The 128,615-nt window shown below is 33.9% G+C and overlaps 15 protein-coding genes, 2 long non-coding RNA genes and 9 pseudogenes across 17 annotated transcripts; 4 read left to right on the top strand and 22 right to left on the bottom strand.

Annotated features, from left to right (window-relative positions):
• Positions 1–19,755: 19,755 nt before the first annotated feature.
• Positions 19,756–20,478, top strand: LOC148929623 (uncharacterized). The gene has a single exon (XM_089069699.1). It carries the CDS (start codon positions 19,787–19,789, stop codon positions 20,282–20,284), a length of 498 nt encoding a protein of 165 aa, XP_088925825.1. The 5' UTR covers positions 19,756–19,786; the 3' UTR covers positions 20,285–20,478.
• Positions 20,479–20,798: 320 nt separating this feature from the next.
• On the bottom strand, positions 20,799–24,986 carry LOC125197531 (uncharacterized). Its single transcript, XM_048096288.2, has 8 exons — positions 24,575–24,986; positions 24,394–24,489; positions 23,777–23,887; positions 23,241–23,550; positions 22,569–22,659; positions 21,867–22,206; positions 21,576–21,724; positions 20,799–21,396 (listed from the first exon to the last, which is right to left on the bottom strand). The coding sequence occupies exons 1-8, from the start codon at positions 24,857–24,859 to the stop codon at positions 20,898–20,900; spliced, it is 1,881 nt and encodes a 626-aa protein (XP_047952245.2). The 5' UTR covers positions 24,860–24,986; the 3' UTR covers positions 20,799–20,897.
• Positions 24,987–32,104: 7,118 nt separating this feature from the next.
• On the top strand, positions 32,105–33,158 carry LOC148929622 (uncharacterized). Its single transcript, XM_089057450.1, has 2 exons — positions 32,105–32,251; positions 32,431–33,158. Exons 1-2 carry the CDS (start codon positions 32,135–32,137, stop codon positions 32,800–32,802), a joined length of 489 nt encoding a protein of 162 aa, XP_088913576.1. The 5' UTR covers positions 32,105–32,134; the 3' UTR covers positions 32,803–33,158.
• On the bottom strand, positions 32,942–34,244 carry LHCA3 (PSI type III chlorophyll a/b-binding protein). Its single transcript, XM_048095799.2, has 3 exons — positions 34,050–34,244; positions 33,908–33,969; positions 32,942–33,610 (listed from the first exon to the last, which is right to left on the bottom strand). Exons 1-3 carry the CDS (start codon positions 34,188–34,190, stop codon positions 32,995–32,997), a joined length of 819 nt encoding a protein of 272 aa, XP_047951756.1. The 5' UTR covers positions 34,191–34,244; the 3' UTR covers positions 32,942–32,994.
• Positions 34,245–36,430: 2,186 nt separating this feature from the next.
• On the bottom strand, positions 36,431–37,600 carry LOC125195488 (F-box protein At2g23160-like). The gene has a single exon (XM_048093633.2). The coding sequence runs from the start codon at positions 37,598–37,600 to the stop codon at positions 36,431–36,433; it is 1,170 nt and encodes a 389-aa protein (XP_047949590.2).
• Positions 37,601–39,430: 1,830 nt separating this feature from the next.
• Positions 39,431–40,616, bottom strand: LOC125195487 (putative F-box protein At1g33530; annotated as a pseudogene).
• Positions 40,617–42,728: 2,112 nt separating this feature from the next.
• LOC125195486 (F-box/kelch-repeat protein At3g06240-like) lies at positions 42,729–43,640 on the bottom strand. The gene has a single exon (XM_048093631.2). It carries the CDS (start codon positions 43,638–43,640, stop codon positions 42,729–42,731), a length of 912 nt encoding a protein of 303 aa, XP_047949588.2.
• A 1,546-nt stretch (positions 43,641–45,186) lies between these two features.
• On the bottom strand, positions 45,187–47,694 carry LOC148929621 (putative F-box protein At1g53550; annotated as a pseudogene).
• A 19-nt stretch (positions 47,695–47,713) lies between these two features.
• On the bottom strand, positions 47,714–48,847 carry LOC148929620 (F-box protein At5g49610-like). Its single transcript, XM_089056958.1, has one exon. It carries the CDS (start codon positions 48,845–48,847, stop codon positions 47,714–47,716), a length of 1,134 nt encoding a protein of 377 aa, XP_088913084.1.
• A 1,113-nt stretch (positions 48,848–49,960) lies between these two features.
• LOC148929619 (F-box protein At3g07870-like) lies at positions 49,961–51,076 on the bottom strand. The gene is given in 1 exon segment (XM_089056957.1): positions 49,961–51,076. A coding segment is annotated over 1 exon segment (1,116 nt).
• A 10,356-nt stretch (positions 51,077–61,432) lies between these two features.
• Positions 61,433–63,259, top strand: LOC125199287 (putative 2-oxoglutarate-dependent dioxygenase AOP1). The gene is made up of 3 exons (XM_089069570.1): positions 61,433–61,875; positions 62,204–62,534; positions 62,767–63,259. The coding sequence occupies exons 1-3, from the start codon at positions 61,502–61,504 to the stop codon at positions 63,013–63,015; spliced, it is 954 nt and encodes a 317-aa protein (XP_088925696.1). The 5' UTR covers positions 61,433–61,501; the 3' UTR covers positions 63,016–63,259.
• A 1,438-nt stretch (positions 63,260–64,697) lies between these two features.
• LOC125191609 (uncharacterized) lies at positions 64,698–65,268 on the bottom strand. Its single transcript, XR_016137543.1, has 2 exons — positions 65,139–65,268; positions 64,698–65,039 (listed from the first exon to the last, which is right to left on the bottom strand). It is a non-coding gene; the product is annotated as an uncharacterized LOC125191609 (long non-coding RNA).
• Positions 65,269–67,206: 1,938 nt separating this feature from the next.
• On the bottom strand, positions 67,207–68,657 carry LOC148929618 (putative F-box protein At5g15660; annotated as a pseudogene).
• Positions 68,658–69,368: 711 nt separating this feature from the next.
• On the bottom strand, positions 69,369–70,575 carry LOC148929617 (F-box protein At1g11270-like; annotated as a pseudogene).
• A 3,304-nt stretch (positions 70,576–73,879) lies between these two features.
• LOC148929616 (putative F-box protein At1g32420) lies at positions 73,880–75,025 on the bottom strand (annotated as a pseudogene).
• A 3,786-nt stretch (positions 75,026–78,811) lies between these two features.
• LOC148929615 (uncharacterized) lies at positions 78,812–80,381 on the bottom strand. Its single transcript, XM_089056956.1, has one exon. It carries the CDS (start codon positions 80,051–80,053, stop codon positions 78,812–78,814), a length of 1,242 nt encoding a protein of 413 aa, XP_088913082.1. The 5' UTR covers positions 80,054–80,381.
• Positions 80,382–84,247: 3,866 nt separating this feature from the next.
• Positions 84,248–85,172, top strand: LOC148929614 (F-box protein At5g49610-like). Its single transcript, XM_089056955.1, has 2 exons — positions 84,248–84,356; positions 84,460–85,172. Exons 1-2 carry the CDS (start codon positions 84,248–84,250, stop codon positions 85,170–85,172), a joined length of 822 nt encoding a protein of 273 aa, XP_088913081.1.
• A 6,954-nt stretch (positions 85,173–92,126) lies between these two features.
• LOC148929613 (F-box protein At3g07870-like) lies at positions 92,127–93,275 on the bottom strand. Its single transcript, XM_089056954.1, has one exon. The coding sequence runs from the start codon at positions 93,273–93,275 to the stop codon at positions 92,127–92,129; it is 1,149 nt and encodes a 382-aa protein (XP_088913080.1).
• A 1,553-nt stretch (positions 93,276–94,828) lies between these two features.
• Positions 94,829–96,988, bottom strand: LOC148929612 (uncharacterized). Its single transcript, XR_016128680.1, has 2 exons — positions 96,653–96,988; positions 94,829–95,039 (listed from the first exon to the last, which is right to left on the bottom strand). It is a non-coding gene; the product is annotated as an uncharacterized LOC148929612 (long non-coding RNA).
• Positions 96,989–100,603: 3,615 nt separating this feature from the next.
• LOC148929611 (putative F-box protein At1g32420) lies at positions 100,604–101,993 on the bottom strand. The gene is made up of 2 exons (XM_089056953.1): positions 101,935–101,993; positions 100,604–101,738 (listed from the first exon to the last, which is right to left on the bottom strand). The coding sequence occupies exons 1-2, from the start codon at positions 101,991–101,993 to the stop codon at positions 100,604–100,606; spliced, it is 1,194 nt and encodes a 397-aa protein (XP_088913079.1).
• A 5,423-nt stretch (positions 101,994–107,416) lies between these two features.
• On the bottom strand, positions 107,417–108,464 carry LOC148929610 (putative F-box protein At1g33530; annotated as a pseudogene).
• A 2,541-nt stretch (positions 108,465–111,005) lies between these two features.
• Positions 111,006–112,134, bottom strand: LOC148929609 (F-box protein DOR-like; annotated as a pseudogene).
• Positions 112,135–115,630: 3,496 nt separating this feature from the next.
• Positions 115,631–116,797, bottom strand: LOC148929608 (F-box protein At3g07870-like). The gene has a single exon (XM_089070241.1). It carries the CDS (start codon positions 116,795–116,797, stop codon positions 115,631–115,633), a length of 1,167 nt encoding a protein of 388 aa, XP_088926367.1.
• Positions 116,798–118,576: 1,779 nt separating this feature from the next.
• On the bottom strand, positions 118,577–119,949 carry LOC148929607 (F-box protein At2g23160-like). The gene is made up of 2 exons (XM_089056952.1): positions 119,891–119,949; positions 118,577–119,702 (listed from the first exon to the last, which is right to left on the bottom strand). Exons 1-2 carry the CDS (start codon positions 119,947–119,949, stop codon positions 118,577–118,579), a joined length of 1,185 nt encoding a protein of 394 aa, XP_088913078.1.
• A 1,450-nt stretch (positions 119,950–121,399) lies between these two features.
• LOC148929606 (F-box protein At3g07870-like) lies at positions 121,400–122,438 on the bottom strand (annotated as a pseudogene).
• Positions 122,439–122,780: 342 nt separating this feature from the next.
• On the bottom strand, positions 122,781–123,845 carry LOC148929605 (putative F-box protein At5g15670; annotated as a pseudogene).
• Between the last annotated feature and the right edge of the window lie 4,770 nt (positions 123,846–128,615).

Genomic DNA, 128,615 nt, shown 5'->3' with positions numbered 1-128,615 from the left:
TGAGCCGTTGGATGTTGAGTGTGTTAGTTCTGTGAGTAATATCTGAAGAGTCTCTTTGACTCTCTCATTTATTCAAGACTTTACTCTCTCTCTCTCTTCGACTCTCTCTCTCTGGCGATTTTCTAGGGTTTCTTCCTTCTTCGTCTGAGATCCTCTCTTCGAGTGTTTCTCTGAGTCTTTCAGAGTGTTTCAACCGGTGAAATCACTAGCAGAGGTTACCTCTTTGGTGGCCTTGCGAAGTCCAACGCTAGGTCTAACTTGTTTGTTGGATCTGCTAAGTTGGAGGTGATTTCATTGTGTTCTTGTGAGGATCTGTGAGTTCGTGAGTATTAGAGTGGTTCTTTCGGTGTAAATGGTGTTGTGCGTGTTGAGACGGTAACGTTGGTAACAATCAGTGAGGTCTCGGTAGATCTCTGATTCAGACGGTTTCACTACGCTCCTTTGGATATATCAGTGTGATTGAGGAGGTCCTTGGCCCAGAGCATAGTCACATTGTGACCTGAGCCATATCCTCATATCTCTTATTTCTTGTCTCCTGTTTTTCCTTATCTGATTAAGACTCCTTGAGTCTTGTGTTGATTTACTGACATATCTTCTTGAGTGTACAGGTACTAATTGGGCAAGGACTTTGGATTCCAGATCGGTTAAGATCTTGGAAGAGTTAGAGTTCCAATTAGGGTTTCACTTGTAATAGCTAGATATCATCAGTTGGGTAGATTACTTGTAATCTTTCTTCACCGTTTGTACTTGGCTTGTACTTTCTGAGATTAGCCATCTCAGAGTTCAAACTATAAAAAGAGGTCCCGGTAATTAGCGAATCCCTTGTGATCTGATCCCTACACTCTGATTCAGCCTAAATGCAACAAATTAAGCAGCAAAACATGAATTAAACAGTACTCCATTCCAACAGCCAAATGCTACTAAAAAGATGCAACAATCAGAACTTATTTGATAAACTGAAACAAAATGATTAAAATAAATGTGTTGGAGAATCGTTGCAATCGGAACACTAATTGAATAAATGCGAGAGAAAGAAGATGAACACACAATTGAGAGAAAAAGGAATTCTTGAATTGAATGTGTATTTCTGTGTTACAATCTACCAGAGACACTCTCTCAATCTCGATTAAGTCTTCTATTATAACGAGCTAACACTCATGAGCCCTAACTAACAGAAAGGAAAAAACAAGAAAAAAAAAAGAAACAATTTGAAAAGTCTTCCAACGACTATTTTTCTTTACAACACCTTGAGCTGACTTTGGGCTCCTGATTTGGGCTTTGAACTTGGGCTGATTATTAATTCACCCATTAACAATTCTCCACCTTGAATTCATCATTCAGCACCACCAGCAACCGAGACAAAGACCAAGTTTAAAAGCTTTAAACAATAGTCGAACTTGCCTTTGTTCAAAGGCTTAGTAAGCATATCAGAAGGATTGTGTGCAGTATCTATCTTCTCCACCTTCACCTGCCCACTCTCCACCTCATCTCTTATAAAATGGAGCCTCACATCTATGTGTTTGCATCTCTCATGAAACATTTGGTTCTTAGCAAGACAAATGGCACCATTATTGTCACAATGAACTGTTATAGCTTGTTGACTGATCCCAAAATCTGAAGCCAAACCTTTCAGCCACTTACTTTCTTTCACAGCTGAGGTTAAAGCCATGTATTCTGCCTCAGTGGTGGACAGAGCAACCACATCTTGAAGCCCAGACTTCCAGCAAATAGCAGAACCATATAGCGTGAAGACATATCCTGTTTGAGACCTTCTTGTGTACAGATTTGTGGCATAATCTGAATCACAAAAACCTAGCAAAACATCCCCTTCTCTTCCTGACTTATGCTCATACAAGATCCCCAGATTACCAGCTCCCTTCAAGTATCTGAGAGTCCATTTCAAAGCACTCCAGTGCTCTCTCCCATGATCTGTCATGTACCTACTAGTGGCACTGATAGCATAAGCCAAATCTGGCCTTGTACATATCATCATGTACATGATGCTTCCTACAATGTTAGAGTATGGAATTAAGCTCATTTCCAACCTTTCCTCTTCTGACTTTGGCCTTTGATCACAAGACAACTTGAAATGTTGGGCTAAAGGTGTTCCAGTAGGCTTCATGTTATTAATGTTGAACTTCTTCAAGATTTTGTTGATGTAATCAGATTGAAATAACCACAATTTTCCATTCTTCTTGTCCCAGATTATATTCATCCCCAATATCCTTTTAGCCTCACCTAGATCCTTCATCTCAAAATCAGCCTTCAACTGCTCTTTAACCTTTTTGATTTCACCAAAGTCAGGTCCAGCCACCAACATGTCATCTACATACAGTAGCCCTTTTTTCTCCTAACATACACACAGTTATCATATCTTGATTTTACAAAACCATGTCTGCTCATGCTCTCTCTAAACTTCTTATACCATTGTCTTGAGCTTTGCTTCAGACCATATATGCTCTTCTTGAGCAAACAAACTTTATCCTCTGACCCAGGAACTTCAAACCCTTTGGGCTGAGCCATGTATATAGTTTCTTCAAGCTCTCCATTCAGAAAAGCCGTTTTGACATCAAGTTGTTCCAGAAACCAGTTCTTTGTGCAACCAGAGCTAGAAGCATTCTTGTAGATGTATGCTTCACAACTAGGAAAAATACCTCATTAAAATCCACCCCTTCCTCTTGAGTGAAGCCACGAGCAACTAATCGAGCTTTAAATCTTATCTGCTCTTGATCAGCTATCTCAATTTTCTTTTTGTATACCCACTTACAGCTGATGACTCTTCTCATCATAACCTTGTCTACTAATATCCAAGTCTTGTTTCTGATGAGAGAATCAAACTCCTCTTTCATTGCTCTAACCCATTGCTCCTTCTCTGGTCCACTAATAGCCTCTGAGTATGTAGCTGGCTCTACATACTCTATCTGCTCAGCCACATTCAACGCAGAAGATAGCATCTCAGAATCTGCATATCTTGCAGGTAACTTTCTCCCAACTCTTCTTGTTCTATCTCTAGCCAGCAAATAGTTAGTCAGATCCTCACTTTGTTGCTCTGAACCAACATCAGGACCATGCATGGTTCCATCAGCAGCTACATTTTCATCTGAATCAGCCCCATCAGGCTCCACCTCAAGACCATCACCCATTAGCTCACTGACCTCTGCAGAACTCTGATCAGACTTAAAACAAGGCATCTGTTCTTCTAAGAATACCACATCCCTGCTCACTACTACCTTGTGATTCCCAGGCTCCAAACACCACAGCCTGTAGCCCTTCACACCCTTCTGGTATCCAAGCATTACACACCTTAATGCCCTTGGATCTAGCTTGCTATCTTTTGTGTGAGCAAATGCCCTGCAGCCAAATGGTCTCAGACTTGAATAGTCAGCCTGACCTCCATACCATCTCTCATCAGGAATGTCACCATTTATGCTAGATGAAGGGCATTTGTTAATAAGATGAGCAGCTGTGGATACTGCTTTTCCCCAAAACTTCTTCTCTAAACCTGATGAGAGCAACATACACCTAACTCTCTCAAGCAATGTCCTGTTTAGCCTCTCAGCAATGCCATTTTGTTGAGGATTTGCTGGTACTGTTCTGTGCCTTTTCATACCCCTTTCTTTACAAAAATCATCAAATTCCTTAGATTGATATTCCAGACCATTGTCTGTTCTAAGACACTTAAGTGAGCAGCCCTTCTCAACCTCTACTTCTTTGCACCAATTCTTAAACACAGAAAATGCATCTAATTTTCTCTTTAAAACATGAACCCAAACTTTCCTTGAATAATCATCTATGATAGACATGTAATACCTTCCCCCTCCCAGAGAATTCACAGGGGCAGGTCCCCACAAATCAGAATGTACATAGTCTAGTGGAGATGTGGAATGATGTTTACCTGCTGGGAATGGCAACTTCTTGGCCTTTCCTCTGATGCAATCCTCACAAGGATCCAGCATTTGCCCAGCATCACCATTAATCAGCCCCTTCTTGATCAATTGCTTGAGGCTACCTTCTGCAGGATGCCCCATTCTCAAATGCCACAGTCTCAAATCCGGAGCCACTGCCACATTTGCTTCACCAAGAATGACAGTGGCATCAAGGTAATACAAACTTCTGACCCTCTTAGCCACCATCTTCACTGCTGACCCTTTGTGAACTTCCATTATCCCTCCAGAAGATGTGAAAGAATAGCCCTTAAGCTCCAAAGTTCCAAGGGAGATAAGGTTCTTTTTGACCTGAGGAACAAATCTCACATCAGTGAGAACTCTTACAGCTCCATCATGCATCCTCAACTTTATACTGCCAATTCCCTTAATGTGGCAAACTTGATCATTTCCAAGGAGCACCGTCCCTTTAATTGGCTTCATACTCTGGAACCATTCAACATGGGGACTCATATGAAAAGAACAACCCGAGTCCATGATCCAAGAACCCTCATCTGTGATGTCTACCACATTCAAAGCCTCTGGTGATTCTTGCTCCTCATTAAAAACAACATTTGAACTTGACCCCTTTTCCATAGCTTGCTTCTTTTTCCATGCGAAGCAATCCTTTTTTATATGGCCGGGCTTCTTGCACCAATGGCAAGAACGGGTCTCCTTGACTCCACCAGAATCAGCCTTCGAATCCTCTGATTTCTTCTTGAACTTTTTCTTCACAAACTTCTTGATATTCAAGGATTCTGGCTGGATCTCGGAGCGTTGCACAGCTCCTTTCTGCAATTCCTTTGACATTAGAGCTGTTGTAACCTCTGACAGTGAGATTTGCTTATCTCTGCCATACAAGATAGCATCTCTCATCTGGTCGTATGAATTTGGCAGAGCATTAAGAACTAATATCGCCTTGTCTTCGTCGGAGATTTTGACATCCACCGCCTCAAGATCATCTATAGTTTTATTGAAGTCTTCCATTTGTTCTATGATGGATTTATCTTCAACAAAACTATAGGAGTATAATCTCCTCTTCATGTACAGCCGATTAGCCAGAGATTTGGCCAAATATACCTCATCCAATTTCGCAAGAATCTCAGCCGCAGTCTTCTCATTCTGGACTTCCCTCAAAACCTTATCACCAAGGCAGAGGATGACCGTGCTGTGTGCTTTCTGAATCGTCTCTTCGTGCTTCAGCTGCGCCTTTTCATCTAGCGCCTCTTTCCCTTTCGCTTTCGGATCCAGCGGATTAAGAGCGGCTGCGAGCCCTTGCTGAATGAGAAGAGCCTTTATCTTCATCTTCCACAAGCCGTAGTCGTTCTTGCCGTTGAATTTCTCAGCCTCGAATCTCGACGCCATTGTGATTCCGATTCAAACGATTCCTCTGATCCTTCTTCCCGCAGACGGCGCCACTTGTTGGAGAATCGTTGCAATCGGAACACTAATTGAATAAATGCGAGAGAAAGAAGATGAACACACAATTGAGAGAAAAAGGAATTCTTGAATTGAATGTGTATTTCTGTGTTACAATCTACCAGAGACACTCTCTCAATCTCGATTAAGTCTTTCTATTATAACGAGCTAACACTCATGAGCCCTAACTAACAGAAAGGAAAAAACAAGAAAAAAAAAACAGTTAGAAAAGTCTTCCAACGACTATTTTTCTTTACAACACCTTGAGCTGACTTTGGGCTCCTGATTTGGGCTTTGAACTTGGGCTAATTATTAATTCACCCATTAACAAAATGTCTACCAAAAATCAGAAACACCACCGCATTTACAACTTTAACGGTGAAATTGAACAGATGGAGTTACGAATATGCACAAATTTACGCGGCAAAACAACATTTCATGGATTTGTAAATGTCAAATTGCTGTAAAAATGAGAAGTTGTTACCGGCGGCGAAGGAAATTCCAGGCTATTAAGTAAAAAACTAAAATCAATGTGGCAAATTTTAGGCTTTTCATAGTCAAAGGATACCGATTTATGGGTTATTAATTGTATGTACACATTAATTTAGGATCATGATCAATTGAGATTTTTTTAGCAGTGAGAATTGGGGGTAATTACAATCTATGTACAAAAAGTTTCACAATTGTTTCAATTGAATATAAAATGTTTTAAGTAAACAAATATCATACAAAAAGTTTAATTAGTGTTACGACTTAATACATTCCATCTAAAAATCACTAATACTATTACTTTTTCTTATTTTCCTCCAAAATTGTGCCCTAAAAAACATTATATTATTTCTCTAAATAATACCTTATACATTGTCATATGGGCATTTTCTTAAAGGGATATTGGCATGTAATATCACGAAACTTTCAAAAAGTTGAGTTTTTCCCACGAACTTTAAAATTGGCAAATAATATCACGAACTTTATCCCCGGTTTATTTTTTCTCACGAATGAAAAAAAATTCATGTTATTTTAATAGATTGAAGAACAATTTTGTAGGGTGTGCTTCAAGAAAAAATATCTTCAAAGATTTAAAAACTTGAAGCTCTCAAAATTGTTGTCGAGAAATTACGAAATAAATTCGTATCATAATATTATTTGTGGGAATTTTTTCATTGGTGCGAAAAAACAAACCAGACGTAAAGTTCGTGATATTATTTGTCAATTTTAAAGTTCATGGGAAAAACTCAACTTTTTGAAAGTTTCGTGATATTACATGCCAATATCCCTTTATTAAACAATGAATCCACATTTAACTTTCGGCTAATATTTGTAGCTAATTTTAGAGTCGAAAGGATGAAAAATAAGAAAAAAGTAACGAGGTTAGTGATTTTTAGACGGAATGTACTAATTTGCAACACTAATCAAACTTTTTGTATGATATTTGTTAACTTAAAACATTTTGTACACAATTGAAACATTGGTGAAACATTTCGTATGTACTGTTTAAGAATTGAGATAAAATATTAGCTGCTCATTTTATCAAAATGAGTGGTCCAGAATTTGCCACATGGAAAATATTTTTAGATTAATTTAATTATGATAGAGCAGAATGATAATTTCATGGTACATTTTATTCAATAAATATATTTTTTTGAAATTTTAATATTAATTTTTTAAAATTTTTTAAAATTTTTAAAAAAAAAAAATTTCAACTACATATGCAATTCATGTCAACTGCATAAACAATACATATCAAAGACACACATATAATGTCAACTGTGTACAATCCATGTCAACTACATATACAATTCATGTCAACTACACACATATAATGTCAACTACATATACAATTCATGTCAACTATACACATATAATATCAACTATAAGTTGTTGACATTTGATGTGCAGACTATTGACATTTGATGTGCAGGCTATTGATGATAATACCCCGAGTTGACATAATCTACTTGCAGTTGATATTTCGAAAATGTTGTGGATGAGTGACTGAAAATGCATTTCAATTATGCTAAACAATTTCAACCTAACATGACCCTATTAATTTATAATATTTCTATCTTTTTCCTAAATTTTCTTCCTTTTTAAAAAATTCAAGTACATGAACTAAAAGATTTTCTCATTTACAAGAAGAAATAATCCATGAAAGAATAGTAGCGTGGCATGTAGTATTAGAATAAATAGAATAGCCTCCAGGCTCCACTAATAGATTTAAAATTAATTTTGAGGATAATATAGATTAATAAATAATTTTAAATTTTGAGGATGATTTAGTTTTTTGAAAAATAAATGACCGAACATGTTTAGACTAAATCATTTAATCAAATTAAATAGTAGTACTAGAAATAAATTAATTTGAATTAAGTTTATTCATTCATCCTAAATGGTATCTACTATACCGTATATAATGCCAAATCATGGTTATTTTTTTCCTTTTTCACATTAAACTAAATTTTCAAATGAAATGAAAAAGAAGGGTTTAATTAAAATAGGGTGAACAATAAAAATGGTCCCTGGACTATGGATTTATCTTGTCCATAGTCCATGGATTTTAAAAATATCGTCAGATATCCCTGGATTAAGAATTTATCTCAAAAATGGTCCTTTTGGCTTTTTTTTAAACCGAAAATGCCCTTTTGGGTACTAGACAATTTGGTCTTTTTACACTTTTAACTTTTTAAATTTGATACTCCCTCCGTATCATTCAAGATGACCAACTTTCCTTTTTTGTTTATCCTAATCAAGATGGTCACTTTCCAATTTTGTAAATAACCTCCTCTTTCCTCTTTCCTCTCTCCCCATTAAAATATTCAACTATCTTTTTTCTATTTTATTCCACCTAACAACACTTCCTAAAATTCCTTGCCACTCAAGAATGTGGCCATCTTGAGTGGGACGAGGGAATATTATTTCAGTGATATATTAAATCTGATTTTATTTCAAAAGTATCATTATTCTTCCCTTTTGTTATCCTCTACTTTGTTTCTTGTCAATATTAGATTTAGATTTTTTAGTATCAATAAATTTTTGTTAATTAGTAAAATTATTAAATAACAAAAATTAATAATTTTAATCAATATTTGATAGTGTTTAATATTTAATTAATAAGATATGATGATGCTAATTTAGTTTTAATTAATATTTAATAGTTTTAATCATAAATAGATATGCTTATATTAACTACATAATTTTCATTTATTTATTTAAAAATAATCATAATTAACTAGAAAATTTAAACAAAATACTCCTATATAAATACTTCAAATGGGTAAGTAGGAAATAATGGATCGCGAGACACAGACTTATTATAGTATAAAAATATAATGTTTTGATAAAAAGGTTTTCAAAAAATATAAAAATGAACTAATTTTGTGCAATGAATAAAAATGACAATAAAAAACTACTCCCTCCGTCCCACAAAAGATGTCACATTTGTGGGGCGGCACGGGATTTTAGGAGGTTTTGTTTTGTGTGTTAAATGGAGAGATAAAATATAATTTTTATATTCATTTGAGAGAGGACTTTTTCCAAAAAGGGAAATGTGACATCTTTTATGGGACAAACTAAAAAGGAAAGTGTGACATCTTTTGTGGGACGGAGAGAATATGTTTTTGGAATAGATGGAGTATAATAGAATAATAGTAGTCTTAAATTTTTAGTCAACTTCATAATGTTCAATCAAAAACAATATAATAACCGAACAAATGCTAAGTAGAATAGCTCTATTTTTCCATCATGATTCATACTCCCTCCGTCCCACGTTACTTGAAGAGTTTTTTTTCGACATTGGATATAAGAAAGTTGTGTTTAGTTAATTAAATAAAGTAGATGAGAGGATAAAGTAAGAGAAAGAAGAGAGAGTAAAGTAAAAGAAAGAATAAAGTAGTGAGATTAGATGTTATGTTTTTAGCCAAAAGAAGAAATGACTCATGTGACTAGGGACAACTCAAAATGGAATATGACTCAAAGTAACTTGGGACAGAGAGAGTGTTATTCTTTTGTACATCTTCAATTCATTTAAATATTATATTAAATAATAAAATTTAATAGTGTTAATTAATATTTATAGTGTCCATGAATTAATAGTTTTAATTAAAAAAATTTATTGATATTCAAAAATCTAAATTTATAATTTAATTTTATAAAATTAAATTTAATATTTAAATAAAGAAATAAAGTGAAAGATGACAAAATGAAGAGAAATGATAATTTTGAAATAATGTCGGATTTTGTAAATCACTAAAATAACATCAAATTTAAAAGTTAAAAGTGTAAAAAGACCAAATTACTCAGCACCCCAAAAGGGCATTTTCGGTTGGAAAAAAAGAGCCAAAAAGACTATTTTTGAGATAATCCCTTAATCCAGAAATGTCCGGCGATATTTTTAAAGTCCAGGGACTATGGACGAGATAAACCTATAGTCCAATGACATTTTTTTTAGTTTACTCAATTATATGTGTTGCAAAGAAATTTCTAGGGAACTTTCTGCCCGGCTTAGTTATACTAATTCAAGAAACTAGGTTGAAGGTTTCATGAACTCAAAGTCATTAAAATATAGATTATTATATATATATTCAAGAAACTTAGTTATATGAGTGTTAACTAAATGATTTTGAAAGTTCTTCTACATAAACAAATTATCCTCTAAAAAATAAAGAAGAATTACCAGAATAACAGTCAATGTGAAATTAATCAAAGATAATTCATTTGTAAACAAGTACTATCAACATCGATTATCCAACCATCAAATCATAATTCAACTACAAGTATGTTCTTTCGTGCACCACTTACTAATATGATTGGAAATTATTTCCCTATAAAATTTTAACATTATAACTTTATAATGAACTCTATTTTCAACGACTCATTAGCTCTAATTAATGTTAGCCGTGATAATAGGTTTGTTTGGCACCTTAATTAGTCTATTTTGGAATTCCATATCAATAAACAACAATGATTATAGATGTGGACAAGCACTTAGCACAGATTTTTCCTTTAAATTTGTGATGGTCTTAATCAATTTTTAATAGAAATTCAACTGGAGCATATTGACCAGCTAATTCAAATACATCAGTTGATCAAAGATTACTTCAACTATAAAGTATATTATAGGGATATATTAATATGACAAACCTCTTTCCTATAACACCATACTATCATTTTATGCCATTAGATTTGAATATAGTATGATTCTCAAACTGCCATGTGGCAGCCTATTTTAATTAAGAGTGAACGGTCCTATTCTAATGCTTATATCACCCTAATTCAAAATCAAGACTAAATCTCCACCTTTGGATTTTAAAATGAGTGGATGAGATTAAAACTCACAAATCTCAATAATAGTAGACAAAATATCAACAAAAGGGTAATATCGTCATTATGTTATCATATGATAATTTTCGTGGGTGTTTTTTTATATCAACATTGTGTATTACAAATATCAACAATATGACATTAGAATATCAATACAAGGACAAGAAAATATCAACACATTTTTATTGAGATTGGACATGCATACTATTGAGATTTTGCCTACAATATATTGAGATTTTTTGTTGCATTTGTTGATAAAAGCTACTTATCAACATGTACGAAAATTGAAATATAATTTATCAAATTTCATCACCCGAACATCGTCGGATCATATGCAATTGAGATCTCGTTGGAATCCTTATTAAATTATCTTTAATTTGATATATTTTTTGCGAAAAAATAATTTAAATTGAGAGAGTTACGTAAATTTAAAGATTTGAGATGATTTTGAGGAGAGAGAAAGTAGTTAGTTATAATTACTACATATAGGATTTGACATTAATACCCTTCTAATTTAATTAATTGTTATTTAAATTTAAAATATATTACACATGACATTATATTAATCACAAGATCTTCTAATCTAATGGTTGAAAATTGGTCTCAATTTGGGATTGGTAATTAGTTAGCAATTGATTACTACCTCCGTCCCTGAAAATTTGATACAGTTTACTATTTCGGTCCGTCCCTGAAAATTTGATACACTTCACTTTTACCATTTTTGGTTGTGTACCTCATATTCCACTAACTCATTCCTACTCACATTTTATTATTAAACTAATACTTTAAAAGTAGGACCACATCCCACCAACTTTTTCAACTCACTTTCCATTACATTTCTTAAAACCCGTGTCGGGTCAAAGTGTAGCAAATTTTGGGGGGCGGAGGTAATACATCCCAAGAGTGAACTACATAAATGGTACTTGATCTTTCACTTTCGCACATAAAATGGTACTTGATTTTTATTTTATATTATTTTTGGTACCTATAAATCATATTTTTGATACCTGATGCAATTTTCACCCCGAAGTATCCTCTAAACAAATTTATTTTTCTATTTGTGTCATAATAGATATTTTGGGCATTGACAAAACTAGTACCAAAAGTGATATTATAATATCTTCTCTCATTCTCCTCATCCTTTATACTATTATTATTAATCAATATTAATATTATTATTTTGATGTTATAAATTAATAATTTATTTATTTATTTTATATCATTTAAATATACTACTTAATTATAATTATAGTTATGATTATATTTAATTATTATAATAATATTAATTATAACAGTAAAAACTAGTAGTGATTAATAAATAGTAATAATTATTATTTTATATTAAATTAATAACTAATCAATATAGTCTTAATTAAAATTTAAAAGTGTGAATTGTATGCATAATAATAAAGAGTTGAATAATAATAAAGAGTTGAATATTTTTAGTTAGGTGTTTCAACCCTAAAATGATTATAAATAATTTAATTAAAAATATTTAATTGATTTAATTATTTTAAATAATTAATATAATTAGGTGTTTTCTTATTGATTTATATTATGAGTGCAATTAGATGTATGTATAAAACACTAAATAGAAAGAAGAAAAAAAAGAGAAAAGAAATAGAGAAAACATAAACTAATGAGAAAAAAAGAAAGAAGAAAGAAGAAAATGAAGAAAAAATAAAGAAGAATTAAATAAAGAAGAAAAAAGTAAATAAGAAAGGAAAAAAAAATCATATATTTGGGTCTATTTAATTGAAATTTCCAAAAATATCCCCCATAACAAAAAAATCACATGTTTGATACCTAAAGTTATTTTTGTCATGGGTACCAAAAACGATATAAAATAAAGATCAGATACTATTTATGTGCGAAAGTGAAAGATCAGATACCATTTATATAGTTCACTCTTTAATAAATTGGAACGTTAAAAAACGCTAAAGGGCAAAATCGGTAATTTTTATTTCCATATTGTTACCAGATTGCTGTCTTTCTCTACGAATATTGCAGGGTTACTCTATGAATATTGCAGTGCTACGTATCTGCATCATTTGTAATAGATTTTTATTTTATCAGATTGCAGGATTATTTAATGAATATTGTAATAGTCCATTGTTTATTCTTATAAGTAGACTTGGAGAAACGTAAAAGCCACAACTTGAAAGACTAATAAAGATGAAGCAAGGGAGAAGTAGGTTCGAAGAAGCTACGATTGGTCAAAACAAGTAATTAATCAACATAATTTGAATTTAGCCATTACATAACTATATATATAAGTTAATTGGAAGCTCACAAAATCTCACATTAAACCCAAAACTATATATATCATGGCACTTGACACCGGTTTTATTATTTTTATAGTTGTTGGCGCAGTTTTTATTTTTGCGGCCGTCGTCCGCAGGCTCATTTGTGAAGTAGATATTGACGGTGGAGGCGGCCGCCGTGGAGATGGTGGAGGTGGAGGTGGTGGAAGAGGTGGAGATGATGGCGACAGCGATGGCAGCCACGGTGGCACTGGCGACGGAGGAGGAAATAACGGCGGTGGAGGATTTTGGGGAGGATTCTTCGGCGGCGGTGGACATGATGGGGGCGGTGGACATGGGGGATGGGGCGGCGGTGGAGGAGGGGGTGATGGTGGCGGAGGGGGCGGAGGGGGAGGAGGGGGTGGTGGCTGTGGAGGAGGCGGCGGCGGTGGTGGATGATTTTGATGGGGTTTAGAGTTGTAACTTGTAAGAGTTATTTAATTTATGTTTGTAGTTGTTTGAGTTATTAGTCTTTATTTGGTATAAATTCTTTTGTAACAATTCAAATTCAATGATCAACATATGTGGATTAAATTTTCAAAAGGTCAATAAATTTTCAAAAGGTCACAAATGTATTGTTTTTTATTCAATGTAAGCATGAAGTTAAATTTAACCAATTTTCTATTTTCAAAACTAGTAAGTTAAGTTAAAAGAAAACATAAGATTGAAGTATCGCAATATGTTCTTGAATGAATAAAGAGTAAAGGCCAAAAATGACCGTTTTACGATTTTGGTCACAGACGTTACATTTTGAATTATTGCATCCCACACATTTCAACTCGGGTCGAAATCAGTCCATTTTGGACAGTTCCGTTAAAAACTTGGATCACAGCTCTGTGCATTACGATATTACAGCAATTAGACAATCAATAATCTGTCAAACACCTTCGAAAAGCAATGATCTGGTTTAACAGCAACAAATTCTTCAACCACACAACAATAGAACTCAACCACAAGGGGGAAGCGACAATAGTAAACTTTGGAAAGCTTTGGAAAGCTTTGAAGACTAAAATAGTAAACTTCCAAAACTCAAAACTCAAAACACATTAAACACTAACTAAATACGGTTTTTTAACTCTCTGATTCAGCCTAAATGCTACTAAAATAGCCTTCACTAATAATTTAACAATTATTTTGAGGATAACACAGATTTAAGTTTTTAAAAATAAAGGACCGAACATGTTTAAACTTAATTAATTAAACTAACTAAACAGTACTACGAGTAATACATTAATTTGAATTAAGTTTATTTATTCATCCTAGCTGGTAGCTACAATATCCTATAAATGTCAAATCATGTTTTTTTAACTAAATTTTCAAATGAAATGAATTAATCAAATATGGTGAAAAGAAAATTCCAGGGAATTTACTGTCTGGCTTACAAGAAACTAGGTTGAAGGTTTCAGGCCCTCAAAATCATTAAAATATAGCTTATTCAGTTAGCTTATTGATTAAATGATTTGAAATCTCTATACATAATCAAATTATCCTCTCAAAAATAAAAAGAATTGCCAGTCAACGTGAAATTAATCAAATATTGCTCATTGTCCAACCATCGACTCACAATTAATCAACTACGAATATGTTCTTTCGTGCACAACATATCAATATGATTGGATTATACTATAAACAATATTATTGTATAAAATACACTCTATATGGAAATTATTTTCATAATAAAATTTCAACATAAAGAGAACTCAATTTTGGACGACTTATTAGCTAGCTCTAACTTATGTTATCATAATAAAAATAATAATATACGGAGTAGAAGATACCCGTGATAATAGGTTTCTTTGGCACTTTAATTAGTTTATTTTTTAATATTACTAATAAAAAAAATAATGTTTATAGATATTGGAGAAGCACTTGCACAGATTTTCCTTTAAATTTCGGATGGTCTTGATCAATTATTAATAGAAATTCAACTGGGACATATTGACCAGCTAATTCAAAATACTAATTAATAATCAGTTATGATCACTTGAACTATAGTCTATATATATGTTACATTATTGATATACTTGACATTAACATTGATGGAGTAGTGATAAAATGGGTAGAATTAGAGGTGTGAGAGAGGGTATGAATTTGGTAAATGAAGTTTTTGAGGGTTGGGTGTTGGTGTTGATGCTCATAGTCTCCATCTCAGTGATGTCCATCTTCATATTTGCTTGTGCTCACAAGAAGCCCTCTCGGAAGAGACGCGAGTTCCCCGATTTTGGTGATTGTTTCGGGGGCGGTGGTGATGGTGGTGGTGACGGTGGAGGCGGTGGCGGTGGTGATTAGATGCACCGGTTGAAGATGCAAATGCAGTGGGTGATTCAAAATTTTTTATTTGAGAGTGCGACAAATAATTATATAATATGTAAAAAATAAGAATGGAGATGCGTTGACTGTAGAGCAGTTCCACCGGTAGATAGTGAGGTGCAACACTATTGGCTTTCTTTTTATTTTTCCATTCACTTATTAGTTTTATCTATAAATTTATTCTATTAATGCCAATTTCTAGTTTGTACATCATCTTTTGAAATTTGTTTGACTATAGTATTAAACTATATATTTGTTATGATTTTGCAATTAATTGTAAATTTAGTGCTAACATGACTTAATCTTAATAATATCAAAAAAATGAAATTATTTAATTTAGTATAGTAGAATGTTGTTTTACTATATAAAACGTCACACGCTTGATAGTATCGCATGAGTAAGTTATCAAACTATGCTAGTATCAATCTTGAGCAGTTACAAAACAAAATAAATCAATAATTTAATTACAAGATCAAAATAAATTAATACTTTGAATGCAAAATTAAAATAAATCAATAGTTTATTAATTCACATGATAAAATTAGTACACAAAATTATAATTTGACAAAAATTTATAAGTTCATATGCAGATTATCACATTATCAATACATTCTTTATTTTAGCATCGCACATTTTGTTTCGCTTGGAATTGGCTCTTTGTCATATTATTACTAAGATACACAAATCAAAAGGCCAAATCTTTTTCTTCCATTATCATACGAGTGATATAACATATATCCAAAAAAAGAATTTCTTAATTACGCGTGGAATTGATAATTGCAAAAAATAATAATTTTATTGTTATTCTTTTATAATTCCTTTTACTTGCTAGACTAGAGGCCCATGACTATTTTATTATTGGGCTTTGGTATAGACCAAGCCTATTTTATTAGTGGGCTTTGGTCCAATAACAATGATGTATGATTTACTCAACATCACAATCACAATCACAAATTCACCATAGAATTTTCCACATCAACAATTAATACATAAATATTGACCTTTGATTAATAGAACAAGTCAGAGTCAAATAATAAAATAAACAAACTGGTTGCCTTGTTGAGTTGAGCTCTCGTTAATTCCAGCGTCATTTCTTCATCCTATTCACATTTATCAACTTAATTATGTGATTCAGCTTGAAAATATGTGTTTGGAATTCTAGGATTCGAATTTCTCCATCGTATTCACATTTATCAACTTAATTTTGAACTACTAGTGTTTGGAATTCTCGGATTCAAATTTCTTCATCCTATTCACATCTAACGACAACAGCTTAATTTGGTCAAAATCGGGATTAAGAACGTTGACCGATAAAATTTGATAGAGAAGTTAACTTTGGACCGATTGTGATTCGAGTTGAAATATTTGGGATCCAAAAATTCAAAAGATAATGTCTAAGACCAAAATCGTAAAATGAACATATGTTAAGGACCAGTTTTGGCCTTTACTCTTTAAATAAAAGTAAAAGTGATAGTATGGTAAACCTAGTGTTGAATGCTAAGTCCAAATTAGTATTGTTTCGATGGTTAATTAGGTGAAATTTTTTATATAATTTGTACTTTTATCGTATTTTTTGATGGAACGACACATTTTGGTTTAGTTAAATATTTCGATCTCAGATCAAGACAATATCATTTTGGATATTCCGGCTGAAATTCGGTACTGAATTGTAACTAGTAGTCTAATCCCTCCGCCAGATGATAAGAGTCCTATTTTTTTCCATTTCTGTACGTCTCACAATAGGAGTCTTATTTCACTTTTACCATAAATGGTAAGTAGGCTCTACATTCCAACAACTTATTTCACTCACATTTTATTATAAAACTAATACATATATATAAGTGAGACTCATATTCCAGTATTCCACTAACTTATTCAACTCATTTTTCTTTACATTTCTTAAAACTCGTGCTATAACTAAATAGGACTCCTATTACGGGACGGAGAGAGGATTATTTAATGTTATACTCCCTCCGTCCACCATTAGGAGTCTCATTCCATTCTGGCACGGGTTTTAATAAATGTTAAGAAAAGTGGGTGGAAGAAAGTTTGTAGGATATGGGTCTCACTTTTATATATATATATATATATTAGTTTTAAATGATATGTGAGTGGAATGAGTCGGTGGAATGTGGGGCCTCTTTACTATTTATGGTAATTATGAACCGGGACTCCTATTCGCGGACGGACCAAAATGGAAAAACTCCTATTCGCGGACGGAGGGAGTAGTATGTACATGTAGAGTGGGAGAAACGTAAAAGCCACAACTTGAAAGAATAAAAAGATGAAGAAAAGTGAGAAGTAGGTTCGAAGAAGCTACGATGTTAAGACATTTCATACCCAAGTAATTAATCAACATAATATCAATTTAGCCATTACAAAACTATATATATAAGTTAATTGGATGTTCACAAAATCTCACATTAACCCCCAAAACTATATATTTCATGGAACCCCAAATTGTTTTTATTATTTTTTTTGTAGTTGTTGGCGTGGTTTTTACTTTTGGGGCCATCGTCAGCAATCTCAACGGCGGTGGTGGAGATGGTGGCGATGGCGGAGATGGGGCTCATAATGATGGCGATGTAGAGGCCGGCGGCCATGGTGATCATGGCGGCCACGGTGATCATGGCGGCGGAGGAGGTGGCGGCGGCGGTGGTGGTGGATCTTAGGTTATCAAGTGGAGAAAAGGGAGAGAAGTGAATGGATAAATATAGTAGCAAAGATATATGTTAGCTCTAATTTCTTTTTTTCTATTTAATTTATGTTTGTAGATGTTTGAGATATTAGTGTTTATTTGGTATCAATTCTTTTGTAACAATTCCTTTTGCTTGCTAGGCTAGAGGCCCATAACTATTTTATTGTTGGGGTTTGGTATAGACCATGCCTATTTTGTTATTGGGCTTTGGTCCAACAACAATGGTGTGTGGTTTACTCAACATCACAATCACAAATTCAAATAGAATCACCATAGAATTTTCCACATCATAAAATAATCAAAGAATATTGACCTCTGATTCATAGAACAAGTCCAAGTCAAATACTAAAATGAACAAGCTAGATGTCATGTTGAGTTGATTGTCTTTCCTCATTTGAATTGCCCACCTTTAGGCTTGACTTTTCAATTCAATTTCGTGCCGATATTAGCTTCTATGTTCTATCCTTAATTGGTCCAAATTAGATAGGAAGAACTCAAGAAGTATTACAATATAGTTACGCATTAAAATTACTTTGTATTTGTTTATTGAAGTGCCAATAGACAAAAAAGACACACCAAATAGGCTAATTATTCAATATTACTCCACTGACTCTTTCTAAAATTTCGTGCTATTCCATTTTTAATAGGACGGAGATAGTACATGAATTTTTAGTGTGTATAGTCATGATCAAGTGTCGTGACAAATTAAATTCTATATGTAGAGTCCAGTAACAATTTTAAATAACATGAAACTAACATGATATAATTAGTTTTGTTTCGAAGATTAATTTGGTGAAATTTTTATATGCAATTTGTATTTTTATTGTGTTTTTTTATAAAGATATATTTTGGTCTAGTTAAATATTTCGATATGTCACCTCAAGTCAAGACAATATCGTTTTGGATATTAAGGCATGCCACATTGGATTCAGTCTAGCCGAAATTCGATTATGTGAAAAATATTGTATGCGGATAAATTTGTACTCTCTCCGTTCCATAATAATGAAGGCGTTTCTTTTTGGCACGTAGATTAAGAAAAATTGCGTTAGGTAAGTTAAGTAAAGGGAGAGTAAAGTGTAAAATGAAAAAGGTAGAGAGATGAAGAGAGTAAAAAAGTAAGAGAGAGTAAAGTAGGTGTGAAAAAATGTGTTGAATTTTACTATAAAAGGAAATGACTCTATTACTATGGAACATACCAAAATGGCAAAATGACTCTATTACTATGAAATGAATGGAGTATATTTTTCACTACGTTCAAAGTTGGTGGTAAAGATGAGAGCTAAACTATAACTACTACCTCCGTCCCTGAAAATTTGATACACATTACTATTTTAGTCCGTCCCTGAAAATTTGATACACTTCACTTTTACCATTTTTGGTAGTGGACCCCATATTCCACTAACTCATTCCTACTCACATTTTATTATAAAACTAATACTTTAAAAGTAGGACCCACATCCCACCAACTTTTTCAACTCACTTTCCATTACATTTCTTAAAACCCGTGTCGGATCAAAGTGTAGCAAATTTTGGGGACGGAGGTAGTATTATTTATTGTTATGTATGTGAATGTAGAGTGTGAGAAACGTAAATGCCACAAATATGAAAGAATCAAAAGATGAAGAAAGGGAGAAGTAGGTTCGAAGAAGCTACGATATTAAGACATTTCATACTCATGTTAGTGGTCAAAACAAGTAATTAATCAACATAATTTCAATTTAGCCATTACAAACCTATATATATATATATCTATATATATAAGCTAATTGGAAGTTCACAAAATCTCCCATTAACCCCAAAACTATATACATATCATGGCACTTGAAACCGGTTTTATTATTTTCATAGTTATCGGCGCGGTTTTTATATTTGCGGCCGTCGTCGTCAGGCTCATCGTGTGTGCTTGTCAAGTAGAAATAGACGGTGACGGCGGTGGAGGTGGTGGAGGTGGAGAAGATGGCGACGGCGGAGATGGTGCTGATAATGATGGCGATGTAGAAGCCGGCGGCCATGGCGATCACGGCGGCCACGGTGATCACGGAGGCCACGGTGATCATGGCGACCACGGTGGCACGGGCGGCGACGGAGGAGGAAATCACGGCGGTGGAGGATTTTGGGAAGGAATCTTCGGCGGCGGCGGTTGGGGTGGCGGCGGAGGACATGATGGCGGTGGTGGACATGGGGGATGGGGCGGTGGTGGACATGATGGGGGTGGTGGCGGCGGAGGGGGCGGCGGTGGAGGAGGGGGTGATGTTGGCGGAGGAGGGGGTGGCGGCTTTGGCGGCGGCGGCGGAGGTGGTGGTGGATTTTAGATTCTCAAGTGGAGGAAAGGGAGAGAAGTGAATGGATAGATAGAGTAGCAAATAGATATATGTTAGCTCTAATTTATTTTTTCTATTTAGTTTATGTTTGTAGTTGTTTTGAGATATTAGTGTTTATTTGGTATCAATTCTTTTGTAACAATTCAAATTCAATGATCAAACATATGTGGATTAAATTTTCAAAAGGTCCCTCCGTAGTAGATGCATTTCTTTTTGGCACGTGATTTAAGAAAAATTGTTTTAAATAGATAAAGTAACAAGAGGATAAAGTAGCAAGAAACAAAAGGTAGAGAGATAAAAAGAGAGAAAAGTAAGAGAGAATAAAATACTTTTTGCCAGAAAAGAAAAGGACTCAGTTACAGTCGAACAATCCAAAAAGGAATACGACTCAACTACAGAGGGACGGAGGGAGTATTGTTTTTTATTCAATATAAGCATGAAGTTAAATTTAACCAATTTTTTTATTCTCAAAATTAGTAAGTTAAGTTAATGAATACATAACAAAGAAGTATCAATATGTTCTTGAATGAATAAAAAACAGGGTATTATTCTTCAAAACAGAGGACTTAAAAAATCAAATGCAGCTTTTGGTATTCATAACCCTTCAAGCCTCAGCTGCAAGTTTTATCCGCTGGTGATGCTCTGCGACTTTATACTCCACGATCTCACGGAACAGAGCGGAGTCGAGCACACAGTCAGGCCTCCCGTACACGGCTGCTTGAACGCTCGCCATCAGTTTTGCAATCTCGCGGCCAGAGAAGCCTTCCGTCCTTCTGGCAGCTTCTCGCAGTGCATCATCTGATAAATCTTTTACGGTAATCTTCTGTGGCGTATTCTTAACGAAGCTGCCCCATCTCGACTCCTTATCGCCTTCGCCAGTCAGATACTTTGTCAGGTAAAGCTTCAGCAATTTGAAGCGCTCGTCCTCTCGGGGAAGTGGGAACTCGATAACTTCATCAATGCGATCTGTGACAGCGCTGTCAAGATCCCCCGGCCTGTTTGTGGCAAGAACGAGAACGATATCTCTAGATTGGTCTCCAGTTCGGAAGAGCAAGGCGTTCAGAGCACTTCGCTGAGCTTCACTCATGTGTGTGTTGTTACGCCTTGAAAGGATAAACATTAAAGTTAATGAAGGAATACGAACATATAGAAACACGAATATATGACTATATGAGCCTTATCCAGTCAATGCGCATCGAGAAATTTCACAACCTTGAAAACAAGGCACTTTCTTAATCGATAAGGTAGATAAATCTACTTCATTTATTCGAGAAATACTTACTCGCATAGGAAAGCATCAGCCTCGTCAATAAACAGGAGTAAACCCCTCTTAGACTTTTTCGCCCAATCAAATATCTCGTGTATTTTGGTAACAGCTTGGGGACCCAACGGTGCAACATCTCCCCCAGTCATCATGGCATAATCCAAGCCCTGATAAAATAAATCTCAAATCTTTCAATAAAAACCTACTAGAATGGAGAATAACAATTCTTTGTCACATTCCTTGTCGTACAGATAAGATATCTCTAAGACAAAAACACGAATGATTGCAATGCTAAGGAAAATACTGTACCGATCTTCTAGCAATTTCCCTTGCAACCATGGTTTTTCCAGTACCAGGAGGGCCATAAAAGAGCATGTTCCGGAATGGCGCCTGATGGATTTTCGTGTTTGATGTAGCCCGAGCAAGATGTTCTATTCTTTTCTGCAGTGAAGGATGCAAGACAACATCTCCGAGAGCAGATTTACTTTGAGCAGCTGCTGCCCCGGCTGCAGTACTATAGCTAAGCACCTTATTGGCTACTCGAGAACCTACTCCAGACCATGGATATTTTGCCAGAGATGATTCCCGAATTAGAGATGGCTGGCCAAGAATCCTATTGACATATCCCCACATTACTCTCGCTCCTTCCCTGCGATCAAAATAGTATTGAGAGGTGAAGTGTCACTTACTGAAAAGTACTAGGGCTTTTGCACTCGAGCATAACCCAAACTATAATGTGCATATTTTAACATGATCTAGGATAAAAGTATTGTATTTCTGCGAAACGGAAGACCTGCTCTAAATTAGGTATGGGTAGCAGAAAACAAAATTCTCCTTCATCTAATACAAGCAATCATCAGTACAAATCTTCACATAAGAGACACAGGTTCAGTAGAGTTGATGCGAATGAATTATCGTTGACACTTGCCAAAAGTTCAGCACAGCCATCCAGTAAGCAAATCAGTTCTATTTAAAATTGAAGTATAAACAAAAAGGAATTGCTGACCATACCTAGTGGTATAAACTCCAGCAGCTAAGGCAGTAGCTCCTCCAACAGTCATGGCCAACCTACTTCTGTCAGTCAACAGAGCCCTAAATCCTCCTGCATAAATAAATATGTTAAAGAGAATTTCTGCGACAAAATTGACAGGAATACTACTAGTAATGCAGCAACCATACAAAGAAATTCAGAGAAGAAACTTCAGCCACTATATAGCACAACCAAAGTAACCCCTAACATGCATAATAAAATCCTCATAATTACCTGGCACAGGATTGCTCCAAGTATTGAACATTGATAATATGCAAGTTAAATTACCGCTTGAGAATAAGACCGTGCAAACTTTCTTAGAGCAAAGTATCCCCTAACATGCATGATAGAACTTCATAATCCGTTTTTGCATATTCAGAATATCTGTTAACCGATGATTAACATGGAGAAGCATAATTGCATGATCGTGGAATAAAGACATTAACAGAATACCTTGTGCTAAAAGAGAGATGGAAAAATGCACAGTGAGGCAAATAGCAGGGGCAACCAAGAAAAGTGTACATTGAAATGTTAACTTTCAAGGGAAATTTGAATTCTCAACTAAAGGGTGTGATAAGATTGTGCAAAGGAATGCCTAAAGAACAAAATTACGGTGATAAAACTGCAATCCAGGCATTAAAGTGGATTCAAACCTTCAATATGACTGAAAGTTGTGTTTATTGCAGCAAGCCACTTGTCTCTTTCACCATTTATTCTCTCCAAAAGCATCCTCCTATTATGTTCTTCAGTCAATTTTGCTTCATGAGCACGTCCTTCTGCTTCAGCCATTGCCTTCACTCTTATTGTTTCCCGCTCTATCTCAGCTCTCTCTTTCTCAGTCTGTCTTTGCTGAGCTTGAATCTGTTCTTCAGTAGCTCGTCTTGCTTGTTCTTTTCTTAAGGATGACTCCTCTTGCATCTGAACTAATTCAACATTATGGCGCCTTTGTGCTTCATGGTCTGTCTGAAGTCATGGCAGATAATAAGTTCAACTGCTTAGATTAGTGCAAAAAAATGCATATCCTTTCATATTACATTCTGGCTGCAGTTATGAGTTTACACCATGAATGAGATTAATGGCCACAGTTATAGATATACAAAGTCAATATGCAAATCATTTGAGTAAAATGCTCCTTCCAGTTTCATAAATCTCCATCACATTCATTAAACAAAACAGAGATTGTTCATACCTGCATTCTCTTGCGGGTCAATTCATCTTCGTATCTCATCATTTGTGCCTTTCCCTGAGCCTGCTGCTGATACAGATTCCTTTGGTCTTCAGCCCATTTTCGCTGCTTTTCCTGTAGGTTGAAGTTTCCATTTAGGTCAATACATACTAGATAAAGCAACAAAACTAGCTTCACAACCAGGTATATTAACAAGGTTCGAGACCAAAAGCATGGCATATTTCTGGTTAATCATGGAAAACATCCTATGCTCAACATTTGACAACACTATGTTACGGAAAACTTTCAAGAATAAGCAGTACGATTAGATTAGAATCTCTGCGTGCACAAGGAACAACCGCATGCATTTTCCTACATTGCACAAAAACAACGATCTGAACTCCGAAGCTATTAAGTCCATTATCCTCATAACATAGAAGGAAAATAACATCAAAACAAAAAATTGAGCTCGGGGCCATTACCACACTTCTATTTCATTCAAGATGAGATCCAAAAACACAAATTCAACTTTCTTAAGTTCACTTTTCATATGTAAAACACTGAATCTCCAACATCCCAAATACAAAATATCGACTGAAGAAGCAATTTCAAATCAACTCAAAAAACAAACTAGCACTCACAATATCAGCATGAGCTTCAATAGCCTCAAAATTAGCCTTCTCTGCATCCAACTCCGCTAGCCGCGTCTGCTCCTGCTTCCTCATAATCTCAAAAACCTTCATCCCCAAAAACATCAAATCTGTCAAAAACTCAATAACCGCATTCCACAACAGAAATGACAGCAAAAACTCAAATAAGAACCTGTTTGGCATGAGGAGAATTGTTAATTTCTCTAAGCGCCTTCGCACCCCTCTCCAGCGCTTCCGGGTCAAAACTGCCCTTGGAGACTTCAACGGCGGGTGCAGGCTGAGGAGCCTCGCCCTGAACTGGACTGTCCTTCGGCGGAGCCTCCGGCTCCGGCGAGGAAGACGAAAATGGATAGAATCGGAACGGCGAATCGGCGTAGGAGAGGTTATTGGCGGCGGCAGTACACGTCGCAGCCATGGCGACCGCCGTAGCGAGCGACGAGAGCCGCGAAGCAGCCATTGATTAATTCAATTGAGCTCAAAAGAGAAGCAATCGACTCTGTGATTGATTGATTCTGCTAAATCAGGAAGAAGTCGACATTGATTTTCTGGTAGAGATTTGGAAGGAAGGGTTTAAGGAAGAGGCGAAATGAAGAGAGATTTGGTTAAACCCTTTGTTCATAATCATACCTATTTTTGACACAAGTTTTATTAAATTGAAATAAAATTTTATTTTCATTAGAATTTTAAATTAATTAATTTGAGTGTGAATGGACGAATGAAGAAGTAATTGAAGAGTGGGAAAAATAATAACTCAATTTTAATTCTAATAAAATAATAATAATAATGATATCAATTACTAACGGGTTACCTGAATCACCCAACTTGCAGTTATCATGTTCTTATCGGGTCGATCCAACAACAACATGAAAGAATAACATAAGACTTAAAACTAACCCATTTAATTTCATGTGCGTTCAAATCGTGTTTTCATGTTCAGTCGAAAACTGTCAGCATAAATTCTCTAATCATATACTCTTATGAAAAACAAATTTACATTAGTCAAATATGAAAAATCATGTAATATAGTACATATAACAAATAATTTTAAGATATTATAAAATATAAAATTACATCGGTAAAATTTAAATAAAAATCATGAAATATACTACCATAACCAAAAAAAAGTTGGTAAATTTTAAGATTAATATACTTCTAATCCTAAACTAATTACTCATTCATTTCCATCAAGATATTATACTTAGACTTCGTTTGGCACACGAAATTGTGGGTGTGGAATTAGAATTTAAGCCTCCAATTCTAAATACAGTGTTAGCCTTCAATTCTAGATACGGTGTTTGGTATCCTAAAAATACTTGGATTTGGAATTGAAAAATCATCCAATTCCACCATTTGAAAGTAATGGAATTCCAAATACGTATAAACACACACACACACACTGACTGCACACACATTCACACACTCTGCGTGCCGCGCGCGCTTATACACACACATGTTGCACACATGCGTGCGCGCGCACACACTTGTTGCACACATGCACGCATACTCATACACATATTTCAATATCAATTTTCATTCTACTAGACGAAGAATTTGGAATTGAAGTCTAATTTAATTTCACAGAATTTCAATATAAATAATTAGGAATTTCCAAAAAAGCCATGGGCATACGACCTCTTAATTAGATGTCACAAATACAATGGTGAAGTGGTATTAATTTTGGCTTCTTCGTTCAACAATTTTAGTGGAGAAAATATTTATTGTCATAATTTTCTAACGTGTTTGTCCGTTCCTAACTAAATTTTCTAGCCAATTGCTGATCTATAAGTCTAAAATTTTCCTTTTTATATGAGGATTATGATATGCATATGCAATCATATGAGATGATTTCAATAAGAGTCATGATGATTAAAAATCATTTTCTATTATTTCGTTGCGAAAAATCTAAACTTTGATGATTTTTAATTTATCTGAATTCGGGAATGAACATCGCCAGCAACAACACTTCAATATAGTTTGAATATCAAAATTTTCATTTGCAAATTAAAGAAAATAAATTACAAATGCAACAGACATAAACCCCTAAAATATGAATTCACCATTCCTATCAAATCAAAACCGATAAAAAGTTACAATTTCTCTCATGATTACCAATGAATGACTCTACTTTTGAAATAAAAGGAAAATTACTCACCAAGAACATAACATATGAAGAAAAATAAAATAAATGAAGTAAACGACATAACGCCATTCATGTTTTTATTTTTGTTATTCATACACAAAATGACGTATTTCTTGAAATAAATGTGTGTTTAATTCTACACAAGTCAAACTTTATATTTTGGTATTTGACATTTTTTTATCCAAGCAAATTATGATAAAAGTATCAAAAGGTTAAGGGTCTTTATTTTATTATGTGCATTTTCATAAAAATATGTGATTTTTATTTGTAGAAAGTTGCCCTAACTCACAAGTGCAAGTACTTTTCATACTTTTGTGAGATGAAGGGAGTATTTATTAAGAATTTGGAGATCGTGACATTTTTGTGAATATTAAATCTCAAATTCGTTGCTAAAAAATATTTATTAAGAATATGTGCAAACTGTATATTTACCTTGTAAAATACCGAGTACTCCATAAAATTTAATTCAAACCTTAAAATTTCTTAGCGCCTATCAAGGGTAAATTGTATGTGTATGACAAGCATGAATACCATATAAATTTATTTGAAAACTTATAACACTTTGTTTTTATGTAACTCTATCATATCTCCTCTCATCTCCCTTGTCCTCAATTGAAAAGTTAGAAGAAGGAAAAAAAAAATAATAAATTGGCACATGATACTAGTGCAACAAAATTGTTGTTATATTTGGAAGTACTCGTATTACTTTCTTCTACAAAAATTTTAAAGTCTGTTTGAGTGGTGAAATCAATATCATTTTATCAAATAAACTAAACTGTGAATCCTTATAATCAAAAAATGGAATTTACCGATGATTTTTTTATGAAAATATTTTCATAGTCATTTTATCAAATAAATAAACCAATCTATAAATGCTCATGACAACCAAAAAATGGAATTTACAAACTGATTTTCCGACAAAAATATTGTCATTAATTAACTGGTGCAAGTACGTGCACCAATATAATTTTTTTCTCTCATTTTTTCCCAAATTTATAGAAAACCTCGTACCACTATAATTGTATATTCATACTTATGTTATCTTGCTTCATAATTGAAATATCTACACTCTTCCTCACCATCACAAAAACTATAAATTAAGTATTCCGTTACTTCGTACTAAATAGCCTATTTTTGGGGTTTTGTTTTTATTTATTTGTTTATTTTGGGAAAATAGGCAACTGTAGTCTGTAGTAGTCCCAAATTTATTAGCGCTACAAATTTACAACAAACAAAACTAATATTAATTACAATTACGATTGCTGTTGCCTATTGGTTAAACGTTCTATATACTATTAATTATACTCTTGTTACATGAAATTTGGGCCTAGAATTAGAAACATCAATTACTCCTGAGAAACTTTAAGTACTTATTTAAACAAATTTAATCCTTTTCAAATACATAGGTAAAAATAGTAAGTATACTCTTATTACATCAAATTAAGCTGTTCAAAACAAATTATGATTTTCGTTTCATACATTAATCACATTTGTTTCCATAAAAAGACACACCATGATTAAACTAAATCGAATTTTTATTGATTATAAATGAATTAATAAACTTAATTAAAAATTAAAAAATCTAGTTAGGGTTAATAGATCCTATTTCAAAATGGATCCCCGGTGCGCATTCGGGTGTGTAAATTTATCGGACCATAAAATGCGGGGAAACCATAAAATAAGGACAAGTTTGTTTGTCAGTGCGGCCTAACCCACCAATCAAGAGTGACTACAATGATACGCAGCATTTGTCGATTTCGCAAAATGGTACTCCCTCTGTCTGGCGATCTTTATATGTCGTTTTTGGACATTTATCGACACTCCAAAATAGTACGTAAAATCCACATTTTTGTCGAATACAAATTAACTTTTCATCGGTTTTATCAATATACCAAAATACCAAATTCAAAATGCATTTAAATTGGTAAAATATATTTTTTTACAATTAGTAGTATATATACAATGTAGTATGACTATATGCGCGCTAAAAACAAATTTTGGGTTAAGAATTTATTACTTTTTGTTATAAAAAGTGATGGGTTAATTACAGATTGGTGTGAGCTGTTACATTTGTGTGTTTGATAGCATTAAGGAAATTTGAATTAATAACAACCTTCCCATCTTCCCATCCATTTTTTTTGTTTCTCATTCTTATATTTCACTTACATTTTTCATCCATTTAAATTTCTTATGCTTTGGTTCAAGTTCAAAACTATCAATTGAAATCCACTATATTCAATTAAAATATTTTTAGTTTTAGTTTGCAATGGTGTATTTGAAAATGGAGTGCTATAGAAGTGGACTTCATCAATTTATTGGGAGTGGTATAGTAAATTTTATTTACTCAATAAATATCTTAAAAATAATGTTTACATAAGCAGATTAAAGTCAGAAGAAAATTCCAAATTACGGATAACTGACTGAAGCCGTTATATTGGCTTGACAACCTACTTTTTAAACGGAATTCAAGGCTTTGCCGGTGAGATAAAGTAAACACATATGTAACATTTAATTTGAAAAAACCTATACATACATGTTTACATATACATATAATTTGATATCTTAAATCAAGTAGAAATTGCACTCTACTAGAGTAAAATAGGAGAGACAATTAAGGTCTTACTGTTTCATAAAAGTGTTTCTATTTTAAGAAATGAATCAAATCGAGCGATATTTAAAAAAAAAACTAAAAAACTTATGTAGAAGATAAAATTTTACAATTATCGTCACATATAACTAGCACGATGTGCATATTGTCACAAAAGTCGTTACTTTACACGAGTTTTTATTAAAAATGCGCCGCAACTTGTAAATGCATACGTGTGATTGATTCGGAATCGACTATAGCTCCCATGCGCCCTTAACATTTTAGTCATGAAACCGTTATTCGCACCAACTATATACATAACTATACTGAAAATCGGCGAAATTCTTGGAAATGGATATATTCACCCGTCCATAAATAATTATCCTTTTTTTTTTTTGAGTCGCCCATAAAAATTAGTCATTTTCCAATTTCAACCACATGAACAATTGTTTTTTCTCTTTATCATTTTTTATAATTTACCAGTTTTGTATTAAAACTCGTATGGCAGAACTATTTTGCAATTGACTATACAATATAATATTGATTGAAAATATAAAAGGCCAAGCACATTAATGCAATCCTACACAATCCTACACACATAATGTATATTCAATGAAATACAAGTTGAAAAATGGGGGATGAGCTCTCACAAAAGGTGATTATTAATGAGGAGATGAGCCACAATTTAAATTTTTGTGAGAGGTTAAACCAAGGTGAAAATTTGTGTAGGAAAGAGACAATCTCAGCTACAAAGCCCTCACGGCAACCTAGTCCACGTATATGGCCGCATGCACCTCTCTCACCAAACGCATTTACGCTCGCACACACATAAAACCACACTCACTCTCTCATTTCACTCACTCACTCACTCACTCACTCACTCACTCACTCACTCACTCACTCACTCACTCACTCACTCTCTCTCTCACTCTCTCATCTCTCTCTCTCTCCCTCTCCTGATCTGTCCAATGGCTCCAAGAAAAAGTGAGTCCGGTGCCTCCTCTTGGTTGGAGATCGGAAGCGGTGTCGATGGGGAAAAGAACGAGGCTGCAGCCGCGGCCGTGAGCACCGAGGGCGAGGAGCGGCGCCAGGAGGCGCCGCCGGAGGAGAAACTCCCGAAGGAGGAGGAGGCGGCCGCGGAGGCAGACCCCAGCACCTTCCAGCTCCCGTACCCAAGGCCGCGGATGCGGTGGACGGTCGAGCTGCACGACCAGTTTGTCAAGGCTGTTGACGAACTGGGTGGCGCGAACAGTAATTTTTACTTTTTTTTTCTCTCTCTTACTTTCTGTTTAGTAAGCAGGAAAAAAGACTAGTAGAAGCTATGTTTTTGAAAAAATATTGAAAATATATTTTTTAAGTGATTCAGATCTTTATCCTGCTTACTGTTTCGTAAGCAGAAATAAAGATTGGTAGAAGCTATGTTTTTTATAAAAAATTGAAAAAATAATTTTAAGTGATTTAGATCTTTGACAAGGGTTTTGTAAAAGAGGAAAATTGGAAATGAAGCTTTTATAGTAATTTTACTTTGCTCTCTACTTTTATGTGATGTGACTGTTTTTTAAATTTTATTTGAGAATATATAACTTAAGTGATTTAGTGACTTCTGAACGTTGATCTACATAAATCTGAAAAATCTGAAAATAAGAAAAATTGCGCCTTCGCCACTACATTTATGTCATTGCTGGTGTGTAATAATTTCTTTTGTTAAAACTTGTTTTTTAAAATATTTATGTGTGAAGATTGTTGATTTAGTTTGGAAGGCTAATCTCTTTTTTTTTGTTGAAATAATTGGGAAATTTGTTTCAATTTTTTGCAGGAGCTACACCTAAACTAATCCATGCCTTGATGAAAGTTGAAGGGATAACTCTCTTCCACCTAAAGAGCCATTTGCAGGTTTTATATGCTCATTTTTATAATTTTCTATGTTCTTATCTTTATTTTTACTACTCTAGCTGGATTACACACTATAATACATAACTCTTGTGTGTATTAAAAACATTAATGAGTACCATGATTTTTTCACACAATTTTGCACAAAATGCAAATGATTGCAATGATTTCAAACTATATGATGGATATAAGTAATTAATGTTGTATTGAGTTACTTAACATAGCAACTTATTAAAATTTACAATTTTTGTTACTTTACTTTTGAAATCATAAATAATTTTTTTTTTAAATTTTGGTATAAATTGCAACAGAAGTATAGGCTTGGAAAGACTGGAAGGAGGCTCTGGAGAAAGGATCTGTTACCTCCCAACTATTGTAAGTTCATAATATTTACAACCTTTTTATTATCATCACCCATTTCCAATTTATAACACAATTTTGAAATCTTGATGTAAAAAACATTTACATGAATTTTGTGCAGTGTATAATATCAGTCTATTTTTAGTAAAATTTAAGTAGAAGACAAATATACATGTGCACTAACTGTGTATGTGCAATAATCATTGTGCGAGTATTTTCCTGAAAACCAGATCTATTTTAATCATGTATGATTTTGTTCGATATCATAAACAACAAAGATTCATTTGACTATATTCTTGACAGTTTTTCAAAAATTTTGTGATGTAAACCAAAAATCAATTAAATAAATTTATGTTATTATTATTAATAATATTATTTGTTTGGACTTATTAGTTGAAAGAACAGACATGGTGCCACCAGTGAACCAGCAGCAAGCTGATGAACCTTCCGTTCAAAGCGCATTTAATGTGAACGGGTAACGACGTTTTACTTTATTCCTTCTATTTAATCTCGATTCGTTCGGGATAAGATTCGATGCTCCACTTTTTGTATCTCGTTGACTCGTTCTGTACAATTTTATTTCTTTTTAATTTCAATTTTATATGCATTAGTCGAATTTCGTATTCATTATCTAGAGTTTATTACATCAAACTATGGTATATAACTAATTATTGTTACTTAATAGTTTTCATAAATACCATTTTAAAAAAATATAATTAGTTATTTACGTATCGATACCATTTTTGATATCGACAATGGTTAAACTGAATCTCATCTCCGATCGCTCAATCCTAATGATCCTCATGTTTGGTATGTGCAGGAGCAACGTGTCAGGAGATGAGGCACTTAGCGATCTCCATCTAATGGTCGAGGTACTACGCCTCTTATCTATATTTCCGAATAATTTATCAGAAAAACTATGAAGTCTGGTTAAATTTCAGTCTGTTTCGCAATTTTCAAAATAAGTCAGAAAAACTATAAAGTTTGGATTCGTTCGCAATCCAAATTTTATTTTTGTATATTCATAATTTAACACTACTATTTTCACCAGCCTCAGACTGCACCGCCGCCGCCGCCGACAGGAACAGAACTACCACCGGCACTGGGACCACTAACGGCACTAGGACCACTACCAGCACTACCGGCACCAGCACCAGCACCCCCGATAAACAGTGTCAAATACGAGGATGTAGCGGGACCTTCTCTACTGCCTCTCTTTCCGGCGAGTAGGACCGCGATGGAGTGGCCGGAATTCAACCAAGGCGGAGCACGAAGAGCGCTCGAAAACCCCCCCACCATGGATGACTACCTCAACTATTCCGCCGACTTCACCAATCCCTCCTTCAACACCTTCTTCGACGACGTCGCCACCCTCCCCACCCCCAACCCGGACTTCTTCACCGCCCCGCCTACTTTTCCTTAAATCTGTTCGTGTCCGTGTCGTGTCCGTATTTATGTTCATTTTTATTTCAGTGGCATTTAAACTCAACTCATAATTTAGCCTTTTTGTTGCTTGTCATATGGAAAGATTTACATATGTGGAATTGATAATGCTACAAAGATTGAAATAAAAGTAGTCTCATTTCACAATTCACAAAATAAATTATAGCAAAGTTTAGTGGAACTTGAGGCTGGTGAGGACATTGTTGTTCACCGGGTCGGCCAGATGATCCAGGAGGTTCTGGTACGGGCCGACCCCGGTGACCAAAGCCTGGACGAAGTAGCCCAGGATTGCCAGCATGGCTAGCCTCCCATTCTTCACTTCCTTCAGCTTCAAGTCATTCAAGGACTTTTCGTCCTTCCCGAACCCTAAGGGGTTGAAGAAGGGGCCGCCAGGGTAGGCTGGGTTGCCTGAACCCCCAAGCCCCTTCTCCAGCCCCAGGAAGTACTGCTTCCCCATGGAGCCCGGATTGTACCAGTCCTGTAACCTCCTGTGCTCCGCGAACCCCATAAGCGCCATCTCCAAGACGAACAAGGTGTAGTTGTCGGCCCAGTAGTTGTAGGTCCCGGCCGGGGGAATCACTCCCGTCTGGAACCAGGGAAGGGCGGTTTCCTGAGGGATCAGGCCGGCCTTGCCGAGGATCTCGGGAGCAATTGACCCGGCCGCCCCAAGCATGGCGAAACGCCCGTTGATGATCTCGCCGTAGGCTAGCCATTTGGGCTCGATGAACCCTCCGGTGCCTTCCGGGTCCGACAGGCCCAACGGGTCGAACCCGTAGTCGCCGGGGAGGCTGCAAGAAATATTGAGTAGTTCTTGCCTTGATTAGTAACTTCAACTCAACATTCATCATATTATAACATATGATGGATTAATCTATGGATTATACTTTATTACTAGGGTCTATGGTAAATTGGACCTTTACTAGTATTTAATAGGTGCGGTCACGGAAATTTATTTATGTATAAGCTATATATATTCTAAATTTGGAATTCGGAATTTAAAGACAATAATTTTTCTAATTTTTGCAATTAAATATGGATTTTTGCACAACGATGCACACAAAATATCGAAAATTTGAAAATCGCACCTTCCATCCAAGTAGGAGAGACTTTGTTGGGATGCGAACCAGAGTTGGCGGTTAGCTCCTTGCTGAAAATTCGACATACGAAAAGTCGTGGTGAGATGTGATTGATAAAATCGTGTTCGTGTTAGTGGTCGTGTTGACTTACCTTGACGGGAGGAGTGGAAGCGGCCTTGACGAGGAAGGAAACCTTTCTCGAGGAGCGGAGGGGCGTTGCGCCGAGGATTTGCCTGGCGAGCTCAGCGGAGGTGGAGATGGATGAAGAAGAGAGCAATGCTTGTGTAGCCATTTTTTGGGATTGGAAATTGATGAAGAAACAGCTACAAGCAAAGGGAATTTAGTAGCACAAACACAAGCATCTCAAGCCTCAAATATGGCCACAGAGATTTTTGTGGGCCCTAAAAAATGTGGTTGCTATAGACATGAGATAGAGTTGGGATTTTGGGATCAAATGGGAGTGTCACAACTGGCATATGATTTTGATAATAGTAGATATTATTTGGATTTCACGTCGTTTATACTCTATAGTCTATAGGTATGGAAAATGAAAATACTTTCATCTGATCTATTTTTTTTCTTTAAATTTGTGGTTGATATGAAAAGAGTTTGATATTCTCTAATTTGTCTTGAAATACTTCACTCAAAACAATTAATCTAGAAATAATTCTCTAATTAGTCTTGAAATAATTCAGTAAAAATTACTCAAGATGATAATATATGTCAAAATTAAATACAATATGTCAATAAAACCATAGTGTTTTAATTATATCATTATATTTTATGTAACACTCAAAATATAATGACATCATTTAGTCAAAAATAATTTCGTTTTGTTATCATGTTATATTTAATTTTTCTATATTACATTCAATTTTAGCCATTATGGATAGTTAAGAAAAAAAAAAACTTAGTATAATTTTATTTCAATTTATTTACAGAAATCAATGAAAATTAGTAATTTAAATCGAATTATTTCTAAAAAAATACAATATTTATTTTCTGTGAATAATTAATGTACTCCATATAATTAATGTACACGCCCACACCTTTGGTCCTTATACAATATTTTCTGTTAAGCAGGCCCAGTCCAATTTTGTTTGTGAGGCCCAATCCAATCTTATAAAAATATGGGGTTACAATTTTTTTTAACTTAAAATTAACTGATAACATCGATAAAATGAGATATTGACATCTAGGGGAGTGTTATATTGCTAACTCAATACTTAATTGCTAACTACAACTCAATTATAGTCATTAGATATTCAAATTAAAGGCCTAGATGATCAACCACGAAATATCAATACGATCAACAAAAAACGTCAGTAAGGCCATGTGATTAATTCCAAAATATATCAATAGGGGTATTAATGTCAAGTTAGTTATATCTAACTTTTAAAAGAAATCTCAAAATTTTAAATTCATATAACATATATCAAATTACAGCTAATTTTATAAGGGTTCCAACGATATACTACACGCATATGTTCCGACGTCAAAATTTGAAAAAAAAAATCTAGAATTTTCATATTTTTCGTACACAGTTAATGTCAATGGAGCTAAGATAATATGTCAACATAAAGCATATACAATGTCAATCCTAAATTGTGTTGACATTATCAAAGCATTGTGTTGATATTTTCAAAACACTATATTGACATTTTCATCCAAAACCCTAATCTGGAGTTTTTTTTTTTATATTTGTCGATTTAATTAATAAAAACGAAAATTACACGTGACAAATTGTAGACCACACGTTTTCTAAAGTTATATGGCCTTAAATTAGTTGCAGTTAACAATTAAATTAGTTGATCACTTCCCTTGACATCTAATATCATAAAATTTTAAAAAGTTGGGTTTTTCCCACGAACTTAAAATTGGCAAATAATATCACGAACTTTACCCCAAGTTTGTTTTTTCCCACGAATGAAAAAAATTTATGTTATATTAATAGATTGAAGAACAATTTTGAGGGTGTGCTTCAAGAAAAACTATCTTCAAAAATTGAAAAATCTGAAGCTCTCAAAATTGTTGTCGAGAAATTATGAAAAAATATCCGTATCATAATATTATTTGTGGGAATTTTTTCATTAATGGGAAATAACAAACTGGGGGTAAAGTTCATTATATTATTTGTCAATTTCAAAGTTCATGGGAAATATCAACTTTATAAAAGTTTGCATGATATTAGATACCAATATCCCATAAATAATTAATGGATTCGAGTGAACTGTGAATAATCAAACTCATTCTTCCTACACTTCTGTAGGAGATTAGTACTAATACATCATCTCTTGTGTCTACCAACAAGAAAGTCACATATGTTTGCTACCTTCAACATATTTACAGAGTTATTGAATTACATATGAATATAATATTAGCGCATCTATCTCTTAATAAAAACATATCATTAGCTGAAAAATTAAACATTTTATAAATAAAGATCTAGTAAAATAAAAATTATAGGGCCCCTATTACATAAATAAAGAAGCAAAATCTTTGAAAGTACATGAATCCAAGGATATATGTTGCCTAATAAAAACTTAATGACTTGACATTGGGAATCCCCATAGCTGCAAGCGAGAGAAAGCTTGGGATATAAGTGACGATGTTGTAAAATTTAGAGTCACATCGGTCAAGAAGACCATTGCTCACAAGGCATTCATTAGTGCTTTTGTTGTACGTAAATACTTGATTACTTGTATTCACGGCAAAAAACAAGTCGCCATTTGCAAAAGCTTTGAGCGGGAAAACAACTTCTCCTATTTGTGGTCGTTCGATCGTATATGCCTTTACCCAAGAATTCGTATCCCCGTAGATGTTCATCGACCAGATGACGATAAAGGGATATTTTATACTATCGCATAGACATAGCCGATCCTCCAAAACACATAGCTGATAGTCGCCTCTCACACACGTCCAATTCCTATTATGTTCATTACTATTGTCACGAGGAGGAAGAGAAAAACTTGTAAAGAGCTCGGTTTCAAGATCAAAGCAACAAACAACAATACTCTTCTCCAAATCTGACCAGCGAATATGCCAATTAGATGCCAACCCTAATGCCAACCAGTGAAGATTTCCATTAAAAAATACTCCAACATTATTCTGAGACACTATAGAGCCGCATGTTGGCGCTACTGCAATGCTTCTCCAACACCCTCCTCCTCTTCCTAGAGTGTATACATGATACGACCTATGATTTTGATTACCGCATAAAATCTTGTATTGTCCACTTATTTTGCTCACTCCAAATCCAATTATGCATATACCTAAAGGAAGACGAGGAAGCTCGATATATTCACTTGTAAATGGATTGCATACGAAGAGAATATCATCATATCCATCCCAGGCTAAAAGCAAACCATTAGCTGAACCAACTACCAAACGTTCAAGACGAGTAATAGAGAAATAGTATTGATTTTGAGGAGGCAAGCCGAATTGGTAAAGTGGCTTGCAGGCCTCATCGCAGACGGCAAACCCCATGTCTCGATGAACGAAAGCCAGGCCTGGTTGTGGAGTACACAACATCTCAAAGTCACCACCTTTTATCAAATTGCGGCATGATTTGCAAACACAATTGCACCTCATAATGCATCTAATCGAAAGTCTTCTAAGGATCTCTATCGTCATCTCTTGCGGTAGATTTGTCAACAATTTCTTCTTCTTCTTCATCTCATACTCAGAATTAGCGATCTTCATCAATAACAATAACAATAACAATAACAACAATTGCAGTAGTTTTGGATTATGAAATAAATATCAGAATGTAAAGGATTAGCAGATGAAGAGAGAAATATTATTACAATCGATTAATCGAAGGGAGACGATGTAAATCATGTTAAGTAAATCTCTTTGTTACTCTACACATCAATTTAGTATCTCTTAGGATTTTGACGAATCCTTTATAAATTTTGAGACATTCCTTGTTAAATTATATGAAATATTCCTTGTTAAAATTTTGTATATTTACATTACCATAATTAATTTAATTTCCATATATTAATATTTTTACCTAAATTGTGTTTAATATCAAATTAACTAAGAATGTTTATCTCATCTATCTTCTATATTCCAATATTCCAGCCAATGCTTTATTATAGCTTGCGTATATTTTCATCATATAAATAAAGTGTTGTGATATTTAATTATTTGTGCGATTATTAAGATTCAATTATTGTCAATCGAAACATATTGCATAAATAAATTCCAGCCAATGCTTTATTATAGCTTGCGTATATTTTCATCATATAAATAAAGTGTTGTGATATTTAATTATTTGTGCGATTATTAAGATTCAATTATTGTCAATCGAAACATATTGCATAAATAAATTCCAGCCAATGCTTTATTATAGCTTGCGTATATTTTCATCATATAAATAAAGTGTTGTGGTATTTAATTATTTGTGCGATTATTAAGATTCAATTATTGTCAATCGAAACATATTGCATAAATAAATATGTCGATTAATGTATAGCCATATTTGCGGCCACCATAATTCGGAATCCACGGTTCAGGAACCGGCGGTTACGGTTTTGGAAATTGTTGAACCGGAATCGAACTGCGAGGGTGTTTCACGGTTATGGTTATGGTTCCGGTTCCAAAACCTCTGGTTTCGGTTTCAGTTCCGAACCGGCAGTTTTCCGACAGTTTTTCACAGTTTCGAACCGCTGATTTTTTGCGGTTCCGGCTTGGTTTCACAGTTTTCCGGCGGTTTTTCACGGTTCAGGTTTGGAACCACCCAGAACCGGTGTTTCCGGTTCGGTTTCGGTTGGAAAAATTTTGAACCTGAATCGAACCACGGTTCAAAAATCGACGGTTTCGGTTAGGGTAAATTCTCACGGTTTCGGTTCGGAACCGTAACCGACGATTACAGTTTCGGTTTTAATCGCCGGTTCGGTAAACCTTGGACATGTCTAGTTCGAAGGTCAAAGCAACATACAAATGGATTGTTTTTGAAATCATATTTAAACGAGTGAAGAATACCGTTAAAACATACAGTATAATTATGAGGCACACAAAGGTTGTGCAAACAACTAACACGGAGATTTTTCTCAAAATGATATTCAAGCACAACTTTAAAAATGGTATTCCTCCTAGAGTGTATGCATGATATGACCTAAATTGATCACCTATATTGGCAAGTTAATTCACTTAAAATCCAAATGAGCAATAAGTATAGGCAAATCATGAGAAGTTCTCAAGAATCATTGAATTGCGTATGAAGAGAATTGTAGCACATACATCCCTCAACTAAAGCAAACCATTAGCTAAATCAATTTCAATTAATACGATTGTGCGCACGATAGGGAGGAGGAAGAGGCAAGTCAAACCCGAAAAGTGGTTGGCCGGCCTCATCGCAGACTGCCTACCACATGACTTGATGAACGAAATGTAGACATTGCAAACTTTCTTCCTATTGGATGGCACCATGATTTACAAACACACTCGCACCTCATATAACAACCTTAAAATGTAAAAATATTACACCAATCTTCAAAAGTACAGCAACCTATTAACATGTTTTGCCTAATTAAAACTTAATGACCGGACATTTCTAAGGCCTATGGTTCTGAGCGAAATCAAGCTTGGGGAATATATAGCAACATTGGACGTAAAGTAGGAAGCAATAATGGAAGAACAACTACTGGTGAGTGCTTTAGTATTTGCTTCCGTGTTTTTGGAGTTGATAAATAGTCGCTTAACGGCTACGAACACGAAGCTACCATCCGTTGCGAACAACCGGTCACCATCATTTGCCAAAACTTTGAATTTATAAGCAATACCACGATAAAAATCGTAATATGACAGAGAAACGTGTAGGAGGAACTTATATTCTTTTATCCATGAATTCTCGTCCCCATAGCTGTTCATCTTCCAGACAACAACATGATTACTATTTAAAATATCGCATAAACATAGCTGACCCTCCAAAATGTATAGATGATTGTTGCCATATGGATTGCCACCATAATCATGTGGTGGCGAAAAACTAGTGAAGAGCTCAGTTTCAATATCAAAGCTACAAACCAAGTCATTCTTCTCGATATTAGAAACCAACCAATGAAGATTTCCGTTCAGAAATTTAGCACAATCACCTCCTAGTGTAGGTACACCCGGTGCTGTTGATGCGATGCTTCTCCACTCCCGTCCCGAACTTCCTCTTCCTAGAGTGTATACATGACCTCGAACTATATTGATCACCACATAAAATTTTATACAGTCCACTTAATTTGCTCACTCCGAATCCAAAAAAGAAACCTGCCCCCATCAGAGGAGGAAGCATAGCATACTCACGAGTCATTGGATTGCATACAAACATTTGTATAGCATATTTATCATGATCCCACACAGCAAGCAAACCATTAACTGAAGCAATTACAACGTGAAAATTCCAACCTTCAGGAAAACCAAATCGGAAAAGTGGCTTGGAAGCCCCATCGAACACCGTGTACTCTCTCCTGTCCCGATGAACGAAAGACAAGCCTGGTTTCGAAGTGTACGACGACGCAAACTCATCCCCCTTAATCAAACGACACCATGATCTACAAACACACTTGCACGTCATAACGCTTTTAATAGAGAGTCTTCTCAGGATATCACTCACCAACTCTTCCGGTAGATTTGCAAACATATCTTCCATTGTTGTTACCGAAATATCGTACCATTTCCCTTTAAAAAGTTTGTGATCTTCATTAATACACCCAAGTTCCATTTCCATTCCAAAAAGTTCGTTATCTTCATTAATACCTACGTAACAAAATTGTGCTTAAATGAAATATATAAGAAAGAGAGTATAAAGTTGAGGAGATAGTAAAACATGTGAAAGTGGTTAGAAATGTCACATATTTGACTGATGTGAATTTAAAAAAATAACAATTTTTTAATAGCACGGGTTTTAATACACAATTTATAAAGTAATATACTCCCTTCGTCCCATTTTGATTTCTCTCAAATTCAATTCCAACTTTCGTCTTCACAGAAAATCGTGGAAAAAAAATCGAAAGAGGCAAATACTGAGAGTATAGAGAGAGGGACATACCTTCTGATCAGAGAGAGAAGGTTTCAAACAGTGGTGTTTTACTGTTTTGGGTGATTAAATATATTGGCTTTGCTTTAAAATTTTATAAATAAATAAAAAAATAGTGTGTAATAAATGAAAATAGTAGGTTCACGAAATTTGGTTACCAGCTGATGCAATTTATTATTATAATCGAAAGGAATTATGGAGAATACTACAATGATATATTTCTAAAATTATGCAAATCTATAGGTATAAACAATACTGGTAATAAAAGATAGGAGGCCCAGATTTTGACGATTTTGCCCCTAAAATCAGTATACAGAATCTGTATAATGATCCACACTAAATAATACTCTCCCTCCGTCCCTAAAAGTAGACAATATTTGTAATTCCGAAATTGCATTATTCACAGCGGGTAAAGTAAAAAAAAGATAGAAAAAAAAGTGATTGGAGTATTTTTAGTGAGGAATAAGACCCTCATTAGACGGAAAAAAATTTCTTTAAATAAAATTGGTCAATTTTTAAGGGACATCCCAAAATGATAAATATGGTCTATTTTTAAGGGACGGAAGGAGTACTATTTATTATTCTCTCTGTCCTGACTGTCCATTATTTAAAGAACCATTTTGCCATTTTAGATTGTCCACGATTTATAGAACTATTTACTTTTTTTATAACTTTTATTACGCGGACCCCACGTCCCACCAACTTTTACCCTGACAATAACATATGGAACTAATACTTTAAATGAGTTCCATATTGCACTCACTTTCTCCAATTTTTTTTTTTTTTTTGACAAAGTCAAATAATTTCTTAAAATTCGTAGCTAATCAAAATGTATCTTCAAATCGTGGACGGAGGAGTACTCCATGTGAATTAAAGGCATTCTAATATTCACTTCTCTAAACTCATAATGTTTTTATTTTTAAAAAAAGGATTATAGGAAATGGCCTTACCATGAACAATTGTTCAAAATCCGGAGCTTGGCCCGTTTCAATATATTAAGTAGGCCCACTCCAATAAAAATATCCAACAAGTGAACATATTACATATATATAGATTAATATCGTAGACGATTATTAATCCATACCCATATTACTCATTAATTACAATTAAATAAATAGTAGTATCCTGTATATTCAATTAAGAATAAGTTGATTTTTCTCGTTAAAGGGAATATCGACTATTTATCCACTCCAAAAACACCTAAGCTCTTGGGGCACATGCTCTTCTTCTTCAAGAATTCACTATTTATATCCCAAAATTTCTTTCGCTTATGACTATGGAGATTCACAATGTTCGGGCATTATTTTTTACTAGGCAAAATGTATTCATATTTTTTTTTTTTTTTCACTTTTCATAGATTTTCATACTGCTCTACATTTAAGTAGGTCTTTATAAATTTTTAAACTTTTGTTTTATTAAATCCTTATTGTTTGGTGAAAAATTTTATTTTCATTAAATCGTTATTGTATTGTATGGTCTTCTTCAACTATCCTATTCTTTTAAAAACCCTTTCTTCATTTGTCCTTGAAAAAAATATTGGGTTGTAAACTTATAGCTGTCTTGTTTACAATGCCATTTTTTAATTGACCATGTATTGATCATTAGGTGAATCAATTATATGCACAATATGAGAAGGTTGAGTTTTTTCTCCATACTAATACTATGAAAATACACAAGTAGGATATGAGGAAAGACATGTTAAATAACAGAAAATTAATAATTTCATACATAAAGATCTAATAAAATAAAATATTTAAAAATATAAGGTCACTATTAAAAGCAATAAAGTACCAAAACCTATGAAAGCACATGATCCTTATAAAAACTTAATGACTTAACATTGCAAATCCCCATAGCTGTGAGCGAGAGAAAGCTTGGGATATAAGGGATGATATTGTAAACATGATCGTTGGAACGGTCAAGAAAAGAATTGTTCACAAGGTATTCATCAGTGTTGTGGTTGTAGGTAACTAGTTGATTATCTGTATTAATGGCAAACAACAAGTCACCATTTGCAGAAAGTTTGAGCGGGAAAATAACTTCACCGATTTGTGGTCGGTTGATCCTACATGCCTTTACCCAAGAATTCGTATCCCCATAGTTTTTCATCCACAAGATCACAATTCCAGTTGATTTTAAACTATCGCATACGCATAGCCGACCTTCCAAAACACATAGCTCATAGTCGCCTCTCACATGGCACCAATTTTTCACAGGATCATTACTATTATCACGAGGAGGGAGAGAAAACTTTGTAAAGACCTCGGTTTCAAGATCAAAGCAACAAACGAAGAGACTCTCCTTCAAATCAGATGCCAACCAATGGAGATTTCCGTTAAAAAATATAACATTTCCCCAAGGCATTCTAGGGTAGAACTTCGGCCCTGCAATTCTTCTCCAACAGCCTCCTCCTCTTTCTAGAGTGTATACATGATACGACCTAATTTGATCACGGCATAAAATCTTGTATTGTCCACTTATTTTGCTCACTCCAAATCCAGCTATGCAGCCACGCTTAGGAAGACGAGGAATCTCGACATATTCCCTTGTAATTGGATTGCATACGAAAAGAGTATCATCATATCCATCCAAGAATAAAAGCAAACCATTAGCTGAACCAACTACTAAATGATTGTTACAAGTAGTACTTGAACAAAAGCTGAATTGGAAAAGTGGCTTAAAGGTCTCATCGCAGATCGCGAACCCCATCTCACGATGAACGAAAGCCAGGCATGCATTTGATGTTGTAAAGTCACCGCCTTTTATCAGATTGCGCCATGATTTGCAAACAAACTTGCACCTCATAATGCATCTAATCGGAAGCCTTCTAACGATATCTATCGTCAACTCTCGCGGTAGATTTGTCAACAAATCTTTCTTTCGCAACAGTAGTTCATTCGTCATTTGACACTCTGAATTGCAGTAGTTCAAAATTTGGATGAAAACATTGCTTAATAAAGAGTATATTTAAAACAAATGTTCATTTAAAATGAGCTAATCCTTGATTTTTCTAAAGAAATGTAAAATAGATTAAATGAAAAATCGAAAGAGGAAAATCGTGGGACGTACCTTTTTGGGTTTCAATGGTGTTTTGGGTGATTAACATAACTTTTAATTTGGTTTATAGGATTTGAACATTTTTATAATAAAATAAAATAATATGTAATAAATGAAAATGGTAGGTTGACGAAATTTTGTAACAATCTGAATCGATCTGATACAGTTATTATTATAATCGAAAGGAATTATGGAGAATAAAGATATTTACATTCTTAAGTTATGGCAATCTACAAATTACTGATCTCTAGAATTATGAAATCAAATTGTTTTTAAATTTGTTTTTACGAACAAAACATGACTCACTTAAAATTCATAAATAATTCTAGGATGATTACTTTAATTAATTGATTTTTTTGGTGTAATATCATTAATATAAATAATATGATAGTACTAAACGATATACAAAGCAAATTAATCGTATATTTAATAAAAAGTTAATGAAAGATGTACAATACAAAATAAAATAAAATAATTGAAGATATTGAATGCAAAGTAAATAAATTAATTAAAGATATACAATGCAAAATAATAATCTATAAGTGTGGGAATTATTATCACTTAAAATGTTGATGATATTATACTTAAATAATTTGGTAGGTTGACTAAATTTGGTAGCAATCTGATACGATTATTATTATAATCGAAAGAAATTATGGAAATTTCTGAAACATACTCCATCTGTCTAAAAAAAAATTGTCTCAATTGTATGCAACACATATTTTAATGAGAAATTTGTAAAATACTAAGAGAGAAGAGAAAATAGATAAAGTAAGAGAAATAGAGAGAAAAAGTTGGTAAAGTATGGAAAAAGGAGAAAAAATGAGTATAATACGAGAAAGAAACTTTTTGTTTTAAGTAATATGACTATTTTACGTGGACATCCTAAAATAATAAAATTGAACTATTTTTCATGTACATGGAGTAGTGTAAAAAATTTACTAATTAAATCCTATTATGTCATAAACATTGTCTCAAAATCATGACCCACTAAGCTAATCCCTGATTTTCGAAAATTATGGAAAAGTGATTGAAGTGTCCCAATTATTATATACTAGCACTAAAAGATCTCACCTGTTGAGTTGAGGTGCTTTGCAAATTATAAACAAAAAGATCATGCAAATAAACTAAAAACACATAAGAATTTATTAAAAAAAAAAAATAGTACACAAATCACCCAAAGTATAACAACCTATCCCTATGTCTCAACAATAAAAAAAGACTGAATATTATGAAACCCCATAGACATGAGCGAGAAAAAGCTTGGGGTATAAACAACAATGTTGGAAGAATAACGTTGTTCGGAACCAACATATGTCACAAAATCTTTTGTGTTTTTGGAGTAGATATATAGTTGATCATTAGATGGGAACGTAGAAAAACGATATGATACTGCAAATAACAAGTCACCATTCGCGAGAACTTGGAGCACGTACATAAATGGATACACATCGGGTAAGGTGAAGCTATATTCCTTTATCCAAGATTTCTGATCCTTGTAGTTATCCATCTTCCAAATAATAACACGTGTTGCCAATCTAAAATATCGCATAAATATAGCCTATCCTCAAAACTATATAGCCAATTATTGCCATGCGCATTGCCACTATAATCCCAAGGAACTGAAAAACTGGTAAAGAGCTCACTTTCCAAATCAAAGCAACTGACCAAGAATTTTTTTTCTGAATCGTATGCCAACCAGTGAAAATTTCCATTAAAAAATACAGTACAATCACGAGCCAGTCTACATTTGTTTGGCGCGGCTGCTGCGATGCTTCTCAACAACGTTGCACCCTGTCCTGGAGTGTACACATGACATGAACTATTGGTATCACTGTATAAAATCTTATACTGCCCACTTATTTTGCTCACTCCAAATCCAAAAAAAACTAGTACTTGACGTCCTAATCGCAGATAGAGGAGGAAGCTCGACATACGCGCGAGTCATTGGATTGCATATATATATATTTTAGCCAGTGGATCCCACACCGAAATCAAGCCATAATATGAAGCAATTACAACACGATAGCTAGTCGAAGATGATTCCTCGTGAGAAGGCAAACCGAACCTGAAAAGTGGGTTGAAGGCCTCATCGCGGGCCGTGTACATCATGTCCATGTCCCGGTGAACGAAAGACAGGCGTGGTTCTGTAGTATATGCCATCGCAAACTCATCCCCCTCTAGTGGATGGCGTCATGATTTACAAACACACTTGCACCTCATAATGCTCGTAACTGAGAGTCTTATGAAGATCAGCGTCGTAATATCTTCGAGCAACACTTGGCAAAAAAATTAGTGATCATCATTAATAGCTACACACAAGCTAGATGCGGATGAAAAAAAAAAATTATGAGATTGGAGACGATTAGCAAGTGAAGAAAGAGCTATACATAGATTTTTAATAATCCTATTTTGAAAGGGAAACGACATAAATCATGTTAAGTTTATCTCTCTTGTTTTCAAATTATCAATTTTATTCCTCACTTATCGATAGCGACAATATGTTTCTCGATATATCAATTTACTCCTTTTGTGTCGTAGCGTAACAAATTAAGTATGGGATTAATACTTAAATAGTTATGTATTTTGTATCGTATGATAACAAAATAAGCGTGCGATTAATTAGCATTTAAATCTTTAACATTATTGTATTTAAATATTTTCTCACAAAACGATCATGACTAGTAGGAGTTGAATCTTGTAGTGAGCCATCAATAATCCTATTCTGAAAGGGAAACGATATCAATTTACTCGATATTATTACCGTGGAAGTGTATTTATGGATTATAGAAATTCAGATAAAAAAATTTCCAAAAATTATAGAAAATAGATTAAATTGTCCCAATTATTTATATATTTGTGAAACATGTCCCAATCTTTTGGGAAGGCCCAATTGTATTTTGGCCCACCTCCTTAAAGCCCGAATTTAATCTGAATTGCCTAATGGTTGGATCAATCGATAAAAAAGGAAATAAAGGGTATTTTCATGAGATGGAGTATTTTTAATTATATACTCATAGATATTAATATTATGCATTAGTAGTTTTTTAAATGGATGAAGTCGAAATTAAAAGCTATATATGAAAATAAATAAACCAAGTGAGATTAGTGATGCGTTTCTGATTTATATTAGTATTTTTTATCAGAGAATCAGTTATATAATAATTAATTGAGTGTTGATGTAGACCTTTTTGTCAAAATCAGCCATGTAGGAGTATATTATTTTTATAAGCTGTTAGTATTATTTATTAGAAAGAAAGATTATTATATTGTTTGATTATGAGCGTGTGCTTGATTCAATAATTATTATACTATGATTAGTTGAAATAATTTTGAAATAGATTTGTTTTATCTTTTCAAAGTTAAAAATTTAATTTTATTATGATTTTTAACCTCAAAATCATGACCCAATAAGCTAATCCCTAATTTTCGAAAATTATGGAAGATATATATTAAATTGTTCAAATTATAAACATATATGCAAATTATAAAAGATAATGTAAATAAACTAAAAACACATAAGAATCTATAAAAAAAATAAAAAAAAGTACACAAATCACCCAATAATTATGTATATATATGCACTAAAAGATCATGATGGTGTTAGGTGCAAGTATGTTTGCAAATTATAACTGAAAAGATAATGTAAATAAACAAAAAACACATAAAAATCTATTAAAACAAAAAAAAATCATATACCAATCATTTAGATTACAACAAACTATTCATATGTCTAATAAATTTAAAGACTGAACATTATGAAACCCCATGGAGGCGAGCGAAATCAAGCTTGGGGTATAAAGATTAATGTTGGAAGAATAATTTTGGTCAGAACCAACAAAAGAAGCAGGTTTCGCTAATTTTTTTGTGTTTTTGGAGTAGATATATAGTCGATCATTAGATGGGGCCACAGAACAACGAGCTGACACAGCAAATAACAAGTCACCATTTGCGAGAACTTGGATTACGTACAAATGTGGATACACTCCGAGTAAGGTGAAGTTGTATTCCTTCACCCAAGAATTAGCATCCCCATAGTTATTCATCTTCCAAATAATAACATGCCGCCAATTTAAAATATCACATAGAAATAGCCGACCCTCCAAAATATATAGCCTATTGTTGCCATAGATATTGCCACTATACTCACTGGGAACTGAAAAACTGGTAAAGAGCTCAGTTTCCAAATCAAAGCAGCAAACCAAGAATTTTTTTTCTGAATCAGATGCCAACCAGTGAAGACTTCCATTAAAAAATACAGTATAATCACGAGCCAGTCTACGTTTGCCTGGTGAGGCTGCTGCGACGCTTCTCCACAACCTTGTGCCCTGTCCTGGAGTGTATACATGACATGAACTATCACCATCACTGCATAAAATCTTAAATTGCCGACTTATTTTGCTCACTCCAAATCCATAATACTGAATACTTTGAATCGTGGGTAGAGGAGGGAGCTCGACACACTCACGAGTCATTGGATTGCATATAACTAGAACTCCAGCCCATGGATTCCATGCCGAAAGCAAGCCATTATTTGAAACGGTTACAATGCGAAAGTCGGCAATAGATGATTGATTTTGAGAAGGCGAACCGAATCGGAAAAGTGGCTTGAAGGCCTCATTGCGGACCGTGTAACCCATGTCCATGTCGCGGTGAACGAAAGCCAGGCCTGGTTTCGGAGTATACGACTTCGCAAACATATCCCCCTCTATCATAATGCGCCATGATTTACAAACACACTTGAACGTCATAATGCTAGTAATTGGTAAATTTCCCAAAATCTTTATCATAATATCTTCCGGTAGATTTGCAAACAGATCTTCCTTCGTTGTTACAAAAATATAATTAATGATCTTCATTAATAGCTACACACTAAATGTGGATGAAGAAAAAAATATGAGATTGGAGACGATTAAGCAGGGGACGAAAGAGCTATATACATATTCTTAATAATCCTATTTTGAAAGGGAAAAGATATAAGTCATGGTAAGTTTATCTCTCCTGTGTATTTCAATTTACTCGATTTTATAAGCGTTAAAAGAAATTCAATTAAAATTATAATAATTCTGAAATTATGGAAAAGAGATTAATTGTTTCAATTATTTATATAAATATGTGTAATATGGCTCAACGATGTAAATCATGTTATTTATCTCTCACACTCCTTTTGAGATAATAACGGTTTTAATAAATAATTAGTAAAAGACTAAAAGTACTAATAAGCTATTTCGAGATAATAACGGTTTTAATTTTACAATTTGTAGTATTTTCTATAAAAAAAAGTCTATCCGATCTATAAGATTACAATGAGATTTAATTTTTAATTAGATAACATATCTAATCTAACTAGAATACAACAAATCTATATATCTTTAATCAATCTTAACATCATCTTGAACAAATTTAATCACGTATTTATGAGATATATACTCATAGATTGATGCGTTTCTGATCTATATTATTTCCTAAATCCAAAAAAAATAGTCACATTATATCGATTTAGAATATCAACAAAAAATAGTTTCATTTCTAAATATGAAAATTTTATCTATCATACTACACCTACTTTTTTTTTTCTTACTTTATATACTCTTTTCATTCGTTTTTATTTTATCAGTTTCTCATTAAAACTTGTGCTGTCTATAAATGAGTCTATTTTTTTATGGACGAGTATGTTTTATTAGAGGATTACTTATTTATTAATTTGAGTGATGATGTAGAGCTTATTATCAAATTCAACCATCCATATTATTTTGATAAGCTATTAAAATTATCTATGAGAAAGAAAGAGTATGATATTGTTTGATTTTGCGCCTGTGTTTGAGTCCATAATTATAGTAAATTTTGTTATAAATTTAAACCTTAAATAATAAAGGGAATGAAAGTCTTGATACAAAATATTACAAATTTTAAAATATATATTAAAACAAAAAAAACAGTACACCAGTCACCAAAAGTTCAACAACTGGACATTATGAACTTAATATCTGAACATTATGAAACCCCATGGTAATGAGTGAAATCAAGCTTGGGGTATAAACAACAATATTGGAAGAATAACATTGTTTAGAACGACCATATGTCATAATATCTCTTGTGTCTTGGGAGTATATAAATAGTCTATCATTAGTTGGGAACTTAGGATTTACATCTGCAAACAACAAGTCATCATTCGCAAGAACTTCGATCACGTACAGATATGAAGACTCTTCACGTAAGTAGAAGCTATATTCCTTTATCCACGAATTCTCATCCCCATATATGTCCATCTTCCAAATAATAACAGTTTGCCAATTCAAAATATTGCATAAACATAGACGACCCTCCAAAATATATAGCCCATTGGTGCCATAACTTTTGCCAATAAAATCACAAGGAACTGAAAAATTGGTAAAGAGCTCTGTTGCCAAATCAAAGCAACAAACGGAGAAATTTCCTCCCGAATCACATACCAAACAGTGAAGATTTCCATTAAAAAATACAGCACAATCACAACTCATGCTACGTACGCCTGGTACGGCTACCGGTGCGATGCTTCTCCACGACCCTGCGCCTCGTCCTAGAGTGTACACATGGCATGAACTAGCATCACCCAATAAAATTTTATACTCCCCGCTTATTTTGTTCACTCCAAATCCAAAAAAGAGAGTATTTGTAGGCGTAGATAGAGGAGGGAGCACGACATACTCACGAGTCATTGGATTGAATATGAACAGAGTTTTAGCGTATGAATCCCACACCAAAAGCAAGCCATTAACTGAAGATATAATAACATGACCACCAGAGTGAGAAGGCGAACCGATTCAGAAAAGTGGCTTGAAGGCCTCATCTTAGACAAAGTATCGCATGTCCATGTCCCGATAAACGAAAGTCGAGCCTTGTTTCGGAGTATACGACATTGCAAAGTAATCCCCCTTTATCAGATGACGCCATGATTTACAAACGAACTTGCACCTCATAATGCTCGTAATCGGGAGTCTTCCCAAGATCTCTATCTTAATATCTACCGGTAGATTTGCGAACAGATCTTCCTTCGTTGTTATCAAAATATCTGTCCGATTTCCTTTGGAAAAATTAATGATCTTCATCATTAATAACTTCGCACTAATGCAGATGAAAAAAAAATTTGTAGACGATTAGTATACATCAAATTACTCTGTTTTTATCTTCCTTTAATAGGTGAAGATATATTTGTTTTTATGTATAACAGAAATTCAGTTAAAATAAAATAATTTATGAAGATTATGGAAAATAGATTAAATTGTCTATGTATATATGTGAATTGTGAAATATGACCCAATTATATAACAAATTAACGTTAATGTAGAGCTCATTTTCAAATTCAACCATGGATTGATAAGCTGTTAGTCTACGTTTTCGGAAAGAAAAGAGTATGATATTGTTTGATTATGCGCGTGTGCTTGATTTCCTAATTATAGGAGGATTAGTTGAATAAATTATTAAACAGATTATATTTATTTTTTAAAGGTAAAAAATAATTTTTATTATAATTTTTAACCTAAAATAGCTAGTGGGTATGAAAGTCTTCATGCAAATTAAAATAGCACAAATTTCAAAATTAATATAAATTATAAATAGTACATATAAGATTGATAAAATAAAAATAAATTGTTGTTGTAATTTAAAGTAATAAATATTTCCTTATTAAGAAAAAAATGATTTCTCCTTTTGAATTCGGAAATAAGATTGATAAAAGAAAAATTAGAGATTTACTTAACATGATTAACAAATTTTCCTGTTCATAATAGAATTAATCTGTTATAAATAGAATTAGAGGGTTAGTTTTTTCTTCATTCATTCTCGTTTCTAATCCGATATTTTGGTAATAATGGAGAAAGATTTGTTGACAATTCAACCGCAACCATGGCGTGCTTTGATCGAAGGGGGTGACTTTGCAACATCGTATACTCCAAAACCATGTCTGGCTTTCGGAAATCAAGACATCGGGTATGCAGTCTGTGACGAGACGTGTGAGCCACTTTTGCGATTCCGCTTGACCGAGCCAGATATTTAAGCCAGGTTGTGATTGATGCGGCCAATGGTTTGCTTTTGGTGTGGGATAAAAGCCATAAATATCATTATAATATTTATTTCATAGTCAATCCAATTACTCGTGAATATTTCGAGCTTCCTCTTGTGCTCACAAACATGCATATATTTGGATTTGGAGTGAGTAAATTAAGTGGACAGTATAAGATTTTATTAGGTGATCGATGGATACCTCGCCATATATACACTCTAGGAGGAGAAGGGTTGTGGAGAAGCATTGCCGAAGAAATAGCAACACCTAGAGTGGCTATAGATGGTTATGCTAAGTTTTTAAATGGAAATCTTCACTGGTTGGCATCTGGTTTTATGAACGAACCCTTGGTTTGTTGCTTTGATCTCGAAACCGAGCTCCTCACCAGTTTTTCTCCCTCTCCTCTAGAACATCATGTTTATGACCGCCGCAATATGCTATGTATTTTGGAGGATTCACTATGTTTATGCGATAAGTCAAGTAATTTGCATGTTGATATTTGGAGGATGAATGATTATGGAGATGCAAATTCCTGGGTAAAGAAATATACCTTCGACCAACAACCATATATTAGTGAATCTGGTAGACCGGATATCCCAAATAATGTTTTGCCGCTCAAAGTTTTGGAAAATGGTGACTTGTTGTTCACAGTGAATACCGACGTTCGACTATTTATCTACTCCAAAACCGCAGAAGCTATTAGGCCATATGGTCTTCTTCAACGATCCACTCATTGTTATTTTTCCAACATTGCCGTTTATACCCCAACCTTTCTTTCTCTCAAAAGCATGGGAATTGACAATGTTCAGCCCTTAATTTTATATTAGGAAATACATATTCATTCTACTTCAATAAATTTTTTTACTAGTTTTTGGGTTCTATATTTTAGATTTTGTATCTTATTGTTATTTAATCAATTTCCATAATTGAAAGGTTGTCCAACAAGCATTATCAAGCTACATAAAACTTTGAAAGTTAAAGGCTTGACAAGTACAACACAAATCATATTTTAATTCGAATTTGTATCGATTAAATACGTAAGTTCTGAGAGAGAAACGAAAGAGAGAATATTTTGTTGAGATACTGAAAAAAAATGAACTAAATTGTTTGGGCCTATTTATTATTTGGGCTTTCTTATGAAAAAATTAATAAGCCCAATTTCAATTCAGCCTCATATAAAGACGTACGACCAATTTTATTCCCACGCACTTGTTTCAAACAATGAATTAATTTAATGAAAAGAGAAACAGTATTATCATATAGAATTGAAAAATTACAAAATTTTATAAGTTCTTATTATTACTATGGCCAAAAATTTTAAACAAAAATGTGATCGCCAATAGTTTTTCCTAGTATGGAGCATGACTTAGTATATCTTTTATAATCGACTTTATTTTATGAGTGCCTTCTACCCTTCTAGGTTTAGATTTTCTATTTAAAGAGATTTTTAGGTGATAAATTATGAAAAAATACTAGTAATACACTAATTATTATCATTCTCCATCCTGGAGAAGTATAATCCAGCGACATGGCAAATCTTGTACACACAATTAAGGAAAGATTGCATTAAATTAATTTAGTAGTAATAAAATATTTTCATTTTAAGGAATAGTTGATTTCTTTTTCCTTTTTGAATTTGGAATCGGATCCTTTACATAATTTCAAAGCAGGTTTGGGAAATAAGATATAAGATTGAATAAAGAAAAGGTATGATTTTTATTAACAAGATTATTATATTTTTCCTATTCAGAATAGGATTAATCTGTATAAATAGAATTAAAGGATTCGGTTTTTCTTCATCTCTAGTTTGATATTTTGGTAATAATGGAGAAAGATTTTTCAACAATTCTACCGCAAGAAATATGGAGAGATATCCTTGGAAGACTTCCGATTAGATGCTTTATGAGGTGCAAGTTTGTTTGCAAATCATGGTGCGATCTTATAGAAGGCGGTGACATTGAGTTGTCTACTCCGAAATCATTGCTGGCTTTCGGAAATCGAGACACCGGGTGTGCAATCTGCGACGAGGCTGGCCAGCCACTTTTCCAATTCGGCTCGCCACATTACAATAATAGTCGCGTTTTGGTTGACTCGGTCAATGGTTTGCTTTTGGTATGGGACCGTGACCATAAACATCACCTTAGTCTTTTGATATGCAATCCAATGACTTCTGAATATGTCGAGCTTCCTCTTTTGCCCGTAGGCAGTAGTTACATATTTGGATTTGGAGTGAGCAAATTAAGCGGTCAATATAAGATTTTATCAGGTGATAAATGGAGGCCACGTCATGTATACATTCTAGAAAGAGGAGGGTTGTGGAGAATCATTGCAGCAAAAGAAACAACAGCTCGATTGTCACCGCCAACTCATATGCCTGGTACATTTTTGAACGGAAATCTTCACTGGTTGGCATCCGACTCTGATCGGAATCACATGGTTTGTTGCTTTGATCTTGAAACTGAGCTCTCTACCAAGTTTTCTCTTCCGCCTAATGATTATGGATATGATGGATTCTTCGGGCTATGTGTTTTGGATGGTTTGCTATGTTTATGTGACAGTTCTGAGGATTTGCATGTTTTTATTTGGACGATGAACGACTATGGGGATGTGAGCTCTTGGGTAAAAGAATATACTTTCGATCAACTACCGCATATAAGAGAAGTTGGTCGACCAGATTACCCTAAAATGGTTTTGCCGCTCAAAATTTTGGCAAATGGGGACTTATTGTTGACAATACATGATAGTAATCGACTAATTATCTACTTAAAAAACACAAGAGCTCTTGTGCCACATGGTTTTCTTCAGCGATCTATCTATTTTTATTACTATGCCAACATTACTAACTATACCCCGAGTTTTCTTTCCCTCAAAAGCACGGGGATTCAAGATGTTCGGTCATTAAGTTTTCGTGAGATATAACATATTCATAGGTTTTGTACTTTAGTAGATTTTTAAACTATATTTTCTTTGAATTGTTATTATATATTTAAAATTTTTAATTCATCTGTACTTCATTAATTGAATGGTTAAACCAATTTCCACGTGATATCCTAACTATGAAATGTGTGTGGCCCATATTCTTTGGCCCATTGGAATATATTCTTTTAAGCCGGCCCAATTCAATCAATTTTAGGTGGCCCAGTCAAATCTTACTAGCAAACTCTCTATTATCAACAAACATGTGGATTGTATTCATAGCCTCAAATTCATTTAATATACTAAAGTATAGTTAAATTTTTAAAGGAATAATTCTCATAACTACTAATCTGCTATCTTCATAGCTAGTGGTAGAATCGGTAAAATTCATTTTAATAGCTAGAGACTATATATATTCAAAAATTCAAGTTAATTTTGAGATAATAATTTAAGATAAACAAGGCATAGATCGCCTAATAAATCTAACAAAACAATCATAACGCATATATGAACCTTCAATTTATTCTATTTTCACTGTTAGCATCTCCACTTTATTTCATTTCTATCCACACAAATGAAACTACACGCTGATTAAATTTAATAAAATCAACTCCATGTAAAAAAATTATAATTATAATCTCTAACATTTGTTTTGGATTTTAGTATTTAATTTAGTATAAATATTTTGTAGTTGAATCACTAAAAATTTTTATAAGATCCTTTTAGATCTAGATTTCCTACTTAAAAAAAAATTAGATGATAAATTTTCACATAAATACATCAGTTATTTTCATTTTATTTTTCAAGTCAATATTCGTTCTCCCTTTTACAGAAATTTAATTCTCGAATATCTTCATCTTCAATTAGCCTAGTGCTATCTTCTGCTAGAAAGGAAATTCTTATTGTAGTTTGACATAATTAATAAACTATTTTCTTGTTAAGGAAATCTTGATTTTCCTTTTTGAATTTGGAATCGGATCCTTTACATGATTACCGTGAACAAAGAATAAAAAAAAAGGAAAAAGTTGTGATTTTACTTAATAAGATTAACACATTTTTCTATTCATAAGATTAATCTGTAATTATACCAATTGGAAGATTTAGATTATTCCACTGCCAAGATTTGATATTGGACGTATATTAAAATATTATTATATTATATGAAATTAGTTTTTTTTTTGAATCAGCGTACAATCATGGGGAATATGTTTTTTTGGGTAATTAAGATGAATTGATGAGATGTGTAATCAATTTAAACATAAATAGAGAGTATAATTTTTAAAATTGCTAAAAATAATCAACAACAAAATTCACTTATGGAAAGCTATTTAAAATTTTTCGAAGTTACCAAAATAATAAACATAATCAATAATAGGATTGTTTTCTAATTAATGGGAATGGATCGGTAGTTAATAAGATTATTGATATGAATTGCTTAGTGAGATTAATGAGATTAATTTGTTAAAATGCTTTTATTATTTTAGTTTATTCTCAATAATTAATTACACTTTTGATAATATTTTATTTAATTGGAGTATATATTTGTAATGAAAATTTTGATCCATCAACCAAGCATTTCATTAAGATTATCTTAAATATAACATAAGCAACTAAACAAGTTACAAAATTCAATACTACTATATTAATTTAGTCAAAGATAAAGTTCATTACCCCACAAAACTCTAAGGCCATGTTTAATGTACAACATAATACATATATATATATATGTTTAATCTATAAATATATAAAAGACGAGTTTTGGCCTCTATTTTGAATATTGATAAATTTTGGGCATGATTTTAAATATTTATGAGTTTTGAACTAATTTTGAATATTTATGAGTTTTATACTAGATTGTGAATATTTATAAATTTTGGGTAGTTCTCAATAAATTTAAATATTTGTAGTAAGTAACTGCCATGAATAAATATTTATATGTAAAAAACAACATGGATCTTTAGATTTTAAACTCATTTTATTTATTTCCAGTTGGGAACGAATTTTGATATATAAAATTTTTAATAAATCTTTACAATATAAAGGGCAAGCTTTGAGGATATATAAGGACAATTTTAAGGATGTAATTTAGGAACAAGGGCCATTAATAAATTATAGCTAGAAAATGATGAAGAGGACGTGCATTTTTTTTCAAATAGTTTGATAATTTAAAAAACACATGATAAAGCAAAATAATATAAAGAAATCTATTTTTTAAAAACCAATTTCAGTTATTTACTCACAATTACAAAAAAAAAATGTAATTAGTGAATAGGTCTATACTATAGTCCGTCTCTACGTTTTATAAAACTGTCAAATTAATTTAAATTAATTAATAATCAATTAAGAGCATATAATTAATATGATTATACCATTAATTTCTCAAAACGTTTTTACTTAACTTATCAATTAATTATTATTGATTAGCTATATAAATGCATTTAATGTATAGTGACAATTGAAAAGTTTTAAAATGTATTGGTACCTCTAATATTTCTTTATAAATACTCCACATGTTTATTTCATCGTGGAAGTGTCTATTTTCATACACTAGCAAATTTCATACCGCTTTTCTCATGGGTTCTCCCGCGACAATAATGGAGCCGGAGATGTAGGTGGTGAAGATATAATCCTATAAGAAAAGAGTGAAAGCCGAAGAGCTAAAGATGCGAGTCGGAGGTTGTGGGAAGAGAATCGTGTGAGAGATGGTGAAAGGAAACTAACAATTTTTAATCCTATTTTGAGCATTCTCTATTTCGTTGGTGTTAGTTCATTTTAAGCTTTTTTAATATCAATTTGTTTTACTTTTGTTAGTTTTATTTAAATATTTTTTTTCTTAGCACATAGAAATTCTTTTTTCGTAAGAAATCGCATACGCTAACTAACCATCTATAATATTTTGAAGCTACAACTTTGCATATTCGTCGTCAACTTTGTCACTTCCATATTTTTTCATGCAAAGAAAAACACCGAAAGGCAACGAAATGAAAAAATGAAACAAAGAAAAAGAACATAAAAATTCACATTGTTTACTCACAAATGTATAATAAATCATCAATTTGAAGATAAAGGAGGAAAATAAGGTTGAGGTAGAGTAATTGTAGATTGAGATTTGTGCTTTACTATTTCTTTTTATTAAGCTATTCTTATTATTGTACTCCTACCTTTTAAGGTTGTTTACAAATAAGTTCTTTCATCGTACGAATTATTGTTTTGTTATTCTAATGTTTGTATATGCGTTTTGTGTTGTAGTTCATCATTTTATCTTTTAAGGCGATATCATTGCTCTCATAATATTTTTTTGTTACATTTTTAATATTTCAGATTGATTTAATATTGATAGTATTTTAGTATGTATGTTATTAATAACAATATATTTATTTCTTGTAGAGACCTAATAAGTGTTTTAATTAACAAATATCTTCATGTTGATTTAATTGAACACTTATTATAGCTATTTATCATTTTTTAAACATATTGTCACTATAGTACTACCTCTGTCCCTGAAAATTTGATACATATTACCATTTCGGTCCGTCCCTGAAAATTTGATACACTTCACTTTTACCATTTTTGGTAGTGGACCCCATATTCCACTAACTCATTCCTACTCACATTTTATTATAAAACTAATACTTTAAAAGTAGGACTCACATCCCACCAACTTTTTCAACTCACTTTCCATTACATTTCTTAAAATCCGTGTCGGGTCAAAGTGTAACAAATTTTGGGGGACGGAGATAGTATATTTTTTCTTTCTTTATTTTATGTAATAATGTTATTTTTTTATTTAATTTATTCATAATATCAAATTAATAGAATTTAATATCGCGCAAAGCGCGTGGGTTAACACTAGTGTATTTTAATTTGCAAACTATGTAATTTACTGAATAATTTATACATTTAATATATAAATAAGTGGAGTATAAATTAGTGATAAATTGTCGTGGGACTAATGCATTGTAAAAATATATTCCAAAGTAAGTGGATGTAGAATATTTTTTGTTTATAATTTTATAAAATCATTTCACAAAATCTAATAAGGGTGCGATATTGGTTTAAAGGCTAAAGAAAACCTCTACTATCTAAACTTATTGAAAATTAAATTTCCTAAATACCACTAGATTAATTGAAAATAAAGTCTCCTAAATACCACTAGATTAGGAAATGGAGCGATATTGGTTTAAAGGCTAAAAAAAAACCTCTACTATCTAAACTCATTGAAAATTAAATCTCCTAAATACCACTAGATTAATTGAAAATTAAGTCTCCTAAATACCACTAGATTAGGAAATGGAAAACTTATATAAAAATGGAAGAACTTTGACCTCCCCAATACTACTACATCCGTTCCATAGAATAATGTGGAAAATGAAAAAGGTAGAGAGATGAAGAGAGAAAAAAATAAGAGAGAGTAAAGTAATTGTAGAAAAATGTGTTGACGTTTACTAAGAAGGAAAATGACTCTATTACTATGGAACGCACCAAAATGGCAAAATGACTCTATTAATATGGAACGGAGGGAGTATTAAATATTGTAACTGAAATCATAAATAAAATGGAACAAAATTTTGACCACTACAATGGTAAGTTTCACTATTTTTCAACAATGCCGCCGTCCTCGTTTGCTGGAGTTTGTGCAGTTTTCTTCTCAACATGGTACCACCGCTGCCCCCTTCTCTCTTTTCCTCTAAATAGATTTGGCTATTTTGTTCCTATTTTTCTTCTTAATGCGGTTTTAATTTTGTTCGGCTGATTAGGTTTCGAAAAGAAAAAGGAATTGGGCTCGCAGAAAATACCATGCTGATTTGGGTTTCAAAAAGAAGTTGAGCTCAACCCAAAAAGAATTAATTTTATGAAAAGGTTTCTCAAATAAATTGGCTCCAACAAAGAATTTGAATTCTTCTTGATTGACCACGAAGGCTCAAAAGTCAAAACTCTTTCAAGCCTCGAAAAAAACTAAGGATTAAATGAAAAAAAAACACTTCGTCTTGAAAATCGACATCCTTTGGAGTTCAGATAAAAGGGTAGAAAACTCGGGATGTTACGAATTTACACATCAGCGAATCTCTTCAAAAAAACAATCAATTAGGTACATCTAATGACCCTAATTTGGTCTTTAAAATTAGTTCGTCATTAAAATTCAATAGTACTATACTAGAACCAAACCCTAATTAATGTGTGTAATTTAATTATATAGACAAAATTCATCCAAGAGTTACTTTCTGCCAACTAAATTATAAACAAAAGTCTAAAACCATTAACATGTAAATATTTTTGGGTTGGTGTTTATTATTGATGCCTAGAGGCTAGAGACCGGGTATAGATGTTTTTACTTTTTAGTTTTTCTTTACTTTTGGTGTTAGTTTGGGTGTGTTTTGTGAGGGTTGTTTCTCTTTGCTTGCATGGCTTGAGCATTTTTCATTTTAACAAAAATAAAATAAAATTAAGAACAACTATTGAAATTTGATCAATATCTTATTTTAATGCAAATAAATTGTCAACCATCACAATACATCATTTTATGAGTTGTCAATTGGCGGCACATGCCCAGACCATTCAAGACTCAGGCCCATGACCAAAGTAGGCTAGATTAGGCTACATTTTCTTTCTATAAATTTAGACTCAATCTAGTCCAAGCTAGGTTAGGTAACCCATAAATTAAATTATTGTTTTATCAATTTTTTTTAAATGTATTTTTTAATATTTTTTAATTAAATTGTAGTACTCCAAATTAAAAATTGTTTTATTGGAGAATTAAATCATATATTCCTATAGTTTTCTAATTTTAATTGTATTTCATATGTATTTATTAGATGATTTTTGAATCACGTTAAATATTACTCTCTTTGTCCCATAAAAATACACTTTTGGGATGACATGGGTTGATGCAAAATTGGTAAAATATGAGAGAAACCGAGAGAGAAAGTGATTGGACTATTTATATGAGACAGATGGAACATTAAATATGTATATTTAAATTTATCTTCCAATAATTATTTAAAAAAAATCAATTGCAAAGAGATTTTGAAAAGTATATAAATAATTTGAGTGAATATAATTTAAAAAGATTAAAATTAAAGTTCAAATAATTAAAATAGTAGTAGTAGTATAGAGTTGGTTGTTGTGGGTCATATTTGAGCCTGTATTGAATTGGATTAGGTTAGTTCGGTCCGTACCATGTTTACAAGTATTTATGCTTACCCATCCCTACTAAATGAGTTTTTTAATGAATAATTAAACAGCCAACTATTTGGTTTCCAAGATAAAATAATATCAAGATATAACCTAAGATTGAGTTGTTAGATTATTTTAGTAGTAGGGGTTAGCTATGACTAATTATCTCATGATCCATCTAGTATTGAGTTGTGGGATTGAATCTCATGAACCAAACACACTACAAATTTAATCTCGGTTACAATCTTGCAAACCAAACAGAGCATAACCACAACCATGATCTATAAATAGCCCTATAAAATGAAAATTATACCATAACCACAACCAAGATCATCTGAGTTTTCCTACAAGAAGAGAGCTACTTAGGTTTTTATTCATAAAAATGAGTTCTGGAAGCATGAAGATCCCTTTGATTGATTTGAGCAACCTAGGAAAAAAAGATTCTCCTAGGTGGGAATCAACCAAAATCAAAATTCGAGAAGCCCTTGAAGAATATGGGTGTTTTGAAGCTACATCCAACATTATTCCTCTTGAGTTGAGGAAATCAGTTAGTGATGGGATTCGACAACATTTCGATCTCCCTTTAGCCACCAAACAACTTAACAAAATTTCACGCAAAGTTTTTCATGGCTATGTTAGCCAAAACGATAACGGTCCACTCATGGAAAGTACGGGCATTGATGGCGCCCTCTCATCTCACGTAGTCGACACCTTCGTCAACCTCATGTGGCCTGATCAAGGCAATCCCACTTTCAGGTTTAATCCTCTTTTTGTTTAATTTATTAATGTTACCATCTTGATAACCATTTTTAATACATGCAGATCTACTAAAAAGGTTAATGTTGCTAACTTTTGATGAATTGACTATTGAGATTCATATAATAGTTTGTCTTATGATACTTATTTACTAGTGTTCTACATAGTTTCTTTTTTACATTAATTTTTGTTGAATATTGTTTTTGTTTGTTTGCAAACATCAATTGCGGTGCATTGTATTTTAAGTTTTCATCTAACATTAAATTTTGACTAAAAAAATTATGCATTAAGACAGATTATTTCCTTCTTGATTGTACTATTGTAACAGCAAAGATTTTCAATTATATTGTGAGAAACTGTCTGAACTGGACAAGCTTGTGAGGCGGATGGTGGTGGAGAGTCTTGGACTGGAAAAATATATAGACGAACACATCAACTCCACGGATTACCTCTGTCGTTTCCACAAGTACCACGGGCCTCGAACGCCTCACCCATCGATCGGAATAAAATCCCATACAGACAAGAACATCCTCACCACATTGCATCAGCTCAATCATGTTAACGGTTTGGAGATTCTTACCAAAGATGGAAAAACTTGGATCCCTGCAGATCCAACATCACTTGATTCATTCGTTGTCTTAGTCGGGGGCTCTTTCCATGTATGTTACTACTATCCTCGTTTACATGAAATAATCTTATAATTCCAATTTTTTACAACATACTCAAAACATGTATTTCCTTCATTTCACTAATTTCTCATTAAAATACGCGTCATCTACTGCTTAGACTATTTTTTCATGAATGGAGATCATAAATTTTTTTAATAATTTTTTGGCCTTTTCATTTGTAATGAATCTCGTATTTTACTTCACCGATAAGCGTCAATTACAGGCATGGACAAACGGCCGACTACATGCTCCAATCCATAGGGTGGTGGTGAGCGGGGATGAAGCTCGATACTCTATCGGTTTGTTTTCAGTTCCGAAAGAAGGCGGTGTGATTAAGACTTCGGAAGAGTTGGTGAATGAAGATCACCCTTTGCTCTACAAGCCTTTTGATTACTATAAGTTCCTTGAATTTTCCTACACAGATGCTGGTAGAGCTTCGCCGGATCCTCTCATGGAATATTGTGGAGCCTAAATCCCGTGATTATCAGCTTATATGTCTGCTTGTTTATGTGTTAAATTTCTTGTTAATTTATTGCTACAATAATAGAAGCTTCTGATGCTTCAAATAAATGTGATAGATAAGCTCATTTCCGGGTTTTCTTTGTTGGTTCTTTCCCGGATCGCAAAAGAAGAGACGAACCGCATGTTAGATAGATTGTATACATTTGGAGTTTGTATTCATTCATAATGTTGAAATACATCCTCTTACTCTCCAACTATCTTTCCTCTAAAAAATTATTTTTAACATTATTTAGTTTTTGATATTTTGTAATAATAAATATGAAATGGTTCTTTGCTTCAAAAAAGAAATAGCTTGATACAACAGAAAGAGTAATACACTTCATATTTTAATATTTCATTTATTTTTAAAAGAATCACAATTAATTTGAAAAAAGCTCCTTCTATATGTATAATTCTATTTTTACTTTTAAACTAGTATCACACCCATATATATGGATGTGTGGATTAAGATATTTTTTAACATTGATATATTTAAGACAATAAATTAATTAAATGAAATTAGAAACATAATAAACATGACACGATTAATCATGAAACAATTTAATCACAAATTATAATGTTCCAATAATGATGCCACAATCAGAGGAATCAAAACACCGCCATTTAAGCTGTAAAATTCTACATTGGACCACATGAGATGAAAATTACACGAGCACATGCAATTTGAACCCATGATCAATACTATATTTTTATTTAATTGGAAAATTAGCTGATTAGTTATCCACCCTCTAATATAGCAAGCAATGACACCACCGTTCAAATTATATATATTTCTATAGCTTGATATAGATACGATAATGAAGAAAATTATATAATTAATAAACCAATGGAATTAAGTTTATAGTTATATTTTAATCCTGGCTCTTTTACTTTTACTTTTTTTTTTGGCTTCCCTTATAATTTCCTAAAGTAATGGCAGATTTCTTAGAATCAAATGTCACGGGAGACTCTCCTTCACCAAACACAGCCATACCAACATTGCCTAGCAAGATCAAATTCTTTATATCCTGGCAATATCCTCAAGATGTGAGCCATGGACCGTGCAGGAAGTGAGTGCTCATCTTCTCAGTTTTGAAACAAAAATAATAAATATACGTGTGAATTTGGGTAGGTTTACTAATGCATTAGAATATTTTTAAAAAGCTAAATCGATGAAAATGTAAAAAAACACCTTCAAAGATTTGATAAAATAGAATAAATAAATATATGGAGTATATGAATTGTGAAGGTTTCAACTGCATTCGAATATTTTAAAAAAACAAAAGAATGAAGAATTTTAAAATACATAAGATTACTAAAACAGTAAAATACTAAGATTAATAAAACAGAAAAATAACAAGTTTTGCATACAAGAAAAAGATTATCATATGCTGTCAAAGGGTCTCGAACTCGGGCCATTTAGTACTCTCTCCGTCCCAATAAATATGAAACATTTGGTTTCCGGCACGAGATTTTAAGTAGTGTTGTTTTGTGAGTAAAGTAAAAGAGATGGTAAAGTAGAGAGAGTGATGTTTCCATTTTAGGAAACGTTTCATTTTTAGTGGGACAACCCGAAAAGGAAAACGTTGTATTTCTAATGGGACAGGGGGAGTATGAAGTACGGGACAACAACCACTGGACCAAGCATGCGAATTATGAATTTTTATGTATAAATACATTACCAACTCAAATTTTGGGTATCCCTTGTTCCGATGTGGCTCCGCCACGGTGCCCAATTAACATTAACAAATGCACAGCAAGTTTAACATCATCTCCCACCATCAAGCCATTCATAACAGTAATACAAATGCCCCAAATTCACCAAATTCATGAAGTAAAAAGGAAGGAAGCATATAGACTTTAATGACTAAATCAATTGGAAAACTTATCTCATAAGCATAATTCTGCAAATGGACTTAGGCACCCCATCGACACGAGGACAGCCCCACAACCCCAATATGTCACCGATTCAATGATTTCAAGACCTTTACAAATCTACAAATTAAAAACATCAAACTTTGAAATCAAAGATTTAATCTTTAGAAATAAAACGAAGGGGGGGGGGGGAATGATAAAACTTGGGGCATACCATACCTGTCGAAGATGACGAGGAGGAGGGGACGCCGCCGGAGGGAGGCTGGCCGACGGTCAGCAGCCGGCAGGAAGGGGAGAGCTCTTTTCTCTTCTTGTTAGTCACGATGGAATGAGGGGGAGAGGAGAAGCTTCTAGGACTAGTGGTGGGTTCATAAATTGGGTTAATGAATTTAATGGTTGGGCTAGCATTTTATTTTGTTTGGACTAAGGAGTAGAGTAATAATTTGAGGCCAACTCAAATTTAAATATTTGAGGCTGGAGTAAATATATCAAGGAGGCCCAATTCCGAAATTAAATGCTTTGGATTTAAAATAAAATAGTTGAATAAGCTAAAATTGCCCAATTTTGTTATAGTTTTGCGAGGATAATTTTCAAAGTAAAGTAGGGAGTTCTGATTTGTCGAAGCCGAGAATAGTGGAAGAAGGAGCATTAAATAATGTACTACCTCCGTCCCTGAAAATTTGATACATTTTACTATTTTGGTCCGTCCCTAAAAATTTGATACACTTCACTTTTACCATTTTTGGTAGTGGACCCCATATTCCACTAACTCATTCATACTCACATTTTATTATAAAACTAATACTTTAAAAGTAGGACCCACATCCCACCAACTTTTTCAACTCACTTTCCATCACATTTCTTAAAACCCGTGTCGGGTCAAAGTGTAGCAAATTTTGGGGGACGGAGGTAGTATGAGTTTTAGAAATTCATTAAAGATAAGTGAAATAAGAAAAGAGAATTAACTAGGATGCATGCATTTCTATTAAAGTCTAATAAATTCTTGAAGTCTGATTAGTAATTTATGCTCCTATATTGTTTTGTCTTGAAAAGGGTTATCTCCGCAAGTTAAGGTCGGAACGAGAAAATCAAGTTAAGGAAATTAAACGAACGAGGTGAACTTTTCTATCCTACACACTAATGTGGATAAAGTGGCAAAATATTTTGAGATTATTTAGTTATGCAAATGATGTTGTCTTACCATAAATGATTTGTTTTATGTGTATGCAGCCAATCTGTTTGGTTGGAACTAAGGAATCGAATTCGGGTCCGTGGGAGGGTGGTGTCCCTACTCGGATTAGTGTACACAGGTGACCGTTGGAAGGTGGCTACCTTCCACGGCACAAAGATGATATAGTGGAGCCGTTGGGAGGTGGCTACCTCCCCGGCTGGAGAAAGATGTAGGTGACCATGGGAGATCACCATCTCCACGGTGCTTGGTGTTCAGATATGGCAGAAGTACAGAAAGAACTTAGACTGATTAGTCAAACTTTAGCTCACAAAGAATTTAGTAAGCTCGGGCCTTTTAAGAGAAACCTCTCAAGTGTTACTGTGATGACATGACAATATTTTCATTTTATGTATGTATATTTCGGCAATGTGTTCACTGAGTATATTTTTATACTCAGTCTTGCATATATTTCTAAATGTGCAGGTTGAGCAGTGACTGTGGAGAATGCTAATTAGAATTATGATTTTCTTTTATTTTAAGTAAAGGCTTTCGGATGTGCATGTCCCCATACATGTAACCACATTAAATTCCGTTGCGTACTAATGTCTTGGACAACGTCGCCTATTCTGTGTACTCTGATAAATCTCTATCGATAAGTAAGGTTTTTCATTCAAAGTCCTGGTGACCAAGAGTTATTTAGAATTTGTTTTCCTTTAATTTCTAAGTGAAGAATTGGAAATTTTTTATCCCCTTTCTATTCCGTCTTCTTATTTCCCACCCCTAGTCACAGTTTCCCGACTTTACTATCCTTAGCAAAGTGCGGCTGTGACAAGAATAATGTGAAAGAAGCAATGGTTTTCCCTTGATAACTAGAGAAGTCAACTATTCTCTGGATATCTCCACAAGTACTGTCAGAATGAATGGAATTTATTATATGTGCTAACATTATTGGCATTTATTCAAGTTTGGCCAAGATTTTCTACAAGTATCATGCCATAAATGACGATGTTGGAAGAATATAATGAAATAAAAATGAAATATATATAATGCCACTGTTACAGCAATGAATATTACAAGAATCTATGTAAGTATAAGAACCTACATATATATGTTTTCCTAATAAAAATTTAATGACTGAACATTGTGAATCCCCATACTTCTGAGCGAGAGAAAGCTTGGGATATAAATGACAATGTTGGAAGAATAAAAGGGAAATCGGCGAAGAAGACCACATCTCACAATATGCCTAGTGTTCTTGGAGTAGGTGAATAGTTTACTATCTATATTCAATACAAACAACAAGTCACCATTTGCAAAAACTTTGAGTGGTAAAAGAACTTCACAAATATCTAGTTGGATCGTAAATGTCTTTATCCAAGAATTCGCATCCCCATAGTTGTTCATACTTCATACAACAACAGTATGACATAATAAAATATCGCATAAACATAGCCGACCCTCCAAAACACATAATCGATATTCGCCATTCATATATAAACAATATCTAAGATGGTCACCATAATTACAAGGAGGAAGAGAAAAACTGGTAAAGAGTTCAGTTTCAAAATCGAAACAACAAATCAAGGGATTCCCCTCCGGATCAGATGTGAAGATTTCCATTCAGAAATACTGCATTTTCTCGAGGCAGTCTAGGGGTGCCTATTGCCGCTCCAATGCTTCGCCATGACCCTCCTCCTCTTCCTAGAGTGTATACATGACACGACGCACAATAATCGCAACATAAAATCTTGTACTGCCCAGTTAATTTGCTAACTCCAAATCCAAATATGCAGCAACATGTTGGCGGACGAGGGAGCTCGATATATTCACTTGTAATTGGATTGCATACGAAAATAATTTTGTTCAATTTTTCCCATCCATCCCACACCAAAATCAAACCATTAATCGAACCAACTACTGCACGATCACAAGCAGTAGTTGAATCTTGTTTGCGAGGAGAAGGCAAGCCGAACTGGCAAAGTGGCTTGCATTCCTTGTCGCATACCGCGTACCCCACGGCTCGATGCACAAAAGCGAAGCCGGGTTTTGGAGTATACGACGTTGCAAAGTCACCCCCTTTTATAAGATTGCGCCATGATTTACAAACATGCGTGCATGTTATAATGCTACTAATCGGGAGTTTTCTCAAGATCTCTATCGTCATCTCTTGCGGAAGATTTGTCAAGAAATCTTTCTTCTGCATCAATCTTTTACTTCTTCTGAAAACAATAGGGGTGCTTTTATTCATCATTCGAGGCTTAGTGATCTTAATCGCTAACAAGAAATTAAATAAGAAAAAACTTTTTTTCTAATTCTATCTATAACAACAAACCAATAAGCCCTATTTCGAATGGGAAACGGTGTAGGAATATTTGTTTGTTCTTACCAATCTATATCTAAAGAAATTTGCATATTTATATAATGAATCTATTTAAGATTCGGTCGAAATCCAAATAATTGCTTGATTCGGCATGGGTAGGCTATGATGAAATGCATGAGTTGGGCTTTCATATGAACAAATTATTTAGCCCAATTTCACTTCAGTCTCAATCGCACAATTACTCCATTGTTCGAGAACAGGAATCTCGTTTTTTTCTAGCACAGATTTTAAGAAATATTTAGAAAAGTAAATAGAAGAAAGTTAGTAGAATATGTGTCCCACTTGTGTATATTAGTTTTAAATAAGTATATGAATGGGATGAGTAACTGGAATATGGGGTCTTTTTACTATTTATAGAAGTAATTATGAACTGGGATTTCTATTCATGGACGAATCAAAATAGAAAAACGGGACTTCTATTCGTGGATGGAGGGAGTACTAGTAACACATCCGTCCGATCGTGGCCTATTTTATTTTCTTCACATTATTTTTTTATGAAATGAGAAACAATAGCATTATATGTAGTTTAAAAATAACAAATGTAACAAAACGTAAAATTAAATAAGTTTCAAAATCAACCAATGTCAATTTTTGAACCTCTACTATAAATAGTGCAACATTTTTGGCGATATGAAATGACGGTGTTGGAGTAAAGAAATATTGATTTATTTGTATTTAGTGTAATAACATGTCACCATTTGCCAAAATTGTGAGGGGTGATGCGTAAACTAGAGCTCGATGTTTATATATTTTATAAGCACAATAATTTAACTATTAAAATCTTATAACGATTTATTTTGATGTTGAGTTTTTTCCAATATAATACATATATTATCAAATTTCAAAAGCATGATACGATGAAAAAATGGTAAACGTAAAATTAATCATTTAATAAATAACGATCTAATAAAATGAAAAATTAAAATATATAAGGTTCAGAACAAAATATTGTACCAAAAAATATAAATATCTATACACGTTGCTTAATAAAAACTTAATGATTGAACATTAGGAATCCCCATAGCTGTGAGCGAGAGAAAGCTTGGGACATAAGTGATTATGTTGGAAAAATAAGATTTATTGTATCTGCAAAGGCGAGCATTTTTCACATAATGCTCGGTGTTTTTGGAGTAGATAAATAGTTCATCATTTAGAGACTTGGAAAACAACAAGTCACCATTTGCAAAAACTTTGAGCGGGGAAACAATTCCATACATATGTCTGACCGAATATGCCTTAACCCAAGAATTTGCATCCCCGTAGGTGTTCATCTGCCAGATAACAACATGACAACGTAAAATATCGCATAAACATAACCGATCATCCAAGACACATAGCCGATATTCGCCATATAAATATACCCGGTATCCATCATCATAATTAGTAATGTGATCACGAGGAGGAAGAAAAAAGCTGGTAAACAATTCGGTTTCAAGATCAAAGCAACAAACCAAGGGAATTCTATTATCCTTAGAATCAATTGTCAACCAGTGAAGATTTCCATTGAAAAACACTGCATTTTCCCAGGGCAGTCGAGGGCGGCATGTTGCCCCAACAATGCTTCTCCAACACCCTCCCTCTCTTCCTAGAGTGTATACATGAGCGCCACATAAAATCTTGTATTGTCGACTTAATTTGCTCACGCCAAATCCAAATACGCGGCTAACCTTAGACAGAAGAGGGAGCTTGATATATTAACTTGTAATTGGATTGCATACGCAAAGCCTAGCGTCAATTACATTCCACACCAAAATCAAACCATTAGCTGAACCAACTACGACACAAAGGTGACTAGTAGTTAAATCTTTTTTGAGAGGAGGAAAGCCGAAGTGGCAAAGTGGCTTGTAGGCCTCATCGCAGACTGCAAACCCTATGTCTGGATGAACGAAAGCCAGGCCTGGTTGCGGAGTGTACCACATCTCAAAGTCGCCACCTTTTATCAAATTGCGCCATGATTTGCAAACACAATTGCACCTCATAATGCATCTAATCGGAAGTCTTCTAAGGATCTCTCTCGTCACCTCTTGTGGTAGATTTGTCAACAAATCTTGCTTATGCTGCAATTTTTTACTCCTCCTTCTGAGGGCAGTTGTGGAGATCTTCATCCATACATAACTGCAGTAGGGAAGCTGTGTAAGAACATTTGTTTCCTCTTACCAATCTACATTTATCAGACTAAAATACTAAGTGCATTATTATCCGAGCTACATTATTACACTAAAAATCTACATTATTGGATGACACGTGGCATTAAACTAACTGTTAGTTCACAAGAGCCAAAGAACGACAAGTGTTTTGTGTTTTACAAATATTTATGAATACATCCCCAATCTATATCTATAACAAAAAATTGAAATCAAAGTTAATCATTTATCTAATGAATCAACACATAACATAACAACCAGTCAATTTAACAAGACATAAATGAAGAACCAAAAAAAACTATGTTAACAAAAAAAAACAAACAAATAGAAAATTGCTCTATATTCATCAGCACCTACCTAATTAATTTTCGAAATCGGCAAAAGAATTGCTCGAATTCAGCAAACTCAGCACTCATGATGACCTAATTAAGATTCGGTAGAGAGAAGAATAAGTTGGGCTATTCATATGAAACATTAGACTATTGTATTTATAATCCGATATTAGTTGGGCTTTCACATGAAAAAGTTTATTAGCCCCTTTTTAGTTAACATGTTTGTAGACCACACGTTTTTTAAAATCATGTAGCCTTAAATTAGTTGTAATTAGCAATTAAATGATGAGTAAGAAATTGATCATTCCCCTAGAGAATAATGTATATAAGAGGATAAAGTAGCATACAAAATAGGAATCTATGCATGTAGCTTAATTAAAACTTAATGACTGAACATTGCTAATCCCCATAGCTGTGTGAACGAGAGAAAGCTTGGGATATAGGTGATGATGTTGGAAAAATTAAATTTAGGTCGCCGAAGATAAGCATTTCTCACAAGAAGTTCGTTGATTTTGGAGTAGATATATAGTCGATTATTTCTACGCTCTATAAATAACAAGTCACCATTTGCAAAAACTTTGAGCGGTAAAATAGCGTCATAAGTATGACCAGTGGCGGAGCCAGGATTCTAATCCTGAGGGGCCCAAATTACTGCCAAAATTTGTTGAGTGTTTTCTGTGTTACCGACGTAGAAATAGCTCCGGCATAAATGGTAGTATGTACGAGAAATGGATAATGAGATAGAGAAATAGAGAACGAGTAATAAAATTTAGAAATATAGTAAGTTAGTAACAACATCGAAAAAAAATTAAAAAATTAAAAAACATATTTTTATAATAAAGAGTGCTATTCAAATTGATATTACTATTAATATATCTATGTATCTATGGAATTAATTAATAATTTTCTTCTATTCTAGATTTTTAAAATAAAAATAATATGATTAAAACTGATTTCTAAATAATATTATGTGAAATATTTATATATTATACATAGGAAAAAGCTGCTGAAATGGTGCACCTCAGCACCTGGAATTCAAACCAACTCAACTACTAACTCACTTGTTAATTCTTTTATACATATATTATACATAGGAAAAAGTCGAATGGGTGAGGGGCCCAAGGGCCCCCCGGCCCCACTGTGGCTCCGCCACTCAATATGATTGACGGTATATGCCTTTACCCAAGAATTCGCATCCCCGTAGTTGTTCATCCGCCATATTACAACACCACGATAATGAAAAATATTACATAAACATAGTTGACCCTCTAAAACACATAGCCGATATTTGCCATTTATGTATAGCCTGACTCTATCATCATAATTAATGTGATCACAAGGAGGGACATAAAAGCTAGTAAAGAGCTCAGTTTCAAGATCCAAGCAACAACCAAACCAAGGGACTCCCCTTCGGATCACATGTCAACCAGTGAAGATTTCCATTAAAAAATGCAACATTTCCCAAGGCAGACTAGGGCAGCCTATTGTTGTTCCAATGCTTCTCCACGACCCTACTCCTCTTCCTAGAGTGTGTATACATGACATGACCCATATTTATGGCTACACAAAATCTTGTATTGCCCACTTAATTTGCTCACGCCAAATCCAAATATGAAGCTACGTATAGGCAGACGAGGGAGCTCGATATATTCACTTGTGATTGGATTGCGTACGTAAAGACTAACAACACTTCCATGCCGCACCAAAATCAAAAATTACTGAGCCAACTACTGTACGAGATAAATCTTGATTGTGAGGGGGATGAAAGTCGAACTGGCAAAGTGGCTTGCAACCTTCATCGCTAACTACATACCCCGTGTCTCGATGAGCGAAAGCAAAGTCACCCCCTTCTATCAGACTGCGCCATGATTTACAAACACACTTGGACCTCATAATGCGTCTAACAAGAAGTCTTCCCAAGATCTTTCTAATAATATCTTGTGGTAGATGTGTCAACAAGCATTCCTTCTGCAGTAATATTCTTTTACTTCTTCTGAGGGCAGTATGGGCACTTTTATTCATCATCCTATACTAATTAGGTTTAGGAATCTTCATCAATATATATCTATAAAAAAACACCTTTTTCTAAAGAAATTTAATCATTTATCTAATGAATCAACACATAACATAAACAACCAGTCAATTAAGTAAGGGAATTCACCACAAATAAACAAATTTAACAATAAGACAACCGTTAGTTGATAAGACGATCCTCACAACATAAATGAATAACTGTTAGTAATCAATATATATACAAAAGACAAAGAACTATTAGTAATAAATATACAAAAGACAAATAAATTGAAATAGTAGTAGAATTGTTCGAAATTCATCAACACCTACCTAATTATTAATTGCTCGAAATTCGAATTCAGCTAACTCAGCTAGCACTCTGTCGAAATCGAAATAATTGCTTGATTCGGTAGAGAGTGAAGAATGAGTTCCGCATTTTATATGAAAAAATTAGGGTATTTAAATATATATAAATGAAAAGATAATGAGCGTGCGCTTGATTCCATAATTATAGTGTAATTAGTTGAATTAATTTTGAAATAGATTATTTTTATCTTTTCAAAGTTAAAAATAAAATTTTTTTAAGAATTTTTAACCTCAAAATCATGACCGAATAAGCTAATCCCTAATTTTCGAAAATCATGTAAAATGTAGATTAGATTGTTCCAATTATAAACATATATGCAAATCATAAAAAGATAAATGTATATAAAAACTAAAAACACATGAGAATCTATAAATACAGAAAAACAACAGTATACAAATCACCCAATAATTATGTATATATATGCTCTAAAAGATCATGATGGTGTTAGGTGCAAGTATGTTTGCAAATTATAAAGGCAAAGATAATAATGTAAATAAACAAAAAACACATAAGAATCTATTAAAACAAAAAATTTATATGCCAATCATCCAAATTACAACAAACTATTCATGTCTAATAAATTTAAAGACTGAACATTATGAAACCCCATGGATGCGAGCGAAATCAAGCTTGGGGTAAAAATATTAATGTTGGAAGAATAATTTTGGTCAGAACCAACAAAAGAAGCAAGTTTCGCTAATTTTTTTGTGTTTTTGGAGTAGATATACAGGCGATCATTACACGGGGCCATAGAACACCGATCTGACACAGCAAATAACAAGTAACCATTCGCGAGAACTTGGAGCACGTACAAATATGGAAACACTTTAGGTAAGATGAACCTGTATTCCTTCACCCAAGAATTGGCATCCCCATAGTTATCCATCTTCCAAATAATAACACGTCACCAATATAAAATATCGCATAAATATAGCCTATCCTGAAAAATATATAGCCGATTGTTGCCATAGACATTGCCACTATAATTGCGGGGAACTGGAAAACTAGTAAAGAGCTCAGTTTCCAAATCAAAGCAACAAACCAAGAATTTTTTTTCCGATTCAGATGCCAACCAGTGAAGACTTCCATTAAAAAATACAGTACAATCATGACCCAGTCTACGTTTGCCTGGTGAGGCTGATGCGACGCTTCTCCACAACCCTGTGCCCTGTCCTGGAGTGTATACATAACATGAACTATCATCATCACTACATAAAATCTTAAACTGTCGACTTATTTTGCTCACTCCAAATCCATAATACTGAATACTTCCATTCGTGGAGAGAGGAGGAAGCTCGACACACTCACGAGTCATTGGATTGCATATAAATAGAACTTCAGCCCATGGATTCCACGACGAAAGCAAGCCATTACCTGAAACGGTTGCCACGCGACAGTCAGCGGTAGATGATTGATTTTGAGAAGGCGAACCGAATCGGAAAAGTGGCTTGAAGCCCAAATCGCGGACTGTGTAGCCCATGTCCATGTCGCGGTGAACGAAAGCCAGGCCTGGTTTCGGAGTATAGGACTTCGCAAACTTATCCCCCTCTATCAGAATGCGCCATGATTTACAAACACACTTGAACGTCATAATGCTCGTAATCGGGAATTTTCCCAAAATATTTATCGCAATATCTTCCGGTAGATTTGCAAACAGATCTTCCTTCGATGTTACAAAAATATAATTAATGATCTTCATTGTCTTGAATGGTGTACCAAGCATGCTTTAGGAGTAGAGAGAATAATAAGAAATGTAATGAGATTGATAATTCGTTGATGATTTATTACTGCAGAGACTAACCCTTTATATAGGGTTGATACATGTGTAATTATGGTATAATATCAATCAAATATCAATCATTCTATTCTATTCTTGGAGTATAATTGTGGAGCATAATTGAGATTATTCTTTAGTATCTTTTCCTTTCTTAACACTCCCCCTCAAGTTGAGTGGTGGGATCTCCAAAGCTCAACTTGCCAAGTACGTTCCTGAGGCTTCTTGAATTGACGGCTTTGGTGAGAATATCGGCTAGCTGTTCTTCGGACCGAACAAATGGTAGCTCCACAACTCCAATTTCCAACTTCTCTTTGATGAAGTGTCTGTCGACTTCAACATGCTTTGTTCGATCATGCTGTACCGGATTCTCGGATATACAAATTGCTGCCTTGTTGTCACAGTATAGTTGGCTCTTGTCTTGTGTGAGCCCAATTTCATTCATCAGCCTTCTAAGCCATAAGATCTCCATTAATCCACTTCTTATCCCTCGGAATTCAGCTTCTGCGCTTGATAATGCCACCACCTTTTGTTTCTTACTCCTCCATGTTACCAGGTTACCTTCAACAAACGTGAAGTATCCGGCTGTTGATTTTCGATCAATTGGATTACTCGCCCAATCAGCATCTGTGAACCCATAAATTCCTTTGTGTTCATTCTTTTTGAACATTATCCCATGTCCGGCCGTTCCTTTGAGATACCGCACGATCCTCAATGCAGCTTCATAGTGATCTTTTTGTGGTCGATGCATGAATTGACTTACTATTCCCACTGCATAAGCAATATCTGGTCTAGTGTGAGAAAGGTAGATAAGCTTTCCCACAAGGCGCTGGTACTTGCCTTGATTCGCTAACTCAGCTTCATCAGAGATCTGCAGCCCGTGGTTCACTAGAATTGGTGTATCGGCGGGTTTACAATCAATCAAACCCGTCTCCGCCAGAATGTCCAAGATATACTTCTTCTGTCTTAAGAAGATTCCTCCCTCCGAGCGCAACACTTCTATTCCCAAGAAATATTTAAGATTTCCCAAGTCTTTCATCTCGAACTCCTGGAATAAGCTCCCTTTTAGCCTCTCTATTTCTTCAGTATCATCTCCTGTGATGATCATATCATCTACGTAGATGATCAGGCATGTGATTTTGTCGTCTCTCTTTTTCAAGAACAGAGTATGATCCGAGTTACTCTGTCGAAACCCATACTTGGTCATGGCTTCTTTGAACCTCCCAAACCAAACTCTTGGTGACTGTTTGAGTCCATAGAGAGTCTTCTTTAGCCGACATCCTTCTCCCCTTTCAAATCCCTCAAAGAATCCTGGGGGTGCTTCCATGTATACTTCTCTTTTCAGTTCCCCATGCAGAAATGCGTTTGTTACGTCAAATTGGTGGAGTGGCCAGTTCCTGTTTGTAGCAACTGAGAGTAACACTCGAATGGTATTCATTTTTGCTACGGGTGAGAAAGTCTCATCGTAATCAACTCCGTAAGTCTGTGTGTAGCCTTTGGCGACCAGTCGTGCTTTGTATCTCTCTATAGATCCATCTGGCCTTCGTTTGATAGTGAACACCCACTTGCATCCAACTGCCTTTTTTCCGTCTGGTATTTTGCATTTCTCCCATGTACCGTTTCTATCTAAGGCTCCCATTTCTTTCAGCATTGCTTCGCGCCAGTGTTTGTGTCTCCAAGCTTCTTCCACAGTACAAGGAATCTCTTCTTCTTCATATAAGGCGGCCTCGAATGCGTGCGCCATCTCTGAAAGGTGCCCTTTGGCCAAGTTCACAACAGAGTACTTGGCTTTCTTGCCGATGACCTCAGGGCTATATCTCTTCGGCGGGACTCCTCTATTGGGTCTCGGTGGTAGCTTATATCCTCCGAGTCCTTCACTAATATGTTCTTCCAATAGATCACAAACTTCTGATTCATTTTGTGAGTCCGAATCGGGCTCAATATCTGTCTCAGGGTCAGTCTCAACAAATATAGGGACACTTACAGGAGGAATATTAGGAGCACTTACAGCAGATACCAGTAGGGGATCCTTTTGGACGGCATCACTGTTTGGTGCGGGCTGTATTTCTTCAGAGTCTCGTTCTGGTGGACTCCGATTTGCAAGTCCCACTGGAGATCCTGGGGCTGGTAACCGGCTTAGTGGATCACTGTGACTCTCCCCCTGACCACTAAGGTGGTTAAAGAAATAGTCTGTTTCAAGAAAGTCGCAGTTCATGGTAGTGAACATGCGATTGGTTTTAGGGTCGAAGCACCTATACCCCTTTTGTGAGTTCCCATAACCCACGAAGACACACTTTATAGCACACGGAGAGAGTTTGTTTCGCTCATGTTTCGGGATATGGACAAAAACTGAGCATCCGAATACTCTAGGCTGGAGGGTCAAGGGTAATGGTATTTGGGCTAGTGTCGAGAGGATTTCCAGGGGTGTTTGAAGGTCAAGGGTGCTAGAGGGTAAGCGGTTTGTCAAATAGACAGATGCAGCGATAGCTTCAGGCCAGAAGTGTCTGGGTGTGTTAGACTCAATAAGCATGGCTCAAGCCATTTCCAGGAGAGTACGATTCTTCCTTTCTGATACGCCATTTTGTTCTGGGGTGTATGGGCATGTAGTTTGGTGGACAAGACCTTTATTGTGACAGAAAGTTTTCATTTTTGAGTTGACAAATTCCCCCCCATTGTCGGAACGAAGGATCTTTATGTTTTTATGAAATTGGGTTTGAACTAGTGAGTGAAAATGACAAAAATGTTCAAAAACCTCATTTTTTTGTTTCATAAAGTATACCCAGGTCATACGAGTGCAATCATCTATAAAGAGAAGAAAGTATTTGAACCCTTGTCCCCCCACAGTTGGAGAGGGACCCCACACATCTGAATGAACCAGTGAAAAAAGGGAATCGACACGGGTATTATTTGATTTATAGGAATGTCTATGGCTCTTGGCCAACACACAGGTTTCACAATACATATCTTGACTAAATTTAGGAAAGAGGATTTTTAGATAACCCGTGGAAGGATGTCCCAAACGCCGATGCCAGAGCCAGGCCTCCCTATCAGTAGTCCCATGAGTCAGCAAAGCAGTTCCTTGTTGTGCTATTTCATCCACATAATACAGCCCGTCCCGCTCAGTGCCACGTCCAATAATTTCCCCTGTCCTGATATCCTGTAATAGACAAAAGTTTGGTTGCATCAGCAGAGTACAATTTAATTCTTTCGTCACATGACTGATTGACAACAGTTTATGCGACATAGAAGGAACATATAAACAATTAGATAATGTCAGAGCAGATGAAATTCTGACAGTTCCCGCTCCTTCAACAGATGTAAATTCTCCACTGGCAGTTTGGATATGACTTTTTGGTGCCCTATGGATATTGGATATATCAGAAATATCATAAGTAATAGTGTCGGTGGCTCCGCAGTCAAAAATCCATTTATCATTTTTTCTTTCAGAGGAAACGGACAAGGCATAGGAAGTAGGCAAATTTTCAAGTATCTGAAATCGGTTCTCACAAAGTACTGGGGTTGTTTCAAATATTTTCCTAACTTTAGGGGCGTTTTTAGAGAGTTTTTGCTGTGTGGTGTCCTTTTTGGGATTTTTGGAAGTGTGGGGTTGAGTTTGCAATTTTCGGGGGTCAATTTTCAATATTCCAGGATCTGGGGGGTCTTTATTAGGTAGTGAGGAAGAGGGAGGGTTTGAGAATAAATTCCCAAACCCTAAATTACCTCCCAGATTAGGCGATTCCATTCCATTTCCTCCCTCATCCGAAGAAGCGGCGCCGCCTCCTCCTCTGGCGACTGTTGCAACGCCGGTCGTTGCAGCTTCCGTCCTCCCGGGTTGCCGCCTCGGTTGTTAGCGGCTCCCAAGTTGCTCCCGATGGCGGTGACCGGTTCTCCTCCGCCTACCGCCGCAGCTGCTCGGCCATTGCCTTTAAACGGTGTCGGCGGTGGTTTGGCCTTTCTCTCTTGCCACCACTCTGGGTAGCCATGAATTTCGAAGCAGGTTTCGCGAGTGTGTTTTTTCTTCCCACAATGGGAACAGATGAGCTTCGATTTATCTTCTTCGGTCCGTCTATTCCATCCACCACCATTTCCGCCGCCGTTCCGTTGAGGATGGCTCCGATGCACCGCCTGGTTTTGCCATTGGTGAGTCACGGCCAGACCTGCCCCGACTCCCTGTGCGCCGGAGTCCTCTGTCTGGAGGACGCTTGATCTGACGTCTTCTCGCCGGAGGATGGCATATGCCGCTTCAGCCGAGGGAAGTGGTTCTGTCCTTAGAATCTCTTTCTTGATGCTTTCGTACTTGCTATTTAAGGATACCAGTAATTGAAACACCCTCTGTTCTTGCTTCTCGGTGTTGTAAATATCGATATCCTCTGCGTACTTCATTGGGTTAGGATGTCTCCGATCTATGGAGATCCACAAATCATTCAATTTGGTCCATATTTCCTCCAGCGGCTCATCATTTTGTTTTAATGTGATTGCCTTTGCATACAGGTCATATACTTGAATTTTGTCACTCTCGCTAGCATATGTGACTTCAAGGCTAACCCATATGTCTCTGGCTGTCGGATATTGGGTCAATCGGCTCACCAGCCTCTGTTCCACATTCTGGGTCAGCCATGTGAATACACAATGGTCAGCCTGCTGCCACTTTCCGAAAGTTTGGTCGATCTTTGCCGGGGGGGATGGGACTCCAGTGATGTGAGAAATCATCCCTCTCCCGCTGATTGCCGCTTTCATGAGGATAGACCATTGGGGGTAATTGTCGCCATTTAGTTTCTCTGCAATAACTAATGGTGAAGAATCGATTTTGTAGGTTTCTGGTGTTGGATCTGGAATTTTGGGGGGTATTGTTAGGTTTTGACTTTGTGCGATACTTACACGCATAAATTCGGCAAACATTCGAGCAAATTGCTCTGTTTCCGTTGGTTTTGGTGGTTCGTCGTTGTCTGACATTTTTTATCTCTACAGAATCTGCCGGGTTTTGGCTGAAAGGTTTGAGATTGGTCCGAGACAGTGATGAGACTACTCTGAGTCTCACCCCTGCTCTGATACCATCTTGAATGGTGTACCAAGCATGCTTTAGGAGTAGAGAGAATAATAAGAAATGTAATGAGATTGATAATTCGTTGATGATTTATTACTGCAGAGACTAACCCTTTATATAGGGTTGATACATGTGTAATTATGGTATAATATCAATCAAATATCAATCATTCTATTCTATTCTTGGAGTATAATTGTGGAGCATAATTGAGATTATTCTTTAGTATCTTTTCCTTTCTTAACACATTGGATGAAGGAAAAAAAATATGAGATTGGAGACGATTAGCAAGAGAAGAAAGAGCTATATATATATATATATTCTTAATAATCCTATTCTAAAGGGAAACGATATAAATCATGTTAAATTTATCTTTCTCGATTACAACAATTTACTCGATTTAATTGCGTGAAAGTATATTTATTGATAACAGTAATTCAATTAAAATTAAAATAATTTTCGAAGATTATGAAAAATAGATTAAATTGCTCCAATTATTTGTATAATAGTTTCATGAAAAGGAGATCGAGCAAGACAGGCTGTCGCTATGCATAATCTTTTTCCGTAAGTATGATATTGCTTGATTATGCGCGTGTGCTTGATTCCATAATTATAGGACGAAAAAGAAATTATTGTTGTAATTTAATGTAATAAATATTTCCTTATTAAGAAGTACGACCTCTGTCCCTGAAAATTTGATACATATTACCATTTCGGTCTGTCCCTGAAAATTTGATACACTTCACTTTTACCATTTTTGGTAGTGGACCTCATATTCCACTAATTCATTCCTACTCACATTTTATTATAAAACTAATACTTTAAAAGTAGGACCCACATCCACCAACTTTTTCAACCCACTTTCCATTACATTTCTTAAAACCTGTGTCGGGTCAAAGTGTAGCAAATTTTGGTGGACGGAGGTAGTAATTGATTTCTCCCTTTTGAATTCGGAATCGGATCCTTTACATAATATGTGAACACAGAAATTAAAAGCAGGTTGGGGTAAATAAGATATAAGATTGATAAAAGAAAAATTAGATATTTAGTACTTCACAAGATTAACAAATTTTCCATTTCTTCATTCATTATTCTCGTTTCTAATCATAATTTGGTAATAATGGAGAAAGATTTGTCGACAATTCCACTGCCACCATGGCGTGATCTGATCGAAGGGGGTGACTTTGCAACATCGTATACTCCGAAACCATGTCTGGCTTACGGAAATCAAGACATCAGGTATGCAGTCTGCGACGAGACTAGCAAGCCACTTTTGCGATTCCGCTTGACCGATCCGGATATCACTGACAATCACAACCGTGTTGTGATTGATTCGGCCAATGGTTTGCTTTTGGTGTGGGATAAAAGCCATAAATATCAAATATTTATTTCATAGTCAATCCAATTACTCGTGAATATTTCGATCTTCCTTTATGCTCACAAACATGCATATATTTGGATTTGGAGTGTGCAAATTAAGTGGACAGTATAAGATTTTAGTAGGTGATCGATGGAGGCCGCTTCGTATATACACTGTAGGAGGAGAAGTGTCGTGGAGAAGCATTGCCGAAGAAATAGCAACACCTAGAGAGGCTATTGATGGTGATTTTAAGTTTTTAAATGGAAATCTTCAGTGGTTGACATCTGGTTTTTTGAACGAACCCTTGGTTTGTTGCTTTGATCTTGAAACCGAGCTCTTCACCAGTTTTTCTCTCCCTCCTCTAGAACATCATGTTTATGACCGCCGCAATATGCTATGTATTTTGGAGGATTCGCTATGTTTATGCGATATGTCAAGTAATGTGCATGTTGATATTTGGAGGATGAACTATTATGGAGATGCAAATTCCTGGGTAACCTTCGACCAGTGCATTTTTGAATGGAAATCTTCACTAGTTGGCATCTGATTCTGATCGGAATCACATGGTTTGTTGCTTTGATCTTGAAACTGAGCTCTCTATCAGGTTTTCTCTTCCTCCTGATGCTAATGGATATGACTGATTCTTCGGGCTATGTGTTTTGGATGGTTTGCTATGTTTATGTGGCAGTTCTGAGGATTTACATGTTTTTATTTGGACGATGAACGACTATGGAGATGTGAGCTCTTGGATAAAAGAATATACCTTCGATCAACTGCCACATATCCGAGAAATATATCGACCGTATTACCCTTACATGGTCTTGCTGTTTCAAAGTTTTAGCAAATGGGGACTTATTGTTTACGATACATAATAGTAATCGACTAATTATCTACTCAAAAAACACAAGAGCTCTTGTGCTACATGGTTTTGTTCAACGGTCTATCGACTGTTATTATTTTTCCAACATTACTAATTATATCCCAAGTTTTCTTAATAGACGATGGGGATTGACGATGTTCGGTCATTAAATTTTCGTTAGATAGAGCATATTAATAGATTTTGTACTTTATTATATTATATTATATTATATTTTTAAACTATATTTTTTTTTGAATGGGTTATTACATATTTTTAATTTTTAATTAATTTGTACTTTATTAATTGATGGTTAAACCAATTTACCCGTCATACCCTATTTATGAAATGTGCGTTGCCCATATTCTTCGGCCCATTTGAATATAATCTTTTGAGGCGGTCCAATCCTACCATTATTAGGAGGCCCAGTGAAATATTACTAGCAAACTCTCTTTTATCAAAAACCATGGGGATTGTATTTGTAGTTTCAAATTTATTTGATATACTCTCTATTTGTTAAAAGTATAATTACTTGATATACTCAAATGATTAAAAAAAAACTATTCTTCTAATTCTATTTGTATCAAGTGATTAATTTGTGGTTTTGAAAGGGAAACGACGTAAATCATGTTAAGTAAATGTCTCATGCGACGATAAATGTAATCTCTAACATATGTTGTTAATATTATTTGATTTAGCATATTTTTTAAAATCGAATCATTAACATATCGTGTCAATACTCTCTCCACGAGTTATAGTCCTACTTTGACTCATAATTACGGGTTTCAAAATGAGAAAGATAATTGTGGAATGTAAGTCTCATTTTAAAAGAGATTTTTAAATGATAAATTGTTAAAATACTATTTACATTTTCTTTTTCATACCAATATTCGTCCTCCCTATTAGAGATGTTTAATTCTCGAAAATCATCATCTTATGTAGGTGTGCTCTTGGATTAATACCTATTCAACAACTAATACATTCAATCACAAAAATCCAATTCCAATTCCAAATTCCAGTCATATAGTAAATCTTATGTACTAAAAGCATCTCTAACCGTTTATACTAAGCTAAAATCTATTTTTAATTTTAATAAAATACGTATTAAATATTGATTTTACTCTAACTATTTACACTAAACTCAAAAACCGAAATGTATATTCTTCACTCACCTACTTTTTAAACTTTCCAATCATACCTACTTTAATATAATTACACACTAACTCCATAACAGTTTGTTATAACTTAAATAAATAATACAATAAAATTTATTTATATGAAATTTATTAATTAAGTATTATATAAAAAAATTACATAATTTAGAAAATTAAATACATTAATATAATGAATTATATACACGATTTGAATAATTAAGTTAAAACTTGATACTTGGTAGTATGTAAAATAAAAAACTTGTAGTATGGGCTAGCCCCACTAATCATCTATATCAATAATTAATAGAATTAATTAGGTTATTATTTCATCTTCTTTTCTTCAATCACCGTCTGCGTCTAAGCGTTCTTCCTGTGTAAGTTTTGTCCATGCTTTTTATTTCTCTTCTCTTCATTTCTCCTATTTTGATAAATATAGAATGATTTGGACTAGTGCAATAAATCATAACTTGGTTGTTTTACTCCTATATTATGATTGGTTTCGCTGTACTATTGCATTTTAATTTTATAGTACTATTGCTATTTTGTAGTAAGAATGGAGGAAGATTTATTGACAATTCTACCGCAAGAAATATGGATTGACATCCTCAGAAGACTTCCAATTAAAAGCGTTACGAGGTGCAAGTTTGTTTGCAAATCATGGGGCGATATGATAGAAGGCTATGACTTTTCCAGGTTGTATATTTCGAAACCATACCTGGCTTTCGGACATGTAGACATGGGATACGCAGTCTACGACGATACGCGCCAGCCACTTTTCCGATTCCGCTTGGCTCAAGCAGGTTTTACTCGCAATCTTAGTTGCGTTACGATTGATTCGGTCAATGGTATGCTTTTAGTGTGGGATAAATGTCATTGTCATGTATTTGTTCTTTGCCTAGTCAATCCTATAACTCGTGAATATATCGAAGCTTTGTCACTTGCTCGAAGGAACGCGTATATTTGGATTTGGAGTTAGTAAATTAAGTAGGCAATATAAAATTTTATTTGGCACTCAATTGAGGCCATGTCATATATACACCATTGGAAGAAAAGTGGGTTGGAGAAGCATTGCACAAGTAGTAGAACCATCCAGACATGAGTCTCCTGATGGTGATGCTAATGCTAAGTTTTTGAATGGAAATCTTCACTGGTTGGTATCCGGTTCCAATTTGGTTTGTTGCTTTGATCTTGAAACTGGGGTTTTCACCAATTTTTCTCGTCCTCCTCAAGATGATCATGGTTATGGCGGCCGCAGATATGGTGGATATAGGCTATTCATTTTGGAGGATTCGCTATGTTTATGCGACATTTCAGATAATGTGCACGTTTTTATTTTGAGGATGAACAACTATGGGGATGTGAATTATTGGGTAAAGGAATATACCTGCGACCAACAATCATATCTTGGTGAAACTGCCCGGCCAAATATCCTAAATTATGTTTTGCTACTCAATGTTTTGGAAAATGGTGACTTGTTGTTCACGGTGAATACTGATGATCAACTATTTATCTATTCCCGAAACACAAAAACTGTTGAGCCTTATGGTTTTCTTCCACGAATGAGTCTTTGGTATTCTTCCAATATCACCATTTATACCCCAACCTTTCTTTCTCTCAAAAGCATGGGTATTGACAATGTTGGGTCATCAAGGTTTTTATAGACAAAACAAATTCATTGCACTTTAATAGATTTTTGTACTAGTTTTTTGTTTCAACGGGTTCTTCTATATTTTAATTTTTGTATTTCATTAGATCTTTATTAGAATGATTAATCTTTCCGTGATCATTTGATATTTATCCAATTTCCACGTATCATATTTTTTTTTAATTTGATAGTATAAATATGATGAGTCTAGGAGCACGAGAGAGAAGACCTACATGGAAGGAATATCATGCATCCTTATTGTATAGAATTTTATGAAAAGATAAACAGTATTATTATATAGAATTGAAAAATAACAAAATTTTATAAATTCTTATTATTACTATGGTCAAAAATATTAAACATAAATGTGATCTCCAATAATTTTTCCTAATATGGAGTATGACTTAGTATAGTCGAATTTATTTTATGAGTACCTTCTAGGTTTAGATTTTCTATTTAAGGAGATTTTTAGGTCATAAATTATTAAAAAACACTAATACATTAATTATTCTCATTCTCCATCTTTAAGAAGTACACACAATTAAGGAGTGAATGCAGTAGATTAATTTTGTAGTAATAAAATATTATCTTTTTAAGGAATAGTTGATTTCTTTTTCCTTTTTGAATTTGGAATCGGATCCTTTACATAATATGTGAACACAAAAATTAAAAGCAGGTTGGCATAAAAAAGATATAAGATTGATAAAAGAAAAATTAGATATTTAACTTAACAAGATTAACACATTTTCCTATTCCGAATAGGATTAATCTGCTATAAATATAATTAGAGGATTAGTTTTTTATTCATCTTATTCTCGTCAATAATTTGATATTTTGGTAATAATGGAGAAAGATTTTTCAACAATTCTACCGCAAGAAATATGGAGAGATATCCTTGGAAGACTTCCGATATGCTTTATGAGGTGCAAGTTTGTTTGGAAATCATGGGGCGATCTGATCGAAGGCGGTGACATTGAGTCTTCTACTCCGAATTCATTGCTGGCTTTCAGAAATCGAGACACGGGGTATGCAATTTGCGACGATGCTGGCCAGCCACTTTTCCAATTCGGCCCACCACATTACAATTGTAGTGGTGTTTTGGTTGATTCAGTCAACGGTTTGCTTTTGGTGTGGGACTCTAGTCTTTTAATATGCAATCCAATGACTTCCGAATATGTCGAGCTTCCTCTTTTGCCCGAAGGCAGTCGTTTTATATTTGGATTTGGAGTGAGCAAATTAAGCGGCCAATATAAGATTTTATCAGGTGATCAATGGAGGCCACGTCATGTATACACTCTAGAAAGAGGAGGGTTGTGAGAAGCATTCCAGCAGAAGAAATAACAGCTCGATTGTTACTGCCAAGTGATATGCCTGGTGCATTTTTGAATGGAAATCTTCACTGGTTGACATCTGATTCTGAGCGGAATCACGTGGTTTGCTGCTTTGATCTTGAAATTGAGCTCTCTACCAGGTTTTCTCTTCCTCCTAATGATTATAGATATGACGGATTCTTCAGGCTATGTGTTTTGGATGGTTTGTTATGTTTATGTGATAGTTCCAAGGATTTGCATGTTTTTATTTGGACGATGAACGAGTATGGAGATGTGCGCTCTTGGGTTAAAGAATATACCTTTGATCAACTGCCACATATCAGAGAAGTTGGTCGACCAAATTACCCTAAAATGATTTTGCCGCTCAAAGTTTTGGCAAATGGAGACTTATTGTTCACAATACATGATAGTAATCGACTAATTATCTATTCAAAAAACACAAGAGCTCTTGTGCAATATGGTTTTCTTCAACGATATCTGGATATTTATTACTTTGCCAACATTACAACCTATACCCCGAGTTTTCTTTCCCTCAAAAGCATGGGGATTAACGATGTTCGGTCATTAAGTTTTCGTTAGGTAAAATATATTCATAGGTTTTTTACTTTATTATATTTTTATACTATATTTTCTTTGAATAGGTTATTATATATTATAAATTTTTAATCCATTTGTACTTTATTAATTGAATGGTTAAAATTTCCACGTGATATCCTAGCTAAGAAATGTGCGTGGCCTATATTCTTTGGCCCACTTGAATATATTCTTAATTTTAAGCCAGCCCAATTCAATTAATTTTGGGTGGCCCAGTCAAATCTTACTAGCAAACTCTCTATTGATCATAGCCTCAAATTCATTTAATTAACTAAAGTATAGTTAAATTTTTAAAAGAATAATTCTCATAACTACTAATCTGCTATCTTCATAGGTACTTGTAGAATCGGTAATATTTATTTAGTAGAGACTATATGTATTCAAAAATTAAAGTTCAGAATTTTGAATAATTTAAGATAAACAAGGCATAGATCGCCTAATAAATCTAACAAAAAAATAATAACGCATATGTAAACCTACAATTTCTTCCACTTTCACTGTTAGCATTTCAATTTTATTTCATTTCTATCCACACAAATGAAATTACACGCTGATTAAATTTAATAAAATCAAAGCTATGCAACAAAATTAATAATTATAATCTCTTATATTTGTTTTGGATTTTAGTATTTAATTTAGTATAAATGTTTTATAGTTGAATCACTAAAAATATTATAAGATCCTTCTAGATCTAGATTTCCTACTTAAAAGAATTTTTAGATGATAAATTTTCATAAAAATACATTAGTTATTTCATTTTATTTTTCAAGTCAATATTCGTTACTTCTCCATCTTAGAGAAATTTAATTCTCGAATATCTTCATCTGCAATTAGCCGGTGATATCTTGTGCTAAAAAGGAAATTCTTATTGTAATTTGATGTAATAAACTATTTTTCTTGTTAAGGAAATACTGATTTTCCTTTTTGAATTTGGAATCGGATCCTTTACATAATTACCGTGAACAAAGCATAAGAAAAAAGAAAAAAGTTGAGATTTTACTTGTAATAATGAAGCAAGATATTTTGACAATTCTACTGCAAGAATTATGGAATGGTAAACCCGTACCCAAACCCATAATTTCGAGTTTCAGGTACCCAAAACCCGCCGGGTATTGGGTCGGGGTTGGGTGTACCCGAAACCCGTTGATTAAATTTGCAGGCTGTTCTTAGATTCAGAATCGGTTTACGTTAAAAAATAGTGAAATTTACTTTAAGTTGAATTAGTCAGAGTTTGTTTCTTTTATTTAGGATTTCCGTTTCTATCTTGCAGATTTAGTGGTAGTATTATTTAGGTGATTTGGTATTCATAACTAGTTGAGATATTATAGGATTCCTTTTGCTTAAATATTATGTAATTGTTGATATTTATTTCATCTTTCAAATTACATAGGATTAGGTTTTTCTTCATTTCATTCTCGCTAATTCTTTTAGGTAACAATGAAAGAAGATTTATCGACAATTCTACCGCAAGAAATATGGATTAACATCCTCGGAAGGCTTCCGATTAGAAGCGTTATGCGGTGCAAGTTTGTTTGCAAATCATGGAGCGATCTGATAGAAGGGGATGACTTTTCAACGTCGTATATTCCGAAACCATGCCTGGCTTTCGGACATGAAGACACGGGATATGCGGTCTGCGACGATGCGTGCGAGCCACTTTTCCGATTCCGCTTGGTACAATCAGGTTTTACTCACAATCTTAATTGTGTTACGTTTGATTCAGTCAATGGTTTGGTTTTAGTGTGGGATAAAGGCCGTTATGATGAATTTATTCTTTGCCTGGTCAATCCAATGACTCGTGAATATATCAAGCTTTCTCATTTGCCCGTACACAATTATATTTTCGGATTCGGAGTGAGTAAATTAAGTGGGCAGTATAAGATTTTATTAGGCGATCAATGGAGGCCACTTCATGTATACACTGTAGGAGGAGAAGGAGAAGGGATGTTGAGAAGCATTGCGGAAAAATTTGAACCACCTAGACAGTGTGATGATGGTGATGCTAAGTTTTTTAACGGAAATCTTCACTGGTTGGCATCTTTTCCTGACGTGGTGTGTTGCTTTGATCTTGAAACAGAGGTGTTTACCAGTTTTTCTCGTCCTCCTAAAGTTGATCGTTGTAATGGCAGCCGCAGATATTATGGACATAGGCTATTCGTTTTGGAGGATTCGCTATGTTTATGCGACATTCCAGATAATTCGCATGTTGTTATTTGGAAGATGATCAACTATGGAGATGCGAACTCTTGGGTAAAGGAATATACCTTTGACCAACAACCATATATGAGTGAAAGCGGACGACCAAATATCCCGAATTATGTTTTACCACTCAAAGTATTGGAAAATGGTGACTTGTTGTTCACAGTAAATACTGATAAACGACTATTTATCTACGACAGAAGTACGGATGGTGTTGAGACATTTGGTCTTCTTCAACGATCTCTATATTGTTATTTTTCCAATATCACCATTTATACCCCAACCTTTCTTTCTCTCAAAAGCATGGGTATTGACAATGCAGGGTTATCAAATTTTTATTAGGCCAAACATATTCATTGTACTGCAATAGATTTTTGAACTAGTTTTTTGTTTCTACGGATTCTTCTATATTTTAATTTTTGTATTTCATTAGATATTTATTCGAATTATTAATATTTCTTTAATCATTTGTTATTTATTCATTTTCCACGTCATGGATCATGCATTTCATTGTGTCCTTCAATTAAAATTAGTAACAATTAATTAAGGTGATGATTATGAGATTTTGGTTTAAATCTGATTGATTCCATTGGAATGTGCAAAATTTGAAGTTTTGTATCTTAAGACATTAGAATTTCATATTTTGATTACATAATCTTGTGATTATTAGTTAGCAAAAGTCAAGTCCTAAAGATTAATGGAATGATTAAGATCCAAACGGAAATGTTAGAATAATAGTACTAGTGTACTACTACGTAGGTCGTTGAAGAAAAATGATATGTCCATCAAATTTTGTCCACGTGTCATTCCACAAAATATTGTTCACTTTATTTTTTCAATTTTTGATAAGTGGGCCTCACTTTCCACTAACATTTTCAACCTCTTTTTGTTTATATTTCCTAAAACTCACGTCCAGTTAAATGTGGACAACATTTGATGGATGAAATAAGTAATATTTAATCTCAGAATAATCTAAATGGTCTTGTACATATCATTGCATTCCAATTTCCAGCCAGACAACATATTTTTGTGCACTAAAACGAAATATTGATTTTCCTGTTTAAAAATTTAGAATCGGACCCTTTACATAATTACCGTGAACACATAAATTTAATGCATGTTAGAACACAATCGTACCCTCATGTTCTTAACTGCGTCCGCCACTGCTTGCTGGCCGGTTCGGTGTTTCTAAACTCAGGCTTCGATCGGAGGGCAGCGGATGATCATCTTCTTCCACTTGGATTACAATCTCGCCGTCTCTGGATTGATCACTTTGTTCCTTGCCTCAACCGGATGACCGGAATTTTAATGATCAAATACTAATATTTGAGATATTTCGTGAAATTTTAATGCATGTTTTAGAAATTTAAATATTTTTTAAATGAATTTGAAGTTTTTAATTTATTTAACAATTATTATATTAATAAAAAAATTACTAATATATAATTTGTATATTTAATATAAAATTGAAAGTTATTTTTTTAGTTATCTATATTATAAAATCAATCAATGAGTGTCGAATTACGAGTAAAAATAAAATAATACAAATTTTATCGGGTTTTCGGGGCAGCCCATCGGGTGTTCGGGTCTGGCCCTAACGGGTCGCGGGTTAACCTGGTGCGGGCTAATCGAGTTTTAATTTTATCGGGCTAGAAATTTCCGGCCCTAACCCTATAAATTTGACGGGGTATTCGGGTCAGCCCACGAGTTACGGGCTATATTGACATCCCTAACTGCAGCATTGCCCGATCCATCACCTCCTTCCACACACCCTCGGGAACCTCAGTATAAACCGGTCGAGATTCTCGCCCGGTTGGACCAGCGAATGCCCGGTCGAGTGCGACCGGAATTTACCAAACCCGAGCACCTTCGGCCTCTGAATCGACCACGACCTTGCTAAGTAGTGATCTTCATCGGAACCAATCTATACATAGAAAGAAGACAAACAAACAAATTTAACATCGAAAATAAATTGTCAATTTACATAGTCAATAACACAAAAACAAAACAGCCATAATTCAAATTAATTAGAGAATTCACCAATTAAATTAACAACCAAGACAAAATTTTATTTAAATCAAATAATTGGAAATTCAAGAGCAAATACATATGCACCATATCCTTTATTTTCATAGCAAAAACCTATTTACAATCCATCAATTCATTAGCACCTGTCTAATTAATTTTCGAAATTTAAACTCTCACTGCAAAATAATTGTTCGTATTCAGCAAATCATTGCCTACCTAATTATATCTCGAATCGTTGCAAAGAAGGTTAGGGTTTTATATTCTTAAATTGTTGGGCTTCCAAATCATCAAATTAATTAGCCCAATTTTAGTCAGTTTCAGGTGGAGTCGATCGTCCTTAATTATTAGTCAAAATTTCTCGAGAAATAAGGTCACGTTGTGAATTTTGCAAATCAGTTAACATTTCTTATGATTTTATAGTACTTTTAAAGTTCGCGAGAATAAACTAGATTTTTTCTCAAATGATATTTCCCTTTATTAAATTAATTGGCTATTTGAACAAAATATTTATGGGTTTATTCAATTAAGCAGTTTAAATTAGCTATGGTATATAATTAAGAATAATTGTATACATACTTTTTCATTTTATCTAACATAGTATCCTGGAGCGCAAACAAAAAGCAAGATTTGATATTGTAGACGCCAAATCGAATACTTAAAAATGGTCAAATAACAGATGATCATTAACGGAAAAAAATATTAAACATTTTATAAATAAGGATCCAATGAAATAAAACTAAAAATATGTAACACCACTATTGGAACAAAAAAAGTACAAGAATTTATGAAATTAAAGGAATCTACATATATATGTTTGCCTAATAAAAATATAATGACTGAACATTGTGAATCCCCATATTTGTGAGCGAAAGAAAGCTTGGGATATAAACGATGATGTTGGAAGAATAAAAGGGAGATTGGCGAAGAAGACCACTTCCCACAAGATTCCCAGTGTTCCCAGAATAGGTATAAAATTTATTATCTCTTTTCACCGTAAACAACAAGTCACCATTTGCAGAAACTTTAAGTGGAAAAATAACATCACGGATATCTGGTCGGTTGACTGTAAATGCCTTTACCCAAGAATTAGCATCCCCATAGTTGTTCATCCACCAGATAACAACACTACCACTTAATACAACGTCACATAAACATAGTCGACCCTCCAAAACACATAACCGATATTCGCCATTCATATATAAAAAATGTTTAAGACGGTCACCATAATTACGAGGAGGAAGAGAAAAACTGGTAAAGAGTTCGGTTTCAAGATCAAAGCAACAAACCAAGGGATTCTCCTCCACATTATCACATGTCACCCAGTGAAGATTTCCGTTAAGAAATGCAGCATTATCCCGAGTGAGTCTAGGGTGTCCTATCGCCGCTCCAACACTTCTCCACGACCCTCCTCCTTTTCCTAGAGTGTATACATGACATGACGTATAGTAATTACCACATAAAATCTTGTATAGCCCACTTAATCTGCTAACTCCAAATCCGAATACGCTGCCTTGTGTAGGCAGCCTAGGAAGCTCAAGATATTCACTTGTAATTGGATTGCATACGAATAGAATTTCGTTACATCTACTCGATCCATCCCACGCCAAAAGAAAACCATTAGCTGAACCAACTACTGCGCGATAGAAACCGAGGGTTGTGACTTCAATCTGTGGAGGGAAATTGAACCAGCGAAGCCGCTTTCGAGCCTCGTCACAGACCTCATACCCCTTGGTTCGATGCATGAAAGCGAAGCCTGGTTTTGGATTATACGACGTTGCAAAGTCACTCCCTTTTATCAGATTGCGCCATGATTTACAAACATGCGTGCACCTTATAACGCTACTAATCGGGAGTCTTCTCAAGATCTCTATCATCATCTCTTGCGGTAGATTTGTCAACAAATCTTTCTTCAGCAAAAATCTTTTACTTCTTCTTTTATTCATCATTCGATGGTTAATGATCTTCATCGCTAACAAAGAAATAAGAAAACACTATTCTTCTAATTCTATTTATAACAACCAATTAGTCCTATTTCGAACGGGAAGCGGTGTAAGAATTTTTGTTTTTTTCTTACCAATCTATATCTTTAACAAAACGAACAGCTTTATCTAAAGAAATTTGCATATTTATCTAATGAATCTAATTAAGATTCGGTCGAAATCCAAATAATATGGTGAAAAGCATGAGTTGGGCTTTCATATGAAAAAATTATTTAGCCCAATTTCAGATCAGTATCTATCACACAATCACTAGTTACACATCCGTTCGATCGTGGCCTATTTTAATTTCTTCACAATAATTTTTTTCGAAATGAGAAACAATAACATCATATGGAGTTTAATAACGAAAAATGTAACCATGAAATTGATCAATACAAAAATGTCTCTCAATACAAAATCTAGACCAAATCCTATTATGGGGTTTGCCAATTTGATAGTCAATAATAACCAAAAACATGAAGGATCATTATTAAGCAGTTTTATGTCATATTATAAAATTTGGGTTTGAGGTCATGTTAAGATCATTTTAGGTTATCCTTACTATAATGACCTAAAATAAACTAAACCTAAAAAATTTGGTTCTGCATTTTTGTATTAAGATTGAGTTTTGCATAATCAAAACCCAATGTAACCAAACATTAAATTATATAAGTTTCAAAATTAACTAATGTGCACACAAATGTTGATTAGGTACATTTTTTGACCTCTACTATAAATAGTGCAACATTTTTGGCATATTTGTGAGCGAGAAAAGACTATATCTCATAACATGCTCGGTGATTTTGGAGTATAGAAACAATTTAGTATTTGTATTTAGTAGAAATAAAATGTCAATTTTTGCTAAAGTTTTGAGCGGTAATGTGTAAACTAGAGCTCGATGTTTATGTATTTTATAAGCACAATTATTAACTAGTAAAATCTTATATATAATGATTTATTTGGAGATTGAGTTTTTCCGATAGACTATAGTCCAATTTTGGTCCTTTACATTTGGCTTAAAAGTCTTTTTGGTCCTATACATTAAGTTTGTGATCTTTTGGTCTCTAACATATTATTTTGGTACATTTTGGTCTCAAATATATTGTTTTGGTCCAAAATAATCATTTTCTGTTAAAATTAATGGACAAAATGTTTGATCAATTTAATAACTTAATTATAATCTAAGACTAAAGTCCATTTTTAATCTCATACGTTTTTCATAAAATTCTTTCCGGGTCCCATACATTAAGTTTGTGACCTTGTGTTTGGGACCAAAATGTATCAAGACAATATGTTATGGACCAAAAGATCACAAATATTATGTATAGGATCAAAAAGAATTTTAGGACAAATGTAAGAGACCAAAATTGGACTTTAGTCTTTTCTATATTCTTAATATTTATAATATCAAATTTCAAAAGTATGTGTCGCGACCGCACTTTTGCTAAGGATAGTAAAGCCGGGAACCCGTGACTAGGGGTGGGAGATAAAGAAGAGGGGAAGAGAAAGGGGAAAATAATGACTGAATATTCACTCAGAAATAAAAGGGAAACAACTTCAATTAACTTTTAATCACAAGAACTCGAATGGAGATCTTACTCTTCAATAAATATTTATCAGAGTATAGAAGAACAATACGCCGCGGAATGAACACGGTCACATGTATGGAGACATGCACCTCTGAGAGCCTCTACTTAAAATATAAAGAAAATCATAAACTCTGCTCAGCATTCCCCACCGCCACTGCTCAACCTGCACATTTAGAAATATATGCAGGGCTGAGTATAAAAATACTCAGTGAACACATTGCCGAAATATACATACATAATATGAAAATGTTATCATGCCATCACAGTAACACTCGAGAGTTTTCTCTTAAAAGGCCCGAGCTTACTAAAGTCTTTGTTCGACTGCGCAGTCTAAGTTCTTTCATATTTTGTCATATCTGAACACCAAGTGCCGTGGAGATGGTGCTCTCCCACAGTCACCTACATCTTTCTCCAGCCGGGGAGGTGGCCACCTCCCAACGGCCTCCACTATCTCATCTTTGTGCCGTGGAAGGTGGCCACCTTCCCACGGTCACCTGTGTACACTAGTCCGATTAGGGACACCACCCTCACTCGAACCCGAATTCGATTCTAACGTTCCAACCAAACAGATAGGCATAAAACAAATCATTTATGGCAAGACAACATCATTTACATAAACAACAAACATAGATTCACATTTTCATATTTTATCATTCCGACCTTAACCTGCGGATAACCTTTTTCAAGACAAAACAATATAATATAAAATACTAATCAGACTTAAAGAATTTCTATTACTTTAATAGGAATGCATGCCTCAAAATTAATTCTCTTTTCTTATTTCACTTATCTTTAAGGAATTTCTAAAACTCAATTGTTATTGGATGATTCTTCTTTCACTGTTTCCGGACTTCGATTAAATTGGTATTTCATACACTACTAAAATTTTACGCAGAGCTATAACAACTCGAATCCCAACTAATTATTTTAGTTTTGCTTAACCAATTTATTCTTCAGTCCCAAAATAATTTAAATTCGAAAATTGGGCCTTCCTTATTTATTTACTGCAGCACTAATTAAAATTGGGCTTAGATTCAACTCCTTTTTCCTAGGCCCAAATCTCTAAATAATTAGCTCAGGTAAAGAACCCATTACTAAAAGTCCTCATTCCTACTTCTCCTCTCTCATTCCACCGAGACTACCAAAGAGAAAAGAGCTCTCTCCTCCCCCCTGCCTTGTTACTTCCGCCGCTGTCCAGCCGCCTCCATCTCCCGCGGTATCCCCTTTCCCTTCCTCATCTCTCTCTCTCCCTCGGATCTGCTCACGCCATCGCCGCCGCTGCTGATGTGCGTGCAGCGGCGCGCCGTCGCACCTCTCCGTGTCAAGCACTTCTCCGTCCCCCTCTTACCCGGATTCCACCGCCTCGACCGCCGCCGCCAATGCACCGGCGGCGGCTTTGGCCTCCTCCGTGCCTCGCGAACTCCGTCGGCGTTGCTGGGAGAGCAACGCCGCTGCTGTTCTGATGCGCTCCCTCTGCACACCCCTCCGTCGTACGCTTGCTGTTCGAACAGCCCGACTGAGCTCGATACAACCTCGCCGGTATCCGGCAGCCCCCGAAACAACTCAGAACAGTCCCGAAACACCCCGAGACATAAGTTCTTTACAAAGCTACGTTCTTTCGTTTTCAGTTTTCAATTACTCTGTGATGGGTGTTCAATTGTTGGAGTTTGATTGCTTTGTTTGATTGATTGATTAAATTACTTGTGGGGGAGTGTTGGATGATGATATGCTATGTATGAATTGCTGATTGAGACTTGAAATTGAGAGGGAGTATACCTTTCAACCCAACTTTGAATTTGGGGTGCAAATTGTAGGTCGAAATGAGTAGTTCCTTGGACTTGGCAGATTCGTTTCTTGGCTTGTATGAGATTGAAATAAAAGACAACAGTTTCTTCTACCTCTTTCCCTCTCGGCTTTCTCTCTCAATTTGCTGAAGGTTTGCAGTTTGTGAATGATGGGAATGAGTATACCGTGGATATCATGAGGCAGAATCTGAGCAGGAGGTGGAGTGGCAGAATCAAGCAGGAGGTGGAGAAGGATAGCTACGTGCCTTGAATTGGACGAGAGTAATCTAGGAGGAAGGAGGTGGAGAGCTATCCACAAAGAGATTTGGTGTTGGACTAGAAATAATTTTAGTGATTTGGGTTCTTCAAAGAGACTCCCAAACTGATGAAATTCCCTTTTTAATTTAGGCCCACAAGATATAAATTCTTTTATTTCTACTATGCTTTACTTATTGAATTTAAATTCATTTCATAAAATTAATAATTAGTACTTTAGTGGCAAGCTAAGTACTAAACATAAATTACGATTCCTCTCGATTGCAAATATCTAATACACCTTTAATTTTCGAAAAGGAAAGAAGATTAAAAAAAATAAAAATTCAGATACCCATTTGACGTCCTTTCAAGATCAACTAAAAAGATAGGAAAAATTCGGGATGTTACAGTATGATACGATGAAAAAATTGTAAACGTAAAATTTTATTAATCATTTAGTAAATAATGATCTAATAAAATGAAAAATTAAAATATAAATAAGGTTTAGAACAAAAATTGTACCAGAATCTTCAAAGGTATAAATATCTATTTATGTTGCTTAATAAAAACTCAATGATTGAACGTTAGGAATCCCCATGGCTGTGAGCGAGAGAAAGCTTGGGATATAAGTGATGATGTTGGAAAAATAAGATTTATTATATCGGCAAAGACAAGCACTTTTCACATGTCGCTCGGTGTTTTTGGAGTAGATATATAGCTGATCATTTGTACACTTGGAAAACAACAAGTCACCATTTGCAAAAACTTTGAGCGGGATAACAATTCCATAGATATTACTGACCGTATATGCCTTTACCCAAGAATTCGCATCCCCGTAGGAGTCCATCTTCCAGATAAAAACATGATCACGTCGTAAAGAATGAAGAAAGATTTATTGACAATTCTACCGCAAGAATTATGCATCAACATCCTCAGAAGACTTCCGATTAAAAGCACGTTACGAGGTGCAAGTTTGTTTGCAAATTTTGGGGCGATCTGATCGAAGGGGGTGACTTTTCGACGTCGTACAATCCGAAACCATGCCTGGCATTCGGACATGAAGACACGGGATATGTTGTCTACGACAATGCGTGCGAGCCACTTTTCCAATTCGGCTTGGCTCAATCAGTTTTACTTGTTGGGCATCCAAATCATCAAATTAATTAGCCCAATTTTAGTTCATTTCAGGTGGCCAATCGTCGTCCTCGGTCCATGGGCCCACAACCTTTGTCATGTACACATAGATTTATAGGCATGTCTCATCAGTTTAAATTTCTCATGATTTTATAGACCACTTTTAAAGTTAGCAAGAATAAACTAGATTTTGGCACAAATGGTATTTCCTTTTAATAAATTAATTGGATTTTTGAACTAAATGTTGATGGGTTTATTTAATTAAGAAGTTTAAATTAACTATATATATAATTAAGAATGATTTTATTCATACTTTTTCATTTTATTTATCTAACATAGTATTATGGAACAAAAACAAAAAACAACATTAGAAATTGTAGGTAAACACAAGTACAAAACGCCAAATCGAATACTGATTGAATTGGTGGTTTACAGAATAATGGTTGAATAACAGATGATTAAAAACCGAAAAATTAATCATTTTATAAATAAGGATCCAATGAAATAAAAACTAAAAATATGTAACACTACTATTGGAACAAAAAAAGTACAAGAATCTATGAAATTATCAGATTATGCCATGATTCACAAACATGCGTGCACGTTATAATGCTTCTAATCGGGATTCTTCTCAAGATCTCTATCATCATCTCTTGCGGTAGATTTGTCAAGAAATCTTTCTTTTGCATCAATCTTTTACTTCTTCTGAGAGCAATTGGGGCGCTTTTATTCATCATCAATAACAATTCTTCTGATTCTATTTATAACAACCAATTAGTCCTATTTCGAACGGGAAACTGTGTCAGTATATTTGTTTTTTCTTACCAATTTATATCTTTAACAAAACGAACAGCTTTATCTAAAGAAATTTGCATATTTATCTAATGAATCTAATTAATATTCGGTCGAAATTCAAATAATTGATTCGACATGGGATAGGCTATGGTGAAAAGCATGAGCTGGGCTTTCATATATAAAAAAACCAAAATGAGTTGGGCTTTCATCGGAAAAATTTAATTAGCTCAATTTTATTTTCTTTGGACTAATTTTCAATTATCAATTATTTTTATGAAATGAGAAACAATACCATTATATGGAATTTAAAAATAACAAATGTATAACAGTTTATTTACAACCAAACGTAAAATTAAATAAGTTTCAAAATCAACCAACGTGTACACAAATATTGATTAGGATTCATTTTTGGAATGTCACAAAATAAATGAGTCATTTCCTTTTTTTTCACTCTCTCTTTTACTTTACTTCATTTGTTACTTTATTCTCCTTCATTTAACGAACAAAATCGATAGAAGGAGGGGTGCGTTTTTGGTTCTCTACTATAAATAGAGAAACATTTTTGGCATAGTTCTTAACCAGAAAAGGCTTAGGATATAAAAGACAGTGATGGAAAATTAATAAGGCCAGGACATGGGCGAAGAAGACTATATCTCACAACACACTCCATAATTTTGGAGTACATAAATAGTTGATCATTTGTATTCGGTGTAAATAACAAGTCACGATTTGCTAAAATTTTGAGCTGTGATGTGTAAATTAGAGCTCGATGTTTATATACTCCCTCTGTCCCATAGAAATATGTCATATTTCTTTTTCGTCCGTCCGTAGAATTAGGTCGTATCCATTTATGGCAACATTTTTCTCCTTCTCTTTTACCTTTAAATTTATGACCATCCACTACACAATTTCAATCTCTTTCTCTCTTACTTATCAACTACGCATTAAACTCGTGTCAGTCCTAAATGGCCTCTAGGGACGGAGGGAGTAGTATTTACAAACCACAGTAATTTAATTACTCCCTCAGGCCCCCATTAATTGGCAATTTGGCACCAAATTCCTTTTTTCGGTCCGTCTTCAATTAATTGGCACCCTTACTTTTTACTACTTTTGGTAATATACTCCACATTCCACTAACTCATTTCACACACATTTTATTATAAAATTGATACTATATAAAGTAAGATACACATTTCATTAACTTTTTTCAACCACTTTCCACTATATTTCTTAAAACTCGTGTCAAGTCAACCGGTGTCAATTAATGGGGGACGGAGAGTGTATAAGAAATTGTAGGTAAACACACCGCCCAAAATCTTATACTCCCTCCGTCCCGCTTTAGTAGTCCCTGTTGAGTCAGATATATGTTTTATGAAAGTATTTGAGTGTATAATAAATAAATATTGTAGTGGATGTCAGGACCCACTTTTAATTGAGTGTGTAATAAATAAATATTATAGTGGATGTTGGACTTACTTTAAACACTTTTTTACTTACTCTGTATTCATTTTTTATTAGTTTATCTCAACCAAGACTCCTAAAGTACGACAGAGAGAGTAATAATTTATTTGGAGGTTTATCTTTTCTATATACTTACACTATCAAATTTCGAAAGTATAAAAAAATGGTAAATAACATATGATTAGCAGAAAAATTAAACACTAACGTAAATAACGATCTAATGAAATAAAAATTAAAAATACAAATAAGGTTTAGAACAAAAAATTGTACCAGAATCTTTGCAAATATAAATATCTATTCATGTTGCTTTATAAAAACTTAATGATTGAACATTAGGAATCCCCATGGCTGTGAGCGAGAGAAAGCTTGGGATATAAGTGATGATGTTGGAAAAATAAGATTTATTATATCGGCAAAGACAAGCATTTTTCACATGACGCTCGGTGTTTTTGGAGTAGATATATAGTTGATCATTTGTAGACTTGGAAAACAACAAGTCACCATTTGCAAAAACTTTGAGCGGGGAAACAATTCCATAGATATTACTGACCGTATATGCCTTTACCCAAGAATTCGCATCCCCGTAGGAGTCCATCTTCCAGATAACATGGCCACGTCGTAAAATATCGCATAAACATAACCGGCCATCCAAGACACATAGCCGATATTCGCCATTGAAATATAACCCGTATCCATCATTATAATTAATATGATCACGAGGAGGGAGAGAAAAGCTGGTAAACAGCTCAATTTCAAGATCAAAGCAACACACCAAGGGGATTCTATTCTCCTTAGAATCAAACGTCAACCAGTGAAGATTTCCATTGAAAAATACTGCATTTGCCCAGCGCAGTCGAGGGTGGCCTGTTGCCCCAACAATGCTTCTCCAACACCCTCCTTCTCTTCCTAGAGTGTATACATGAGCGCCACATAAAATCTTGTATTGTCGACTTAATTTGCTCACGCCAAATCCAAATACGCTGCTAACCTTAGACAAAAGAGGGAGCTTGATATATTCACTTGTAATTGGATTGCATACGCAAAGCCTAGCGTCAATTACATTCCACACCAAAATCAAACCATTAGCTGAACCAACTACGACATTAAGGCTACTAGTAGTTAAATCTTTTTTGAGAGGAGGAAAGCCGAAGTGGCAAAGTGGCTTGTAGGCCTCATCGCAGACTACAAACCCTATGTCTCGATGAACGAAAGCCAGGCCTGGTTGCGGAGCCCGCAACATCTCAAAGTCGCCACCTTTTATCAAATTGCGCCATGATTTACACACACACTTGCACCTCATAATGCATCTAATCGGAAGTCTTCTAATGATCTCTATCGTCATATCTTGCGGTAGATTTGTCAACAAATCTGGCTTCTGCAGCAATCTTTTTTTCCTTCTGAGGGCAGTAGTGGTGATCTTCGTCAATCTACATCTATAACAAAAAAATTGAAAATAAATTTAATCATTTATCTAATGAATCAACACATAACATAAACAACCAGTCAATTTAGTTGCACAAATAAACAGATTTAACAACAAGACATAAATGAAGAACCAAACAAAAGACTATTTTAACCAAAAAAATTTTATAAAAAAATAGAAATTGCTCGAAATACATCAGTACCTACCTAATTAATTCTGGAAATCTGCAAAAGAATTGATCGAATTTAGCAAACTCAGCACTCATGACCTAATTAAGATTCGGTAGAGAGAAGAATAAGTTGGGTAATTGAGTAACTCATATGATAAATTAGACTATTTAAGTATTTATAATCCGAAACGAGTTGGGCTTTGATTATTGCCAAAAGAAAATGAAACTTCTAGTTGATTATCGTGTTGGTACTCCCTTCGTTCACAATTTATATTTGTAATCTCTAAATATTTATAATTGTAATCTCTAAATATTTTTTTTATTTACTACTCCTATTTAAAAGTGATTTTAGATGTGGTAATACATTAGTTATTTTCATTTTCTTTTTCAAGTGAATCTCCCTCTTAGAGAAGTTTAATTCTAGAAAAAATAGTGAAATTTACTGTAAGTAGAATTAGTCAAAGTTTATTTCTTTTATTTAGAATTTCCGTTTCTATCTTCCAGATTTAGGTGATTTAGTATTTGTTACCAGTTGAGATATTATAGGATTCCTTTTGCTTAAATATTATGTAATTCTTGATATTTATTTCATCTTCTAAATTACATAGGATTAGGTTTTTCTTCATCCCATTCTCTCTAATGTGCTATTTTTATTAATAATGAGTGGAGATTTATAGACAACTAGTGTTATCACCCGTGCTATGCACGGGACAAAATATTTTTAAGGAATGAAGATAAATTAACTGCTAAAAAATTAGAAAAAAAATAAAGTGAATAATATAAAAATAAAATTACACTTAAGAATATATACTACTTCATCCGTCTCATAAGAATATACACTCTTTTCATTTTAGTCCGTCCCACAAGAATACGTATTTTTCTAATTTTGGAAACTTTTTTCTCTCCAGTAAGGTGATACTCATTTTTCACTAACTACTTTAATTACTTTTTCTCTCTGTCTCTCTCTTACTTTACCAATTTTGAATTAAAATTCGTATCAAACCCAAAGCGTAAATTCTCTAGGGACGAAGGGAGTAATTCATAAAATTATAAATAATGAAAATCATTATAAACAATATCAAAACAATTTGTTTGTACATCTCCAAACAAACTCAAATGAAACAATTTATATTCAGCAGACGATTTTATAGCAGCATAAAGTTGTCCATTACTGAGACCGCTTTTTTCAAAAAAATCCAACATGGTTGAAAGATTGACCTTGACTCTTGTTAATAGCCATTGCATACGACCCAACCAAAGAAAATTGTCGTCGGTGAAATTTGAATGGCATCCTTGTATCCGAAGATATCAAACATTCTAGGAATCAACACTTTATAACACCTCATATGACCACCTAATACTTCTCCCTCCAAAACATAATCACAATATTTAGACAAACTATATGCCAACTTATTAAATTAATAACTTAAACAATTCAAATGAAAAAATTTATACCAACAAAAAAGAAACAAACCTGCTTTAACAGCTTCTAATATTTTTTTACTCTTAAGATCCTTTATCAAACTCTCCAAATTTAATTTAAAAATCCTGCACGAAATATCATGACAATCTGTGGAAGCAGTGGATGGACGATTTGGAATATCAAATTAAAAAAGAAGTAGATGTTGATTACTCCTTCCGACTCCAACTAATTGTCCACTTTCATTTTTATCATAGATGGTAAGTAGGCTTCCTATTTCACTAACTCAATCTATTTATATTTTATTATAAAACTAATACATATAAAAGTGAGACTCATATTTTACTAACTTTTTCAACCACTTCTCCTTACACTTCTTAAAATCCATGCCAAAAATAAAGTGGATAATTATTAAGAAATGGAGCGAGTAATAAAGTGGGACAATAGTGTGGTTTTAGGGATTTAGATTTGTTTAAAAGTTAAAGAGAACTGATGTGATTTGTAGTTAATTTTCTTTAAAAATTTTAAAAATCCACAATGGGAACTGGATACCCGATTTTTTGGGACTGGATACCCGAGTCAGGTATCTGGGTACCCGAAATCATTTTTGGATCGGGTATCAGCTATTAGATTTTGGAAAATTCAGGAATGGGTACTCGAAATTTTTGGATCGGATTACCCGATTTGACAGGCCTAATTTAAAAGGTCTGCCGTAAATGTCCATTTCACTATTACTATGTTTGCTAGTAAATTCTACATTCCACTAATTCATTTTCACTCATATTTTATTATAAAACTAAGTATATAAAAGTAGGATACACATTCCACTAACTTTTTTTTACCCACTTTTACTAACAAAGTCAAATAATTTATTAAAATTCGCACCAGCCAAATAGTACGAAATATTATTTAATAGGGCCCGAAAGGAGTAGTTCAAATAGTTTTCTTGGAATGTGGAATACTACTATGCAAACTTGTTACAAATCTATATGTATTTATTGACAGACTACTTTTTGATACTTAATTATAATAGGTATACTTTTCAAATTTTAAAAAATCAAAATACGAAATATATTAAATGAATAAGTTATATAATTGAATACTCCATCTAGTCCCACTTCAGGAGTAATATTAATAATAAAGTAGGATACACATTTCTTTTTTTTTTCATTTTTAATAACAAAGTCAAATAATTTCTTAAAATCTACATTTGTCAAATAGAATGAAATAGTATATAACAGGGACCCGGAGGGAGTAGTTCAAATAGTTTTCTTAGAATGTGGAACACTATTATGCAAATTAAACTTGTTACAAATCTATATGTAGTTATTGACATACTCCTTTTTTGATACTTCCAATAATAATAATTGGTTTACTTTTTACTACCTCCGTCCCCAAAATTTGCTACACTTTGACCCGACACGGGTTTTAAGAAATATAATGGAAAGTGAATTGAAAAAGTTGGTGGGATGTGGGTCCTACTTTTAAAGTATTAGTTTTATAATAAAATGTGAGTAGGAATGAGTTAGTGGAATATGGGGTCCACTACCAAAAATGGTAAAAGTGAAGTGTATCAAATTTTTAGGGACAGACCGAAATGGTAATATGTATCAAATTTTCAGGGACAGAGGTAGTACCTTTCAAGGATTTAATTTTATATTTTTTGTTTCATTAGAAATGAAACAATTGCAGTCTAGCATAGAATTTTATGTAGTATTTGTGAATTGATAAGGAGGGAGTGGAATAAAAAAGATGAAAAAGTAGAAATTGCGTTATTTCCATTTTAAGAAACGTTTCATTTTTAATGTAACAATCCAAAAAGAAAAACGTTTCATTTTTAATAGAACAATCTCAATAAATTTTTTATATTGTTCATACGCAAAAGAAAATAGTTTTAAAGTTTCATTCAAACAGAAGTTATATACTCCATCTAATATACTATTAAAAATTAATTATTTCATAATATTTCAAAAACAAAAGTTTTTAAAATTCAATTTAGTTCAAATCCGCCAAAGAAAATCTTCAAATAGTCCATCATTGAAAAAAAAATATGAAAGAAATTTGTAGTAGAATTTTATCTTCATTTAACTCATTTAACATAATCTACTTATACATATAATTATATACTATTAATGTATAATAAAAAATAATAATTTGAAAATTAAAATACATTAAATATAATATGATAACATTTAAATATAATTAAAATACATTTAATGATATCACAATAAAATAACTAAGCTTTAAGAACCTAAATATGGTTCCCACGAGTAATATACTAATTATTACTCCTATTAAATTTCCAATTAATTATGCTAAATTTATTATTAATATTATTCAATTATATAACTAATTCATTTGATATATTTCGTATTTTGATTTTTTGAAATTTTAAAATTACTTGGAATATTTAAATTAGACTTTTAATAGTAAAATATTTTAGTCAGTGAAGCCCATTTAGCTTCCACATTTGATACCATACAACCATATTTAATATAGTACATTGAAGCCCATTTTGATGCATCAACAATTAATACATTGAATGAAACCGAATTCATGCGCCGTCCCCTCTATTCCATTATTCTTAGTAGTGTACTCTTTCTCAATATTTCCGGCGCAAATCCGAAATTACTTGAAGATATTTTATGTGCGAACTCTTCAGCAACCCTCTTTCCCCTCTCAATTCTGTTTTTGTCTTTTGGAATTCATTTTGCTTATTAAATGGCACAAAACCTGCCGATGAGGCTTCTTTAGTTTCCAGTGCTTCAGATCGCGGCGGTAAGAGCATTGGGTGTGCCAAAAAGAGCGAGGTGAATAGCCGGAGCTGGTTGGCACCTAGCGCCAAGGCTTTGAAAAGCGTGCGTGAAGGTCGGAGCTCCTCGCTGGTCTGAAATGAAAAAAAGCAGTACTTCTACTTCTACTTGCAGAACAAAAAAGGCCTTAAAATAAGGAGTACTTGTAGAATGAAAAAACAGTACTTCTACTTCCATTGTTTCTATTAGTTCATCTCATATTTATAATAAGTGTTGTTAAACCCACTCTGCAAAATTCCTTGAAAAGACACGAGCCTTTCTCGATAATACTTATGCCACTCTGCAACATAATTCTTGGAAAGTCAATTTCTTGGAAAGATGCGATCTTTTGTCGATAATACATATGCTTTCATATATACACAAACTGTGACAGTACAATGCAAGACACCCATTTTCCCGCCAAAAACTATGCCACATGGCATTCTAAAAAACTGCCCCTTTATATATTGATAGATTCTAACGCAAGAAATACGGATTAACATACTTGGAAGATGACTTTTCAACGTCGTCGTATATTCCGAAACCATGCCTGGCTTTCGGACATGAAGACACGAGATATGCTGTCTGCGACGATGCATGCGAGCCATTTTTCCGATTCCGCTTGGCTCGGAAATCCAAATAATTGCTTGACTCAGCATGGGTAGGCTATGGTGAAAAGAATGAGTTGGGCTTTCATATAAAAAAAGAAAATATTTAGCCCAATTTCACTTCAGCCTCAATCACACAATTACTCCTCTGTCCGCGAATAAGAATCTCATTTCTTTCCGGCAACGGTTTTAAGAAATATTTAAAAAAGTGGATGAAGAAAGTTAGTGGAATATAGGTCTCAATATTAGTCTTAATAGAGTATGTGAGTGAGATGAGTTAGTGGAATGTGGGATTTCTTTACTATTTATTTATAATAGTAGTAATTATAAACCAGAACTTCTATTTGTGGACGGATCAAAATGGAAAAGTAGGACTTCTATTCTTGCACGAAGGGAGTACTAATTACACATTCGTCCGATCGTGGTATATTTTATTTTCTTCACATTAATTTTTTTATGAAATGAGAAACAATAGCATTATATGCAGTTTAAAAACAACAAATATAACCAAACGTAAAATTAAATAAGTTTCGAAATCCACCAAAATGCACACAAATGTATGATACGATGAAAAAAAGGTAAACGTAAAATTAATCATTTAGTAAATAACGATCAAATAAAATGAAAAATTGAATATATAGGTTTAGAACAAAAAATTGTACCAGAATCTTTAAAAATATAAATATCTATACATGTTGCTTAATAAAAACTTAATGATTGAACATTAGGAATCCCCATAGCCGTGAGCGAGAGAAAGCTTGGGATATAAGTGATGATGTTGGAAAAATAAGATTTATATCGGCGAAGATGAGCATTGTTCACAAAACGCTCGGTGTTTTTGGAGTAGATATACAGTAGGTCATTTGTAGACTTGGAAAACAACAAGTCACCATTTGCAAACACTTTAAGCGGGAAAATAGTTCCATGGATATCACTGACAATATATGCCTTTACCCAAGAATTCACATCCCCGTAGGTGTTCATCTGCCATATAACAACATGATGACGTCGTAAAATATCGCATAAACATAACCGACCATCCAAGACACATAGCCGATATTTGCCATCCAAAAATAACAGGTATCCATCATCATGATCACGAGGAGGGAGAGAAAAGCTGGTACAGAGCTCAGTTTCAAGATCAAAGCAACAAACCAAGAAATTCTCCTTAGAATCAGTTGTCAACCAGTGAAGATTTCCGTTGAAAAATACTGCATTTTCCCAAAGCAGGCTAGGGTGGCCTATTGCCCCAACAATGCTTCTCCAACACCCTCCTTCTCTTCCTAGAGTATATACATGAGCGCCACATAAAATCTTGTATTGTCCACTTAATTTGCTCACGCCAAATCCAAATACGTATCTACCCGTAGACTGACGAGGGAGCTTGATATATTCACTTGTAATTGGATTGCAAACGCAAAACCTGGAATCAATTACATTCCACACCAAAATCAAACCATTAGCTGAACCAACTACGACACAAAGGTGACTATTAGTTGAATCTTTTTTTGAGAGGAGGAAAGCTGAAGTGGCAAAGTGGCTTGTAGGCCTCATCGCAGACTGCAAACCCTATGTCTCGATGAACGAAAGCCAGGCCTGGTTGGGGAGTATACAACATCTGAAGGTTACCCCTCTCTATCAAACTGCGCCATGATTTACAAACACACTTGCACCTCATAATGCTTCTAATCGGAAGTCTTCTAAGGATCTCTCTCGTCATCTCCTCCGGAAGACTGTGCATGAACATTTTTGTTCCTCTTACCAATCTCTCTATCTATAACAAATTTGATCATTTATCTAATAAATTATCACATAACATAAACAACCAGTGAATTTAGTTGCACAAATAAATAATTTAACAAGACAATAGTTTAATTACCATCGATTCTCCTTTCATTAGAGAGGGGATTAAAGTCCTCACGAGTCATGACATAAATGATTAACCAAAAAAAGACAATTTTAACAAAAAAAATATTGAGAATTGCTCGAAATTCATCAGCACCTACCTAATTAATTCTGGAAATCTGCAAAAGAATTGATCGAATTTAGCAAACTCAGCACTCATGACCTAATTAAGATTCGGTAGAGAGAAGAATAAGTTGGGTAATTGAGTAACTCATATGATAAATTAGACTATTAAAGTATTTATAATCCGAAACGAGTTGGGCTTTGATATATATTAAAAGGTTTAGGGGTAATTTTAAAGTCATGAACTTTCCAAGAATTACGGTTTTTTCCCAAAAACTTTAAAAGATTCGCGTAACGTCACGAAGTTTATAGTTGCCGTTTTCCCATGTCGGGTTTTAATCCCAACTAGTGTTAACCCACGTGCGATGCACGACGGAATATTTTTTTATCATACAATTTTAAATTATTAATCGATTAATTAAAATAAGAAATAATATAATTATATAAGATTTAAAATAGAAAAATATACTACTATATAATAAAAATTCAATAAATATATACCCCTTAATTCATTTTACACCTAAAGATATTAAATTAAACATATTTAAAATAGAATTAAGACAAACACAATTATTTGGACAATGATAAAGAGACTATGCTAAGTGTTGACATTTTTGAAAAATATGTTTAAAACAATCCTTTATATTTCTCTACTAAAAATAATAAATTATGTAAAGATGAAGATAAATACTATGTATGTTTGAGTTAAGGAGGTTACAATTCTTCTCTCTCTAAGAACCGTAAGAAATATAGGGATAAAATTCTGGAACCATATACACGCAATACTCTAACTATTGTAATCGAAGGGGAAAAAAACAATAAATGAAATAGAAATTACAATGAAAATTAGTCAAGAAAAACCCTCTTTCCGCAAGACAAATTACATCACGGTTAGTGCTCTCAGATTGACGTATTTTCCCCAAAGATGAAACGACTTCCTCCTAACGTATAAAACATCTCAAACCTGCTAGACACCTATAAACTTGATGGGACTCCAAAATTGAGCAAAACAATGTTCTTAAAATGTGCAATAAAATGTTGAGAGCTTGAGAGAGAATGAATAATGTTTTGTTAGTGTGTATTACATTCACAACTCTATGTCTTTTATAGGTACACAATTAGTACATGAGAGATCATGGAATTAAAATATCATAAATTCTAAAATGAAGACAATATATGTTATAAAATTTGATAAATACTCATTATTCTATTTAAATATTTGTAACCACCAATGAGTCATTGTAGTGCTTTAAGAATTAGTCAAATGCTCATTAAAATATCTAAATAAATATTCATGAGAGTTACTTAAAATATTCAAATTAGTCCATGACTTATAAATATTTCAGAATAAGGACAAAACATATAAATATTTCAGAAAAGGCTAAAACTCACCTTTTATATATGTATAGATTTCGATTGGATCTTTTATTTTTCTAAGATTGCTTCGAATTTAGTCAATTTCTGGCAATTGCAATTCCCATTATTATACATTTTGTTTAGATTTCTTCAGCACCTACGTAATTAATTCTCGAAATCTGCAAAAGAATTGCTCGAATTCAGCAAACTCAACACTTGTGACCTAATTAAGATTTGGTGGAGAGAAGAATAAGTTGGGTATTCATATGAAAAATTAGAGTATTTAAGTATTTATAATCCGAAATGGGTTGGGCTTTCATATGAAAAAGTTTATTAACCCCTTTTTAGTTAACATGTTTGTTGGGTTACTCACGCCACATGCGGACTTGACTAAAAGCAGATAATATTAAACGAATATGCAGTTCAAGATTCTAATTTTAATGACATATAAGAAATAAAGTGGGGTATTTTTGGAAAACATAAATATAAATGGAGCCACATTCAACTAAGTTATTTTCCTTTCTTTCTTTTACACAAAGTCGAATAATTTCTTAAAGTAAATATCAATTCAAAATGAGACTATGAATGGCTAGCAGGAGAAGTAGTATAATTTACTTCCAAATAACGAAGGTCTCCACATGAAACTAAAAGTTACAGAGGTAAAAAAAAAAAGAAAAAGAAAAAGAAGAGTAATCATGTTAAAAAAGTACACCCTCCTTACGTGAAATGTTGTCCAATTTTGCCATTTTAGTCTCACTTTTCTTCACATTTCTTAAAACCTGCATCAAGTCAAATTTGGACAATATTTCATGGACGGAAGGAATATTACTGAAAAGTGGTAAATAAAACATGATTAGCAGAAAAAAATAATATTGATTTGTTGAATAAATATACATATAAGATGCCTGTAATAACAAAAAATTGTACAGAAATATGTGAAAATATAGGAATTAATACATGTTATTTAATAAAAACTTAATGATTGAACATTGCTAATTCCCATAGATGTGAACGAGAGAAAGCTTGGGATATAGGTGATGATGTTGGAAAAATAAGATTTAGCTCGGCAAAGATGAGCTTTTCTCACAAGACGTTTGCTGTTTTGCGAGTAGATATATAGTCGATCATCTCTACACTCAGTAAATAACAAGTCACCATTTGCAAAAGCTCTGAGCGGTAAAATAACTTCTTAGATAGGACTGATGGTATATGCCTCTACCCAAGAATTTGCATCCCTGTAGTTGTTCATCCGCCAGATTACAACACGAAGATGATGAAAAATATCGCATAAATAGAGTTGTCCCTCCAAAACACATTGCCGATATTGGCCATATATGTATAGCCAGCTTTTATCATCATATTTAATGTGATCACGGGGAGGGACAGAAAAGCTGGTAAAGAGCTTTCAAGATCAAAGCAACAAACCAAGAGTCTCCCCTCCCGATCACATGTCAACAAGTGAAGATTTCCATTTAAAAACGCAGCATTTTCCCAAGGCACTCTAGGGTAGCCTATTGATGTTCCAATGCTTCTCCACGACCCTACTCCTGTTCCTAGAGTGTATACATGACATGACCCAAATCTATCGCGACACAAAATCTTGTATTGCCCACTTAATTTGCTCACGCCAAATCCAAATACACTGCTATCCATAGGTGGACGAGGGAGCTCGATATATTCACTTGTAATTGGATTGCATATGCAAAAACTAACAACACTTCCATTCCGCACCAAAATCAAACCATTAGCTGAACCAACTACTGTACGAGATAAATCTTGAAGAACCGGCAAAGTGGCTTGCAGCCTTCATCGCAAACTACATACCCCGTCTCTCGATGAACGAAAGCCAGGCCTGGTTGTGGAGTATACTCCAACGCAAAGTCACCCCCTTCTATCAGACTGCGCCATGATTTACAAACACACTTGCACCTCATAATGCTTCTAATTGGAAGTCTTCCCAAGATCTTTCTAATGATATCTTGTGGTATATTTGTCAAAAAGCCTTCCTTTTGCAACAATATTCTTTTACTTCTTCTCATGGCAGTAGGGGCGCTTTTATTCATCATCCTATACTAAGATTTAGTGATCTTCATCAATATATATCTATATAAAAAAAACAGCTTTTTCTTAAGAAATTTAATCATTTATATAATGAATCAACACATGACATAAACAACAAATCAATTAAGTAAGGGATTCAGCACAAATAAACGAATTAAACAATAAGAGTCGTCACAACATAAGTTAAGAACTATTAGTAATCAATATACAAAAGACAAATAAATTGAAATAGTTGTAGAATTGCTCGAAATTCATCAGCACCTACTTAATTAATTCTCGAAATTTAAAACCTGCAAATTAAATAATTGCTCGAATTCAGCTCACTCGTCGAAATCGTATGATTGCTTGATTCGGTAGAGAGGGAAGAATGAGTTGCGCATTTTATATGAAAAAAATAGGGTTATTTATTAGTATTTATAAACCAAAATGAGTTGGGCTTTCATATGAAAAAGCTATTCAGCCCAATTTTTGGTTTAATGATATGACACCAAAAATGAGTTTTAATATAGAAAACTTCTATAATCATATTTCAAATTTAAATTCATTTTGGATTTTTTTTTCTATAGAATAATATGAAATACAATGTTATGGCAAAAATTTAGAGACATTCAAAAATTATACTAACATTAAAAAATTATGTAACATTCAAAAATTATACTCCCTCCGTTTTTTTAAAATATGGACATTTGAAATGACACGGGTTTTAATGCACAATTTGGTAAAGTAAGATAAAGGAAGAGAAAAATTGTTAAAGTAAGAGAGCGCAAGAGAAAAATTAGTAAAGTAAGAGAGAAGGAAAGAAAAAATTAATGGAATTAATGTTAGTGGATTATGAGGCCCACTTTAGTGGATTATGAGGCTCACTTATAAGATTTTGTATATTAAGACATTAGAATTTCTAAATTAGATTTTATAAAAATATAAAAATCTTGTGATTAATTAGCTAGATAAGTCAAAGTCATAACAATTAATTGATTGATTTAAGTCGTTTACAATAACATGATATCCTCTTATCTCGAAAATGATAGACAGTACAAGAATCTATGCAAGTATTGAAAATAATAGATATATGTTGCCTAATAAAAATCTAACGTTTGAACGTTATGAATCCCATAGTTTTGAGCGACAAAAAACTTGGGGTATAAATAACAATGTTAGAATAATACTCCCTCCGTCCCGGCTAAGATGACATATTGCTTAGCCGGCACAGGGTTTTAGGAGTTATTGATTAAAGTGTTTAATTGGAGAGAGAGAAGGTGGGTGTAAGTATTAAAGTAGAGAGATAAAGAAAGATGAATATTTTAATAGGAGTGAGAAAAAGTGGTTGAGTGTATTAATTGGAGAGAGAAAGTTACCAAAAAAGGAAATGTGTCATCTTAGTTGGAACAAACTAAAAAGGAAAACGTGTCATCTTAAGCGGGACGGAGGGAGTAATATGTAAGTCGTTTAAGAAAATAATATTTAGTCTTAGAAGAATCTAAAGGACCTTCAGTATTTTTGTAGTTGATAAATACCGTGGCAGTATAATCCGATGCGAACAACAAGTCATCATTTGCGAAAACTTTGAGCAGTCCATATCCAGTTCATCGTTTGAAGGACGTATATACATTACCCTAATTATAATCATCTCCATAGTTGTCCATCCATCAAATAACAACTAAGATCCCTATAATATCACAAAAATATAGCTGTCCCTCCATAAAGCATAGCCGATAATTGTCATATTTGCCGCCATTATAACCCGGAAGAGAAAATTTAGTAAATAGCTCTATTTCAAGGTCGAAGCAACTAACAAAGAGATTGTTCTCCGAATCATATTCTAACCAATGGACATTTCCGTTAAAAAATACAGCATAATCTCCCGGTGCTCTAAGGTTGAGAACACAACAACTACGAAATATTTCCTCGTAATCATATCGAAACAAGCCTTTCATATACGCAGTGTAACCACGAGGCACTATAATGCTTTTATTGCCTCGTGGTGGTGCTGCTGCGATGCTTTTCCACGACCCTTCTTCTCCTAGAGTGTATACATAATACGACCTAATTTGATTGCTACATACAATCTTATATTTCCCGGTTAATTTGCTCACTCCAAATCCAAAAGTGCAACTGTCTGTGCACAAAGGCAGATGAGGAAGCTCGACATATTCACGAATCAATGGATTACATATGAATAAAGTATTAGCGTATCCATCCCTCAACAAAATTAAACCATTAGCCGAATCAATTACAACATGACAGTGGGCATGATGGAAAGGAGGCAAGTTAAACAAGAAAAGTGGCTCATAATCCTCATCGCACACTGCGAAACTCTTCTCCCGGTTAACGAAAGCTAGGCAGGGTTCCGGAGTATAAGATCTCTTAAAGTCACCCCCTCCATCAGATTACACCTTGATTTGCAAACTCACTTGCACCTTATAATGCTTCTAATCGAAAGTTATCTGAGGATCTCTCTCGTCATCTCTTGGGGTAGATTTGTCAAAAACCTTTCTTCTGCAACAGTCTTTTACTTCTTCTTAGTGCAGTAGGAGGGTTTCTAGTGATCTTCATCGGTACCAATCTATATATATTAATTTATTTACATAAACTAGAACATAGCAAGAAGACAAATAAACAAATTTAACAACAACAATAAAATGTCAATTTACATAATCAATAACACATAAACAAAACAGCCATAATTCAAATTAATTAGAGACTTCACCAAATAAATTAACAACCAAGAATAAATTAGATATTTAAATCTAACAATTGTTAAATTCAAGAGCAAATACACATGCACCATCTCCTTTATCTTCATATCAAAAAACTATTTACAATCCATCAATTCATCAGCAATTGCCTAATTAAATTTCGAAATTTAAACTCTCATTGCAAAAATAATTGGTGGAATTCAGCAAAGCATTACCTACCTAATTATATTTCGAATAGTTGCAAAGGGAAGACAGGGGCAAGGTTAGGGTTTTAAAGATGAATAAACTATTTAGTATTTTTATTCTTAAATTGTTGGGCCTCTAAATCATCAAATTAAGTAGCCCAATTTTAGTTTCAGGTTGTGAAATTTGCACATCATTTTAAATTTGTCATGATTTTATAGATCAATTTTAAAATTTGCAAGAATAAACTAGATTCTTGCTCAAATGGTATTTCCCTTTATTAAATTAATTAGCTTTTTGAACTAAATATCGATGGGTTTATTCAATTAAGCAGTTTAAATTAACTATGGTAAGTTATTAAGAATAATTCAATTCATACCTTTTCATTTTATTTAACATAGTATTCTGGAACACAAACAAAAAGCCACATTAGAAATTGTAGGTAAACACAACGCCAAATCGAATGCTGATTTAATTGGAGGTTAACAGAAAAAAATGGTTAAATAACAGATGATTAAACACCGAAAAATTAATCATTTTATAAATAAGGATTCAATGAAATAAAAATTAAAAATATGTAACACCACTATTGGAACAAAAAAAGTACAAGAATCTATGATATTATAGGAACCTGCATATATATGTTTCCCTAATAAAAATATAATGACTGAACATTGTGAATACCCATATTTTTGAGCGAGAGAAAGCTTGGGATATAACTGACTATGTTGGAAGAATGAAAAGGAGATCGGCGAAGAATTGCATATCTCACAAGATTCCTAGTGTTCCTTGAATAGGTAAATAGTTTAAAATAATCTCTTTTAATCGTAAACAACAAGTCACCATTTTCAAAAACTTTTAGCGGGAAAATAATATCATGGATATCTGGTCGGTTGACCATAAATGTCTTTACCCAAGAATTCGCATCCCCATAGTTGTTCATCCACCAAATAACAACACTGCCACTTGCTGAAATGCCGCATAAACATAGTCGACCATCCAAAACACATAACCGATATTCTCTATTCTTATATAAAAAATATTTAAGATGGTCACCATAATTACGAGGAAGAGAAAAACTGGTAAAGAGTTCGGTTTCAAGATCAAAGCAACAAATCAGGAAATTCCCCTCCACATTATCACATGTCAACCAGTGAAGATTTCCGTTAAGAAATACAGCTTTATCCTGAGGGGGTCTCGGGTGGCCTATCGCCGCTCCAATTCTTCTCCACGACCCTCCTCCTTTTCCTAGAGTGTACACATGACAAGACGTATAATAATTACCACATAAAATCTTGTACTGCCCACTTAATCTGCTAACTCCAAATCCGAAAACGTTGCCTTGTGTAGGCAGCCTAGGAAGCTCAATATATTCACCAGTAATTGGATTGCATACAAAAAGAATTTCGTTACATCTACTCGATCCATCCCACGCCAAAAGCAAACCATTAGCTGAACCAACTACTGCGCGATAGCAACCGAGGGTTGTGACTTCAATTTGAGGAGGGAAGTTGAACCGGCGAAGTGGTTTGCAAGCCTCGTCGCAGACAGCGTACCCCTTGGATTGATGCACGAAAGCGAAGCCTGGTTTCGGATTATACGACATTGCAAAGTCACTCCCTTTTATCAGATTATGCCATGATTCACAAACATGCGTGCACTTTATAATGCTACTAATTGGGAGTCTTCTCAAGATCTCTATCAGCATCTCTTGCGGTAGATTTGTCAAGAAATCTTTCTTTTGCATCAATCTTTTACTTCTTCTGAGAGCAATTGGGGCGCTTTTATTCATCTTTCGAGGCTTAATGATCTTCATCAATAACAATTCTTCTGATTCTATTTATAACAACCAATTAGTCCTATTTCGAACGGGAAACTGTGTCAGTATATTTGTTTTTTCTTACCAATTTGTATCTTTAACAAAACGATCAGCTTTATCTAAAGAAATTTGCATATTTATCTAATGAATCTAATTAATATTCGGTCGAAATTCAAATAATTGATTAATTCGACATGGGATAGGCTTTGGTGAAAAGCATGAGTTGGGCTTTCATATATAAAAAGACCAAAATGAGTTGGGCTTTCATAGGAAAAAATTAATTAGCTCAATTTTAGTTTAGTCTTATTAATTATTTTTATGAAATGAGAAACAATAGCATTATATGAAGTTTAAAAATAACAAATGTATAACAGTTTATTTACGACCAAACATAAAATTAAATAAGTTTCAAAATCAACCAACGTGCACACAAATATTGATTAGGATTCATATTCATTTTTGGAATATTACATAAATGAGTCATTTCCATTTTTGTTACTCTCTCTTTTACTTTACTTCATCTATTACTTTATTCTCCTTCATTTAACGAACAAAATCGATATTTTCTTAAATCCCATGCTGAAATAAAATGTCTCACTTGGTGATAGAAGGAGGGGTACGTTTTTGGTTCTCTACTATAAATAGAGTAACTTTTTTTGCAAAGTTCATAGCCAGAAAAAGCTTAGGATATAAAAGACAGTGATGGAAAATTAATAAGGCCAGGACTTGGGCGAAGTAGACTATATATCACAACACGATGTTTTTGGAGTACATAAATAGTAGATCATTTGTATTTGGTGTAAATAACAAGTCACCATTTGCTAAAATTTTGAGCTGTGATGTGTAAATTAGAGCTCGTGTTTATATACTCTCCCTATGTTCCATAGAAATAGGTCATATTTCTTTTTTTGTCCGTCCGTAGAATTAGGCTGTATCCATTTGTGGCAGCCCTAAATGGCCCCTATGGGACGGAGGGAGTAGTATTTACTAATCACGGTAATTTAATTACTCCCTCTGTCCCCCATTAATTGGCACCAAATTCCTTTTTTCGTCTGTCCCCAATTAATTGACACCCTTACTTTTTACTATTTTTGTTAATATACCCCACATTTCACTAACCCATTTCACACATTTTATTATAAAATTGATACTATATAAAAGTAAGATACACATTCCATTAACTTTTTTCATCCATTTTGCATTATATTTCTTAAAACTCATGTCAAGTCAACCGGTGTCAATTAATGGGGGACGGAGAGTGTATAAGAAATTGTAGGTAACACACCGCCCAAAATCATATACTCCCTCCGTCCCGCTTTAGTAGTCCCGGTTGAGTCGGGCACATGTTTTAAGAAAGTATTTGAGTGTATAATAATAAGTACTGTAGTGGATTGAGACCCACTTTTAATTGATTGTGTAATAAATAAATGTTGTACTTGATGTTGGGACTCACTTTTAACACTTTTCTATTTACTTTGTACAATTTTTTATTAGTTTATCTCAACCAGGACTCCTAAGGCGGGACATAGGAGTAATGATTTATTTGGAGGTTTATCTTTCTATATATAGTACTATAATCCACTTGAATGTACTATAATACACTATCAAATTTCGAAAGTATGAAAAAATGGTAAATAACAGATGATTAGCAGAAAAATTAAACACTAAAGTAAATAACGATCTAATGAAATGAAATAAAAATAAAAATTATAAATAAGGTTTAGAACAAAAAACTGTACCAGAATCTTTGAAAATATAAATATCTATTCATGTTGCTTAATAAAAACTTAATGATTGAACATTAGGAATCCCCATAGCTGTGAGCGAGAGAAAGCTTGGGATATAAGTGATGATGTTGGATAAATAAGTTTTATATAGGCGAAGATGAGCATTTTTCACATAACGCTCGGTGTTTTTGGAGTAGATATATAGTTGATCATTTTCAGGCTTGGAAAACAACAAGTCACCATTTGCAAAAACTTTGAGCGGGAAAATAATTCCATGGATATCACTGACCGTGTATGCCTTTACCCAAGAATTCGTATCTCCGTAGGTGTTCATCTTCCAGATAACAACATGACCACGTCGTAAAATATCGCATAAACATAACCGGCCATCCAAGACACATAGCCGATATTCGCCATTCAAATATAACTGGTATCCATCATTATAATTAGTAATGTGATCACGAGGAGGAAGAAAAAAGCTGGTAAACAACTCAGTTTCAAGATCAAAGCAACAAACCAAGGGAATTCTATTATCCTTATAATCAATTGTCAACCAGTGAAGATTTCCATTGAAAAATACTGCATTTTCCAAGGCCAGTCGAGGGCGGCATGTTGCCCCAACAATGCTTCTCCAACACCCTCCTTTTCCTAGAGTGTATACATGAGAGCCACGTAAAATCTTGTATTGTCCACTTATTTTGCTCACGCCAAATCCAAATACATAGCTAACCGAAGGCTGAAGAGGGAGCTTGATATATTCACTTGTAATTGGATTGCATACGCAAAGCCTAGCGTCAATTACATTCCACACTAAAATCAAACCATTAGCTGAACCAACTACGACACAAGGGCGACTATTAGTTGAATTTTTTTTGAGAGGAGGAAAGCCGAAGTGGCAAAGTGGCTTGTAGGCCTCATCGCAGACTGCAAACCCTATGTCTCGATGAGCGAAAGCCAGGCCTGGTAGCGGAGACCACAACATCTCAAAGTCGCCACCTTTTATCAAATTGCGGCATGATTTACACACACACTTGCACCTCATAATGCATCTAATCGGAAGTCTTCTAAGGATTTCTATCGTCATATCTTGCGGTAGATTTGTCAACAAATCTGGCTTCTGCAGCAATCTTTTTTTCCTTCTGAGGGCAGTAGTGGAGATCTTCGTCAATCTACATCTATAACAAAAATTGAAAATAAATTTAATCATTTATCTAATGAATCAACACATAACATAAACAACCAGTCAATTTTAGTTGCACAAATAAACAGTTTAACAACAAGACATAAATGAACCAAAAAAAAGACTATTTTAACCACAAAAAAAAAAAGAAAGAAATTGCTCGAAATTCATCAGAGCACCTACCTAATTAATTCTGGAAATCTGCAAAAGAATTGATCGAATTTAGCAAACTTAGCACTCATGACCTAATTAAGATTCGGTAGAGAGAAGAATAAGTTGGGTAATTGAGTAATTCATATGATAAATTAGACTATTAAGTATTTATAATCCGAAACGAGTTGGGCTTTGATTATTGCTAAAAAAAATGAAACTTCTAGTTGTTTATCGTGTTGGTACTCCCCGTTCACAATTTATATTTGTAATCTCTAAATATTTATAATTGTAATCTCTAAATATTTTTTTTATTTAGTACTCCTATTTAAAAGTGATTTTAGATGTAGTAATACATTAGTTATTTTCATTTTCTTTTTCAAGTGAATCTCCCTCTTAGAGAAGTTTAATTCTAGAAAATCATCAGTGCACTTGGAAAAATCACAAAATCACAAAAAAAGTGAAATTTACTGTAAGTAGAATTAGTCAAAGTATGTTTCTTTTATTTAGAATTTCCGTTTCTATCTTGCAGATTTAGGTGATTTAGTATTTGTTACCAGTTGAGATATTATAGGATTCCTTTTGCTTGAATATTATGTAATTCTTGATATTTATTTCATCTTCTAAATAACATAGGATTAGGTTTTTCTTCATCTAATTCTCTCTAATGTGCTATTTTTATTAATAATGAGTGGAGATTTATAGACAATTCTAACGCAAGAAATATGATACTTGGAAGATGACTTTTCAACGTCGTATATTCCGAAACCATGCCTGGCTTTCGGACATGAAGACACGGGATATGATGTCTGCGACGATGCATGCGAGCCATTTTTCCGATTCCGCTTGGCTCGGAAATCCAAATAATTGCTTGACTCAGCATGGGTAGGCTATGGTGAAAAGAATGAGTTGGGCTTTCATATATAAAAAAAATATTTAGCCCAATTTCACTTCAGCCTCAATCACACAATTACTCCTCCGTCCGCAAATAAGATTAAGAATCTCATTTCTTTCCAGCAACGGTTTTAAGAAATATTTAGAAAAGTGGATGAAGACAGTTAGTGGAATATAGGTCTCAGATGTATATATTAGTCTTAAAAGAGTATGTAAGTAAGATGAGTTAGTGGAATGTGGTATCTCTTTACTATTTATTTATAGTAGTAGTAATTATAAACCAGAACTTCTATTTGCGGACGGATCAAAATAGAAAAGTAGGACTTCTATTCCTGGACGAAGGGAGTACTAGTTACACATTCGTCCGATCGTGGTATATTTTATTTTCTTCACATTAATTTTTTGATGAAATGAGAAACAATAGCATTATATGGAGTTTAAAAACAACAAATATAACCAAACGTAAAATTAAATAAGTTTCAAAATCCACCAATATGCACACAAATGTATGATATGATGAAAAAAAGGTAAACGTAAAATTAATCATTTAGAAAATAACGATCTAATAAAATGAAAAATTAAATACATCGGTTTAGAACAAAGAATTGTACCAGAAACTTTAAAAATATAAATATCTATACATGTTGCTTAATAAAAACTTAATGATTGAACATTAGGAATCCCCATAGCCGTGAGCGAGAGAAAGCTTGGGATATAAGTGATGATGTTGGAAAAATAAGATTTATATCGGCGAAGATGAGCATTTTTCACAAAACGCTCGGTGTTTTTGGAGTAGAGATACAGTTGGTCATTTGTAGACTTGGAAAACAACAAGTCACCATTTGCAAACACTTTAAGCGGAAAAATAATTCCATGGATATCACTGACAGTATATGCCTTTACCCAAGAATTCGCATCCCCGTAGGTGTTCATCTGCCATATAACAACATGATGACGTCGTAAAATATCGCATAAACATAACCGACCATCCAAGACACATAGCCGATATTTGCCATTCAAAAATAACAGGTATCCATCATCATGATCACGAGGAGGGAGAGAAAAGGAGCTCAGTTTCAAGATCAAAGCAACAAACCAAGAAATTCTCCTTAGAATCAGTTGTCAACCAGTGAAGATTTCCGTTGAAAAATACTGCATTTGCCCAGGGCAGTCGAGGGTGGCCTGTTGCCCCAACAATGGTTCTCCCACACCCTCCTTCTCTTCCTGGAGTATATACATGAGCGCCACATAAAATCTTGTATTGTCCACTTAATTTGCTCACGCCAAATCCAAATACGTATCTACCCGTAGACTGACGAGGGAGCTTGATATATTCACTTGTAATTGGATTGCATACGCAAAACCTGGAATCAATTACATTCCACACCAAAATCAGACCATTAGCTGAACCAACTACGACACAAAGGCGACTATTAGTTGAATCTTTTTTGAGAGGAGGAAAGCTGAAGTGGCAAAGTGGCTTGTAGGCCTCATCGCAGACTGCAAACCCTATGTCTCGATGAACGAAAGCCAGGCCTGGTTGGGGAGTATACAACATCTGAAGGTTACCCCTCTCTATCATACTGCGCCATGATTTACAAACACACTTGCACCTCATAATGCTTCTAATCGGAAGTCATCTAAGGATCTCTCTCGTCATCTCCTCTGGAAGACTGTTCATGAACATTTTTGTTCCTCTTACCAATCTCTCTATCTATAACAAATTTGATCATTTATCTAATAAATCATCACTTAACATAAACAACCAGTGAATTTAGTTGCACAAATAAATAATTTAACAAGACAATAGTTTAATTACCATCGATTCTCCTTTCGTTAGAGAGGGGATTAAAGTCCTCACGAGTCATGACATGAATGATTAACCAAAAAAAGACAATTTTAACAAAAAAAAATATTGAGAATTGCTCGAAATTCATCAGCACCTAAATTCATCAGCACCTACCTAATTAATTCTCGAAATCTGCAAAAGAATTGCTCGAATTCAGCAAACTCAGCCCTTATGACCTAATTAAGATTTAGCTCGGCAAAGATGAGCTTTTCTCACAAGACGTTTGCTGTTTTGGAAGTAGATATATAGTCGATCATCTCTACACTCAGTAAATAACAAGTCACCATTTACAAAAACTCTGAGCGGTAAAATAACTTCTTGGATAGGGCTGATGGTATATGCCTCTACCCAAGAATTTACATCCCTGTAGTTGTTCATCCGCCAGATTACAACACGAAGATGATGAAAAATATCGCATAAACATAGTTGTCCCTCCAAAACACATAGCCGATATTGGCCATATATGTATAGCCAGCTTTTATCATCATATTTAATGTGATCACGGGGAGGGACAGAAAAGCTGGTAAAGAGCTCAGTTTCAAGATCAAAGCAACAAACCAAGAGTTTCCCCTCCCGATCACATGTCAACCAGTGAAGATTTCCATTTAAAAATGCAGCATTTTCCCAAGGCAGTCTAGGGTAGCCTATTGATGTTCCAATGCTTCTCCACGACCCTACTCATGTTCCTAGAGTGTATACATGACATGACCCAAATCTATCGCTGCACAAAATCTTGTATTGCCCACTTAATTTGCTCACGCCAAATCCAAATACACATCTATGCATAGGCGGACGAGGGAGCTCGATATATTCACTTGTGATTGGATTGCATATGCAAAAACTAACAACACTTCCATTCCGCACCAAAATCAAACCATTAGCTGAACCAACTACTGTACGAGATAAATCTTGATTGTCAGGGGGACGAAAGTCGAACCGGCAAAGTGGCTTGCAGCCTTCATCGCAAACTATATACCCCGTCTCTCGATGAACGAAAGCCAGGCCTGGTTGTGGAGTATACTCCAACGCAAAGTCACCCCCTTCTATCAGACTGCGCCATGATTTACAAACACACTTGCACCTCATAATGCTTCGAATTGGAAGTCTTCCCAAGATCTTTCTAATGATATCTTGTGGTATATTTGTCAAAAAGCCTTCCTTTTGCAACAATATTCTTTTACTTCTTCTCATGGCAGTAGGGGCGCTTTTATTCATCATCCTATACTAAGGTTTAGTGATCTTCATCAATATATATCTATATAAAAAAAAAACAGCTTTTTCTTAAGAAATTTAATCATTTATATAATGAATCAACCAACACATGACATAAACAACAAATCAATTCAGCACAAATAAACGAATTAAACAATAAGAGTCGTCACAACATAAATTAAGAACTATTAGTAATCAATATACAAAAGACAAATAAATTGAAATAGTTGTAGAATTGCTCGAAATTCATCAGCACCTACTTAATTAATTCTCGAAATTTAAAACCTGCAAATTAAATAATTGCTCGAATTCAGCTCACTCGTCGAAATCGTAATGATTGCTTGATTCGGTAGAGAGGGAAGAATGAGTTGCGCATTTTATATGAAAAAATTAGGGTAATTTAAATATTTATAAACCAAAATGAGTTGGGCTTTCATATTAAAAAGCTATTTAGCCCAATTTTTGGTTTAATGACATGACACCAAAAATGAGTTTTAATATAGAAAACTTCTCTAATCATATTTCAAATCTAAATTCATTTTGGATTTTTTTTCTATAAACCAATATGAAATACGGTGTTATGCAAAAATTTGGAGACATATACTCAAAAACTATGTAAAATTCAAAAATTATACTCCCTCCGTTTTTTAAAAATATGGACATTTGAAATGACATGAGTTTTAATGCACAATTTGGTAAAGTAAGAGAGAGGGAGAAAAAAATTGATAAAGTAGGAGAGAGAAAAAAAAATTAATGGAATAAGCGCTAAATAAATTGATTTGTAGGAGTGTAAAGATTTCCTAAAATAGAAAGTTAGAAAGTTGCTATTTTTAAAAAACGTACTAAAATGGAAAGAGTTGTTATTGTAAAAAAAAACGTAGGGAGTATAAAATTTGAGGTTTATGTAATTAACTGGAGATATTGTAAATAAGTGATGTTGGAAATCGTTGAAGAAGATCATATTTCACCAAATGCACTATGTTATTGTAAATAACTTTGAACCAGTAAATAAATAATCGATTATTTGTATTTACTGTGAACAAATAGTTACTTGTTATTTGCAATAACTTTGAACCAGTAAATAAATAATCGGTTTTTTGTGATCTATTATTTTTTCAAAGCTTCAATAGTTCAATGGTCCAGATACCTTCAACCAACAACCGTATATTGGTGTAAGTGCTCAACCATATATCCCAAATAGTGTTTTGCCACTCAAAATTTTGGAAAATGGTGACTTGATGTTCACAGAATATACTGATGATCGACTATTTATTTACTCCCAAAACACAGAAGACATTGAAACATTTGGTCCTCTTCAACGAACTATTTTTCTTTATTCTTCCAATATCGCCATTTATACCCCAACCTTTCTTTCTCTCAAAAGTATGGGTATTCACTATGTTGGGTCATCATATTTTTATCAGGAAAAACATATTCATTGTGCTTCAAAAGATTTTTGTACTAGTGTTTTTTGTTTCAACAGGTTCTATATTTTGATTTTTGTATTTCGTTGTATCTTTAATGGAATATTAATCGTTTGTTTGTCATTTGTTATTCATCCAATTTCCATGTCATATCCTACTCGTGGTGCAAGTTACAATTATAAAGTTAATTATTATAAGATTTTGTATCTTAAGACATTAGAATTTCAGAATTAGATTCTATAAAAATATACAAATCTTGTGATTAATTAGCTAGCATAAGTCAAAGTCATAACAATTAATTGATTGATTTAAGTCGTTTACAATAACATGTTATTCTCTTATCTCGAAAATGATAGATAGTACAAGAATCTATGGAAGTATTGAAAATAATGTAAGAATATTTATATTCTTATGTGACCTATATATCTATTGGTTTAATATCAAGGATTAAGTTCATAATAAATTAAGGATTCTAATATAAAAGCTGATACCGTGATGGACCGATTTCGATTAAAGAATTAGAATCGGGTGTATTGATAACCCTCCTCTCTTACCTCTAATATGCCATAATTATATATAGATATATATATGTATGGATTCATTATAATATAGTATATGTATATACGAAAGGTTTTATAATGTGTACATATATACTAGTATATAATAATGTAAGGATTATGCATATATTTTAATGTGTACCGTTAGTTTATTAGATTGATTAGGAAAAGGCAGTTAATTAACTACCTTAATCAAAAGTTGGGTCTATTCATTTAATTGCATATTGTGGAAAGTCACGTCTTTACGAAGAGGTGCAAAGACTTCTATATAAATGAGGTTTTGCTCATTGTCGAAATACAGAAAAGGAAATACGTGATCAATTGCAAATAAATGATATACATGCAATGGTATTCACATATACAGATATACTTACATATATTATGGGAATGATAAATTATTGATTCTTTATCCATTAAAAGAATCATTAAAGGCTTGAGGTCAAAGAGGGGATAACATCAATTATGGAGGATCCAGTCAACGAAAGGACTAACATCAATTGGTGGATTCAACCTCTACATCAAATGAAGAAAGCATGGATGGAGGTTGGTGATTTTATCTCCACTTATAATATAAATGCTATGGTTGAATTAATTCAAATCTAGAATTAGATTTCATTATCGAAATCATTAAAGCATAGAGCTATGACTTACAGTTGGTATCAGAGCCAATCTAGATTTGGTTAATTCACCATTTATGTGATTTCAAAATCATAATTTGAATGGTCTTGGATTTTTCGATTTTGGTTAATATGCTTCCGCTTTTGTGTTGGGTAATTGTTTTATGAAATGTTAAAACAATATTAGGATATTCTACCCATTAAAGATTTCAATATTTAAATAATATATAACTTGTTTATCACCAAAGTGGTCTTGTTATATTGCATTTATTTATTGAAAATGATAAATGTTAATTAATTGATTATGATTATAGAGATGCTATAAATGACATAAGAGTTTGATTGATCAATTATTCTTTATTATCTATATACTGGGAGATCACCCAAAGGTGGATCATTATATATAGTTAATAAATACGAAAAGGATTAATCATTTATTCATGTATCATTTAGTATGTACACCCAAAGGCAACATGCTTATTTGATATATTTTTAGTTTGATTAATTGTTAAAGTATATATTTAGCATCGCTGAAAGTACATGTGCTTAAGTATTGCCCAAAGGTTACTTGAATGCATGTTATTTAAAGTTTTTATTACTGTTTATGAATCTGTGTTAAAGAACTTAGGCACGTATAGATAAGCATGTACAAATGTTGCAGCTTTATAAAATTTGTATGCATATGCTAACTCTGTCATTAAATTAATGGGCAAAATTATGGAGAATGATCTGAATAGATCCAGCTAACGCTGGGTGTAAAGATATTGGACCATGTCATACGAACGCAAGAGGAATCTTAACCATTATAGATGTCACTCTGTAACTAAAAATCTCAACATGAGACTTGGGAGTGATCAAGTAGGTTGAGCCTCATGAGAATGACAATGACAAAAAATTTGAGGTCATCTTTGTCCATGACAGAAAAAGCTAGGGAAATTATTAAGAAAATTAAAGAGTGTTCACGATCGGAGTTGACTGATAAGTCAAATGTAGAAGCATAATGAATGGGCTTACTACAAAATAGTTTGACTGGTCTCAGCCGATTCACGATCATGTGACAAACATGTCTAACTTGACAGACAGTAAAGTTAACGACCTTGAGAATGGAGGTTCATGAGCAAATGTCGGCCAAAATTTATCATAAACTCCCTACATGTTGAATTTAGCCAGTTCCAGGTAAATTATAACACCATTAAATATACATGGAACATTTAAAGAATTAAGGCCATGTTGGTTTAAAAGGAAGGGAGATTAAAGAAGATAAAATTTCAAGTTGCGAATATCATAGGTCTTGGAGGTGTAGGCACCAGTAAAGGAAATCTAAGTAAATAGTACAAAAGAAGGATAAATATTTTTTGAAAGGTCCGGAAAAGCATATCCATAAGGAAAAGAAGTGTTTCATTTGTACGAAAATAGAACACTTCAGGAAAGATTGTCCTAAAAAGGAAGGCTTGGTTCGATAAGAAAGTTGAACATAACTATTTTTGTTTACTTTAAATTAAATCTTATCGAAGAGCCTAATAATACTTAGTGGTCAGTTTTTGGTGCTACAATCCATATGTCTCATGATTAAACATGGATTCAGTTCGATCCAATCTATAAAAGGATTTGAAAATAATTGTTCATAAAGAAACATGATAAGGGCGTGGAACGAAGGCATTGAAACATACAGCTTGATCTTAGACATCGAATGTCATGTAGATCTTAACAGTTATCTCTGTGTGCCTAAGTGTGCTATAAATATTGTTTCTGTAAATGGATTTGATAACTTAAGTTTTAATATCAAGATTGAACATGGTGAATCTACATCGTACTGAAATGATTACTATTATGGTATTGGTACATTATTTTATTCACATAATTGATAAATCTTGATGCAAAGTTTTCTGAATCTTTATTTAATATTGAAAGTCGAGGCGTTAAGCGTTGTTGGTCAAGTAAAAGTTTGACGTTCTTGTGGCATTAAAGATTAGGTCCTATTTCCAAAGAAAGGATTATGAGGTTGGTAAAGTACGAAAGTCTTCCTCAAAGTCGGAATTTAGTATACTAAATACGTGTGTTGATTGCGTTATGGGGAAGCATACTACACACATTATAAAGAAATCAGCCACGAGAAGCACTCAGCTTATTAAAGTAATATATACTGATATATGCGGTCATTTTGATACTCTTTGGGTTGATAAAAATTACTTAATCATCTTTATT

The sequence above is a fragment of the Salvia hispanica genome, chromosome 4 (assembly GCF_029641045.1).
Source record: "Salvia hispanica isolate PSC_SH4W2 chromosome 4, Shi_PSC_v1, whole genome shotgun sequence".
Lineage (NCBI taxonomy): Eukaryota > Viridiplantae > Streptophyta > Magnoliopsida > Lamiales > Lamiaceae > Salvia > Salvia hispanica.
This window is presented reverse-complemented; position numbering and strand designations above follow the sequence as displayed.

Bases quoted from the DNA above. Each gene is read 5' to 3' on its own strand.
- LOC148929607 (XM_089056952.1), bottom strand. From the start codon at position 119,949: ATGAGTGCTAAGTTTGCTAAATTCGATCAATTCTTTTGCAGATTTCCA. The intron at 119,703-119,890 runs GTAGGTGCTCTG...TTTTTGTTATAG, and splicing joins AGATTTCCAGAATTAATTAG to ATGTAGATTGACGAAGATCT.
- LOC125195486 (XM_048093631.2), bottom strand. From the start codon at position 43,640: ATGGGGTTCGCGATCTGCGATGAGACCTTTAAGCCACTTTTCCAATTC.
- LOC125199287 (XM_089069570.1), top strand. From the start codon at position 61,502: ATGAGTTCTGGAAGCATGAAGATCCCTTTGATTGATTTGAGCAACCTA. The intron at 61,876-62,203 runs GTTTAATCCTCT...CTATTGTAACAG, and splicing joins CAAGGCAATCCCACTTTCAG to CAAAGATTTTCAATTATATT. The intron at 62,535-62,766 runs GTATGTTACTAC...CGTCAATTACAG, and splicing joins TAGTCGGGGGCTCTTTCCAT to GCATGGACAAACGGCCGACT.
- LOC148929620 (XM_089056958.1), bottom strand. From the start codon at position 48,847: ATGAAGATCATTAATTATATTTTTGTAACAACGAAGGAAGATCTGTTT.
- LOC148929611 (XM_089056953.1), bottom strand. From the start codon at position 101,993: ATGAGTGCTGAGTTTGCTAAATTCGATCAATTCTTTTGCAGATTTCCA. The intron at 101,739-101,934 runs GTAGGTACTGAT...TTTTTGTTATAG, and splicing joins AGATTTCCAGAATTAATTAG to ATGTAGATTGACGAAGATCA.
- LOC125197531 (XM_048096288.2), bottom strand. From the start codon at position 24,859: ATGGCTGCTTCGCGGCTCTCGTCGCTCGCTACGGCGGTCGCCATGGCT. The intron at 24,490-24,574 runs GTTCTTATTTGA...TTGGGGATGAAG, and splicing joins ATTCTCCTCATGCCAAACAG to GTTTTTGAGATTATGAGGAA. The intron at 22,207-22,568 runs GTATGGTCAGCA...TTTTGATCGCAG, and splicing joins GCTGGAGTTTATACCACTAG to GGAAGGAGCGAGAGTAATGT.
- LOC148929623 (XM_089069699.1), top strand. From the start codon at position 19,787: ATGGCACTTGAAACCGGTTTTATTATTTTCATAGTTATCGGCGCGGTT.
- LHCA3 (XM_048095799.2), bottom strand. From the start codon at position 34,190: ATGGCTACACAAGCATTGCTCTCTTCTTCATCCATCTCCACCTCCGCT. The intron at 33,970-34,049 runs GTAAGTCAACAC...TCGAATTTTCAG, and splicing joins CTTCCACTCCTCCCGTCAAG to CAAGGAGCTAACCGCCAACT. The intron at 33,611-33,907 runs GTGCGATTTTCA...TATTTCTTGCAG, and splicing joins CTCTCCTACTTGGATGGAAG to CCTCCCCGGCGACTACGGGT.
- LOC148929615 (XM_089056956.1), bottom strand. From the start codon at position 80,053: ATGTCAGACAACGACGAACCACCAAAACCAACGGAAACAGAGCAATTT.
- LOC148929622 (XM_089057450.1), top strand. From the start codon at position 32,135: ATGGTTAAACTGAATCTCATCTCCGATCGCTCAATCCTAATGATCCTC. The intron at 32,252-32,430 runs GTACTACGCCTC...TATTTTCACCAG, and splicing joins ATCTCCATCTAATGGTCGAG to CCTCAGACTGCACCGCCGCC.
- LOC148929608 (XM_089070241.1), bottom strand. From the start codon at position 116,797: ATGAAGATCATTAAGCCTCGAAAGATGAATAAAAGCGCCCCAATTGCT.
- LOC125195488 (XM_048093633.2), bottom strand. From the start codon at position 37,600: ATGAAGATCGCTAATTCTGAGTATGAGATGAAGAAGAAGAAGAAATTG.
- LOC148929613 (XM_089056954.1), bottom strand. From the start codon at position 93,275: ATGAAGATCATTAACCATCGAATGATGAATAAAAGAAGAAGTAAAAGA.
- LOC148929614 (XM_089056955.1), top strand. From the start codon at position 84,248: ATGGGATACGCAGTCTACGACGATACGCGCCAGCCACTTTTCCGATTC. The intron at 84,357-84,459 runs GTATGCTTTTAG...ACTTGCTCGAAG, and splicing joins TACGATTGATTCGGTCAATG to GAACGCGTATATTTGGATTT.